General features: G+C 41.2%; 3 protein-coding genes, 2 long non-coding RNA genes and 1 pseudogene across 7 annotated transcripts in view; 3 read left to right on the top strand and 3 right to left on the bottom strand.

Moving 5' to 3' along the window:
- Positions 1-10128, bottom strand: part of LOC141369236 (uncharacterized) — a 24692-nt gene extending 14564 nt beyond the window's left edge. The window contains exons 1-5 of the mRNA XM_073874792.1: positions 10039-10128; positions 9437-9613; positions 6317-6493; positions 3568-3744; positions 1476-1652 (exon numbers count right to left, since the gene is read on the bottom strand). Coding sequence (XP_073730893.1) covers positions 1476-1652; positions 3568-3744; positions 6317-6493; positions 9437-9448 — 543 coding nt within the window. The 5' untranslated portion in view covers positions 9449-9613; positions 10039-10128. The remainder of the gene's footprint in view (positions 1-1475; positions 1653-3567; positions 3745-6316; positions 6494-9436; positions 9614-10038) is intronic.
- Positions 10129-24738: 14610 nt separating this feature from the next.
- Positions 24739-38953, top strand: LOC141351452 (uncharacterized; annotated as a pseudogene).
- Positions 38954-50097: 11144 nt separating this feature from the next.
- LOC141369234 (uncharacterized) lies at positions 50098-50867 on the bottom strand. 2 transcript variants are annotated; one of them, XR_012372806.1, is made up of 4 exons: positions 50574-50867; positions 50430-50483; positions 50238-50332; positions 50098-50145 (listed from the first exon to the last, which is right to left on the bottom strand). It is a non-coding gene; the product is annotated as an uncharacterized lncRNA (long non-coding RNA). The 2 variants fall into 2 exon arrangements; XR_012372805.1 differs by having other exon boundaries at positions 50430-50864.
- Positions 50868-51208: 341 nt separating this feature from the next.
- Positions 51209-57011, top strand: LOC141351450 (uncharacterized). The gene is made up of 7 exons (XM_073858230.1): positions 51209-52019; positions 52351-52406; positions 52907-53489; positions 55164-55276; positions 55522-55583; positions 56534-56691; positions 56836-57011. The coding sequence occupies exons 1-7, from the start codon at positions 51884-51886 to the stop codon at positions 57009-57011; spliced, it is 1284 nt and encodes a 427-aa protein (XP_073714331.1). The 5' UTR covers positions 51209-51883.
- A 10196-nt stretch (positions 57012-67207) lies between these two features.
- Positions 67208-95549, top strand: LOC141369232 (voltage-dependent L-type calcium channel subunit beta-2-like). Of its 2 annotated transcripts, XM_073874779.1 has the most exons (10): positions 67208-67256; positions 67383-67444; positions 67694-67716; positions 67813-67893; positions 68127-68185; positions 69964-70073; positions 76071-76222; positions 76624-76719; positions 80669-80842; positions 93793-95549. In XM_073874779.1, the coding sequence occupies exons 4-10, from the start codon at positions 67849-67851 to the stop codon at positions 94447-94449; spliced, it is 1293 nt and encodes a 430-aa protein (XP_073730880.1). In that variant the 5' UTR covers positions 67208-67256; positions 67383-67444; positions 67694-67716; positions 67813-67848; the 3' UTR covers positions 94450-95549. The 2 variants fall into 2 exon arrangements, with proteins under 2 accessions (XP_073730880.1, XP_073730886.1); XM_073874785.1 differs by lacking the exons at positions 67208-67256; positions 67383-67444; positions 67694-67716; ... (1 more) ...; positions 68127-68185; positions 69964-70073 and adding an exon at positions 74893-75030.
- A 3374-nt stretch (positions 95550-98923) lies between these two features.
- Positions 98924-108626, bottom strand: LOC141366102 (uncharacterized). Its single transcript, XR_012371109.1, has 3 exons — positions 108441-108626; positions 99385-99528; positions 98924-99293 (listed from the first exon to the last, which is right to left on the bottom strand). It is a non-coding gene; the product is annotated as an uncharacterized lncRNA (long non-coding RNA).
- Positions 108627-144179: the final 35553 nt, after the last annotated feature.

Here is a 144179-nt window from a genome sequence, read left to right as displayed (position 1 = left end):
TAGGGCTTAACTGTAAATGCTCTGCAACCATAGATTGCACACGCAATGTCCCTGAAAGCATGTCTGCGCCATATACGCTGAACAAATGTCCAAAACCTGTATGGATCATCCACACCCGCGTGACACAATGGGAGTGCTGTATGCCATACACACCGGAATGTGCACAGAAAAGAAAGATTCACACAGTATATAGCACACTGGTAAATCATTGTTTTGACTAAATGGCCTACATTAGGACACCTCTGATGTTAGCTGGAGGAGACCACCAGCTAAACCAGCAACATACCAGCATGGGAATTATGCTGGTCTATGCAGTTTTTTCAGCAGGGAGATGATAGTGTTAGAATCAGGTTAAAACAGAAGGGCATGCAGACGATGATGATAACTAGGTTGCAAATAATATAAAAAATGAAATGAACATCAATACATCTGTATCAGTAAACTTGATTTAAAACAGTTACCAAAGGCACAATACAGTCAGTCGTTTAAATACTGCCACCTGCTGGTAGAAAGGGGTAACAATTTGGTCCATACGGTGGAAACAACATTAAATATTAATTTAATTACATAATATAGCGCTAACAGTAACAACTCTGCACACACAATAAGTTCTTAGTACTGTATTGAACTAAACAATGCGCTCATTAAACGTGACGATGTGTACGTGGATAGGCACGATATTAAATCACTGTAATGGGCTGTTGCTGACATGTTTCTTTCGGTCCGGGTTTGTTTGGGCCTGTTTGTTTGTTGATTTTTTTTCTTCTGGCGTTGCTCTGGTGTTGCGTTGGTGCTGCATTGTGACCGTTCTAATTAAAACCTTGGCTATTATTTTGATAGGCTGTATTTAATATAACTTCCGGGTCACGTGACCAACCTGTCTTTCTTTTAATGTAGATCTTCAAACGGAGAAATGAAAAAAGGAATTTCCAAAAACCAAAATCGGACTGTTATTTGAATTTGGTTTAGTCGTTTTTCGTTTTTGGATTCAGAAACCAAAAGCGGAAGAACGGCTCTCTTTTTACCGGTTTTTGTTTTTTTTGTTTGAAACAACAAACGAAAAACATGTGGTTTCTCGTTATTTCGTTTTTTGGTTTAAACGAAAAAACAAACTATCAAAACGTACACGGACCTAATGGGAGTTCATGTGCAAGTTAAACGATCCTATCATATTGCTATGCAGCAAGTAAATAGTATCTTGTCTGATTTTGATGTGTTTGAATATTTGATCAAATAGATTGGGTGACTTAGTTGTATGCATAAATGTATTTCATATAACGTGATTTGTGAAATGAGACCTTCTGTGAGTGATTTTCACGGTCACATGTGCGACTGCCATTGATGATTGTGTTTATCTGTGTTACAGATTTAAAAGAAAATACAATAAATATGCAACCCCCACTGTGAATTATCATTTATACATTGGAAAGTGTTACAGTAACACAGACAGAAACTGGAGTGAAAGGAAAACTTACTGTTACTGTCATGTGTTGGGCAGAAGCCCCACAGCCCCTTAGAACTGAAGTCGGGCTCAACAGCACACCATGGAATATTGGAATCAATTTTGGTACAATCTGCATACCATATATTTTTATATAGGAAAGGAAAGTGGCATGGGCGCCCATTTGCATTTCCACCAATTGTGTATATTTCTATAAAACAAAAAGATAACAATCAACATTTTAATAAGAAGAATATTTTATAATTTAGCTATTGAAGAACACCATTTAACTAACTGAAGAACACACATTTTGCAGGCACTTTATTTAAAACTGACATAAAGTGCATTCAAGTCTTTTCCATTTGTGACCCTTTTGAATCAGATACATTTTTATCACCATGCTTTATCAACTAAGCTACCAGAACAGTTATAGAGTTAAAGAGTTATATAGGAAAACAAACACAAGCATTTTAACTCCATGCTAAGTTCAGCTGATAGTGTACTTTAATGCACGCACCTTCATAAGGCCGAAAGCAAATGTAGGAAGTGTAGAAAGTTTTTAAAACCTCTTAAAGAAATTTCACCTCAGGATCGCATTCCAGCAAACCTCCTGCAGACGGCAGCGCGCTCTACATCTGCGCAGTAGCCTACCCATGTAGTCGTCATTTGCTTTAGCGCGAGCTGATATCTGCTGTTGTTTCATTCTGGTTTGCCATTGCATAAATTATATTTGGCTAAAATTCTTGTGTTTACACATGTTGCAAAGTTTTATTCTACCAATGAAAACACCTATTATTTTAAACTATTATTCATTGCTCGTCTACGGCCCACTCTCTCCACATCTGCTGCTGAAACCCTCATCCATGCATTTATTACATCAAGACTCGACTACTGCAATAGCCTCCTATCTGGTCTCCCTTCCACCGATGTACACAAGCTGCAATATGGTCAGAACTCTGCTGCCCGTCTCCTCACCCACACCCGCTCCAGAGACCACATCACCCCTGTCCTCCAACAGCTTCATTGGCTCCCTGTACAACAGCGCATTCATTACAAAGTTCTACTCATCACCTACAAAGCCCTCAATAACTTAGCCCCTCCATACCTCAAAGACCTCTTACAGCATCACCGACCTATCCGAAGTCTCCGCTCTGCCGATTTAAACCTTCTCAGACCCATCATCAAATCAAAACACAGAACTTTGGGGGACAGAGCCTTCGCCATTGCTGCCCCTACCCTTTGGAACTCACTCCCTATCCACATCAGAAACTCGGACTCACTGACCACCTACAAAAAACTTTTAAAAGCCCACCTGTTTCATATGGCATACAACCTTAATTAGTACTCTCATTTTTTGTTTGTCTGTTTCATTTTGTAAAGCGTCTTTGCGTCCTTTGAAAAGCGCTATATAAGATTTATGTATTATTATTATTATTATTATTATTTATTAAAAATAAACAAATAGCGTGCTGCTTTGTGGTCATTGTTGTGTCATATGAAATAAAAGAGTTTCAGAGTCAAAATTGCAAAGCACCACTTCAAATATGTCCGCAAATGTTAGAGTTTCCTGGTAAATAGGGAATAAGTTGCTATTTTTATTGTACTTACCTTAAAAAAAGATAACCACATTAAAGCTGGACTTTTGTTATTAAAAGTAAGTAATATAGGCTACTAAAATAAAAGTGATGTGCTGTTTTATTTATTTGCCGGTGTGGCTTGTAGACATCGACTGTATACAACATTCAGTAATCAATATGAAAAAGTCACAATAAAATCATGATAAAATAAAACATAACTTCCCCATAGACTTGAATAAGTCATAAATAACACGTAATATTACAATAGGTACCCTGTTGTTAAAAAATACTAGAGTATAAATAATTTATAATTCTTCATATTCTTACCCCCTTATTACCCCAAACTTAAAATATTGTTCCCTTATACCTACAAGTACGTACTGTAGAGGTACCCTGTTGTAACAAATAGGTACGCTGTAAATTTGGTTTAATTATGCGGTACTTTGCGGGTCGTAATGTACACCGTGATAATCGACTACTAATAACTGAAAAGGTCCTGTTTATCATGCAGGTAACACAGACAGAAACTGGAATGAAAGGAAAACTTACTGTTACTGTCATGTGTTGGGCAGAAGCCCCACAGCCCCTTAGAACTGAAGTCGGGCTCAACAGCACACCATGGAATATTGGAATCAATTTTGGTACAATCTGCATACCATATATTTTTATATAGGAAAGGAAAGTGGCATGGGCGCCCATTTGCATTTCCACCAATTGTGTATATTTCTATAAAACAAAAAGATAACAATCAACATTTTAATAAGAAGAATATTTTATAATTTAGCTATTGAAGAACACCATTTAACTAACTGAAGAACACACATTTTGCAGGCACTTTATTTAAAACTGACATAAAGTGCATTCAAGTCTTTTCCATTTGTGACCCTTCTGAATCCGATACATTTTTATTGCCATGCTTTAACTAAGCTACCAGAACAGTTATAGAGTTAAAGAGTTATATAGGAAAACAAACACAAGCATTTTAAATCCATGCTAAGTTCAGCTGATAGTGTACTTTAATGTACGCACCTTCATAAGGCCGAGAGCAAATGTAGAAAGTGTAGAAAGTTTTTAAAACCTCTTAAAGAAATTTCACCTCAGGATCGCGTTCCAGCAAACCTCCTGCAGACGGCCGCGCGCTCTACACCTGCGCAGTAGCCTACGCATGTAGTCGTCATTTGCTTTAGCGCGAGCTGATATCTGCTGTTGTTTCATTCTGGTTTGCCATTGCATAAATTATATTTGGCAAAAATTCTTGTGTTTACACATGTTGCAAAGTTTTATTCTACCAATGATAACACCTATTAAAAATAAACAAATAGCGTGCTGCTTTGTGGTCATTGTTGTGTCATATGAAATAAAAGAGTTTCAGAGTCAAAATTGCAAAGCACCACTTCAAATATGTCCGCAAATGTTAGAGTTTCCTGGTAAATAGGGAATAAGTTGCTATTTTTATTGTACTTACCTTAAAAAAAGATAACCACATTAAAGCTGGACTTTTGTTATTAAAAGCAAGTAATATAGGCGACTAAAATAAAAGTGATGTGCTGTTTTATTTATTTGCCGGTGTGGCTCGTAGACATCGACTGTATACAACATTCAGTAGTCAATATGAAAAAGTCACAATAAAATCATGATAAAATAAAACATAACTTCCCCATAGACTTGAATAAGTCATAAATACCACGTAATATTACAATAGGTACCCTGTTGTTATAAAATACTAGAGTATAAATAATTTATAATTCTTCATATTCTTACCCCCTTATTACCCCAAACTTAAAGGGACACCATGAAACTTTTTGGCCACTAGGGGGTGCTAGACATGTATTTTTCACTTCTAGCGCCCCTAGAGCTCACAAGCGCCGCAGCACTGTCACAAAGGAAAGGAACTGGCCAACCTTAAAACTAAACTAAAAACTAAACATTTAAAACGCTAAATGATCAACATTTTGAGACAACAGTGAGAAACGCAGTCATGTTACAACTTTCTGATGAGGAACTCGTCGTGGCAGAAGCCATGTCTCAATCTGAAGGTTGCAGCCTCCAGATGTCGTATTTCTAAGCTGTATACGTCATCAAGACTGTCCTATTTCACAATATTAACAATTACAAAGTTGACTATTATACCTAGTTAATCGTAAATTGTTGCAGTATGCTTATGACTTGCGAATGTAATGACCAGTTTACCTTAATAAACCAGGCTTGATGACGTATGCAGCCTGCATATTTGACCTCCGGAGGCTGCAGCCTTCCAATTGAAAAACGACCAGAAGTATTTCCTTGCCTTTTCCCAAACAAATATTGTTGCATCGTCTCTCTCTCTCCCTCGCCACCAGGATTTTCCGCAATGGCGCTCGTTTTTCCTATCTTTTGTGTGAAAATTGTCGCTCCAAATCCAAGTAAACCGATGTGGTCCAAGCAGACCTAAAGGCTGCCGCTTTGTAATACGTCACGCGAGTGACAGCGGAACGCAGCAAATGAGGAAGAGAGAAGAGAGAAACGCTCGGATCTGATTGGTGAATGAATAGGGTTTGGTTTTACACTGTGTGAGTTTGAGCAAGTTTGACTGCTATTGCATCCTGGATTGTAATGTAAATATCATAGACACAGTAAAAGAAAGGTAAATACGCGAACACCGCATGTGAATACAGGGAACTATATGCAAGATAATCGCCGTCATTTATAAAGAACATCGCATTTATGTATGAATCAAGAGTTTATATAAAAAAATTGCCTTAAAGGGGAATCGAACCCGGGTCGCCCGTGTCATAGGTCCGTGACACTAAAGACTGCGCCACAGAGTCACACAATAATAGCTGCTCTCTACATTCCTTAAGTAGCCTCCAGCAAAATTCACGTTAAAAACAAATTGTGTGGAGGAAGTGACGTATGCCGTAAAGCAGTCGAATTTTGTAGTTTTTTTTTGTGCTCTGGTTACTACCAGAAACCCTAAGTTTTAAAATACGAGTAAAAGTGATACAGACCCCGTCAGGCTATGGTAGACATGTCATTCAACCTATTTAAAGTCGATGTACTATCACAAGGGTCTTGAAAATTTATTATGAAGGTTGAAAAATTACATGGTGTCACTTTAAAATATTGTTCCCTTATACCTACAAGTACGTACTGTAGAGGTACCCTGTTGTAACAAATAGGTATGCTGTAAATTTGGTTTAATTACGCGGTACTTTGCGGGTCGTAATGTACACCGTGATAATCGACTACTAATAACTGAAAAGGTCCTGTTTATCATGCAGGTAACACAGACAGAAACTGGAATGAAAGGAAAACTTACTGTTACTGTCATGTGTTGGGCAGAAGCCCCACAGCCCCTTAGAACTGAAGTCGGGCTCAACAGCACACCATGGAATATTGGAATCAATTTTGGTACAATCTGCATACCATATATTTTTATATAGGAAAGGAAAGTGGCATGGGCGCCCATTTGCATTTCCACCAATTGTGTATATTTCTATAAAACAAAAAGATAACAATCAACATTTTAATAAGAAGAATATTTTATAATTTAGCTATTGAAGAACACCATTTAACTAACTGAAGAACACACATTTTGCAGGCACTTTATTTAAAACTGACATAAAGTGCATTCAAGTCTTTTCCATTTGTGACCCTTCTGAATCAGATACATTTTTATCACCATGCTTTAACTAAGCTACCAGAACAGTTATAGAGTTAAAGAGTTATATAGGAAAACAAACACAAGCATTTTAAATCAATGCTAAGTTCAGCTGATAGTGTACTTTAATGCACGCACCTTCATAAGGCCGAGAGCAAATGTAGAAAGTGTAGAAAGTTTTTAAAACCTCTTAAAGAAATTTCACCTCAGGATCGCGTTCCAGCAAACCTCCTGCAGACGGCCGCGCGCTCTATACCTGCGCAGTAGCCTACGCATGTAGTCGTCTTTTGCTTTAGCGCGAGCTGATATCTGCTGTTGTTTCATTCTGGTTTGCCATTGCATAAATTATATTTGGCTAAAATTCTTGTGTTTACACATGTTGCAAAGTTTTATTCTACCAATGAAAACACCTATTAAAAATAAACAAATAGCGTGCTGCTTTGTGGTCATTGTTGTGTCATATGAAATAAAAGAGTTTCAGAGTCAAAATTGCAAAGCACCACTTCAAAAATGTCCGCAAATGTTAGAGTTTCCTGGTAAATAGGGAATAAGTTGCTATTTTTATTGTACTTACCTTAAAAAAAGATAACCACATTAAAGCTGGACTTTTGTTATTAAAAGCAAGTAATATAGGCGACTAAAATAAAAGTGATGTGCTGCTTTATTTATTTGCCGGTGTGGCTCGTAGACATCGACTGTATACAACATTCAGTAGTCAATATGAAAAAGTCACAATAAAATCATGATAAAATAAAACATAACTTCCCCATAGACTTGAATAAGTCATAAATACCACGTAATATAACAATAGGTACCCTGTTGTTATAAAATACTAGAGTATAAATAATTTATAATTCTTCATATTCTTACCCCCTTACAGTGATGCCGGTAACGCGTTACTTAGTAACGCGTTACTTAGTAACGCGTTACTCTAATTTTACCACTTTTTTTAGTAACGAGTAATCTAACGCGTTAATATTTCCAAACCAGTAATCAGATTAAAGTTACTTATCCAAGTCACTGTGCGTTACTATTTTTGACATTTTCCATAGTAAAATATATATTTTCTTGTATATTTCTTCTTGCGTCTCGGGAAGTGAAGTCAGGTGTGCGACAAGTCACGTTTTCAGCACGAGGACAATTCAGGTCACGTGTAAGCGACACAAACGTAAACAACGTACAATGGAGAGGGAGGAGAGATGCAGCTACAAAAACACTACGTCAATTTAAAAAAAAGAAACATTTGGAGTCGCGGCACGGCGCAGACAGTCAAACTAAGAGCAAGTCCCACCAGGTGGTGAGAAGCAGTGAGCAGGAGGTCATCCACTACCCAAACAACAAAAGCTGGACTTCAGTGCAAAACCAGTAAGTGTGGGAGAGTTGAAGAACGAAAGTAACAAAGCGATTTTCTCCGAGCCCTGATAACATCTAAATCTCACTATGACAGCATATTAGCACATAACCTCTGAAAGAGTTGACAAATATCGCGTTGTTTACTCACCGATTTCCACGTGTAGATCCAGAACTGTGTTTTCAACCATGATAAGTACATTCCAAAAGCGGTTTTTTTTTCTTACAACGCGTTGTTTTCTCGTTTCATGTGTTACAATACTGATAAATCTACAAGGTATATAACATCCTGAAGACTTCTCAGTTTTTCAAAATAAAAGTAAGTAGATCCTGTCGGGTCCCGCTGCTAATACTGTGTATAATATGGTAAAAAAATTGATAATATTCTAATTTTATTTAATTTTATTTTCATGGTGTTCAAACTATTTAATTTTTTTTAGTCTCAGCAATTTAAGTTTGTACTGTTGGTTGCTTTTGAAACATTTGATAAAACTGAAATTTAAAATAAAAATGTAATTTAATTATTTTTTACAAAGATGAATGACAAAATAAGTTTGCAGTTAACATATTAAAGAGGTCATAGTAATATATATTTAATAAAAACAAGTGTAACACAAAAATCTATCAGGTTTTGTTGTGTTACTTTTGACCCACCTGTGTGTTACTTTCGTTCCTGCTGTCAAGGTCAAAAGTAACAATTCACTACTCTTGTTTAAAGTGAAATTATACAGAAGTCGTTTTACATTTGTTCAAAATTCCAGCTGGTTTTGATAGACCACACTTGTGAGTTATTGACCACAACAAAAATATATCTCTGTCTAAAACATTAACTTTTAAAATTAAGTTTTTCTGAAAATGGCCCCTGCTCACCCCTATTTATGTTTATTGAAGTCAAGAAAGACATAAATATATATTAGTTTTTTAAAACACAACAGTTCAACTTAAAATGTCAGGAGATACATTGTTGACGTTACTGTTAAAAATGCACTTCCAATAAAGTGAGTGTTGGCAAAACCGGTTGTCATTTTTAATGTTGAGGCAGTGGGGGTGTTGGCAGCTACTGGAATGTAACTAACAAAGTAACTTGTAATCTAACTTAGTTACTTTTAAAATCAAGTAATCTGTAAAGTAAGTTAGTTACTTTTTAAAGGAGTAATCAGTAATCACTAATCAGATTACTTTTTCAAAGTAACTGTGGCATCACTGCCCCCTTATTACCCAAACTTAAAATATTGTTCCCTTATACCTACAAGTACGTACTGTAGAGGTACCCTGTTGTAACAAATAGGTATGCTGTAAATTTGGTTTAATTACGCGGTACTTTGCGGGTCGTAATGTACACCGTGATAATCGACTACTAATAACTGAAAAGGTCCTGTTTATCATGCAGGTAACACAGACAGAAACTGGAGTGAAAGGAAAACTTACTGTTACTGTCATGTGTTGGGCAGAAGCCCCACAGCCCCTTAGAACTGAAGTCGGGCTCAACAGCACACCATGGAATATCGGAATCTATTTTGGTACAATCTGAATACCATATATTTTTATATCGGAAAGGAAAGTGGCATGGGCGCCCATTTGCATTTCCACCAATTGTGTATATTCCTATAAAACAAAAAGATAACAATCAACATTTAATAAGAAGAATATTTTATAATTTCGCTATTGAAGAACACCATTTAACTAACTGAAGAACACACATTTTGAAGGCACTTTATTTAAAACTGACATAAAGTGCATTCAAGTCTTTTCCATTTGTGACCCTTTTGAATCAGATACATTTTTATCACCATGCTTTAACTAAGCTACCAGTTATAGAGTTAAAGAGTTATATAGGAAAACAAACACAAGCATTTTAACTCCATGCTAAGTTCAGCTGTCATGCATTGGTTATAATGCACGCTATACATCAGAAATTTTCCTCCTGCACAAAAATAAAATGGATGAGATACAGTGGTCTTTAGCTATTTACATTAACCATTCATTCCTTTTTTAGTTTGAATAAAGAGATAAAGAGAGAAGCAACATACCTGACTGTGCAAAGCAGTTTGATAGATCTAATAAAAGCAGAAAAACAACACAAATGATTTTCATCTTGATGATCCAGTGACAGTCTGAACTTGTCAACTATCACATTGTTCATGCTGGCCTGCTCTTAAAACAGATTCAGTTGTGCCAATCAGAATGATATCCTGTCATGTGACTCCAGTGGCGGTTCTAGGGAGGGGCCAGCGGGGGGAAGTGCCCCTGTGACAACAAGCTTGGACCCCCTTGTTGCCCCCCTAAATGTGGGGTGTGAAAATATAAAAAAAAAAAAATTGCGATCGTTGTTTTTTATATCCATTAATAGACAGTGAGAATGCAAAAGAAAACAACGCGAAACAGAAACAGTAGTAATAACACCAACATAAAAACATGACAAAGTTTATTTTGTTTATTTATTTATTTTGTTTATTTATTTGGGTCCCCATTAGCTTCCACAATGTGGTTGCTAGTCTTCCTGGGGCCCACAAAGTGCTAAAACATATACACAATTAAAATACACCAAGTAAAACATACATAGGTTTAACATACATACAGATGTGGCCCTTAAAAATGCGCGTCTCTGAGAGCAGAATGCCGCGAGGACTTCCGAAATTCTGCGAGATCCCGCAGAAGGGGGGTTCGGTGGGGGATGCAGGAAATACAAAAACCTGTAGATGGCAGTCGTGTTTCATGTAGGCCATACTGACGACAATTTGTGTGCTTAACTTCATGCTGAGCGTATACTCTATGATATTGAAGTAACATGACACGGATTTTCTGTGTTTAGGAGATACTCTTTGATGCCATACAAATGCAGGCTTTTTTGGCAAACCTTTCGTTGGCGAAGTTTTCTTTGCCAGTTACATAAACAGTGACATATTCTTCATAAAATTTCGACTCAAACGCGCATCATTTGTCTTATTTTTTTCCGTGTACTTACAGTAGAAGAGACGTGATGTATGATAACTGAGTCTTATAACAAAATAACTCGCGAAGACATTTGAAGAGACCGAGCGCATTTACGCAATATCATTAACTAATTTATCTAATTTTACATTTAGTTCATTTTTGCATCTGAACGTTTAATAGCTTTAACATGGTTGTGTTGCGCTTTTCTGCATTACTGAACAGTAGGAATATAAGTAGAAATATAAGAAAATATAAGTTAAGCGTGTTGTGTGTATTTCCTAATTATAAGCCTTTGGGAAATTGCACCAAATCTAAACGTGCATAAAAACATGAACATGTCATTTAAATAAGCGAAAAATCTTTTTTATGAGCTCAAAATTTTGAATATAATGTGCTATTGCAAAAAATTGAATAAGAAGTGTGCACATCCAAAAATATTATGAGACAGGTGCTCGATCACAAAAACACTAAATCACGAAAAAACAAAGAACGGCACACTGCTACTATAGCTCTCAATATTTATTATTTAAAAGACAACGTTTTGGTCGAAACGTTGTCTTTTAAATAATAAATATTGAGAGCTATAGTAGCAGTGTGCCGTTCTTTGTTTTTTCGTGATTGCAAAAAATTGCCCATCTCTAAAGGAGAATATTCATCTTTAAAGTTGAAGAAACCAAAAAGTATGTAATGATAAGCATTCGTCAAACATAAATAAATAAATATATATATTAGGGATGTGCCCGAAGCCGAATACGTTATTCGCAAGGGCACGGATAATGGCTTTAAAACGAATAACGAATTCATCCGAATAGCAGAAAAAATATTCGGCCAGACATAATCAAGTGTTTACAGCTAAATTATAAAGCCCTTAAAGCACGCATAATATGTGTGTTAAGTGAATGAGTGTAATCTATAAAATTACATGAATGAATGACATTTTCTGCGCGTCCCTTATTTAGAAACTCGAGATGTTTTGGAATTAGTTTTAAAACGCTCCTAATATCAAGCTTCTTTTAATCCAACTGTAAAAAATTACCATTTTAGTTTTTTTGTTTTATTTAATTACACAAGACCAGAAAACCTTGATAAAATGCTGCACTCTGATAATAAAATATTCGTTAATAACTCCGTGTCTCCGTGACTTCGGTCACAGATGATCTTTAAATTACTTCAAGTTAAAGCCAGCTTCATTGTCAATCTAGGTGAATATAAAATAAACAAGTAAATAGATAAAAATATGAAAATGTAACATTTTAAAAGCAAAATGTATACTGAAGATTATTATGACATGAATTGCAATTAACATAAAAAAGTTAGTAAATAACAGCTGAAACATTTGAATTACAACTTTCTAATTACCTTGTTTAAAATAATTTTGCTTGTTTTGAACTAAAACTGACTTTAAATAATAGAGAATACTGTTATTTAAAATTATAAACGAATATCTGATTATTTATTAATTTAGATGAAGATTAATGAGAGAGTTTTTTTTAAACAATTCGTTCTGTTCGCGCAAACGCTGTAGGCTATGGACATATTTAATAATGAGCTTAACAAGTTTTTTGTAATGCTTAATATGCTTTCGTAAATTCTTGCCAAAACAGATTTTTTTACTATCTGTCTGCAGGTACTTGCGTGTCTGTGCGTTGCGTTTCGGATCTGTCAGTCAGCGCGAGTCTTGTTGATCTTAATAACTTTTTAACATAAATCAGTCCCGAACTTTATCTCTCTTAATAACTTTTTAAACATCAAGCAAGTTCCGGATTTTATTTTCAAATTCCTGCATGTTTTTAAACCGAAACCAAGATGTCAGACATGACATGCATCTTAGTATTAATCATTTCACTCTCAGAAAACGTATTAGATGTTTAATTAATAGGGTATTTGAAAACATCCCACTCATTTAGACAGAATGGGTCATATATGTACAGAGGCGCACCTTGTCAACAGGCAAGGCAGGCAACTGCTTGGAGCCCCAAGCCACTAGAGGGCCCCCGAGTTTGTTTCTCGGATGGTCAGCTACACCCGGTAGATGAAAATAGACACAGCTAACTTGACTGCATATCAAAAGTCGGATTGGATGGACTGTTGATTGACATTGGCTTAGCCCAGTCAAAATCCAACCCAGCTGGATAACTTGCCAGTTTTGAAAATGAACGTAGCGAATGGGTGACGTTGTATCGTTCAGTCGTGCGGTCGCAGTTGATCCGTACGGATCACGACCCATGGTTCGGCTCGCATGTGATTCCCAGATTAATACGCAAATTTCAATAGGAAAAGTTTATCATTTGCACGTGTTTCAAAGGCTTGCAAATGCTAACACTCAAGTGATTTAAAACAATTTAACCGCAAAAAGGCGCTAAAGTGAGCAGCCCTCTTACGCATATGTGGTTTAATGTGTCCGGTCCAGCTCCAGTCAGGCACGTGCCCAAGTGTAAATCTTTTGTGCCCCGGTGTAAATCTCAAGTTTAAATTTTAGCAGTTATAGTGCAATCCTTTACAAAGACGGATCTATATGCAATGTAGTTACCCAATTTACGCTTGTAAAAGCGACGAAGCAGTCGCACGTATTCATGTCCGTGCGCGTCTTTGCGTTCATTCGCGCACAACCGCAATCAAAAGATGCCACACGAGTGAGTTAGCTTATGAAAACATGACGAGACTAAAGGAAGTTTCTAAATAACAATGCTAATCTTATTTTGACTCGATCATTATTGGCTTCTGTAGATGTACATTAGAAATGTTTTGTGCCAAGCAGGGAAAGGGAAGAAGAACGGATAAATTATGAGTTTAAGGGAGGTAAGACAAACTACATCCTCACCCTGTCAGGTCTCAAACATTATCAAACAAATCTCAGGAAAACCTCTTGTCAAATCTATAGAATTGCATTGTTGCTGAGAAAATCAACAGATGTATGTGTTATACTGTTCTATATTTTCAGATATGAAATTAATATTTAGTTTACTAATATTTAACTCTGGACACTAACGTACATAACAGTTAGCAGTAACTATGACTGAGATTATTTAGTATAGCAGTCATAAAATGACTTGTAAAAATATTGTAGAAATAAGTTATGAGTCATTGCTATCATTGTATAATGTAGAAAATATTTCTCTGCTGTCATTATTTCCAAACATGTTATGCCATTTATGCATCCAAACATGTTAATAATGTTAGGTATGATGATGATTACACTTGTATATATGTATCTTTCGCAGTAACTGTTGCACTGTAGAATAATGAGTTAAGCAAAGGACATTGTATAGAAGTGTTGCACACAGGAAATTTTCTGCTTGGGGCCCCCATAGACCCTAGAATCGCCTCTGTATATGTAATGTGCTGAAAGACACAATAAACGCTTACAGCGCTCTCAAGTTCAACGCAGATAGGCACAAGCTGTATGAGGGTTTGAAAATTAGAAGTTTGTTTTCCATGCCTATTATTAATGAGAATCAAGTTATTTGTCTTTTTGATAAAAAAATGTGTAATATTATTTTTAATATTACACATTAAAAATTACACATAATATTTTTACAGTTATTTAAGTTATAATTATAATAAAAGCAAAAATTCATTTAAAATTGTAATACATATTTAATGCTAACTTTACTTACAAATTCAGAAAATATTTTTTACAGTGTATAAATAAAACGACATGAAGGAAGTTCATTCCAAAATGTAATGCGTCTAGTAGCAGCTACCACTGACACAGAAAGTCAAGAAATTAAAAACCACCCACCCCCAGGTCTGCCAATTCTTTGCCAACCCCCAATTCTAATCTCCTCTCAGCGAGCGAATCAAAAGAAAACCTTGCAGTTGCTTTGTTTAAACGCAAATCTAGGCCTACTACGCTGTAAGTTATTTTAAATGAATTTCTATAACTAAAATTAAGTGGATATCGGGTAACTTAATTTGACATAATCAGTTCACACGCCAAACCAAGCTATTTTTCACGCTGAGAAGTAAAAAATAAGTTTTCCTGCTATACAATTAATAAAGGAGGTGCTGGTATACACAGAGAATTCCTGTCGAGTTTAGCAGTACGGTTTTTTAGGTGTGGTCAACTTTACGCAGCGCCGCAAGAGCAGACAACCAGATGACATCAGAGTACCGCGAGAAATAAGGCGGAGGAGGTTGGTTTCAATCGCTCTCGCGGTACTCTGATGTCATCCACTCATGTTTGAGTCTGTATCAGATGAAAATACAGATTTTGAGGAACAACTTATTGTTTGGAGATTGTCAATGGACGTTTCTTAGTGGTAAGTTTGTTTTTCAGTATGGACCAAAACGCCAAATGCATAAAATAAAAATGTAGTAATATTGTAATGTCTTGGCATGATATGTTTTCTAAAATGTTTAAAAATGAACAAATCAGTTGTGCGAAACTACACAGATATTTTTTTTAATGAAACATATTCAGTGGTTTCAGACAGTGCCTTATGGTGGTTCACTTTGCCCCACAGCCACCATTTTGGGAAAACTGCCTAGCTTAGTAATTCAGGCTAATCTTTAGCTAAATCATTCGCCTATCACCAATATTTATGGTATATTTAGACCTGAATAAATCTACTTTGACATAACCACCTGGTATGTATAAATTTTACTTTGATAGGATAGGATTGTTTTGTAAAAAAAACTACAAACTACAGAGCGAGTGCGCGGGTGCACAATGGTGAAAGAGCAACACACGATGTAAATAACTAGACCAGTGCTCGCAGTACAGACACTTTTATGGCAGGAGATCAGTGCGAAAATAAAACCACCGACCGACCGATCGACCCACCGAACGGCTAATCGAACGTCTGACCGAACGTCTTGAACTTTCAGCGCCTATCCGCGTGTGCGACCCACGTGACGACCTGACGTGACGTCAACGCCTTAAAATTAGCGGTGTTTTCAACCAGTGAGCTGTACTTTAAAGAATATAGACATTATGGGATGGTTTCACGGACAGGGATAGATTAGTTCTAGACTCAAATAAATGTAAGAGCTGTCCACACTGAAAAAAACACTTACACTGACATATCTTAAAATACATCAGTGTCATTTAATTGTTTTGCCTCAAAATGCACACAAGTTATGTTTTTAGTAAGGCATGTTTGTTAAAACTAGTTATATTTCCTAATTAAACTAAGGCCTAATCCTGTCTTAATCCAATGACCACCCCTAAAGGCATTCTATCCATCTATCAATTTTATATAATCCAAATATATATTCTCTTGTTATCTCACAAATGTAGGGGTGAGCTGGGCACAAACTAACTTTGTTAATTGTTACACGGCTACTTTACATATTTATACATGGCCAAGCAATCTGTGCTTTTGGGTTTTCTCTGTCAGAAGATCCCCTGTGGATTTTTAAAAAGGTTTGATGTATTTTGGTTAAGATATTGAACAGTCACCAAATCCAACCTTATATTATTTTAGTCACTGTCTTGTTACCTAAAACATAACCATTTTGATACATGTCAGCAACTCCTAGTAACTGATAGCTGGAATTCAATGTCATGGGACCATAATATCATTAATTGTCCATTAACTTTGCATGGTAGAGGAACACACTGAAAAGGGAACTATTAAGATTATTCAATAAATGCTTCGTTCGTTTTAACAATCATTATTTCGTCTCCCAAGAGATCAAACTCTGATGCTTTTCTGGAAACAGTCACTAGGTGGCGCTTCGGTAGCGCGGCCGACATTTTGGCCTGAAAATGCCAACTGAACACAGATACATAGAATGACAACGAAACAAAAGTAAAAGTGGAATAAATTAATGAAATGTTTGGCAATCCACAGCAAGAACTATCATTTTGACAGTACAAATCATGCATTTTATCATTTTCTGCTAACCGTTTTATAAACTTTTTTAAAACCTATATTAAATGTTGTTTTGTCTTATATATGTTTTATGTTGTCAGTGGTAGAATCCAACCATTAGTACACATTTCAAGTAGTTTTATCCTTTTATGAGTTTTCAATTTTATGCAACTCTAATAGTTAATTTTATGCAAATCTAATAGTTACTATTACTCTATAGGTCTGAAATAAATGCTTTAATCCCGAACAGTGGTTCTCAATTCCAGTCCTTTATTATTTATATACTATATATTATTATGTGGTGTTGGAATAAAGTGAAGAATAATTAAGCATTAAGCTTGGTGTTTAAAAGCTCTGTTTCACTATAAATCTTAGCTCAGTTATTTTATGAATGGAAATCAGATGTGTCAATTTAATGAGGACATCGAAAAGTCATATTATTTTAAAATGAAGATTTAATGAGTGTTTATTAAGAACAAAATTATTTATTGAATGGTTAGGAATCTGTGTAGATTTTCATTTCCCCAATTAAGCACCATCCATTTAATAATTTTAATAAATATAATCATTTACACGGCATTATTTTATGATAATATATTAACATTTAATATAGATAGAATATAATTACTATTAGATAGCCTGCACTTATTGCGAACGTATTAAGTTTATTTACTAAATAAAACTTGTTTTCACCTTCTGTAGATAGCATATCGCTATAAGAAAATGATATTGTCACTGTGCATAAATAAATAGAAAATGTCTATATTTTTACTTTTGAGTTAAGTTAAAACCAACTGACAAAGTGAAAGAACTAAGAAGAAACTATAAATAATAAATTGCAATCAAGGTGATAAAATACTATTCATTATTGTAATGAATTGTATTGCTGTGTTTATAGACCCCTTCACGGTTCACGTCACAGGCTGTTCCCACTGCGCATGTCGGGGTCAGAAAAGTCATTACAGCTGATTGAGTTGCGTATTATTCGGTATCGTCAAAAATGCCTACTTACGTCGTGGGCTCTGAAAATCGCACCAGGTCTTCCGTTAAGTTTTCGCGATTCATGCAGAATCTCAAAAACAAAAAAATACAACATCTGCGTCTGCAAGCAATTAACGTGCAGACTGGGACAATGCAAAGATCAAAGAGGCTTGTGTTTGTAGTGCTCACTTCATTTGAGGTAAGTCATCATTTTTCAGCACTGTTAGATTAAATTATAAAGCCTAAATTGGATGAACAGTTCGACCCCGTGCTGCGCGCGCACCCGATAATCATTCAATGTTTACAAACCTTGAAGGGGTCTATAAGGGCAAACCTGGTAACGTCCGTGTTCTGCTATTAAGCGCCATCTACTGTCGGGAGGTGAATTTGTGCTATAATTTAGCCTGTCTGATGTTTTAGCTTTGCGCAGGTGTTTTGTTTAATTTCACATTATTCAAAAAAGTCAGTCATTTTGGGTTTCCTTTAAATCTTGAAAATGTTAAATAATAAATTATACAACAATTAAATTTATTTTAAAACGAAAACAACTTTTAAAACCAGAAATGTTGCATCTTTGATCATTGGGTTTAAGACTCGTCTCTAATTTAAATAGCTACAGATTTTTTTTTTAAATCTGCCTGACTGACTAACTTCTGTAACTTTGTAAAAAAATATGAATTAATTTAGCCTACTATTAAATTAACTAAATGACATTTTGCCAAAAATCCTTTGTGTTTAGCTCTGCGAAGTAGTCTAAGCGAGTTTAGATTTCCTGAAAGACTTTTGCTAATGTTACTGCAGCATTCTTTTATTTACAGAAAGTAGGCTAAATCGGATATGTGAGAAATAGAAACTTTTAAAATTAGCCTTAGCCTACATCATGTTTACACCTGTGCATGCAGGAATATGTATTTATGTGGGGTAATGTAAAGTTGCCTATCAGCAACCAGATTCATGCTATTTAAGATTCATGTGGCTTCCGCCACAGAATAACCCTTTCTGTTTTACTTACTTTTAATTACACTTCATGTAACTTTTTAAATAATCAATTTCAAAATTCAAACGTGGACTAACGTTAAAAACATGGCTGACGCATTTTCGACGTCAAATTGAGATAAGAAAACATCAACGTGTAACAACGTGTTGTTACACGTACAAAACACATTATGAAGACGATGGGTTACCAACACAGCCACCGGTCGCCATAAATACGCGTTAACAACGTGTAAGTACACGTAGAAAAGTGTTACATCTTATTTTATAAAGATTATCAGTAATTTTGTTTTGTCTTATCGTTTTTATTTGGCTGAAATGAAAATAAATGTAATTTAATGACAAAGTTTAGTCTCAGAAATCCTAATTAGTAGGAACTAAAGTACATTTGGTATTTCCGAGAGGGACCATTATCAGTGTTACCCGCCGGTGAAAACGGCTGCTATGTTATGTAATGTGTACATATAATGTAGGTAAGTCCGAGTAGTATTGCATGCTATTATTATATTTTGATTCTGATGTTTAAATTGATCGCGTTTGATCGGTTATCGTCTGCAATTTGACGCGCTGTTTCTGCTGAGTCATCATATCATGCTTAGTGATACATGTAAGTTAACAGATACGAACATGTGTATGTAATTATTAATATAAGCGCCATTTACTCGACCCATTATTGTGTTGTTGTTGACCATATTGTCACATTGAATATAGACATATCTGTTAGATATATTTGTGTTTTATATGTATATTTACTGATAATACCATGGTGCTATTCTATTCTATCAAGTAATCCCTGCTGAAAAAACAACATAGACAACATAATTCCCATGGTTGTCTGGTGCTGGTTTAGCTGGTGATCACCAGCATCAAAACACAACATATGCTGGTCTTGCTGGTATGACCAGCATGGGATGCTGGTGCTGGTATGCTGATGACCAACAGCTAAACCAGCATAGACCAGCATGGTAATTATGCTGGTTGTCACCAGCAAACCAGCACCAAAACACTACATACCGATATGCTGGTCTTGCTGGTAGCCTATGCAGTTTTTTTCAGCAGGGATGTTAATGTAAATATGAGAGTGGTGATTATTTTTAATTATTTCTCTTGTTTCTTTTTAGAGCATTACAATGTATTTCATATCATATCAGCGGCAGATGCATACATTGGATTGACATTAAACATCTCCTTTAAAGACGTCTCCTCTCCTTATTTTCTTACTAGAACCTGGTCCATATTTGGCCACCTCAACCAGCTAAACCTTAAGGGGCGGTTTCCCGCACAGGGCTTATCCTGGTCCCAGACTAAAATGCATTTGTGAGCTGCTTTAATTAAAAAACACCTTGTCCTGTTTAATTTTTAATATATTTTCTTGATATTGTTTGTCTTAAGATGCACACCTGTAGTGTTTTTTGTAAGGTATGTTTGTAAAATCTTCTTAAATGACCTGAGGCCTAGTCATGGATTAATCTAAACCCTATTCCTGGAAACCTCCCCTGAATGTAGTAAGGTTTATTACAACCAGAACATCAACTTTATCACTTTGACATGTACTGTATGATTTATTTGAATGAATAATACAGTTACTATAACATCTTACAATGTTGATTGATACTTCTTTTTAGTTTCTTCTTTTTAGTGCCTGCATAGAACTTCCCGTAACAGCCAATGCTGTATCATTCCACATAAACAAATTGCCTTCTGCGTGACAGTCTGCATGACAGTGTTTAGTACGGCTGATTCTTTAAGTCAGTGTTTCCCAATCCTGGTCCTCGGGCACCCTCCTCGCAGTTTACCATTTTGGAAGGAGGCTGATGAGTTGAGTCAGGTGTTTTAAATAAGGAGACATCTAAAACTATCTGGTGGTGGTGGGGGGGGGGGGGGGTCCGAGGACCAGGATTGGGAAACACTGCTTTAGGTTGTGAGAATCGTGGAGGCGGAGTACAAATTAACAAAAATTGTAATAGTGTAGAGTTTTTATTACACAACTTGTTTTAGGAGCATTATTTGTAGGACCTAAATTTATAGTCAGGTTTACTTACTCTCCCTTACGAAAAATAAACATGCAGTAAAGCCGATTGATTGCTTATTTGTTTACTACAAATACCATGGATATATATATTAATACAGTAGCAAAACTGTTTATTTTCTATCATCATTGGTAGGTTGTTATTTTCTATTTTATCATATTACTTACGTATTAAGATTATAAATGTTGCTGTAAAGGAACTGAAGAAATTATTTGAATTATTAAATTATTCTCTCTTGAATATGCAAATGAAAAGTGCAGTTGAAGTTTTTAAGCCTTTATTTTCATATAGATACCTGTACAATGACATTCTTCCTTTTTATTACCACATTACATTCAACGGTGATTGTCATTAAAATAATAAAGTAGAAATAAACCTGTTGTACAATATATGGTGTATGTGCAGTGTAAGTGTGACCTCTCAAAATGTGACCCCTGAATTTAACCCATCCCAGTGAGTGGTGAACACATGCGGAGCAGTGGGCTGCTATTTCTTCAGTCCCGAGGAGAAATGAAACTGTTACTTAGTATTCACGTCCTGTAACTTACACTTCTGTATGTATTGTCAGAGGATATACGTGGAAACAGTTTGGTATGGGGACAATTGGTCATTTTAACAATGGAACCGGCTCTTCTATGGACTGCTAGACTTGCAGGAAGGGTAGTGCTGTTCCTCTCTGCAGTCTTTATCCCTCTCTACAGGCTCTAGCAGTTCATTTCTATGGTGCTACCATATAACATTATGCATATGATCAAGATGCTCTTAATGCAATAACAGGTATTTTAGCTTTCCTTAAAGACTGACAAAATAATTATGTTAAATCTCATTTACCAGCCCAGAGAATAGGGCTATAGCAGAAGGCAGGAGACATAATCATTCTAAAAATTAACAAAGCATTTACTGAATAATCTGAACAGTGTGTTTCTATACCATGCAAAGTTAATGGACAATTACTGACATTATGGTCCCATGACATAAAAGACTTTGAAAAAGATTATATGATTAATGTGTAAATAAAATATGAAAAAACACACGAATTAACACTATTATGTGCACAGCATGTTTGTCCTCTGAAAATAAAACACACCCACATACACTTTTCAACAGCTTGGCTCTTCACTGGTTGAAAACACCGCTAATTTTAAGGCGTTGACGTCACGTGGGTCGCACACGCGGATAGGCGCTGAAAGTTCAAGACGTTCGGTCAGACGTTCGATTAGCCGTTCGGTGGGTCGATCGGTCGGTCGGTGGTTTTATTTTCGCACTGATCTCCTGCCATACACTTTATATTTTAGCGTACTGCGTACCTTCACTTCCTTTTGCGTGCCACCACTTCTCATGTTGCTGGTACTCTGCTGTAAAGAGTCAAAGGGCGTTTCTTTGTGGCGCTGCGCAGACAGTTCGGCACCGAAGACATCAAAGTACCGCGAGAGCAAGTCGAAATGTTACAAAATGGTCCGACTTTACCTTTGCTCTCGCGGTACTCTGATGTCAAACGCCGACCAGTCAGCGCCCCACCATTTAAAGTCGAACACACAAAGCGTCAAGGCCTGGGCCCGGTTTCCCAAAAGCACTTATGAATGAACGATTACTCCAGAGCATTCGTAGATCTACGATGATTTTCAAGTGCAACTTACGTTACGAAGCTTTTGGGAAACAGCCCGTAATTCTAAGATGATTCGTACGATCGTTTTTACGATCTACTTAGCCTTACGATGCTTTTGGGAAACCCGGCCATGGTCATGACTTGCACATTGTGTGTTGCTTTAGTGTAATATAAAGTGCTCATTTGGTTTGGTGTATTTTGAGTGTCATTCTATTAGCCCCAATCAATCACAAATCATCGCTTCTCCTATTTCTTAGTAGGTGAACTGAATCTAATCTGCTGTCATCTGCAGTTATATTTACAGAGACCAGTTAGATTTTAAGAACTTTTTTTGCCACTTTTAAAACTGTAAAACTAAATAAAAAATATCATATCATATGCCGAATGAGCATATAAACATATGTTTTCTTGTTCGCTCCACGGGTTTAAAAGCCGTTTTTTTCCTAAAGAATAATGTTAAAACTTTATTGGTGGTGGTTGAGAATAATTTATATGGCAAAATAATTTTAGCGCAATATAAATGTATCATATTGTTATTCTTAATATAAGAGAATACTCATATATTTTTACAACACTTTTAAATTTAAAACATACATATAAAGATGCTTAGTACAATAGCTTTGCTTCTGACAACAAGTTTCTGTAATAAATCAGTAAATCAATCATAAAATGTTTTGACAGTGCCTAATAAAATGCTTGTCAATTCAAACAAAGCTGAAAGGTGTATAAAACCGCTTGAATTAACAATATCTGAACTGTGCTCTTTTGCATACCTCTACTTTTCTCATGTCTTTCTTTATACCACATTTATCTCTTTAAAATATTGCTACTTTTAGAAATAATTTGTTGGCATTTTTTTGTATACTGCACACTTTATACACTTTATATTTTACCAAACCCTGTTGCTGAAGGAGACGGACCGGAGCTCCGGCAAGGTGTGTTGTGGACCCGAGGAGGCGGAGCTGTGCTCCGGCCCAATTTATCTTTCTGGTACTTCCACTAACTGAGGTATCCGTCCTCCTTTGCTGTCTGCCTGGTATGATTTTATTGGTCATCTAGGAATAATTTTCACTTTATTTTACCTAATGGGGCGCAGCGCAAACCCGTTGGTCTGTGACATCACACTACCGTGAGATCTATTCAAAAGCATGCTGTAGGCCTACTGTCTCGCGGTGCTAAGATGTCACATGCCGTCCGATCGGTCTGCGTGGCGCCGCAAGATCGTCAAACGAGCGCTGAGCATTGAGTCAAATAAGACAAGCGTCAGAAAATTACCGAGGTCCGGACGGCCATGCCCTTTGTTTTGCCTCAAAATGCAGACAAATAATGTTTTTAGTAAGGCATGTTTGTTAAAACTAATTTTATATTCTATTTAAACTAAGGCTTAGTCCTGGTTTACGCTTATAAAAAACCGTCCTACAGCTCCTGAGGGGGTGCTCTCTCACTATTCACATGTACATAAAATGGTTAGAAACCGGTTTTTCTGGTTCTCATTGCAGGACTGTGTGGGGGGAGGGCATTCCGTTTTCATGTGGAGACACTTAACAAACACATTTGAAATACACCAAGTTCCAGATTACAAGCAACACCAAAACACATCACGTTTGGGAGCAGTGCATGTAGGCCCTATTTGAGTATAATGGTAGAGTATTGTGTTGGACACTATTTCAAATTGTCCTTTTCTCCACACAAATAAAACACTGCTGTGCATGTCCATAGATCTTAGAGTCATTGCTATCATTTTCACTTTGTGTTGGGTTAATTCCCTGACCAGACCTCGATCATTTTCTTACGCTCGTCTTATAATTTGACTCAACGCTCAGCGCTCGTGTGGCTTCTTCCTGCACCGCGCAGACCGATCGGCATGTGACGTCTTAGCAGAGGTGGGACAAAGTCATTGTTATGCAAGTCACAAGTTTGCTTTAAGCAGACCTCTTGGTGATGTCAAAGTACCGCGAGAGCGATTCAAAGCGGATTTCTCCACGTGATAACTGGAATCGCTCTCGCGGTACTTTGCTGTCACTCGGCTGTGGGTTTTTGTAGCGCTACACCAGTCTGCTCCCCAGTCACTTTCGCGCCGCTATAGTAATTTCATATGCCGATTGGATCGCGCAGTTCGGCAGAAAGTCAAACACACCAAATATATAGCCTAATATGTATATGCATTTCAACCCGCTAAAGTAGCAAGTGTAGCATGCTAATGGAGCGGCGCGGCCGTGTGAATTTTTTGTGAAATGGGTCAGTTGCTGCTGATTCTTGCCATAGCTCCGTTGCCCAAATGCGCACGCATACGGTGCCATGTCATCATTGTGTACAAACAGTTAAATGGTCTATTAAGTTTTAAGATGAAGTCAAAATGAAACCGAGATGACCAATAAAATCAAACCAGTCAGACAGAGGTGCAACACAGGTCAGATGCGCAGTTAGTGGTAGTGCAAGAAAGATGTAGCCTAAGTAATCAAACGCTGACTATTATATACAGCAGTTTAATGACGAGAAATGTGAAACCGCAGTGACTGTCAAGGTGACAGGACAAGAAACATTACTGCAGTTGAGCACATATGGGTGTCCAGATTTAATGCGCTGCTCTTACTCCCTTCAGTAATTCACTTTCCGTTATTCAGCGTGTTTATTAACAAAATTCAACGCCACCCTTTTATTCTTGAAGATATGTTTTTTTACTGTATAATGATTAGATTCACTGTGTTGTGCTGCTAAGCTTGAACTTGAAAACGATGCATCACGTGCGCGGTACAACGCTTCATCCACCCGTAGTGCGCGTGCACGGAGTTTAAATGTTCATATTTTGGCTTGAACATTTTATTGCATTTAGTCCTAAGGCCTACCTGTTAAAGTCATTAAAGTTAATTAAATAACAAAAGAAGAGAAAGTGTGCAGCAGTGTGCCCAGGATGGTAAAATAATTATTACAATGTATTCCTAATGACCAACAAAAGTTTTCTGCATACTAATATGGTTTGAAATCTATAGGTATTTGATTCTTTGGTTTTCTGATTTATTAAAATTCATATATGTAGAGCAGGGAAATAAGAAGTTTTTTTCCTGGGGTGCATGCCCTAGAAAATACTTATATGGACCTCGGTATTTATAAAATCATGCAACGCGGCGTGTTTGTCTTTATACACATGTTATGAAATTTATTATTTTAAACACACATTTCACAAAGTATATATTGTAAGTGTAAATATTCATAAACTCAACCCTTCCGAGGCGTTTTTCTAAAAAATAATGTTTAAACTTTATTGGTGGTGGTTGAGAATAATTCCTCTTTCCATATGTAACGCATTTTAGCGCAATGTAAATGTATCATATTGTTATTCTTAATATATAAGAATACTAATATATTTTTTTACAACATTTATAACATATATATATATAGATGCTTAGTACAATAGCTTTGCTTCATAGAAGTTTCTGTAATAAATCATTAAATCAATCACAAAACGTGTTGACAGTGGCAAATAAAATTCTTGTTAATTTAAACAAGGCAGAAAGGTGTATAAAACCGCTTTAATTAACAATATCTGAACTGTGCTCTTTTGCACACTTCTAATTTTCTCATGTCATAATTTATAATTATTCATTAGATTTAATATAAATACGTTTTGAAAAGTGTTGAATGCGAACGTGTAAGATATCTGAAAGGCGACGCAGGGTGTTTGTCTCTACAGCCACATGTTATAAAATTATTACACACACATTTGACAAAGTACATATTGTAAGTGTAAATATTCATAAACTCAATATTTCTGAGGTGTTTTTCGTCCGCAAAAGGCACAGTTTCTCTGTTCGCTATTTTATTAGATGTAGCCTACGTCTTAATAATAACATAAAAATATCTGTTATGAGAAGAATTCCTCTTTTCATATGTAAAGCATTTTAGCGGAGTATAAATGTATCATATTGTTATTCTTAAAATATAAGAATACTACTATATTTTTTACAACGTTTTAAACTTTAAAACATGTCTTTTTTATACCACATTAATCTCTTTAAAATATTGATACTTTTTTGAAAAACTGACAATTATAAATATTATGAACAAACAATGAAACGGTGTCAAAATTCGACAACACAAATAATTAAGATATTCATTGTAAATAGCAACCCTATATCACGAGTCGCGTTTATTAGGCTCACACTAAATTATCTGTTGCACTTACTATAAATGCGCATTGCACGTACAGTCATCTTAATATTTGTATGCGCTGTTATGCTGGCAAAAAGGGGTTGACATATCACTTCAAAAACAGCAATTCAATGTAAAATATTCAGCAATGCCCTTATTAACTTCTGGAAACAACGGCAATGACAATGTTTTTATGCGCCACCTGGTGGATATTCTTTGAAATGAAACACATTAAGGGAAAGGGAAAAGTAGCCCCCCCGAAAGCACTTGCAGAATGCTGCGGGACTCTGCGAGACGAATTGGCGAATGCCGCGGGAGAAAACGCGCGTTTTTAAAGGCCACATCTGTATAACATAACCACATGTATACTTTTATCCAAAGTGTAAAAATGAAGGTGGTAAAATAAATATATACATTTATTCTCATCAGCAAATAATGGAAAAGTGAAAAATACTAAGATAGACAGACAAAGTAATAAGTGCACTTAAAGTCACCTTAAAATGAAAATTCTGTCAATTTCTCATCCTCATGTTGTTCTAAACCTGTATGAATTTCTTTTTTCTGATGAACCCAAAAGAAGACATTTTAAGAAATGATGGTAAGCACACAATTGACAGTACCCATTAAATTCCATCATATTTTTTATTCCTAATATGGAAGTCAGTGGTCACTATATCAGCTGTCTGTTTACCAGAGTTGTATAGTACTTAAGTATTTTTACTTTCTACATAAAAGTAAATTTTCAATGATTCGTATTTTATTAGTGTTTTCCTTTGGAAAACATACATTCCAAAACATATTATCATCATTTTTACTCTACACTACATTACTTATCACTGCATTTCATAATTTCAAGTTTTTGGTTTATATTTAATATTTAAGTACATTAAACATCTAGTAATTGTTTGTACTTTAACTTTTCTTACTCAAGAAAGTTAAAGTACCTTTTTTTTTACTCAAGAAAGTTAAAGTATACCATTTTTATGTAATTAGGAATTAAATCAATTTTAATATGCTAAATATAATGAATACACAGTATGATTCTATGCTTTAGAATGTAGTGAACATTTTTTAGTAAAGAAAAGTAAAAAAAATCCCAAAACAAACACTCTGATAAAGCACAGAAGCTTGGAAAATGTAACTAAAATACTCAAGTAGTGTCCACCTCTGGTGTTTACCATCATTTATCAAAATATCTTCTTTTGTGTTCATAAGATAAAATAAATTCATACAGGGAACAACATGAGGATGAGTAAATGTTCTTAGTTACTGTGACTGATACTAAATATGTAATGAAAATATAAAAATATAATTAAAATGCAATTTCAGTTAATGTGACTAATACTGAATGATGTAATGCAAATGAAAAAATAAAGTTGAAATGCAAATACATTGTTGAATGATTAAAAACATGGTATTTTGCCTGTTAATGCCTTTAGTGCAGTGCAGAAAATGATATGACAAGAATAAGGTCTGAATGTAACTGGCCCCTCTAACACTACAACTGGCCCCAGATTGGCCCCCCTCAGTGGAAATGGTCTAGAACCGCCACTGTGTGACTCCTTTATGTTTAGAAATGCTGAAACACTCACATTAGTCACAAGATCTTTCTGGAAGTGAAGGATGCATCTTCACAATTATCAAGTAATTAGGCAACTTAGTCTCAGTAACTGTATCTGTCTGAGTTTTTTGATCATTTTCTAAAGCATTAAGTAGGACTAACAGTGTTAATTGTAATGTAATTGTACTTTACATATTTATACAGGGCCGAGCAATCTATGCTTTTGGTTATTTTCTTTTACTGTCATAAGATGATCTCCTTTGAATTTGTGAAAAGGTTTGATGTGTTTCAGTTAATTTATTGAACAAAGAGTGTTTTGGAACCATAAAAGTACATTTCTTCATCTAAAGTTTTTTTCGATTTCTGAGTTGTGTGTGTCAGTCACCAAATCCAACCTTATATTATTTTAATCACTGTCTTGTTACCTAAAACATAGTCTCAGCCTCAGACGCCACGCCCACAAACTGTTGGCTGAACGTCTGATGTTTTTCGTACACTTTTCTGGAAACCCTGTGAGAATGTCTAAAGTCGTCTTTTGATTGGTTGAAATAAACCGGATTTCCAGGAGACGCGAGTGTCGCGATTAGTTTCGGTCCCTGGAAAACAAAGCTCTGGCGTTCCATTGATGCAGAGAATCAGTCATGTCCACGTGGATAATAATGAGCAGTTATCATGATCAGCTAAACATTGGATTCTCAAAAATATGCAAAGTTCGCAGCATAGACTCTCTAAAAGACGTCCAAGAGTTTTGCTTGAGGCAGTTAGTGGAGTCAAAAAGTTTGGTTCTCCTGAATTGCTTGTATGTGCTAAAAAGTGGAGAGATATGCTTCAAACAGACATTTAACGGGAGCGTCTCATTGGTGTGGCTGTTGATGAAGTGCACAACGTTGTTCTTTGGTGAGTAATGTTGTTTATTTAGATGCTATTCGATTGCAGCTGGTTATTTCAATAACTGACTTGTTGCCAGCCGGCTCGTTATTGTGAGGAGTCCGAAACGTGACGCTAGACGAAACAAACTGTGATTGGTTGTTTGACATGTCGGTCAAACAGCTTGTGGGTGGGCTTTGTCCAGAAAAAGCAGCGAAAAACACCAGACCTTCAGTATGAAGGTCTGGCTACGCGAGACTACCTAAAACATAACACCAGCAACTCCTAGTAACTGATAGCTGGGATTCACGAGTTCGCCCTTACATCTAATCTGATTGTGAAAGTAAGCATATTTTGGCGTGCTGTCCTGGGGGAGGGCTCAGAATCCGGAGTGAAGCTCGAACTCCAAATCCGGGGTATGGCCCGAACCCGGAGAACTCCCCCATCCCAAACTGGGATAGAACAGATTAGAGTGGCGAGTTGGGGTGGTGGAGGGATATCCGAAAACAATCACGATAGACTGAGGTAGGTAGGAAGTCTGTATATGTAGTGTTTGGCTGATTACCAAATTAGATGCACCTGTGCTTGATTAGTTAATTATCTGATCGTGCTCCTCCCGAACCTTGTTAATAAAACATCATTTAAAATAATTTTTACACAGGAGGGTTGCATACAGTGTTACAATTAAGCCTCAGGTACACAATGATAATGAAATGAAAACAATTAAAATACTATTAATCAAAATGATAACGGTTAATACAATATCAGGGGAAATAACTCACAATTATGATTGTTTTGTCTTAATTATGCAGCCCTTTCAAAAAAAAATCTATTTATATGCATTGATGCTTAATACAAGGATAATATTATTTATTATTATATAATAAAATATAATTTAATTTCTATTAAAAAAACTACATTTTTTAAAAAACAAAATATATTTTTAAAATGTATAACTTGGACTGAATAATGAAGAAAAAGTAGTCAAGAGCCCAGAATAGATAGGAACTCTGAACTTCTTCAATAAAGTTTAAAAATCATCTCAAGGTGAGACCTCAACAAGCTGCTTGATAAAATGCCAAGAGTACATTTCTGCAAACTCTAGTCAAAGGGTGACTACACTGAAGATAATATAATACAATGTAGTTTTCATTTATTTTAAAGGCTTTTGGTCTCAACATAATTGCCATAGTTACATTTGTGTTATTCCATAGTTTTGATGAGCTTACTATTATTTTAAAATGTGAAAAGAATATAAACATATTAGTGACTCTAAATCTTTTGAATGGTAGGGTATTTATTTACTATAAATTAATAATTGTATGTGGTCATATAGAGTAATATACTGTATATTATTCTGTTTAGTGAAACAGTACTATCTTGTTCATTGATATATATATATATTAGCCTGCCTCTCTAAATGTATTATTAGAATAACTATCACTCGGGTGACAGCAGACATTGCACTTGCCAAGTGGTCGATCCTTAACAACCCCAGCAAACACGCCATAATGGATTGATCCCACACGCGCTCTAATTTAGGTAAGCACTTTATTTATTTGTCATTACATACTAATCACATGATATGTTTTAGATGTACGAGCCTGAGGTATTAATAATATATATATATATATATATATATATATATATATATATATATATATATATATATATATATATATATATATATATATATATATATATATATATATATATATACAGTCTTGTTCAAAATAATAGCAGTACAATGTGACTAACCAGAATAATCAAGGTTTTTAGTATATTTTTTATTGCTACGTGGCAAACAAGTTACCAGTAGGTTCAGTAGATTCTCAGAAAACAAATGAGACCCAGCATTCATGATATGCACGCTCTTAAGGCTGTGCAATTGGGCAATTAGTTGAATTAGTTGAAAGGGGTGTGTTCAAAAAAGTAGCAGTGTGGCATTTAATCACTGAGGTCATCAATTTTGTGAAGAAACAGGTGTGAATCAGGTGGCCCCTATTTAAGGATGAAGCCAACACTTGTTGAACATGCATTTGAAAGCTGAGGAAAATGGGTCGTTCAAGACATTGTTCAGAAGAACAGCGTACTTTGATTAAAAAGTTGATTGGAGATGGGAAAACCTATAAAGAGGTGCAAAAAATGATAGGCTGTTCTGCTAAAATGATCTCCAATGCCTTAAAATGGAGAGCAAAACCAGAGAGACGTGGAAGAAAACGGAAGACAACCATCAAAATGGATAGAAGAATAACCAGAATGGTAAAGGCTCAGCCAATGATCACCTCCAGGATGATCAAAGACAGTCTGGAGTTACCTGTAAGTACTGTGACAGTTAGAAGACGTCTGTGTGAAGCTAATCTATTTTCAAGAATCCCCCGCAAAGTCCCTCTGTTAAAAAAAGGCATGTGCAGAAGAGGTTACAATTTGCCAAAGAACACATCAACTGGCCTAAAGAGAAATGGAGGAACATTTTGTGGACTGATGAGAGTAAAATTGTTCTTTTTGGGTCCAAGGGCCACAGGCAGTTTGTGAGACGACCCCCAAACTCTGAATTCAAGCCACAGTACACAGTGAAGACAGTGAAGAGGTGCAAGCATCATGATATGGGCATGTTTCTCCTACTATGGTGTTGGGCCTATTTATCGCATACCAGGGATCATGGATCAGTTTGCAATGCATATTAAAATACTTGAATCTGTAAGTGATGCTTTATTAGTGCTGTTCATTGATTTTAGTAAGTTTTTTGACATTTGGATATAAAGTGTTTCAATACTACAATATATGGTGTAAAAATGTCTGAGTGCTGCCCTCTTCAGGTTGAACGGTGGCTACTGCAGTTAATTTTTCCTATTGAATGTTGCGTCCAAAAAATGACTCGTGACGTAAGCAGATTCAAGCTCACCACGCCCTTGTTACGATCTCACCACACACTTTAGTTCGTCCCCTCTATCTCCGTTGGAATCTGCCCACTTTTCTAGCATTTTTCAAATATTGCCGGTGGGTGGAGTCAGGCTCTAAACAGGGGTTTAGTTACGCTTTAAACGATAATATTTGGCTGGTTATGCAATCTCAACATGTCAGCCGTTGTGAGAATACACGCTTCAAATAAAATAAAACTGACTTCCTTTCCAAAAGTAATTGATTTCTTTTGTATTACTGAGTACAGTACACCTTTAAGTGGTTTTTACAGTAGTGGCTACGGTTGGTTTTTGCACCAAATGTGGATCTGAGGTGTGTAGCTTCTGTAGCTTTCTGGTGATCTGATTGGTTCTCTCCATTCTGTCCCTTACTTACATGTCTCTATCACACATCTCAGATGCCGTGGGTATGTATTAGTCAGCTGTAGTCTGTCTATTCACCCAAACTCATTCCTGTTGGTGTCATCAGAACTGATCCACATTTTAGCGGACACAATTGTCAACAAATCCCAGATACTTTATTTAGAGTCATTATTTCTTAAAGCTTTGGCTTGTCCGAGAGATGAGGTAATTTCCTGGACAGGGCTTAGTCCCAGACTAAAATGCATGTTTGAGCTGCCTTAATTTGTTAAACTGCCTTCAGTACATATATTAGTGCCATTGTTTTGTCTCAAGATGCACTGTATTGTTTTTTGTAAGATTTATTTGTAAAAATACTTAAGTGTCCTAATATAACTAAGGCCTAGTCCTGGATTAACCTAAACCCTGTCTGGGAAACCACCTCTATAACCAAAAATTCCTCCATGATTCTTGTATAATTCTTATGGTCAAATAAATACAAGCCAAGGTTTAGAGTAATAATAGTGATTTTTGATCTGGATTTTAAAATCAGTCATCATTAAGTTTGCTTAAATTATAGAAACAAAGATCTGTTACAGATCTGTTGTTTCCTGTGAACAAGGAACTATACCATCAGCATATTTTGTTCACATTTCCATGACATATTGCATAATCTGTGTGTGTTGTTGTATCTGGTTTAGAATTTAATACAGGACTTTTGCTTTTTAAATTTCAGCTTAATTCTGAAACTAAATGCACTGAAACTGGATTATTTTCAACCCAGCGTTGGGTCAAAAAAGGAATGAGCCCAGCCCCTTGGGTTCTAATTTAACCTATGCTGGGTTGTTTTATCCCAAAATGCTGGGTTGATTGAACCAAGTGTTGAGTCAAATATAATTTTTTGTGTTATTTTAAACTAATGATTGAGCTTGTCTCTTTTTGACCCAAAGTTTTTAAATTGTATAGTGGATTTTGATGTAAGAAGACTTTGGCTGCACTTTTTTAAGGAGACCACACAGTACTGTATGTAATGAGTTGATGTGGTCCTATGTAAGGATTTTATTTCACTGTCTATCCTTACAGCCCAAATCCAAGGGGAGGTTGAGAGGATTTTTGAGTTGGCTCGCAGTCTACAGCTTGTGGTTCTGGATGTAGACACCATTAACCATCCTTTGCAACTTAGCAAGACCTCTTTGGCACCCATTCTGGTCTATGTCAAGATTTCATCACCAAAAGTTACTGTTATTCCCACTTTGATTATATGTTATGTGTGATAACCTAAAATGAATTAACCTTCAGCTCTGACCACACCATCTGGCTTGGCATTATACTAATGCACTATTGTTGTATTATGGACTGTGTTTTTATCAGCTTGTGGATTGATTATGGTTCTCTCCAAAACAGTTGTGCACCAATTACACTGACAAATATAATGCGTTAAAGATGAGTGTGATTGCAAAATAGCAAAACTTTATCCTGTGGCTCAGCATGACCCAATGTTTACTGATGTGTACTTTCACCTTGTATGCCTCCGACTCATCCTTCCTGTTCATCTTCCTTCCTGATACCATCTGCTGTTAAGGTTCTCACAAGATTGATAAAGACCAGGGGCAAATCTCAAACGAAACATCTGAATGTTCAGATGGTGCTGCCGATAAACTGGCCCAGTGTCCTAATGTAAGTGTCTCCTATATAGTAAGTGCATGTTTAAAACATGGTAAAAAGTGTTGTCTCTTTATCTTAAATTAATTCATTTAAAGATGCAGTGTGCACATTTTAGAAGGATCTATTGACAGAAATGCAATACTAATACATATCTATGTTTTCAGTGGTGTATAAAGACCTTACATAATGAACCATTATGTATTTATTACCTTAGAATGAGGCATTTTTATATACAAACGCCGCATGTTCCCTTAAAGGCGGAGTCCACGATGTTTGAAAAACGCGTTGGAAAAGGAGACTGGCCGACTACCAAAACACACTTATAGCCAATCAAATCAAATCAAATGCCGGTTTGCGTATGTGTGGGGCGGGTCTATCAACAGAAGGTCCAGATTCTATTGGGGTAGGGGCGTGTTTGTTTAGGTGATTTCAAATATCAACATTGGCTTTCAAACATCATGGACTCCGCCTTTAAATGGAAAGTTGCCATTTTTCGGCATCATGTTTTTACATTACATACACCACATTCAAAAGTTTAAGAGCACTTGACTGAAATGTTTCTCATAATCTTAAAAATCTTTTAACCTGCGTGTACTTAAATGCTGAAAATGACTTTTGTAGACAAAAATATAATTGCGCCAACATGTTAATTTATATAATTAGATAACTACAATTTTAAAAAAGAAAATATATTTTTGAAATGGATAAGATGGACTGAATGATGAAGAAAAAGCAGTCAAGAGCCCAGAATAGATGGGAACCCTTCAATAAACTTTAAAAATCTGAAGGTGAGACCTCAATAAGCTGTTGGATAAAGTGTCAAAAGTACATTTCTGCAAACTTTAGTCAAAGGGTGTAGTTTTCTTTTTTTTTTCTTTTTTTAAAGCTTTTGGTCTCAATATAATTTATGTAATTTATAGCCTTAAACTTCTCTACGAAGCGTGTTTTGTCACTATATTAACATCATTGTTTGACTGGCTACTCCCTGATTTCTCAGACAACATCTTTGTGCTTTGTCGGCCATCCTAACTTCAGTACTGTATGTGCTTGAAAAGCAGTGAACTTAGCCGTTGGTTGCAATCTGCAACCTTAAAGTGATGCCGCTAAAATGTACACATTTCACCTAAAAGGCGGGGTGCATCATTTTTGAGAAACGCTTTGAAAAAGGGAGTCGGGCCAAGTACCAAAACACACTTGTAGCCAATCAGCAGTAAGAGGCATGTCTACCAACCGACATTGTTGCCTGGGTTGCGTACATGTGGAGCGGGTCTATCAATACAAGGTCCAGATTCTATTGGGGTAGGGGCGTGTTTGTTTAGGTGATTTCAAATGTCAACATTGGCCTTCAGAGATCATGCACCCCGCCTTTAATCTCAGATATTTTATGACCATTTATTTTTATAGACATACAATAAACTTTTACCTAATGTTTAAACTGCAAAATGTTTCAACCTTGTGCTCTACCAATTGAGCTACATGAACAATTCACTGGTTACTGCACTGATTATCATTCATTTTTGTCATGTGTTACTGTATGTGCTTTTGGCTTTGTTTTACTGTCACTTTTACTTACCCTTCTTATACCATTATCCTTTAAAGGAACTATTTGATGTCATCTTGGATGAGAATCAGCTCTCAGATGCCTGTGAGCACATTGCTGACTACCTGGAGGCCTACTGGAGAGCCACCCATCCTCCTGAAATGGAGCCAGCCAACCCCATGCTGGAGAAACTGGCAGAAAACACACTCCCTGCCAGCCCTACACCTACATTACGCATTCAAGCATACTGAAGCAGGAAAAAAGTACTTTCAGATTTCAGTCTATTTTTAACTATATAAAGCAAATTCATAAATGCTCTTTAGATTTGTTTATAATGCAGGTACTTCACAAATCTTACAGTACATAACTCTTCATAAAAATCTCCTGTCATTCAGAATTTTTGTCTGTATTGATTTTAGCATTGGTTTACATACTGTATGTAAGTTCTGAATTACCATAAACACCAATGCTGTATGCAATAACTCCTTTTTTTATGGCGCTTTTCTATTAGATAGTATGGCTCGGTACTGCTCAATTTTACCCTCAGAATGTAAAAAATATGGATGTAGTGTTGTGACGTCACCTGTAGGTTTGCAAAGAGCTTTTTTGAAGCCAATAGTTGGCAGAGCCTGCCGTCGCCATCTTGGCCGCATGTTACCACGCATTACTAGTGTATAACCAAAAATGGGTAAAGAGGTGGGACGTGGGTGAAGCTGAGGTGGTTGGTTGCTGAAACCACGCCCGCCTAGCTCGACAGTAGTGACAGCAGTGGCAGTTTACCTGTCACTCAAGTGGCCACATCCTTAATTATGCAGAACTTCAAGGCTTAATGTAATTTAATCGGATGAGTTACAAAAAAATTCACCTCCTCACGGTTGTCATGAAGGGCAAAATTAGCTATATAGACCAAAAACACTTTTTGTACCAGGCTGTAAAGATATTATTTTCTACTGTAAAGTTGGGCATTTAACATGGAGGTCTATGGGAATTGACTCCCTTTTGGAGCCAGCCTCTTTGGTGAATTGCAGTTTAAGTCACTTCCGTATTGGCTTCATCAGAGAGATCGGAAGGTTGCCCCTCGGTCGTACCACACAATGAAAAAGCAACTTTATAGTGTTCTCTGTTGTACTCCCCTGTAACTGACTGTCTGTTGTATTGATGATAAGTAAACAGGTCAACATGGGTTTATATATTTTAATTATTTATTTAGTGATATTAAGTTTTGAGTTTGCAAGCTCCAGTCCATAGTCTTGCTTCAGGGGGTTGTCATTCAGTGACATGTTAAATTTCCTCCTCACCTTGCATGGACGTCTACAGAAGACTTGAGGTAAAATGATCTTTGGTGAGTGAGAAGGTAGACTATCAAGTAAATACCTGTAGTGTCAGTAACTAGTGCTTTGTAATGCATAGTATTAGGAATATTCAACGCTATCTCATGACAGTTCGTACATTTTTGTACGATTTGCCTTTGCCCCTGCGATGCTGTGCTTACTGGCAGAGTTTTGTTATTGTTTTTTATGATAATCGAACGTGTTTGCATGATTAGGTTTGTACGAATTCATACGAGTTAGCCAACTCGAATATTAGATGTCGCAAGTAAACATTATAATTAACTTATAAAGTGTGTTAGTTTGTTCAGATAATTAACCAATTACACCCTGGTTATTTATTCCTATCCCAGTGAAATTACTGAACCTAAACATAAAAGAGAAAACAGGAAAGATGCAATTAGAGAGTTTTGCATTTGAACTCTCCAATTGTTTTTTTTTTATGTTGACTGAAAGGTTCTTTTTGGGTTATTTTTTCAAGAGTATTAAAGAGGAGTAAAAATTAAACCGTAAACATCATGAAATAAAAATAATTTTCTTTCATCTTGTCCTCTATATAGGATGAACAGCAAAGCAAGAAAACAGCTGCAACTAAGAGAAAGGGATCTCAAGAGCCTCAGCAGGCTCCTCTGTCCCATCCCCAGGAGACGAAAGAGGAAGAAGAGGAGGACGAGGAAGTGCAAGAAGAAGAAGAAGCAGAGGAAGAGAAGAGGCTTCTTCGTAGTGAGCCAAAGAAACGCAGTCATCACCACCACCATCATCACCATCGCTCCAGCACAAATCGAACTGAACATCATAACAAACACCAGCACCACGTGCGCCACCAGCAGCCCCCCAACGTGGAGCTGCACCCCACTAAAGACTCCCGGAGCAAGCGCACGCCCCTGGATGAGGGTGACCCGGACCAACTCGAGGTCTACCACAACAGGACCACAACCCACAAGGAACCACCACCATCATAACCATCACCATCACAGGACCGCAGACATCCCTGTGGATTTTTCGGACCACGGAAAGCCGGAGTACGAGCTTGAGCACAATGAACGTAACAGACAGCAGAGACACCCGAGCCAGCTGCGCTCACGCCATGATCAACGCTACGCTCACCTGCATCACAATCACTACCCGTACCAGCGGGACAGAGACAGGTGTGCAGAGACAGAAGAATGGACAGAAGATAGGTACATTCATCATTGAGAGCAGTGCCGGCCTGAGCCTCTTTGGGGCCCTAAGCAGAATCTGTTTGGGGGCCCCCCTCCCACCACGCGGACACAAATGTCACGCTCTAATGTTACATTATAAATGAATACAGTGAGGTTAAATAATGAAAGAAATCTATACTTAAATAAAATACTTGATTCTTAAACTTCTGCAAAAGTGCAAATGCAAATGTGCATTAAATGTGCAATCTTTTAAATAAAACCAAAATAGACCAACGTTAATATAATCAAAAATAGAATGTTACAAAAAATACTATAAATAAGATACTTAAATAATAAAAGCAAACATAACAGCAAGGGTTCAACAATGACAATTGCACAACAATGACAATTGCACAACAATGACAATTGCACAACAATGACAATTGCACAACAATGACAATTGCACAACAATGACAATTGCACAACAATGACAATTGCACAACAATGACAACTGCACAACAATGACCTCAAAATCGTTCCTTCCTAGCTTTTCTGGAGGCAAAGTCACTGATTGCATCATTGTAAGGTATTGCTTGGCCAACTTTGTTATTAATACTAATAACTGCAAGTCCACTTAGTCTTTCCTGGGCCATTGATGATCTCAAGTATGTTTTAATCAATTTAAGCTTGGAAAAGCTCCTCTCTGCTGAGGCAACTGACACAGGCAAAGTGCAGGCGATCCTGAGAGCTACCCAAAGATTTGGGTAAAGCTCACACATCTCATTTTGTGAGAGGTATGTGAGAAGCTCAAGGGGGGTCATCATAGTTTGGGGAAGTTCAAGAAGACTCTCAATCTCTACAGCCAGTGCGCTACCATCAATATCAGCCTCCTCTCCACAAGAGAGTTTTTCTCCAAGAAGCTCACATTGTTCCCTCCTGACCTTTCGATCTAGCTCCCTAAAATTGAGCAGCACTCCAAAGTTTTCTTTAACCTCACTTAGAGACTTAAATCTATCCTCCAATGACTGAATGCTACAGTCCACTACAGCATTAAAAAAGGACACTTCTAGCCTCTTCATAGCATCCACTATCGGCTCATCTGCAGCCTCATAGGCGAAGTGCCTTTTTGTGGAACGCTGTCGCTTTTCTTTCAGCACTGCTTCTGTGTTCATCTGCTCACAAATTTCTTTTGCAGATGTCTGTGCATCACAGAAGCCTGTTATTCAGTAACTGATGAGTTCATCTTTTTCTTTTGTACAAGGTTAACAGCTACATCAAGCTGCATGTTGGTTGACTGTAGAAGCTTGCTAGTAATGTTAATTTTAGACAAAATGTCATACCAGACAACACAACAAATCTGAAATCTAAATGAACCTATTTCTTCTGCAAGGGAGTTGGCTTCAACAGCCACTACAGGGTCAGATGCTTTATTTCTTACTTCTAGCAGGGCTTCCCTCACTTTCTCTGACTGGTAGCACAAAGCTTCAATGCTTTTTATCTGGCTTTCCCAGCGCTTCTCACTCCAGGACTTGAGGGTGAGGTCAACAAACTTCTGTAAGATGGCCCACCTTTGAGTGGACCCAGCGAACAATTGTACACCTTCTCCACATTTCCAAAAAAACAAGAAGCATCTTTTGATGCTTTAGCCGCATCTGAGACAGTCAGGTTTAGGGTATAAGAACTGCAAGGCACATAAAAAGCTTGTGCATTTTTAACCAATAGCCTAGCCTGCACACCTTTGTTTTTTCCCTTCATATTAGCCCCATTGTCATAGGACTGGCCTCGACAATCCTGAAAAGGGATGTTACCTTCCTCAAGCCTGTTAAGAATTAGACTGGACAATCCCAGGCCAGTGGATTCTGGAGCTATCAGAAATCCTAAAAAGTGCTCTTTTATTTCTGGTGTTTTGCCCAGAGTGACTATGCGCACCACAACAGACATTTGTTCATGGTGACTAACATCAGGTGTACAGTCTAAAATAATTGAATAATATTTGCAGTCCTTGATTTCTGCCACCATTACCTCAATTATTTTGTCACTGACACACTCATTCTGGATAGTCTTACCTAGGTACGTGTTGTGCTGTATTCCACTATCAATTCGTCTGATGTGGTCTTTTAACACTGGGTCAAATTTTGCTATCAGTTCCACCTCTTTAAGGAAGTGCCCATTGTTGGCTTGATGCAAAATATCAACAGACCCCCTGAATGCAAGATTCCTCTCTGCCAAAGACTGAATGATACTAATCAAACGGATGAGAACATCTCCCCAACGATTTTTTTCTGCCTCCAAAAGGGCCATTTCTGTTGCATCAATAGTTTTCTGCTTAGAAAGACGGAGGGCAAAGTCTTTCCACTTTACTATATTATTGCAATGATCTGGACTATTCTCATGCTGTTTCAGCAAAGCACCTACATTTACCCAATCACGCTGTCCCTCTGTTGACAGTTTTGTGGACTTTCTCGAGAATATTTTGCAAAAGAAGCAGTAAACTGCATCTTTTTTTTATATAAATTAACCAGCTTCGCTTGATTTTTTTCACCATTAACTAACTGTCTGTATGTATAGTGGTAGTGAAAGCTTCGTCCATCTGATTTTTTTGGGGAAGCTGAAGGTGTCACTTATTGGCACTGGCCCTCTTTTTACCAGATCAGTCCTTTCTGAGTCTGACAGGAATTCAGACCTTTCTACTGGGTCAATTGGAGGAGCTGTAGATCTGTCTTGATAGCTGGAGCTTGTTGAGGGAGTGGATGGGAAATCTACAGCAGTGGGTGCAGATGTAGAAGGACCTGTAGGGACATTAGATAAAAAATAGAATTATAACATAACACAGTATATATTACAGTAAAGCTTACACAAAACAAAAACTGTTAGCTTAACAGACCTGTCATGCCGGCTGAAGTTGAAACTGATGTATCAGTAAATGTAAGTGCTTGTAGCTGCTCCTCGCTTTCAGGTGCTTGTAACTCCGCAGTGGATGAACATGCAATGATAAAATAAACAAACAAATATATAAATTAAAAGCTATGTTCAATGTGTCATGTCATATTAACAGGCTATGTAATGTTAACATTGGCCATGAAGAAAAACCTCACCTGAAACATCAGGGGCGGGTAGAGTTGGTTGTGCTCCAAAGTACTTCAACAGTGTTACTGAAAAAATAGCATTGTATAAGTGCATAGTTGATCGAACAGAATGAGTTTATTTTGCTAATTTTTCATTACTGACACACCAAGCAATAAATAAATAAATATGAGGATAACACTGTTACATCACTACCCACCATATAAATAAGATTGAAGTCTATTTTCATCACAGAAATCTCCCCACCCAACATGGTATTGGTATATACTGTATTCTCATAAAGACCAATACCATCTCTTACCAAAGATCTTAGAGCAGAGAGCGCATGTGCTTTGCCTATGAAGCTGGAACGTTACCGATGTTGGAACGTTCACTTCAACACATACAGCAATGCTATAGGGGTGTGATGGATCACAAAACTCACGGTTCGGATCACTTTATGGTTTTTGAGGCACAGATCTGATAATTTTTCGGATCAGCAGAATAAGGGGTTGGAGAAACTAATAAAAAATAAGGTAATTAGGTAACGCTTTATTTTACGACCCGCAAAGTACCGCGTAATTAAACCAAATTTACAGCGTACCTGTAACAACAGGGTACCTCTACAGTACGTACTTGTAGGTATAAGGGAACAATATTTTAAGTTTGGGGTAATAAGGGGGTAAGAATATGAAGAATTATAAATTATTTATACTCTAGTATTTTATATCAACAGGGTACCTATTGTAATATTACGTGGTATTTATGACTTAGTCAAGTCTATGGGGAAGTTATGTTTTACTTTATCATGATTTTATTGTGACTTTTTCATATTGACTACTGAATGTTGTATACAGTCGATATCTACGAGCCACACCGGCAAATACATAAAACAGCACATCACTTTTATTTTAGTAGCCTATATTACTTGCTTTTAATAACAAAAGTCCAGCTTTAATGTGGTTATCTTTTTTTAAGGTAAGTACAATAAAAATAGCAACTTATTCCCTATTTACCAGGAAACTCTAACATTTGCGGACATATTTGAAGTGGTGCTTTGCAATTTTGACTCTGAAACTCTTTTATTTCATATGACACAACAATAACCACAAAGCAGCACGCTATTTGTTTATTTTTAATAGGTGTTATTATTGGTAGAATAAAACTTTGCAACATGTGTAAACACAATAATTTTAGCCAAATATAATTTATGCAATGGCAAACCAGAATGAAACAACAGCAGATATCAGCTTGCGCTAAAGCAAAAGACGACTACATGCGTAGGCTACTGCGATCCTGAGGTGAAATTATTTAAGAGGTTTTAAAAACTTTTTACACTGAAGTACGGCTGCGAGTGATGTGAGCAGGATCCGCATGCAGGATACGGTGACTGGTTTTGTTGACTCACGCATTTCAAACAATGTTTTTTCAAGACAGTTGCCAGCTAACAGTAGCAGCAGGTTAGCTAGCACTTAGCATAAAGTTATTAACGTGCACAGAAAACTCAGTTTTTTGTCAAGGCACAGTGATGAAAGATTTACTGAAGGCTTTCATATATGTTTTTTATATGTAATGCAGAACAGCATTTGTGAGACGACATCAACTCAACATCCGAGTGGACAAGAACATCCAACAGAGGAAGCCAAGCCGCAAAAACAACGAAAAATTGTCATGACTTTTTATTTGAAATAAAAGTTTTGTGTTAATAAAAATGAAGTGTTGGCTTAATTATAGTGTTTTAAAGATGTTTTGAAATAAGTTGTTTTAAAATAAAAATAACAATATTCTGTATGTTTATGGTATTTACCCTATAACATTTATAACAAGAGGTGAACAAAGCACCACTAGTTTACAGCCCGCAAATATGAGAGTTAGGGGAGAGTGGGGTAAAGTGAGACATTTTTTACATTTGCTCCCCTCTAAGTGAGCTAAAATGATATATAAGTCAAATTTACACATTTCCCATTAATTCAGGATGTTTCCTAGCTATGGAAATGACCAGAATGTATTCAGGACAGAGAGTGTGCAGTGAAAATATGATTGTTTTAAAAAAACTGTGTTATGTGTTCAGTTATAATAATAATATGATGTTAAGCTGATGTAATGTGTTTACTTGTGGTACATGATTGCAGGGAGAGCAGCTGGCTGCATATGATGTTGTGCCTTCCATGCGTCCTGTGGTGCTCATGGGGCCTTCACTTAAGGGCTATGAGGTGAGGGGTCATACATGACCAATGTCTCTTAATATATTCAGTGTTTAAAAGTATACCAGTACTGGTTTCATACAAAGGGATTAACCTCAACCATCATATATTTATTTTATTATTTAAACAGTAAAATGTTATTCTTATTATGAAAGACTTTACGTATACTGTGTGTATAATAGAAGAAACTTTGACCTATTTGTGTATTTATGCCACACTCAGATGTGTACAAGTATTTACTGCCCTCTGCATATTGAAGCATTAACCAACTGTTTCAATCCCCTTTTCCATTTACTGTGCAGGTTACAGACATGATGCAAAAAGCCCTCTTTGATTTTTTAAAACACAGATTCGAGGGAAGGTATGTAACTTGCATAAATAAAGAACTCAATGTAGCAGAGGAAGAGGAGAGGCTTCTTCCTAGTGAGCCAAAGAAACACAGTCATCACCATCAGGCCAGCTGACAGTCTTGCCTGGGCCCGGGACAAGATAATCTTGGAGGGCCCCTCGGCCCCCCTACTTTTTACTGGTAACAAGACATTTGGCATTATCAGATTCATGACCCACGAATATTGCATTATTATACATTGTATTCAACATTTATATAGTAAATAAATGTAGTACTGACACTATATACTGACACAAAATAACTATTTATTTATATAACGTCAACCCCCTCTTTTGAAAACCTCTATTTTCTTCTTCTCTTTTCTTTTCTTTTCTGAGCACCGAACTTGTGCTGAGTCTGACCAGATATTTTGAGCATACTGAACTTCAAATCAAATGACATCATAAAATTTTGATCAGTGGCCAAACCATTTTTGTGTTGGGCGGGGGGTTTCTTGACCACTATTTCAAGTATATGAAGAAAACAAATAAAACGTTTTTTTATGTATTTCAATTACAGTCACCTCCATAAATATTGGAACAGAAGCACATTTTGTGTTATTTTAGCTGTTTACCAAAATGTATTCCAGTTACAGTCATATTATGAATATTGGCTTACAGTGCACACTCTCAGCTTTATTTTGAGGGTATTCACATCCATAATGGCCGAAGGATTTAGGAATTACAGCCATTTAATATGTACCTCCCCCTTTTCAAAAGTAATGGGACAGTTGACTTAAAAACTGTTTTATGGACAGGTATTGTCTATTTGTTAAACAATTTCCTCATGAATGACAGATGTTAAAGGTCTGGAGTTGATTTTAAGTGTGGTATTTGCATTTGAAAGCTGTGGCTGTGAACCCAAATCATTTGATTCAGGGACATCTCCATGCAAGTGATACAGACCAAAATTAGTTTCAAAAACACAACAAATCCATCAGAGAGATGGCAGGAACATTAAGAGTGGCAACATCAACCATTTGGCACATCCATAAAAAACAACACAGTGGTGAGCTTAGCAACATTAAAATCCTGTATGTTTAAATGGGATAACAGTGGTGGATGATAGCATTATCCTCTCCATTATAAAGAAAAAACCATCATAACTGTAACTGGAATACATTTTGGTAAACAGCTAAAATAACACAAAATGTGCTTCTGTTCCAATATTTATGGAGGTGACTGTATTAGATTTTTTCCACAAATATGCCTATTTTCTTTATTTTTTAACAATTGCAGTGTTTCCACCAGGATTTTGAGAGACTGTGGCGGCGATGACGTCACACGCCGATTAGCATATATGTGGCGTCATAGAGACAGAGCACAGTTATGCAAATTTGAAAACCACGCCCACCGGGGGGGAAAGCGATCCAACCGTCTCCATTGACTTTGTATTGCGAGAAGCCGCCTCCTTGTCATTTCTGGCTTATAACAAAAAACTGAATAATGCCTAAAAGCTGCTGTGTGACAATATGTACAGCTAACAAGCCAAAGAACCCAGAAATAAGTTTTTATAAGCTGTCGAGCCGTAAAACCCAGTCTTTAAGGAGAATAAAGTGGATCGCCGACTACGTTTCCCCCTAGTGGACGCAGTTCTACTAATAGTATTACTATGAAAAGTTGCCTGTATCCATTTCTGTGTCTTTAAACGCTCGTTTTTTGGGGTCGACAGCTTATAAAAATTTACAGATTAAACTTAAAAACCGATTAATACCTAAAAGCTGCTGTGTGACAAGGTGTACATCTAACAACCCCCAAAAACCAAATACGTTTTTATAAGCTTTCAACTTCAAAAAACGATCGTTTAAAGACACAGAAATGGAAACAGGCAATTTTTCATAGTACTACTATTAGTAAAATAGGGGGAAACGTAGTCGGCGATCCACTTTATTCTCCTTAAAAGCTGGGTTTTACGGCTCGACAGCTTATAAAAACTTATTTCTGGGTTCTTTGGCTTGTTAGCTGTACATATTGTCACACAGCAGCTTTTAGGCATTATTCAGTTTTTTGTTATAAGCCAGAAATGACAAGGAGGCGGCTTCTCGCAATACAAAGTCAATGGAGACGGTTGGATTGCTTTCCCCCCGGTGGGCGTGGTTTTCAGGTTATGACGCGCTGCCCTCTGTCTCTATAGAGTGCCGAAGTCATGACGTCACTTTGTAGGCCAACCCGGAAGTTAGCGGCGCATGGGTTCCCTCGATCGAAAAGCCATTCATTTTTCCCATAGACTTTTGGAAAATCGCAAAAAATAAGATCTGTGTTCAACAAAGAGTTATGAACCTTACACGTTTTGTCTATCAAGATAATCTTTATAAGTTAATCGAAAATGTATAAATTTTGAAGCCTAAATAAAGCCGTCAGATATAAAATGCTAACGGTATGCTATAAACGGACTACAGCGCACCGGTCGCGGATCAACGTCATCATCAAGCTTCCTCAAACTTTATTTAAAAAACACGCTCGCTCATTATGATCGGCGCTGTTTATGGACACTTATCCACTTTTTCATGAGAAATATTGCCCATTCGTTATTTCCAAAAATGTTAGAAATTTTGTTTACGCGTGCCTCTTTGAGATTTTTTGTTAATGTTTTATTTATTTATTAGTTTATTATTTCGTTAGTTTATATAAACCTTAATATTATTTTCTTTGTGATTAAGGTTATTATGCATGATCATTGTGCCCCAAATAAACTTTAAAGATTATCTTTCACTGTATTATGTTTGATTGTATGTTTGCATACCATTTGCTAATTCGCCAGGAAGAAAAACATCTCAGAAGCCCTAGCTATTGCCGTATCAATTTCCAATCTTTACTTTTTCTTACTTAGACGATAGAAAACCATAGATCGAGGAGAGAGAACCACTATAAATCTGGAAATAACAGTGCAGCTTAGATGCTGGTTTACTTACCGGTATTGTAAGGGCCAGCATGAGGGACAAGGTTTATCAAGTCTCATTAAGTAAAACTATGGAGAGATAGAGGAGTTAAATAAAGTGTTCTATGTATTTATAAGATAACTATACAATCTCTGAACAAACAGAACACAGTTAAATTCCAAACATTTAATATAATAGTTATATATAATTATATATGTTGAATTTAAAGAGAATTGTCCAATAGCATAAATGCTTAAATACAATATATTATAATTAAACCATACCATGTTCCCTAAATAAACCATATATACTATTTTTTTCACATTTTCTATATATTTTTACCTGGTAATCCACAAGCCCCAATGTGAGAGCCTGTGTAGTAAATTTTATCTCACATTACTGTGAGCTGACTGGTGTATAGTTACAATAGTTTAACATTTAATTTTTGGGATTTGTTAGACAAGTGACTTACAATGCATTCAAGCTATAGATATCAGAGTGTTCTCTGGGAATTAAACAAAAGTTAACAAAATGCTCCAATCACTGATCCACAGAAACATTGCAGCAAGTTTTGTAGTAAACATCTTTATTTTCATAAAATAAGTCAACTGAAAACAAACTATATACTATATAATTCACATGACAAGTCTCTACAGGGAAAGAAGGTATTTTTGCAACACAATGTGAATGCCCACATGGAAAATGCAAGTGCAAGTGTGTATAGTTGTGGCGAATTTTAATCAAGGTCCTCAAGGATGATTTCTTTGGGTCTCCTCCATCCAGCAAAGTACGTAATGGAATCCTCAAAATGAGCAACATATTCACACACAGCAATGAAAGTATCCCTATTTGGCAATCCTGTCTCCATTCGAATCACACTTTCACTCATCTGAAAGGCTGAATACCTGTCATGACAGTTACTCGTTTGCCTTTGGAGTTAGTCTTTGAGAAGCTGAATCTCTGTTATGGAATGCTCTAACTCAATCTCAAGCTGGATTCTTCTTCGTCCAGACTGCAGCTCTTCTTTAGTTGTGCTTTTATTTGGTTGTTCCTCAGAATTGATAGTGAGGGTTTGATCAGCCGGAGATGGTTCATCATCTTTGTCAGCCATAAATTGTAGCCATTTCCTCCTCTTTATAAATGGGTGGTGGAACATTTTTAGGCACATCAGCCCTATCCTGTCTCAGGGAGTATGAATGATCTTCCAAAATTTGTCCAGTGGGAACATCATTTGTGGATATAAACAAAATAGGGACATTTTATCCCCTGCATGAAAATGACAGCTGCAGATGCGAGACTGGACACTGGGCATCCGGTCAGCTCGTCTAAGGATAAATTTAAAATAAGCAGTGTTAATTTTATGGAAGTTACACCTTTACAAATTAAAATTACACAAATCACACTTTACTACTAAAATAACAAAGATTAATATCATTGTTATCTAATGCCTAACTAGTGCTGTTTACAAATAACTACAATCATTATTATTAGTGGGTAAAGCAAAGTTGAATAAAAGTCAATAAACCAGGTATTATTTTGAATATTTTAATTAAACACATTTCTCGAAGTAACGTTAGCCTTTAATAAAACTGCAGCGCATCTAATCTATTAAACAGCAAAGTAAACAAGCTTTAAGATATTTTAAGAGAAAGACACAGGTCAGTTATTTTAGCTGTTGATTTTGTTATGAAAAACGTTTATTCTTGCTAACTTAGCCTTTTTAATTCCATCTGACAGTCAAAGTATCATATCATTCGCATGTTGAGCAATATGCAACATTAAAGTTTGGTCGTGCATGGCCACATTAAGGCAGTAAATACGGTGTTCACATGGAAATCATCGTTGTGTTAGCTTACCTTACGTAACGAACAGTCTCCGCTGGGGAACATCGGACGGTAAACGAGCATCTTTCATCGACGACTTGTGGTTGCATCTCCGGACAAAACAAGTCAAACTACAGTCTCTCCACAGTACAACAATATTTGGAAAAACTACAATTTGAAAAGACTTAAAATATAACGTTATGTATATTAACTGAAAGGTAAACTTCTGAGAACGTGAGGCTGAAAGGCTAGTGACAGATTTGATTTCCTGTCATGATGACGTCTAAACTCCCCGCCAAGGATGTAGTCCCTATTAGCAACTTGTTAGCAACCACCGTTTTAAGGCACAATAAAGTTTAAAAAAATCACAAGCAGATTATAACTGGTGTATTTTATGTCATAGAACAAAACGTGAAAATATTTAGAGGTTTTGTTAACCACAGACCTTATTTCAGGCGATTTAGCAAAAACCCATTCAAAAAACCCATAGACTTCAGGGCGAGGGAACCCGTAGTGCTAAAATGCTACCTCACTTCCGCGTTTTAGCCTACAAAGTGACGCCATTACTTCGGCACTCTATTACGCACTCTGAGCAGGAACAGTTTGAGTCACAATCGGAAATGGTATAGGCCAGAGCTTGACATTTTTGCGATCATAAAAAACACCTGCAAGGCCTGAAAGAGATCAAGCCTCAGCCAAGTAAGATAAAGTAACAAAAAAGTAACTTAAAAGTAATGTAAGTAGCACTGCATGAAAAGTGGGATTTTCGTCCCCGTAAGCGCCTGTAGGCTCCCGAAAATTTCCCTAATTTTCGGCAGCTTTCCTCAATTTACAGGCAGCGAGCGTCGCGTTCGTCTGTGTCACAAATTGTCGTAAACGAACCATGACGCAGGTGGAGAGCCCCGCGGGGGTACGATGCCTCTAATTAGCATATGAATAGCAGCGAAACCTCTGCCGGCCAGGTAGAGCGTCTCTAGTCTAATTAGCATGTGAATAGCAGCAAAACTAGAGTAACTGCCCACTTGAATGTACTCACTCAGTATTGGCTGAAGCCACTACTTTTAAACAAGTAAAATCTCCCGTGAATGGTTGGCAGATCACTTCAAACCAATCACAAGGGATTTTTCTTGTTTAAAAGAAGTGGCTTCAGCCAATACCGAGTGAGTAAATTCAAGTCGGGCCGTTACTCTAAAGAGGGGGGTTATTGGGCACCCTGGCTCATTATAAATGTAAAACCCAATAATAATAATAATAAATATATAATTTATGTGATATTAATTTTTTATATATTAATGTCATTGTGCTATGTACTTCATTATTCACACCATCAAGAAATATAAGAGAAAACAAAGAGGTTTATTTATAAACACACAGCTGTTTATTCAAAGAAAGAGCTTTAATTAGAAACACACAACTATGTACAAAGCAGCATAATGTCTCTTATGTTGTCCTCCAGTCCAAACACGTCAAAAAGTGCCCAAGACATTCGGGAAAGATCCCTAAAAATCTTTTTCAAAGTTATCAAGTGTTGAAAAAAGAAAAAAAAACTCAAAAACGTTGTAAAAAAAGTCGCTTTTGCAGGCATATATGGTGAGTTCCCCTGTACTTTGGTATCGCCTCTAATCTGAATTGCAGCGTGGCACAGAGCTCGGAGAGTTCCAGGCTGCGAGAGGGCGGTGGCCGCACAATCCATCCAGACACCCCGTCAACAATGCCGTCTTCATCAGACATGAGATCTATGGTGGCGCACTTTCAAATGTCCATCTCACCCTCAGCCAGCACACTTCGTCTCGCTTCCAGCAACTGTAATATAATCAATAAAGACAATAAGTGACCAGAAAAATACTCACATTGACAATGTATCTGAAGCTCCGGCGAACCGACTCATAATACGTCTTACAGGCAGCTGGAAAACAATTAAATGAGGCTGGTATTAATAAACAGAGTCACGGTACAATTAAACAAGAAATGAGGAAAAACATTAGAAGTTATACTTACAAACAATGTCGTCATTCTCAGCAGTTAAATGTGGACTTGCTAAAATAGCCCCAACCAAATAGGAGGTCACGGCTTCGTTATGAGGCGACGTTAGTCTGTGAAAACAAGATGTGCGGGTTTAAGATCGGATCTATTAACGTACCTATTTCCTTATACAAGAATAAAAGCATATTCTTTAAATCGTAACGTTACCTTTGCTCTGGTTCAAAGCGCCTGCAGTGTACCTCAGAGACGCCGTACAGCCTCCTAAAAATTACAAGACAAAAACACCTCTAAGCAATAAAACACACAGCTTGGGCTACTTAAAAATATGCTTTTACATAAAATCATTCTTACCGCAATCTTGGGATTGTGCACCCGTCTTCTCTTCTTGGAGAGTTACAAACACCCAACCAAACATCGCTTAATGTTCCTCTTGTACTGCTGTGTGAGCCGTGCCCATGACCTCGCACGCGATTGGACGAAGGCGAGAAGCCTGTCGGGCTCCTCCAATCACACGCGAGGTTATTGATATAAGGAAAATCTTGTGAGACGTGCGCGCATGCGTATGATATAAACAACAAACGCGATGTGCCGGGAGCTCTGTGTGATATCAACACAGTGTGCTGTCAGTTTAAAGATGGAAGTCCCAAGACTGACGGCGCATTCACACGGGGCGTAAGCGTTAACGCTTAACGGAAGGCTTGTCTGAAGCGTGGCCAACAGCCAATCACAGTGGCCGCTACACATGCTCCGTTCTTCCATAAACGTAATTGGCTGGCTCTGTCTAGGTAATTTGCATAAGGCGATCTGATTGGCTGACGCACGCGTTGCCGCTTGAAATGTTGAGAAATGTTCAACTTCTGCCGCGAGCAACGGCACTGACGCAGCGCCGACGGATCCACAATTCAGTTCGGCAACGCATGACGTCACCCATTAAAAGTGAATGGGAAGCGTTAACGCTGACGCCCCGTGTGAATGCGCCGTGAAGAAACGACCTTGGCGCTTCCATAGATATGTATATAAAGGCTAGATGGCTCGTCCGCGCTGCTGGCCAATTGAGTGCAACGTCCGCATTTTGGCGGCCATCTTACGACAGGGCGCTCGCTCACTCGTAGCATTGAGTTTTAATGATGAAGGTACTTTTAAATGACCATAACTTGCTTAATTTTTTACCGATTTTCAAACGGTTTGGTTTGTTATAAACGTCAAAGATGTACCTATGACACTGCATACCTATACTAAAAATAAAAAATAAATTCATGAAACATGTTAAAGCATCCAGAATTATAGCCACGTTAATAACGTTTGTAAAAACCCAAACCGTTTGAAAATCGGCAGAAAACCGAGCAAGTTACGGTCATCCAAAAGTACCTGCACCATCAAACTCAATGCTACGAGTGAGCGAGCGCCCTGTCGTGGGATGGCCGCCAGGTGATGCCGTTAGGGACTCCGCCTTGAGCCATCTAGCCTTTATATACATATCTATGGGCGCTTCTGTGAACATTGCAACACTGAACTGTGTCATACACAGTATTTTGACCACAGAAAGCGCTATTCCAAAAATGGAGTTTGGGAGAAAAAATCCAAAAGGACTACGTCAGGTCAGATAACGTACAGAGCCTGCTGCTATCCAGTCATGAACCCGCTGTGAGTGATGTCCTGTCATGTGTAAAGACCCGGAGGATAACTTTACTGGAGTTAGAGAGATTGGTGAAAGTGAAATGCAATCCGAGGACCCAGAAAAAAAAGTGATTGAAGAATTTGAAGAAATGCACCCAGCGAATTGCAGTTCAGACAACGGTGAGCATAATTACATATTTTTATATAAGCTTGGCTTGCTTTACGTATGTTAACATTTTAAACAATACTAAAACATATCAACAAGTAAAATAAAATAAAATCAACAAGTTAAACAAAAACGTTTTGAGTATGCTATATCAAAAAGTAGCCATCCAGCATGTTTTATCCATTGTGGCAGCCCTTGCTCACAAAAAGGTTGGAGACCCCTGGTCTAGTTAAATGTGGTTGATTATCACTGTTGTTGTTATTTTAATAGTATAAATTAATTTATAATTAAATAGGAATATCGCGTTTTAATGCATAACGGTATCTTCTGTTTGTTGTTTTTCAGACGAAACAGCAGATGAACAAAGCATTCATCTTTTCCTGGACATCTCCTGTTGTGTGGTAAGCATGAAATTACATTTGGATATACCAGTATAAAGTTCATTACATGCTAATCCAGAGCTAAAATGGGAAAACCTAACATGTTTCACCCACATTATTGTTTTCCACTCTCAAATTTCTGTTAGTTAACTAATGAAAGCAACTAAAGTATAAACACACTTTATAAAGTTAAAAAAAAAACTAAAATGAAGTTGAAGTGGATGAAGTTCCCACAAAGTACTTAACTGGTTCATTGCACTAAGATAAAGCTAGCTGTTTGAGATGCACATGATCTTTTCCAACTACAGTTTTAAAATCTTTTCATACTCAAATGGCCATATTGATGAGAAATGACCATATTAATTATGTTCTTTTTAAATCTCAAATGACCATATTAACGATGGGGTTTTCAATCTCAAATGGCCATATTCATGATGGACTTTTCAATCTCTAATGGTCTAATGGTGGTGCTGAGTATGTGCATTGCATGTGTTTTAAATATGTCCTTTAAATTTCCATAGGATGACTATGTGGATGAAAAGGGGGAAATCCTTGCTGAGGAGCAGAGTGAAGCCTATCCTTACATACAAGATGGGGAGGAGCATGGAAGTGATCAGTCCAGAAGTGAAAAAACAGAACACTTGTTGATGAAACTTTTGGCCATGATGAAATTGACTGGTATCCTCCGTGACGACGACTTACAGTATGTGGTTTGTCCAAAATGTATGACAGTGTACATGCTTACTGAAACCTATGAGCGCAGACGGGATGGTACAAAGGTTTGCAGGACTTGTGGTCACATCCCGTTCTACAATCACCCAAAGCAGAGGTCTGCATTAAGGAAGAAATATGGCTCTGCCTTGCTAAGAAAGGCTACATATTCGAGCGGTGAAGAGTATGTCCATCCAATACGTTCTTACTGTTACAAGTGTGTTGTGCAGTCTCTGGGAGGACTTGTTAAAAGACTTGGATTTGAAGAGAAATTAGATGAAAGGCGAAAGCGGGAACTGCCAAAGGGTGTGTTAGGAGATGTAAATGATGGACAAGTATGGCAGGATTACCAGTATGTGAATTCAATAAACTGTAGTCATGCCACTACGCACAGTATTTGAGCTGTGATGTAATTGCACAAGTTACCTTGCTTCATTCCCATCCGGACAGACATTTTGTTGTTTGACATGTTGTTTGATGGTGTTTGCATAGAATGCACAAATTGAGCCTGATTAAAACTGTTAAAACAATTAAAATTGTTGAAATAAATAGTTTGGTGTATCTTTTTTACCTAACATTGGTTATTGCTAATTAAATACAGAGTAATTAATATACACTGTTAGCCTGGAGAAATTGAATCTACTTAAAGGGATAGTTTAAAAATTATTAGGAAAAAATATTTTGAAAGTATTGTGATAAATGGTGAAGAAAAGTTTGATAAATGATTGTCATTAAACTTAAAGTTGATTTTGAATTACTCTGTCCAACATCTCCACTTAGTTAACTGAGTTGAAAAAAATTATATTTTTAATTAATGTATAATTATAATTCTCTTAGTGTTATAAATGGTATTATAACACAAAACACATGACTTAGTCAGTCATTAAATAAACTTGATTCTCCACTGAAACACAATACAATACAATACAATGTGTTGTTTATGTCAATAAACACTGATCACCTGAACGGGGACTTTCATTTACAAAAATGGTAATTTATCATTTTAAACTAAACAACATGAATAATATTAGAGCATAAACCTCTATGACATTTTAACAAATATTTAAGTAGTTAAAGTTCTTATTAGTTCTTAATTCTGTAAAAAAGCTTAAATAATCGTAATATTCTGAGACAAAGGATTATGGGTGTTCCTTACAACATGTACTGCTAAAATTCATTCACTTGAATGTTTTAGTTTGATTAATTTTATACACTTAAAAGTTAAATGAACTAAGATTTTTAAGTAAATGTCCATAACTCAAAATATTAAGTGATGTTTACATCATGAAGACAATGTGTTAACCGTGTAGCATACTTTAAAAATGAATAAATTCAAACTAAAATTTAAGAGTCTGTAATTTGGCTTTACTGATACCAAAGATTTTCTTAAAATCAAAGATTAAAACCTCTCAGAATGTTACCTGAGTAAAACTCCCCCAGCTGCTACCCTGATTTGCATTTGTATAGCTCACAGCATGTTCATTTACATGTTAAAGCCTCCCCTAGAATTAGGGGAAGGGGGGACAACTTCCAAGCAAGACCCACGTCAACTTCTGACAACTTACGGCAGTTTTCGGTGTTGGCTGCAAATTGTTGTGCGCAGTTGTAAACTTGGAGTTTCACAGCAATCTACAGTGCCACATTCTGACGAAAATTCCACTTTTCATGCAGTGTAGGGATGTTCATGTCACGGCCGGGGGCGGACCCGAATATGCTAAAGGTCACGCCCCTCTCAACTCTTCCACCTCGAGGAGTTTCCCAAGACCACCCCAATGACCAGACAGACGAGTAAACTACAGTTAAAATGAACTTTATTAAATATTTAAAAGGAAAAGGGGGAAAGAGAAAGGGCAATTTAAAATTAAAGGGGTCTGCTTCTCGCCTCCAGGGCCACTTGGGACAAGGACTGGGGGACAGGGGCTCCTTTAGGGCTCTGGTCCTAGCATCCGTGGCGCGCTCCGCTTCTTCCTGGAGGCAGAATCAAAAAGGCGAGTTATCACAATGTGCTTCAATGTGGTCTTACTGCTACTCTAATCCTCCGTCTTCCCTCTTTCTCCTGTGCCTTAGGTTCGTCGCTCTACAGCTGCTACTGGAAACAGAGATCGTTAGTGGGCCATGCTGGGAAACAACTCACCATACTGGAGGTCCTTTTACCCGACAGAGCCTCAGCTGGGGCGCAGGTAAGTGGTCACTGTAGGCACAGAGCGATACACTACACAGAGGTAAGTTATTCGCCACACTGGGGATCTTCGTTTCCCCACAGGCCCTTCGTTGAGACACAGGTAAGTGATTGTTACAAGCATAGATCAATATTTTTGCACCGGGAGTAATTTACTCACACCACTGGGGGTCTTCATTCACACAGAGCTTTCGTTCAGGCCCAGGTAAGTGGTTGCTATAAGCACCGGTTGATGTCACTGCACAGGAGGTAAGTTACTCGCACCTCTGGGGATCTTCGTTCCACATAGAGCCTTCGTTGAGATACAGGTAAGTGGTTGCTGTAACACAAGTCGATAACACTACACAGAGGTAAGTTATTCACAACACTGGGGATCTTCGTTCACACAGAGCTTTCGTTTAGACACAGGTAAGTAGTTGCTATAAGCACAGATCAAATATCGCTGCACAGGGTATGTTACTCACAACACTGGGAATCTTCGTTCACACAGCTTTCGTTTAGACACAGGTAAGTGGTTGCTATAAGCACAGATCAGATATCGCTGCACAGGGTATGTTACTCACAACACTGGGAATCGTTGTACTCACTCTTAGACAGTGGACTTTCGCTACGGCGTTGGTGCACCGTGTTCCTTCACCCGTCCGCTCAAGCTTCTCGGGCGTCGTGGGGACTGATGGGTCCAGTGGCACGGAGCCGAACGCTTCCCGAACTCCCCCTCCTGTTTCCACGACCGGGGTCCCGAGTTGGGGCGAACTTTCGTTGAGGCTCCGCCACCACGAGTTTCTGTTGGTTAGGTCGAACACACACACAACTATGACCCTCAATCCGCACAGTGCACTTCAGAGAATTACTCACTCTTATCCACCACTGGGCTTCACCACTGTCCGCTTTATCGAGGAGTGAAGCTCTCTCCAACACACCCGGGCCAAGGCTTAATTGCACTCTCTTCGTAGGACTCAGGCCACAACAGGTATAATCATCTCACGATTCGTCCGAGGCCGGCAGTTTGGTCGCTACAAGCACAGCATACACACAGCAAGTACAGCGCAACACCAAGTAATAAGTGAAACTCACCCACAGCACTCTTGTACACACTTCACGTGATAGAAAATATGGACTTAGCCACCAGCTTCGATTCCCTCGGGAGGATGGTTGGGCGATGTTTTGGTCACCGCTGAGAATAGGTTTTGTATTACTCACAGCTCAGGATGTGTTGTTTGTCTCTTCTCTGGCTCACCCACGCTTTCTTGTCCCGCAGGGCCACTGATCGATTTGTAGACGGCGCTTCCTATCCGAATGTCTCACCGTGTTTCCGGTCAACCCACGGCTCGCCCACGCTTCCCTCTCCGGTGGGGCCAGGGACCTCAAACACAAGAAAAACACACACCAAGCAACTCCTCTTCAACGTAGTACACGGTAAACACAATGGCTGTTACTCACTCTCAGTTGTCAATAGCCTCCTGTATCTATAATCCCGTTGCTCTGAATCTTACTCACTCACGGGTAAAACGTTCCCAGTATTCCTTCGCTAGCTGTCTTTCCTTCCTTTACTTCCCCAAGGGAACGATCAGGCCAGCACAGAGCGTCTGCAAAGCAGCAACACAGCGTACACAAAGTACATCACAAGCACGCTGTTTGATGTCTTTAAAGGTCTTTATATCCTCTACCTCTTCTCTTCATCAGCCTATCAGCAACCGCTGTGTAGATTACCCTCACCTGGGCGAAATCAGGCTTGATTTCGTAATCGGGGAAACCCCGGAAATTCCGGTGTTCAGAATAAAACGTCCGGGCGGAACCATCGTCGGGCGGAACCCGTCTTCCACACTTTTGGTTCCGCCCTCACAAAACGTCACCTGTGACATCCTCCCCCGCCGAAATGGTTCTAGTCCCTAGAACCGCTTCCTGTGACCCACTCTCCATACTGGATGGGCGGCCGCCCCCGGTTTTCCCGCTGGGGGCGCTGTGGTAGGGGCTCTGGGACTTCCTCAGCAGGTAAGTCGTCCGGCTCTCCTGGAGCCTCCTGGGCCACTTCGTTCGCTGGACCCACTACGACAGGTAAGTTCTCGGGTTCCCTTGGGGCCGCCTGCACCGGCTCTTCCACCGGACCTCTCGGGAAGATGACCCACCCTTCGTACCAAGGAGCAGCGGCCACTGGCTCCTTAGGAGCCACCTCTGTGGCTGGTGGGGGATAGTTTGGACAGGGGCGGATCATGTTCCGATGTACCACCCGATCCGGTCCGGCCTTCCCCTCTGGCCGGATCGTGTATACCGGCTGCCCTGACCTCTGCTGCCGCTGCACAACGTACGGCCTAGCCTCCCACCGATCACTCAGCTTGCCTCCGCCTAGTCGCCGATTGTCCCGGACTAGTACCCTTTCTCCAGGGAGCAGGGGAGCGTCACGCGCCGTCCTATCATACAACCTCTTGTTCTTCTCCCCGGCTGCCTGGATCCTCTTATTGACCTGTTCGTAGGCAAAGTGGAGATGGTGGTGGTGTCGCCCCACCCACTCGGTCACGTTCCCTTCTCTCTCACCTCCCGATGTTCCCAATAGGAGATCTGTGGGCAAGCGAATGTGTCTTCCAAACATTAAGTACGTGGGGGCATACCCCGTTGTACTGTGTACGCTGTTATTATAGGCTTGTAACAAGTTCGGTAAAGCACTCACCCAATCATCCTGGCGTCTCTGGTCCAGAGTTCCCAGCAGGTTCAACAGGGTCTGGTTGAAGCGCTCACATCCTCCGTTTCCCTGGGGGTGGTACGAGGTCGTATGGGTCTTTATACACCCGTACAGTTGGCATAGCTCTCGAATGATACGGGACTCGAAATTTGGGCCCTGATCCGAGTGCAGGAACTCAGGGCACCCAAATGGCTGAAAGACCGCCCGCCATAGCGCCGTGGCCGTGGTACTTGCTGTCTGGTCGAGAGTGGGAATAGCCCAGGCGTACTTGGTAAACAAGTCAGTCACGACTAAGATGTTCTGGTACCGGTCCTTGGGACGACTCAGGGTCAGATAGTCCATCGCCACAATGTGGAGGGGGGCCTTTGCGTGAATCGGGACCATCGGTGCTCGAGGTTCCTGCCGGGATTTAAACAGAGTACATCGGGGACATGCTTGAATGAACTTACTCACAGAAATCTCCATCCCTGGCCAATAGAAGTGTCGGCGTAGCAACGACATGGTGCGTTCCTGCCCCTGATGTCCCATCTGGTCGTGGTATGCCTCCAGCAGTGCCCGAACTTGGCTGGCCGGTACCACAATCTGGCTAACCTCCTCATCGGTCCCTGGGTCCCGAATGGTCCTACACAATACACCTTCTCTCAATGTCAATCTCTCCCACTGTCCCAGTATTTTTCGACCCACCTCTGTCTGGGCTTGTCTCTCGGCGGGGGTCGGTCGCCGAGCCTGCCTAAGCCACTCGCCCAGATTCCGCAGCTCCTGATCCTCCTGCTGCCTAGCCTTCCAACGCTGGGGGTCCCATCCCCAACTTACGGGCGCTGCCTCCTGTTGGCTCCCAGGCGCCTCCACTACTCCAATCATCAGTCCTTCCTCTGCTTGTTCTCCTTCGAGTGGGGCCGGACCCCTCGAGTCTCCCCTTGCTGGCAACCGGGAAAGGGCATCTGCGTTGGTGTGCTCCCGCCCCAGACGGTACTGCAGCTGGTAGTCGTAATTGGCTAGCTGTGCCACCCATCGCTGTTCCACTGCTCCCAACCGGGCCGTCTGCAAATGTACCAGAGGGTTATTGTCAGTGACCACGGTTACCTTGGCTCCCCAGAGGTAATCCTTAAATTTCTCGCTCAGGGCCCACTTTAACGCCAGCAGTTCGAGCTTGAAAGAACTGTAGTTCGCGTCATTTCGCTCGGCGGGATGGAGGCTCCGGCTGGCATAGGCAATCACCCGTTCTACTCCGTCTTGTTTCTGTGCGAGCACTGCTCCCAGGCCCAGGTTGCTGGCATCTGTGTAAAGCAAAAAGGGTTGGGAGAAGTCAGCATATGCTAGGATCGGGGCTTGTAAAAGTTCCTGTTTCAAGACCCTAAAGGCTGTCTCACACTCTGTGGTCCACTCCACCGAGGGGGATCCCCGTCCCCGTGGTCGCCCTGTCCCGACCAACAGCTGGTTCAAGGGTCTGGCGATCTTAGAAAACCCTTTTATAAATCGCCGGTAGTATCCCACAAAGCCTAGAAAGGATCTCACTTGCCTTACAGTCCTGGGGGCCTCCCAGTCCCGAACTGCAGATACCTTCCCGGGGTCAACGGCCACGCCAGCCGCACTCACCACGTGTCCCAAGAACTGCACCTTACGGCGCAGCAGGTGGCACTTTTCTGGTTGTAACTTTAGCCCGTACCTCTCCATCTCTCGGAACACCTTCTCCAGGTGTTGCAGGTGAGTCTCGAAGTCTGGGGAATACACGATCACATCATCAAGGTACACTAGCACAGATTCCATTAACTGACCTCCCAAGCATCGTTGCATCAGTCTCTGGAAGGTGGCGGGAGCGTTGCAAAGACCGAAGGGCATCCGGTCCCACTCGAAAAGACCAAAAGGCGTGGTAAAGGCGGTCTTCTCTCGGTCCCGTTCCTCAACCGGTACCTGCCAGTACCCGCTGGCCAAATCTAAGGTGGAATACCATGCAGACTTGGTCAGACTTGTCAGCGAGTCCTCGATACGAGGCAGGGGGAACGCATCTTTCTTGGTCAGTTGGTTCAGCTTCCTATAGTCCACGCAGAACCTCCATGCCCCCGTCTTCTTCTGGACCAACACTATAGGTGCCGCCCAGGGGCTGCTACTCTCCCGCACTATCCCCTGCTCCAGCATACCTTGTAGGAGGGTCCTAACTTCTGTGTATAAGGTGGGGGGTATCGGCCGATACCGCTCCCGACTCGGTGCAGCTTCTCCCGTAGGGATACTGTGTCTTATTACCGTCGTACACCCATAGTCTTCATCATGGGTGGAAAACACGTGTTGCCATCTCTCCAGTAATTTCCGCAGCTCCTCTGCCTGTTCCTGTTCCAGGTCCTCTCCTCGTAAGGAGTCCCCTGTCAAATAGGCCGGTACCTTCTTTTCCCTCGTCCTAGACGCTCCTTCTGTTTGTGTTAGCGCTACCTCAACTACTGCGGGGTGCACCCGCCGGAAACTCACATCTTCCTTATCCCGCACCTGATGGCCTTCGACCGACGTCACCGTCACTAGCCGCTGGTGCTTGTGTAAGTGTGGCGGGTAAGGGTTTTCATTACATACTTTTACCGGTACTCGGCCCCGTCGCACCACCGTCAGTCCTCGGGCCACTCTCACCTGTGTGCAGTCTTCGTGGGGTTCGACCAACACCCAGCTCTCGGGGCCTTGATGCTGCTGTGGCACCCTGGCCCACACTATGGCTTCACTTTTTGCTGGCACTGACAATGCAAATCGACATGCTACTCGTCCAACTTCTTCTCGGCCGTCTCGGCTCTTGGCCATCTGCACTCGCCGGCAGTCGGCCACTACTTGTTCCCAGCCTGGCCGCTCGGCCCTTGGTATTGTCTGAACGGGCCTAGCCCGAAATAGCTCCTCCCAGCACTCCGAGAGAACATTCATACCTAGGAGAGCTCGATGACGGCCAAGGCAATGGTCCTGTACGATGATGACCCCCTTCTGCGGGACTCGTACTCCATACAATTCGAAGTCGGTAAGTCGATAGCCGATGTAGGGGATCTCTAAGCCGTTCGCCCCCTTCAGGGTAAGCCAGGGCGCTTCAGCCTTGTGTGCGGGGTAGGCTCCAAATAGCTCATGGGACAAGCTCTCTGAGAATAAGGTGACCTGGGAACCAGTGTCGACGAGACAGCGCACCGTGGTGCCACATACCTGGGCCTCCACTGTTGGGCTAAGCCCGATCATCCCGTCCTTGGGTTCCATTCTTCTATGGGGGTCACTTTGGGGGGTGCCGACCACATGACCCACTGTGGCCGGTCGTCTTAAAAACCCCCCTCGGAGGCTCTTCGTGGTCCGCACTGCCTACTCACATGTCCTGCGGTCCCACACCGATTGCAAATGGGCCTCCCTTGCTCGTCCCACTCGAACCTGGGCCGACTAGCCCGCCAGGGCCGCCTCGTCCCATCTCGGCCTCGATCAGAGTACGTCCGTTCTCGGGGGGTGGCCCCTTCTTCTTTCCTTCCCGGCCCTAGGCGCAGCTCCCCTACCAGGGCCTTGGTTAGTTCGGCCATCTGGTCTCGCACATCCTTTAGGAGCTCCATCTTCAATGCTTGTTTCCAGTCTGTTACCTCCGAGGCTGCCGCCGGGCCGCTCACTGCTGCACATACGGGGGCCTCCTTTACTTCCGCTTGGTCGCCTTCCAAGGCCATGGCCTCCTTTTTCAGGTCATCGAATGTAAGTTCAGGGTCTCTTCTAAACTGCACTCTGAGGTTTTGACGTAGGGGACCCTCCCGTAGCCCTAGCAGGAACTGGTCCCTTAACAGGGTCTCTTCGTCTCCCAACCCATGATCTTGACGTCGTTGCAGGCGTGCGTACTGTTCGCGCAGCTTCAGGGCGAAGGCTCGAATAGACTGGTGGGGGCCCTGCTTGCAGTTAAAGAACTGTGCCCTCAGGACGGCCACAGGGGTGGTATCACCGTACTGCTCGGTAAGGAAGTAGAATATGGTCTGGGCGGTGGCTCGAACGGCCTCAGGGGCGGCTTGTACTTCTTGCCGGGCTTCTCCTCCTAGTGAGTTTAACACAAATTGCTGTTGTTGGTTAGCACTCAGCCCCTGAAGGCCGGCCAAATACTCAATCTGGGCCCTCCACTCGGTTAAACGGATCTCGGACTCGACCCCACTATACTTCTGCACCCAGGGGTTTCCCAGGAACACGGGCATGGCACGGGGTGGTGTTTCCGGCCTTTCAGGCACAACACGAGGTGGGGCTTCCGGCCTCTCAGGCACAACACGGGGTGGGGCTTCGGGCAACTCGTCGTCGGCCATTGGAGGGCCTTGGTCGCTCAACTCGAGGTGGAAATCCTGCCGACTACGCCAAATCTGTCACGGCCGGGGGCGGACCCGAATATGCTAAAGGTCACGCCCCTCTCAACTCTTCCACCTCGAGGAGTTTCCCAAGACCACCCCAATGACCAGACAGACGAGTAAACTACAGTTAAAATGAACTTTATTAAATATTTAAAAGGAAAAGGGGGAAAGGGAAAGGGCAATTTAAAATTAAAGGGGGCTGCTTCTCGCCTCCAGGGCCACTTGGGACAAGGACTGGGGGACAGGGGCTCCTTTAGGGCTCTGGTCCTAGAATCTGTGGCGCGCTCCGCTTCTTCCTGGAGGCAGAATCAAAAAGGCGAGTTATCACAATGTGCTTCAATGTGGTCTTACTGCTACTCTAATCCTCCGTCTTCCCTCTTTCTCCTGTGCCTTAGGTTCGTCGCTCTACAGCTGCTACTGGAAACAGAGATCGTTAGTGGGCCATGCTGGGAAACAACTCACCATACTGGAGGTCCTTTTACCCGACAGAGCCTCAGCTGGGGCGCAGGTAAGTGGTCACTGTAGGCACAGAGCGATACACTACACAGAGGTAAGTTATTCGCCACACTGGGGATCTTCGTTTCCCCACAGGCCCTTCGTTGAGACACAGGTAAGTGATTGTTACAAGCATAGATCAATATTTTTGCACCGGGAGTAATTTACTCACACCACTGGGGGTCTTCATTCACACAGAGCTTTTGTTCAGGCCCAGGTAAGTGATTGCTATAAGCACCGGTTGATGTCACTGCACAGGAGGTAACTCGCACCTCTGGGGATCTTCGTTCCACATAGAGCCTTCGTTGAGATACAGGTAAGTGGTTGCTGTAAGCACAAGTCGATAACACTACACAGAGGTAAGTTATTCACAACACTGGGGATCTTCGTTCACACAGAGCTTCCATTTAGACACAGGTAAGTAGTTGCTATAAGCACAGATCAAATGTCGCTACACAGGGTATGTTACTCACAACACTGGGAATCTTCGTTCACACAGCCTTCATTTAGACACAGGTAAGTGGTTGCTATAAGCACAGATCAGATATCGCTGCACAGGGTATGTTACTCACAACACTGGGAATCGTTGTACTCACTCTTAGACAGTGGACTTTCGCTACGGCGTTGGTGCACCGTGTTCCTTCACCCGTCCGCTCAAGCTTCTCGGGCGTCGTGGGGACTGATGGGTCCAGTGGCACTGAGCCGAACGCTTCCCGAACTCCCCCTCCTGTTTCCACGACCGGGGTCCCGAGTTGGGGCGAACTTTCGTTGAGGCTCCGCCACCACGAGTTTCTGTTGGTTAGGTCGAACACACACACAACTATGACCCTCAATCCGCACAGTGCACTTCAGAGAATTACTCACTCTTATCCACCACTGGGCTTCACCACTGTCCGCTTTATCGAGGAGTAAAGCTCTCTCCAACACACCCGGGCCAAGGCTTAATTGCACCCTTTTTCGTAGGACTCAGGCCACAACAGGTATAATCATCTCACGATTCGTCCGAGGCCGGCAGTTTGGTCGCTACAAGCACAGCATACACACAGCAAGTACAGCGCAACACCAAGTAATAAGTGAAACTCACCCACAGCACTCTTGTACACACTTCACGTGATAGAAAATATGGACTTAGCCACCAGCTTCGATTCCCTCGGGAGGATGGTTGGGCGATGTTTTGGTCACCGCTGAGAATAGGTTTTGTATTACTCACAGCTCAGGATGTGTTGTTTGTCTCTTCTCTGGCTCACCCACGCTTTCTTGTCCCGCAGGGCCACTGATCGATTTGTAGACGGCGCTTCCTATCCGAATGTCTCACCGTGTTTCCGGTCAACCCACGGCTCGCCCACGCTTCCCTCTCCGGTGGGGCCAGGGACCTCAAACACAAGAAAAACACACACCAAGCAACTCCTCTTCAACGTAGTACACGGTAAACACAATGGCTGTTACTCACTCTCAGTTGTCAATAGCCTCCTGTATCTATAATCCCGTTGCTCTGAATCTTACTCACTCATGGGTAAAACGTTCCCAGTATTCCTTCGCTAGCTGTCTTTCCTTCCTTTACTTCCCCAAGGGAACGATCAGGCCAGCACAGAGCGTCTGCAAAGCAGCAACACAGCGTACACAAAGTACATCACAAGCACGCCGTTTGATGTCTTTAAAGGTCTTTATATCCTCTACCTCTTCTCTTCATCAGCCTATCAGCAACCGCTGTGTAGATTACCCTCACCTGGGCGAAATCAGGCTTGATTTCGTAATCGGGGAAACCCCGGAAATTCCGGTGTTCAGAATAAAACGTCCGGGCGGAACCATTGTCGGGCGGAACCCGTCTTCCACACTTTTGGTTCCGCCCTTACAAAACGTCACCTGTGACATTCACATTGACTGTTTAACCGTTAACCGAATGTAGGAATTTATGACCGATTAACATTATCAGTTAAAAGAAAAAACTATTTGTTAACGCACGGTGCGTGTCTTCATGAGCCGACAGACATTTCGCCACTTTTCTATCTTTAATTTGTGAATGTCATGTAAATGACACAAATTATTGCTGCCCTTACGTCTGATAAAGTAATCATTTGTATGAGAAATCATTTGTGTACGTGTTTGGAAGCTGAACGGAGATGCACGCGTGTCCGTGCAAGATGACGCGGTCCATCTACGTCTCGCGCACATCCACAGAGCAGAGAAAGACAGCGCAAATAAACTTTTTGAAAAGCGTCCTGCTTTAGAAATGACCACTGTGGTAGATGAAAAAGAGACAATCTGCCTTTTTGGATATTATTAATCCTCTGGATTGATCACGTGCTCTTTGATAAGGTAATGTTGCGTGAATATCTGATAATGTATGAATCCTGGTTCTGTTGTTGATCTGTCGCTGCTGTTTGCACGTTCAAATGAAATGTTTTGTTTTTACTAGGTCACAGACAACCGTCAACTGTATTTTTACTCAATGACAACTTAATGTTAAAATCTTAAGTTATAAGTTAACGTTTAATGTTCGGTTCATAAGCTATGTTTGTTGGTCGGGAAAATTAACTGATATGAACATGCCTAAATGTAAGCATTACTTTCCATTAAAAGTAACTAATTAATGCAATTAGTTACTTTTTTGGGGAGTAACTTAATATTGTAAAGTAACATTTCCCAACACTGCAAATAAGGAATATCATAAAGTAAGTCAACAATACTCATATTACTGCAAATGGAAATTGGCCATAACCAGAAGATGTTTATTAGTCATTCTCAATCATCAATACTTGTATTTCACTTCCCAGTATTTGCTTTCCCTATACTAAAGACAAGCTAAAACCATGCTGTTTTTATGCTTTGATTTGAAATTGAATGTGTAATCTTTCAATACATTTAAAATAGGGTGACCATACGCGCCATTCTTCCCGGACGCATCCTGACCAGGATTTCGGGTTCGTCTTCTGGTAGTCGTATTTGTCGACCGCATACGTCATAGAGGATTATTATTATTATTACAGAAAAGCAACCGTTATCTTTTAGGTTAAGAATGAAACTACGATTGTATGTCTTATGTTTTTAACTGAATGGCGTATGCAGTCAACAAATACGACTTCCGGAAGACACACCGAAATCCTGGCCAGGACGCGTCTGGGAAGAATGGCATGTATGGTCAGCCTATATAAAATAAAGACATAAACTCTATTTATAACATTTTTGCACTTAATTTACTTTTGTTAGTACACTGCTATTTTTTGGAACACCACTGTAGGTACTATACACCTACATTGCCATTAAATGTAATTCATGGTGATCATTAGCTCTCATGTTTAATTGTTTGTGCAGCCTGTAACACATTTTACACACAAACAAGCACTTCAAGTGTTTCCTCGCAAAATAAGTGCTTGAAGCCAATGTACTTTATATCCTTCAACATGTTAAAGAACTTGGGCAGCAGGTTTTTAAATGTCATACACATGTGGATGCATAGATGTCACAGTGCAGACCAAAATATATTAATCTAACATGACATCAGTCTCATAAATGTTTTAAAACCTGTGCTCAAGCCTTGTATAGATGCCATTAGACTGTATTACCCTTTATTTGTCCGAAGTCATTCCAAAATGAATTCATGCATTTCAATTGGTTTGAAGGTAAATGAAGAAAAACTATTATTAGTAACTTGCCCGGGGCAATGCAGCTCATGTGATGTTTCTCACATGCTGAACTGTCTCAGACCTCCATTAACTGTGCCTCATAACTTTAAAAATATAAATTGGACTTTTAACCCATATTTTCTTTGTTATATGAGTAATTATGTATTACATTTGAAAGGCATATGTTAGTGCACTTGTGCATGTTGATCAAAACAGCTTTCAGCTGTTTAACCTTTAAAGTTTATATTTTTCTAGAAAATAAACCAAACTATTTGTTCAGAAAAACTGTAAATAAGAATATAAAACTATATTCCCACAAGACAACCTGTCATTGACTAGCAATTGCAAGTAATAAAAAAAATCATAGTTCTTGTAATTACTTTTTACATTGCTTATACTGTATCTCTATTATTGTATTCTCAACTGAAACACACAAAAATGTTTGATGCAAATTTGTCACATTCAATATTGTTATATATAGACATTCATTCAATCAAAGTTTCTGTTGTGATTATACAGTTTAAGCCTGTTGCCTTTGCCGTTCGAACAAATTTCACTTACGCTCCAGCGGATGACGACAACGTCCCCATACCAGGTCACGGGGTTTCCTTTGAAGCCAAAGACTTCCTACATATCAAAGAGGTGAGAGCTGTTACACTTGAATAAATCAAAATGAGTCACTAAAGGTGTGTGTTTTTAAGCTATAACATGAAATTGCCATCTCGTACAGAAGTTTAATAATGACTGGTGGATTGGGCGACCTGTAAAAGAAGGCGGAGAGGTCGGTTTTATCCCCAGCCCAGTGAACCTTGAGACCATTCTGATCAGAAGAGAGGTGCATGCCAGGAAAGCTGCCAAAGCATTGGCCAAGTAAACAACTTATTCATTTATCTTACATTGTGAGGTATTTATTTGGTATGTTGTAGTTGTTTTTGGTGGAATGAATAAACAATTTAAATGTAAAGCACGGCAACATGTTTGTTGTTTATGTTCCAGTAAAGCAGCTAGTGCTGCCAAAGATGATTTGAATGCAAAGAAAGCGGCTCCACCACCAACAGGTGTGTTAACATTTTCTGATTTTCTTTATTTGTTATTTATCATCCAAAAATGACTTAATTTACCAAGCTATCAATTACTAAATTAGCATATAAATGAGTTTGTCTTAAAATTATTCATAAATTGCTATCAACCAATGACATGGACAGAAAAAAGTTTTGCATCAGTGCTTTATATTTTATGTATAAAATAAGCTGCCTTTTAAAATGCCTGCATGCAATTAAATTTTCTTTCACAATTTAAACCTTCAGTTCAGCAAGTTAAAAAGAAATCGGTAAGCAAACACACACACTCGCACATTTTGTTCATGTATTATTTATAGATTGTTTATTAGTTGTAATGTAACTGTTTGAAGGACACTTGATTGCAGGGAGAGCAGCTGGCTGCATATGATGTTGTGCCTTCCATGCGTCCTGTGGTGCTCATGGGGCCTTCACTTAAGGGCTATGAGGTGAGGGGTCATACATTACCAGTGTTTCTCAATATATTCAGTGTTCAAAAGTACACCTGTACGGTTTCATACAAAGGGATTATGAAAGACTTTACTTTATATACTATGTGTGTAATAAAATAAACTTTTGACTTATCTGTCATTTACGTGTACAAGTATTTACTGCCCTCTGCTGTGCATTTTGAAGCATTAACAATTAACTGTTTCAATCCCCTTTTCCATTTACTGTGCAGGTTACAGACATGATGCAAAAAGCTCTCTTTGATTTTTTAAAACACAGATTCGAGGGAAGGTATGTTACTTGCATAAATAAAAAAAATCAATGCACTATTCATTCACTACATACACTACATTTAAAAGTTTAAGAGCACTTGACTAAAATGTTTCTCGTGATCTTAAAAATGTTTTAACCTGTGTGTGCTTAAATGCTGGAAATGTCTTTTGTAGACAAAAATATAATTGCGCCAACATGTTAATTTCTATAATTAAAAACAATAAAAAAAGAAAATATATTTGTGAAATGGATAACTTGGACTGTATAATGAAGAAAAAGCATTCAAGATTTCTGTATACGCTAATCAAAGTGTGACTACACTGAAGATGATATAATACAATGTAGTTTTCATTTATTTTAAATGCTTTTGGTGTCAACATAATAGTCATATTGGTAGCACTTTATTTTACAGTACATGTACTTACCTTGTACATATATGGTTAATAAGTTGTACTTACCGACAAATGTGTGGTACTTACTTTTAGGTATCTACATGCAAATTAATTGGTATCATTACTGTACTGACCAGTGGTACATTCTTGGTAGTTTTTATGTAACTCTAGATAAGTACTGGGCAATAACAGATACATACTTATAGTGTAGGTATACTGTAACTAACGAGAAAGATTACTGTACTTACAAATAAATGTACAATATTAGTATTTAGTATTTACAGGAAAGTTAGGGTAAATGACTGGTATTTATAGTGTACATTTATGATAACTAATATCAAACACTACTGTACTTACAAATTGTATATACACGATAAGTGTGTGGTACTGTAGCCCAGTGTAAGTTAATGACAGGCACATATGGTGTATGTATACTGTAACTAACGAGAAACACTACTGTACTTACAAATTGTATATACACGATAATTGTGTGGTACCTGCAAGCAGGTGTAAGTTATACTTATACCATATGTATATGATAACTAAGAACAAACATTACTGATGTGCCATTTTGGTACTCAGTATCTTTGTCCTTTAAACCAAGCATTAAATAACCGTATGCATTAACTACTGGGTACATTCACTAGTACATCTATGGTAACTGCATGGAAACAGGGCCTTAAAATAAAGTGTTGCTTTTTACACAGTTTTTACATAGGACATACCACCTAAGATATAGCATCATATACATGTACATGTCACTGTGAGGCAAACCCAACCATTGACTATCATATGAATAACTACTGGGTACATTCACTAGTACACACTTCTTTTGTATATACAATTTGTAAGTACAGTAGTGTTTGATATTAGGTATCATATATGTACACTATAAATACCTGTCATTTACCCTAACTTGCCTGTAAATATACATTTATTTGTGAGTACAGTAATGTTTCTTGTTAGTTACAGTATACCTACACTATAAGCATGTATCTAGTTGTATGTTATTACCCAGTACTTATCGAGAGTTACATAATAACTACCAAGTATGTACCACTGGTAAGTACAGTAATGAAACCAATTAATTACCATGTAGATACCTAAAAGTAAGTACCACACATTTGTCGGTAAGTACAACTTATTTATCATATATGTACAAGGTAAGTACACGTACTGTAAAATAAAGTGCTTATTCCATAATTTTAATGAGCTTACTATTATTTTAAAATGTGAAAGAAAACACATAAGTGACTCTAAAACTTTTGAATGGTAGTGTATATATTCACAATGAATTAATAATTGTATGTGGTCAAATAGAGTAATATATATTATATATATTAGTGAAACATACTATCTTGTTTATTGATATATATTATCCTTCCTCTCTAAATTTATTATTAGAATAACTATCACTCGGGTGACAGCAGACATTGCACTTGCCAAGCGGTCGATCCTAAACAACCCCAGCAAACACGCCATAATGGATCGATCCCACACGCGCTCTAATTTAGGTAAGCACTTTGTTTATTTGTAATTACATTACATACCAATAACAGGATATATTTTAGATTTATGAGCCTGAGGTATTAATAAATATACGTAAAAAATAATTAATACTAAATAAGTTATTGAACACTTCATTCATTTTAATTATTAAAAGTGGAATTTATACTGACACCTAGTGGTGTGGTTGCAGCAAAAGTTATCAGTTACTGATGCCTTTGTAGTAACGAAGTCAGCCACAATCAATGCCACCATCATGAGCTTGTGGTAATCAAACAATAATATTTGGCTGGTCCTGCAATCTCAGCATGTCAGCCATGTAACAATAGGGACTGCATTACCCATAATGCACAGGAGAGCGGGGTGTGATGATGTATGTGGGAGGGAGCGGAAGAATAAACAGTTGTTCACCATGTGAGTTGGACATGACGGTGTACTGCGTGTTTATTAAGAAAGCACATAGATTATAATACATGGTGTCAGAAGTGAACCTAAAGACTAGGTTACAGAGAACCGCGGGCATAAAGCAAACTGCATGATGGCTGTTGCAGCAGTGCAGATATCGCATCCAGAACCGTTTGATTTCTCAAATTCGGCGGAGTACCCGAGATGGATCAGACGGTTCGAGCGCTTTCGTCTAGCGTCTGGATTAAATGAAAAGACAGAGGAATACCAGATAAACTCCTTGTTATATGCCATGGGAGACGAAGCAGATGATATCTTCGCTCTATTACCGTTGGGTGAGTCAGACCGAAAGAAATATGATTCTGTGTTGGAAGCATTCAGACAACACTGTGTCGGTAAACACAACGTCATATTTGAACAGGCTCAGTTTAATCGGCGATGCCAAAACAACGGTGAAAATGAAGAGGCTTTCATAACAGCAGTACACAAGCTGGCAGAACACTGTAATTTCGGGGCATTAAAAGAGGAGTTAATCAGAGACAGGATAGTTGTAGGCATCAGTGACAGAAGACTGTCAGAACGTTTACAGCTGGACGCGGAGCTAACGTTAGCCAAAGCTATCCAAACAGTGCGCCAAAATGAAACAGTCAAGAAACAACAAGCAGTGCTACACGGAACAGACACACCAGTCACTCAATGTTTTAATATGGATGCAATCAGACATAATGCTTCAAGCAATAAAATGGTCCAGTATAAGAGACAGGACAGATATCAGGATGATAAAAAGAAACAAAAGTCAATACAAAAAGACTGTGGTAGATGTGGACTAGGAAAGAAACATTCATGGAAAGACTGCCCGGCAAAAAATGCTGAGTGCCGAAAATGTAAGAAAAAGGGTCATTACGCGGTTGTGTGTCGGACGTACAAATTGGACTCTGTTTCACAACAGGATAGAGAATCTTCAGGGAGTGAGGATTATGCTTTTCTCGGAGAACTGTCAACAGGGACTGTTACAGAATGGACCGAGACTGTCACTGTGAATGGAACTCCTGTCCATTTTAAACTCGACACAGGAGCAGCTGTGTCTGCGATCCCAGAGGACATCTTCAAAGCTAATAATTTTGGTGAGCTGAAAACACCCCCAAAAATACTGTATGGCCCAGGACACAACATTCTAGATGTTAAAGGATGCTTCCAGTGTGTGCTGAGTGCTAAAGGGCAAAACAGCATTCAGGAAGTGTATGTTGTAAACAAACTCACAAAATCTCTTCTCGGTCTTCCCGCTATTGAGGCCTTAAATCTCATTCACAGAATGGAAACAGTCACGCAACAGGACTGCGACTACATTAAAGCATTTCCATCAGTGTTTAATGGCCTAGGATTGCTGAAAGACCCATATCACATAGAGCTGCAGCAAGAGGCAATACCATACGCTTTGTCAACACCCCGCAGAGTTCCCATACCCCTCCGAACGAAAGTGAAAGAAGAGATTGACAGAATGGAGTCAATGGGTGTAATCTCAAAGGTGAGCAGCCCCACAGAATGGTGCGCAGGAATGGTTGTGGTTCCTAAAGCAAATGGTAAAATACGTATATGTGTAGACTTGACAAATCTAAACAAATGGGTCAAGAGAGAGCGCCACATTCTTCCAGCGGTTGATCAGTCTTTAGCCATGTTGTCAGAGGCTACAGTATTTACAAAACTGGATGCCAGATCAGGCTTCTGGCAGATCCCCCTCACAGAAGAATCAAGACCTCTCACCACATTCATTACTCCATTTGGCAGATATTTTTTCAATAGACTTCCATTTGGCATTGCATCGGCGCCGGAACATTTTCAAAGGCGAATGTCACAGCTGCTGGAGGATTTCAGTGGTGTCATATGTCATGCAGATGACATTCTTGTCTTCGGCCGAGACAAACTTGAACATGACCAGCGTCTGATCAAAGTCTTGACAAAACTACAATCAGTGGGACTTACCCTAAATGAAAAATGTGAGTTTGCAAAGACTGAAATGCTTTTCGTCGGACACAAAATCACAACAAAAGGGTTGGAGGCAGACCCAAACAAAGTCAATGCTATTCTGCATATGCCAAAGCCCATGTGAGTGGCAGATGTGCACAGAGTCCTCAGAATGGCAAATTACTTTGCTAAATTCCTACCACAACTTGCTTTATTCATCCCATTAAAGGAACTGCCTTAATAGAGAAATTAATGGCTCTGGGATGAGCCACAGAGACAAGCATTTTGCAGATTAAGACAGGAATTGAGTTCACCAAAAGTGCTGGCCGCTTATTCCCCAGACAGAGAGACAAAGGTTGCTGCAGATGCATCATCTTACGGCATAGGCGCCGTGTTGTCGCAGAAACAAAACGATGGAACATGGAAGCCAGTCACATACATATCCAGGAGTCTAACCGACACAGAGAAGCGCTATGCGCAAATCGAAAAAGAAGCGTTAGCAGTGACATGGGCATGTGAGAGACTGGTTTCATTTCTACAAGGTCTGCACTTCACAATGCTTACAGACCATAAACCTCTCATACCACTGCTGGGAAGCAGAGGACTAGATGAACTCCCACCTAGAATTCTCAGATTTCGCCTTCGCTTGCTGCGCTTCAGTTTTGATATCCAGCATGTTCCAGGAAAGAACCTAATCACCGCAGACACACTCTCACGGGCACCACTAGAAGTGGGTCCATCACAGACTGACTTGCAGCTAGAAAAGGATGTAAATGTCTTTGTGGATACAGTTGTGTCTTCCTTACCTGTAACGGACAACAAACTGCAAATGATTAAACTAGCTCAAGCAGAGGATGTCACCTGCAAAAAGGTAAAAGCACACTGTCTTGCAGGATGGCCAGAGAAACATCAAGTGGATAAAGAGCTGATGCCGTACTGGCATGTGAGAGCAGAATTGACTGTACCTGATGACATTTTGCTTAAAGGTGACAGACTTGTCATTCCAGAGACACTGCAGGGCGACATCTTGACAAGAATACATGAGGGACACCAGGGGATAACAAAGTGCCGTGCTAGAGCAAAACACTCCGTCTGGTGGCCAGGTATTTCATCACACATTCGTCAAATGGTGGAACAGTGCCACACATGCAGTCGCCACAAAATAGTTCATTGCGAACCACTCTTACCTTCCTCACTCCCAGCACGTCCATGGCAGAGAATCGGAATGGATCTGTTCGAATGGAAGAAGAAAACATACTTACTCATTGTGGACTATTTTTCCAGATACATCGAAGTTGCACATCTTAATGTCACATCAGCTGAGGTCACAGTCAAAGCTGTTAAAGAGGTCTTTGCTAGGCATGGTATTCCAGAGGAGGTAATCTCTGACAACGGACCACAGTTTGTATCACATACATTCCAAGAGTTCGCACAGGAATACAATTTCAAACACACCACAAGCAGCCCTCATTATCCCCAAGCAAATGGAGAGGCTGAACGAGCTGTACGCACAGTTAAAGGACTGTGGGCTAAACAAAATGATTTCAACAAAGCCTTGCTTACATACAGAGCAACACCTCTGGAGCACGGGTTCTCCCCTTCTCAACTTCTCATGGGCAGATGTCTCCGCACCACCCTACCACAAATTTCAAGAAAACTACATCCTGAGTGGCCAGATCTACAGGAATACAGAAGAAAGGATAAGGAAACAAGACAACGTCAGGCTATGTACTACAATTGTCGTCATAAGTCACGTCACGTGCCTCCTTTGCAGACGGATCAAAAGGTGTGGCTGGTCACAGAGAGGATTCATGGATTAGTGCGCAGACCAGCCCAGACCCCAAGATCATACATTGTAGAAACTGAAAAAGGGGTGTTGCGGAGAAACAGAAAACATCTTCGACCCATTGGAGGCATTTCTAGAGTAGGCAGGGTTTACAGGCCCCCAGAAAGACTTCATTTATAGTTCAATCAATTAAGTCTGTGGACTGAAAAAAAAAAAAAGAAGGAAAAGATGGAAATGTTTATGAGGATTTAATATAAAGAAGGAAAATGTTATAAAAATGTGTTGAAATGGAAAATGTTATAATATGTTTAAAAGAGAAATGTTCATATGTTAATATGTGTGGCTGATAAAAGAATTGCATTGCTTAGCTTAAAGGGGGAGGTGTAACAATAGGGACTGCATTACCCATAATGCACAGGAGAGCGGGGTGTGATGATGTATGTGGGAGGGAGCGGAAGAATAAACAGTTGTTCACCATGTGAGTTGGACATGACGGTGTACTGCGTGTTTATTAAGAAAGCACATAGATTATAATACAAGCCATTGTGAGGATACACGCTTCAAATAAAATAAAACTTCCTTTCCAAAAAAAAAAAAAAACTAACTTCCTTTCCAAACGTAATTTGTATTTTTTATTTATGTGAAACAATGACTGAATAGACCTTTAAGTGGTGTTTACAGTAGTGGCTACGGTTGGTTTTTGCACCAAATATGGATCTGAGGTGTGTAGCTTCTGTAGCTTTCTGGGGATCTGATTGGTTCTCTCCATTCTGTCCCTTACATGTCTCTATCACACATCTCAGATGCCGTGGGTATGTATTACTCAGCTGTAGTCTGTCTATTCACCCAAACTCATTCCTGTTGGTGTCATCAGAACTGATCCACCTTTTAGCAAACACAATAATTGTCAAAAAACCCAGATACTTTATTAAGAGTCATTATTCCTTAAAGCGTTGGCTTGTCTAAGATGAGGTGGTTTCCTGAACAGGGCTTATTCTAGACCCAGATTAAAATGCATGTTTGAGCTGCCTTCATTTGTTAAACTGCTTCAGTCTATATATCAGTGCCATTGTTTTGTCTCAAGATGCACTGTATTGTTTTTTGTAAGATTTATTTGTAAATAAAAATACATAAGTGTCCTAATATAACTAAGGCCTAGTCCTTGATTCATCTAAACCCTGTCTGGAAAACCACCTCTATGACCAAAGACTCCTCCATGATTCTTATATAATGATCAAAGAAATACAAGCCAAGGTTTAGAGTAATAATAGTGAGTTTTGATCTGGATTTTAAAATCAGTCATCATTAAGTTTGCTTAAATTGTAAGAACAAAGATCTGTTACAGATCTGTTGGTTCCTGTGAACAAGGAACTATACCATCAGCATATTTTGTTCACCTTTCCATGGCATATTGCATAATCTGTGTGTGTTGTTGTATCTGAATAGGTTTAGTATTTAATACAGGACTTTTGCTTTTTAAATTTTAGCTTTATTCTGAAACTAAATGCACTGAAACTGCATTATTTTCAACCCAGTGTTGAGTCATAAAAGGGATGAGCCCAGCCCCTCTAATTTAACCTATGCTGGGTTGATTAATCCCAAAATGCTGGGTTGATTGAACCAATTTTTGGGTCAAATATAAACTTTTTTTATGTTAATTTAACCCAATGACTGACCTTGTCCCTTTTTGACACAAAGTTTTACAATTGTATATTAGCGGATTTGGATTTTAAAGACTTTGGCTGCACATTACAGATTCAAATGTGACATTTTTAGGAGACCACACAGTACTGTATGTAATGAGTTGATGTGGTCCTATGTAAGGATTTTATTTCACTGTCTATCCTTACAGCCCAGATCCAAGGGGAGGTTGAGAGGATTTTTGAGTTGGCTCGCAGTCTACAGCTTGTGGTTCTGGATGCAGACACCATTAACCATCCTTTGCAACTTAGCAAGACCTCTTTGGCACCCATTCTGGTCTATGTCAAGATTTCTTCACCAAAGGTCAGAACCTCCTTTTACATGAATCATCCTCACATTCTCAGAATCAGAGTCATTTACTGTTATTCCCAGTTTGATTATAATATTATGTTATGTGTGATAACCTAAAATGAATTAACATTCAGCTCTGACCACACCATCTGTCTTTGTAATACTGATGCACTATTGTTGTATTATGGACTGTGTTTTTATCAGCATGTGGATTGATTATGGTTCTCTCCAAAACAGTTGTGCACCAATTACACTGACAAATATAATGTTTTTTTTTTTAAAGATGAGTGTGATTGCAAAATACCAAAATTTTCTCCTGTGACTCAGCATGACCCAATGTTAACTGATGTGTACTTTCACCTTGTATGCCTCCTTCCTGTTCATCTTCCTTCCTGATACCATCTGCTGTTAAGGTTCTCACAAGATTGATAAAGACCAGGGGCAAATCTCAAACGAAACATCTGAATGTTCAGATGGTGGCTGCCGATAAACTGGCCCAGTGTCCTAATGTAAGTGTCCTCTATATAGTAAGTGCATGTTTAAAACATGGTAAAAAGTGTAAATCATTTAAATGTGCAGTATGTACATTTTAGGAGGATCTACTGACAGAAATGCAATACTAACTATTTATTTTTTCAGTGTTTTTTTTCAGTGGTGTATAAAGACCTTACATAATGAACCATTATGTATTTATACCACTGATCTATATAAATGACTGGATTGCACATAGAACGCTTAACGTAACAGCGTGAGGTGAAGCCAGCGCAGAGTTCGAGCCGCCATCTTGGTATACCCAACCGGCAGACGGCGTCATTGACTTCCATTCAAAATCATGTTTTAAATTCACCCGTTTTACAGCGTATCAGTCACACAAGATTATTTTTAGGATATGTGTACGTAAATTATCTGTTAATTCTGGTGTTATTTGCAATGTTTATGCTTTAATCGGGCAGGAAAATGGATTAATAAAAAACCGTTAAGGTGAGTGTCTGCTGCGTTCTGTTAATGACACGGGTATAAATAAAGTTTTTTTTGACATTCAGCTACACGGTCAGCGTTATTTCTCTAAATAAGTTGAGGTAACTTGTAAGTTTAGATAACATAAAACCAGCTAATTATTGCATGCACATACGGTACAAAGTATGATTATTTATTTTGATTTTTAGATTGAGCACGTTTGTCATTAATACTAAATATGCTGCGGTCTGTCTGCTGATCTGATACTGTAATGAAGATGAATGTATAATAACTGATTAAAAACTAAAATGTACAACTTTCAGTAAATAACTATGTACATGCTTACGACGTTTGTGTTGTAATAATGTACAGGGTAACTTCAGATATAAAAACGAAGACTAGTAAAGTGATGTTTCATCATTAAAATCTGATCGCGTCCATTGATTTAATAGAATGTTTGGGTATACCAACATGGCGGCGCGGTGGCTTCACGGTTGTGACGTCATGCGCAATCCAGTCATTTATATAGATCAGTGATTTATACCCTTAGAATGAGTTTTTATATACAAACTCCGGAAGTTCTCTTTAAATGTAAAGTCGCCATTTTGCTGCATCATGTTTTTACAGTACATACACTACATTCAAAATTTTAATAGCACTTGACGGAAATGTTTCTCATAATCCTAAAAATCTTTTAACCTGCGTAAATGCTGAAAATGACTTTTGTAGAGTAGACAAAAATATAATTACGCCAACATGTTAATTTGTATCATTAGATACCTACAATTTAAAAAAAGAAAATATATTTTTTAAATGGATAAGATGGACTGAATGATGAAGAAAAAGCAGTCAAGAGCCCAGAATAGATGGGAACCCTTCAATAAAGTTTAAAAATCACCTCAAGGTGAGACCTCAACAAGCTGTTGGATACATTTCTGCAAACTGTAGTCAAAGGGTGACCACACTGGAGATAATATAATACAATGTAGTTTTCATTCATTTTAAAAGGTTTTGGTCTTGACATAATTTATGTAATGTATAGCCTTAAACTGTCTACAAAGCGTGTTTCATCACTATATTAACGTCATTGCTTGACTGGCTACTCCCTGATTTCTCAGACAACATCTTTGTTCTTTGTCTGCCATCGTCGCTTCTCTACTGTATGTGCTTGGAAAGCGTTGAACTAAGCCGCTGGTTGCAATTTGCAACCTCAAAGTTTGATGCCACTAAAATTTACACATTTCACCTTTAACACTCTGGGGTCGACGGTGGCGCGGGCGCCGCAAACTCTTTATTTTTCAATCACTCCGCAAAGAGAGTTAGATAACTCTGCTGATTTTGGTCATACAGATATGATTTATACATCATTTAAAACGTTAAAGTGTCTAGTTTTTTTTCTGTCCACTCCCAATAAAAACAGAATGTTGTGCTTTTCGCAAAATTAAGAAAATAAACATGATGCGTGTTTTGTTCTCTCTCCCTCAGTGAAGTCCTTTCAGAAACACGTCAGAAAAATTAACTGTAACTTAAGGAATACTTCTCATATAAACAAAAGATACATATCGACATAATGCTTGGAATGTCTGCTTTTGGAAGATGTAAGTGAAATCGAAATCAAATATTGTAATTCGTTGTTAACTGTGTTAGAAGAGGGAGATGTACCGTCTTTCTCGTGTTCCTGCATTATCTATAATGAGCCACGCCCCGCTCCATTGAAGAGAAGAGCAGAGATCATCCATATTCATTAGTCAACCCCAGTCAATGGAGACTCCTCTGCAGCCATTCAGTGCTGTGTTGAGTTTTAATCCAAGTGTTGGTGACATGACATCTACTTGTTTACTCAGACTGTAACTTAAGTTATCTCCAGATGCGAGTGTGTGTGCTTCATCAAACAGACGCGATCGACGTCCAAACGCACACACAAATACCTCATATTTGACGCGCTTTGTGGTATCATTATAAGATATGCGATTGTAAACATCACATCTACTTGTTTACTCGCGCCTAAAGTTATCTCCAAACAGACGCGAGTGCGTGTGTTTCGTCAGTGACGCGATGTCCAAACGCACACACAAACACGATGCCTCATATTTGACGCGCTTTGTGGTATTCTTATAAAAGGTGCCATTGAAAACATCACATCTACTTGTTTACTCGCGCATAAAGTTATCTCCAAAAAGACGCGAGTGTGTGCTTCGTCAGTGTGACGGGATCGAGGTCCAAACGCACACAAAAACACAAGATGCCTCATATTTGACGCGCTTTGTGGTAAAATAATAAAGTATGCTCTCTCGCCTGTAAATACAAATCATCTCCAGGCGCTTATGTTTTCTTTGTGCTTCCGTCAGACGCGGTTGACGGCCAAACGCACACACAAACACACAATGCCTCATATTTGACGCACTTTTGTATTAAGACGGATCTAAACACATCTAAAACCCTGTGCGTTCGCGTATATCTCTGCACGGTAAGTTTATTTAACGCAGGACCACGCATGGGAAGGCATTTCTTTTGTGTTGCTTTCACAAACAAACACGTAACAAGGCGTCGTCTCATTAGCCTATGCAGCTCATTATGCAAGTGTTTTGTTCTTCAGCTGTCAATCACAGACTATTCAAGAGCTTCCAACCTCCTTGCATATTGCCTTCCTAACCAAAAAGTGACTTTGAAATTGTAAATCAATATTATTGTCTAATGTAAATGAGTAAGCAGAATGATTTTCACATCATTTTAAAGAAAAAACTCTAGACTACTAGATCCTGTTTTGAAAAGTCTTGGGAAAACATGTTTAGTATGAGTTTTTTTTACTTATATCAGTCACTTAAAAATTTTGCTTTTTCAAAAACCACGCATAAACATTTTTCTCTCAAAAATACAAACATGTACATACATGTTGATCATATAATATAGTAGCCCAGTTTGTGCTGAACACAGTGTTATAAGACTTTTGCCATTATTATGTTTTTAAGCAACTGAAAAAAGCACAAATGTCAGTGCATGTCAAAACTTCTCCAGGGCCCTAAAAACCCCTTAGACCCCAGAGGGTTAAAGGCGCGCAGCATGTTTTTTGAGAAACGCTTTGGAAAAGGGAGTCGGGCCAAGTACCAAAACACACAATCAGCAGTAAGAAGCGTGTCTACTATCTGACATCATTGCCTGGGTTGCGTATGTGTATCAAAAGAAGGTCCAGATTCTATTGGGGTAGGGGCGTGTTGGTTTAGGTGATTTCAAATGTCAACATTGGCCTTCAGAGATCATGCACCCCGCCTTTAATCTCAGATATTTTATGGCCATTTATTTTTATAGACATACAATAAACTTTTATCTCATGTTTAAACTTCAAAATGATTAAAGCTTGTGCTCTACCAATTGAGCTACAGGAACAATTCACTGGGTACTGCACTGATTATCATCTAATTTTTGTCATGTGTTACTGTATGTGCCTTTGGCGTCTTTCACTGTTACTTTTACTTACCCTCGTTATACCATCATTATTAAAAGGAACTATTTGATGTCATCTTGGATGAAAATCAGCTATCAGATGCCTGTGAGCACATCGCTGACTACATGGAGGCCTACTGGAGAGCCACCCACCCTCCTGAAATGGAGCCAGCCAACCCCATGCTGGAGAAACTGGCAGATAACACACTCCCTGCCAGCCCTACACCTGCTAAGGTACATTACGCATTCAAGCATACTGAAGCAGAAAAAAAGTACTTTCAGATTACAGTCTATTTTTAACTATATAAAGCAAATTTATAAATGCTCTTTAGCTTCAATGTAGTTACTTGTACATAACTCTTCATGAAAATCTCCTGTCATTCAGAATTTTTGTCTGTATTGATTTTAGCTAAAAACTTGCATTGGTTTACATACTGTATACAAGTCCTGAATTACCATGAACACCAATGCTGTATCAATGCTGCATTAACTCCTTTGTTATTGCGCTTTTCTATTAGATAGTACAGCCCGGTACTGCTCACTTTTACCCTCAGACTGTAAAAAATATGGACATAGTGTCGTGACGTCACCTGTATGTTTGCGAAGAGCATTTTTTAATCTAATAGTTTGCAGAGCCTGCCGTCGCCATCTTGGCCGCATATTACTATGCATCATTAGCGGATAACCAAAAATGGGTAAAGAGGCAGGACGTGGGTGAAGCTGAGGTGGCTGGTTGCTGAAACCACGCCCGCCTAGCTCAACAGTAGTGACAGCAGTGGCAGTTCACCCGTCACTCAAGCGACCACACCCTTAAAGGACAGGTTCGGTGTTTTGCACTTGGAGCCCTGTTTTCGGATTGTTTGTGATGAGGTGGAGCCGTTTTGACTGAAATTTCGACACATATGCGGCTGCCCCGAGAATTTTCGGGTGTTTGTTGTTTCACCTCTCACCTCTACAATGGGTGTATAGGTGCACTGGAACAATCCTTGCTAAAATGCATTAAACTTTCGTTTACACAGACGTGAAACTCACCGAGTGGTCAGGGGTGTTCACTGATATGCTCACACAAAAATCGCTGCAAAAGACGCATTCCAATAGATTTTATCGTAGATTTTGCCAACTCCATTGACTTGTATTAGATGTGCAGTGAGGTACGGTATTACTCTGCGCCGGGAACGTTGTTTGTATTCTTGCAATTGGCAAAGGCGGATTATCGCCACCAACTGGGCTGGAGTGTCTATTATTCAAGCTCTAAGCGGAAGAATGTACGGGTGTGAGGCGTTTGGAAAAATAAGTCCACAAGTTTACAATGAATGCTAAAACACCTGTTGGAAAGCATCTTTTGAAGCGATTTTTGTGTGATCATATCAATGAACACCCCTGACCACTCGGTGAGTTTCACGTCTTTGTAAACGAAAGTTTAATGCATTTTAGGAAGGATTGTTCCAGTGCACCTATACACACATTGTAGAGGTGGGAGGTGATAGAACAAACACCCGAAAATTCTCAAGGCAGCCACATATGTCGAAATTTCAGTCAAAACCTTTCTATTTCATCATAAACAATCTGAAAACAGGGCTTTAAGTGTAAAATACCGAACTTGTCCTTAATGCAGAACTTTACGTCTTAATATAATTTAAACGGATGAGTTACAAAAAATTCACCCCCTCACAGTTGTCATGAAGGGCAAAATTAGCTATACAGTCCAAAAACACTTTTTGTACCAGACTGTAAAGATATTATTTTCTGCTGTAAAGTTGGGCATTTAACATGGAGGTCTATGGGAATTGACTCCCTTTTGGAGCCTGCCTCTAGTGGCCCATTGATGAATTGCAGTTTAAGTGACTTCCGTATTGGCTTCATCAGAGAGGTCGGAAGGTTGCCCTTCGGTCGTACTACACAATGAAAAAGCAACTTTATAGTATACTCTGTTGTACTCCCCTGTAACTGACTGTCTGTTGTATTGATGAAGTGAACAGGTCAACATGGGTTTATATATTTTAATTATTTATTTAGTGATATTAAGTTTTAAGTTTGCAAGCTCCAGTCCATAATCTTTCTTTAGTGGAGTGTCATTCAATGACATGTTAACTTTCCTCCTCACCTCGCATGGATGTCTGCAGAAGACTTGAGGTAAAATGATCATTGGTGAGTGAGAAGGTAGACAAGTAAATACCTGTAGTGTCAGTAACTACTAGTGCTTTGTTATGGATAGTATTAGGAATATTCAATGCTATCTCATGACAGTTCGTGTATATTTACGATGTGGCTAATTCATATGAATTCATTCATACATTTTTGTACGATTTGCCTTTGCCCCTGTGATGGTGTGCTTACGGGCGGAGTTTTGTTATTGTTTTTTATGATAATTGAACTAATTCATACGAGTTAGCCAACTCAAATATTAGATGTAGCAAGTAAACTAATTAAGTAATTTTAATAGTGTGTTAGTTTTGTTTTCTCAACAACATAATGTTTACTAAACAAAGTTCAAAAGGAGCACGTTCAGATAATAACCAAGAACGATCAGGTGGATTGTGATATAATCAATTGATTTAGCATATGAATCATAATACATTATATATATGTCACGGGGTGACGATTTTTCAGGGCGGAACCAAAAGTTGAAGAAGTTTGGTTCCGCCCGGATGTTTCCGCCCCGACCGGAAAAACAGAAACACCGGACATCCGGTGGCTCCGCGAAGGCTGTAATCAGCCGATTGGGCACAGCTGTGCCTAGTTGAAGAGATCGCCGAGTAATTGGATAACTGGAGTACAAAGAGGAGTATAAAAAGCGCAGTTAGATGACAGTTGTGGTTCGCTGTTAGTGTGTGCTGAGGAACGGAGCTGTGCTCATTGTCAGACGTGGTGGCTGTCTGTATTTCTCTCTCTCCCTCTCTCACTGTAGTTGACGGTGGACCTGCTGGAGTAAACGGAAAATCCGATGAGTAGAAAGGAACTTTGGTTTAACCAGTACTTTTGAAGGAGTAAAGCAGGAAGGAAACTGACCTTGTTGTACAACGTAAACAAAGGCTATCCGCTGTGAGTATACTTGTTTGGTGTGGAGTAAACTGCAGAGATTAACCTGTGTGATCGTTGGAGTCCTCGAGGAGGAAACGGGCGGCCCTGCCCCTATAATAGCGTGGTGGGCGAGCCGCTGGAAGTATAGATCCAAAACAGCACAGCAACGAGACTTTATTTCGGTCGTGTTTGCCATCGCCCCTATTTAGCCCAAGCGCAGTGGAGGACACCGGGCGCTTTTCCTTGTGGTGTTGCACTTATAGCGTGGTGAGTGAGACTTTTCAATTAATAAGCTTTCACATTGGAGTGGTGCTGTGTATTTGCTGTGGGTTGCTGTGTGTCTTGTAGACGAAGCCCCGTACATCCATCTTCTCTACTGGGCAGAGGACGGAGGGGCTAACGACCTCAGAAATTTCTGCTACCATACGCTGTGTGCTGTTTCGGAGGACGAAGGGACGCGGACCAAGAGCTGTCCAGGGCTGTGAGTGAAGTATTGGAAGTATTCGTGGTGTACACTTACCTGTGTCTGTCTTTTGTCGCAGAGTCAGAGGCGAAAGAGTCCGCCGCCCCCGCGGTCCCTACAAAGGGGCGCCCCTGTCCAGGATTCGATCGGCCCACGGGCAGTGGAGATAGGGCAGCGCTCGACCCGGTGAGGTGGTGTGTGACCTTCGCCCCTCTGCTGACCTACGGAGGAGAAAAAGCCATACCTATCCAGAAAGCTGTAGGTAGCAGAGCCGGTGAGAAATACTTGAAGTCTCAGTAACAGTGCCTTTGTGTCCTAGTGGCCACCTGTGGAGAGAGAGAAGAACGAGAGCGGATAATTGAAGAACAGACTGTGAACGTGATACCTACCCAGAAAGCTGTATGCAGCAGAGTCGGTGAGAAATACTCGAAGTCTCAGTGACAGTGTCTTTGTGTCCTAGCGGCCACCTGTGGAGAGAGAGAAGAACGAGAATGAATAAGTGAAGAACAGACTGTGAACGTGATACCTACCTAGAAAGCTGTATGCAGCAGAGTCGGTGAGAAATACTCGAAGTCTCAGTAACAGTGTCTTTGTGTCCTAGCGGCCACCTGTGGAGAGAGAGAAGAACGAGAATGAATAAGTGAAGAACAGACTGTGAACGTGATACCTACCCAGAAAGCTGTATGCAGCAGAGTCGGTGAGAAATACTCGAAGTCTCAGTAACAGTGTCCTTGTGTCCTAGCGGCCACCTGTGGAGAGAGAGAAGAACGAGATTGAATAATTGAAGAACAGACTGTGAACGTGATACCTACCCAGAAAGCTGTATGCAGCAGAGCCGGTGAGAAATACTCGAAGTCTCAGTAACAGTGTCTTTGTGTCCTAGCGGCCACCTGTGGAGAGAGAGAAGAACGAGAGTGAATAAGTGAAGAACAGACTGTGAACGCGATACCTACCCAGAAAGCTGTATGCAGCAGAGCCGGTGAGAAATACTCGAAGTTTCAGTAACAGTGTCTTTGTGTCCTAGCGGCCACCTGTGGAGAGAGAGAAGAACGAGAGTGAACCACTGAAGAACAGACTGTGAATGTGATACCTACCCAGAAAGCTGTACGCAGCAGAACCGGTGAGACATACTCGAGGTCCAAGTAGCAGTACCTTTGTGTCCTAGTGGCCGCCTGAGGAGAGAAAGGAGGACGAGAGTGAACAATCGGAGGACAGACGGTGTAACGCGCTACCTACCCCGAGAGCTGTAAGCGGCAGAACCGGTGAGAAGCATACCAAATCCACACTAACCGTGTTTCTGTGTCGCAGTGAACACCTGCGGGGGACGTGAAGGCACGTGGGGCGAGGACCCCCTGCCGGACCGAGGAAAGGTTCACGGACAGTGGAAAATCTCCTACCAGTCACACCGAAATTGTTCTGCCTCCAGGAAAGAAGAAGGAGGGCGCCACGGTTAGCAGGGTCCAGGCCGGAGCCTGACGATTCCCTCTTTCCCCCGGCTTATGGTGATTGACACCCCTGTTGCCTTTGCCCCTGTCTGCCCGTGGCTGCAGTCTCCCTGGAGGGAGGAGAAGAAGCCTATTAGTTTTAAATCCCCCTTTCCCCAATTCCCCAGTTCTTTTAAATATTTAAATTCAATAAAGCTTGTTTTAAATTTTACTCACCTGTTTCCGTGTTTGTCTGGTCATTGGGTTGGCTTTGGGGACCTCCTCGAGGTGGGAGTTGAAAAGGGGCGTGGCTTTAGTCAAACACAGCCAGCCCCTAGTGGTGACAGATTTTGGCGTAGTCGGCAGGGTCCCACCTCGAGTTGAGTAACCAAGGTCACCCAATGACTGACAACGCGGGGCCAGCAGCCCCACCCCGTGCCACACCCGTTATCATGGGCAGCCCATGGGTCCAGAGATATGGAGGAGCAGAGTCGGAGGTACGCCTGACCGAATGGAAGGCCCAACTGGAGTACTTGGCCGACTTGCAGGGCCTTAGCGCCGCCCAGCGGCTCCAATTTGTGTTGAACTCCCTAGAAGGAGAAGCACGGCGAGAGGTACAAGCCGCCCCCGAAGCAATTAGAGCCACCGCCCAGACTGTGTTCCAGTTCCTGGCTGAACAATATGGTGACCATACCCCCGTAGCTGTCCTCCGTTCACAATTTTTTAATTGTAAACAAGGCCCCCGACAACCTATTCGAGCTTTTGCCCTCAGGCTGCGGGAGCAGTTCACTCGCCTGCAAGCCCGACGAGACCATGGGCTAGGAGATGGAGAAGCTTTGTTACGCGACCAGTTCCTCCTGGGGATGAAAGAAGGCCCCGTGAGACAAAGTCTGAGGGTCCAGTTCCGGAGGGACCCCGGGCTTACCTTCGAAGATCTAAAGAAGGAGGCGCTAGCCCTGGAGGGTGATGAGGCCGAAGTAACCGAAACCCCTGTATGTGCAGCCGTAAGTGGAAACACAGCAGCGCCACCTGAACACGCAGACTGGAAGCAAGCCCTGAGGGTAGAATTGTTGAAAGATGTCCGAGAGCAGATGTCGGAGCTATCTAAGACCCTCTTGGGAGAATTTCGCCAAAGTAGGGCGCGAGAGGACCCGAGGCCGGCACCCCGAGAGCGAGTCTACTCTGAGAGGGGCCGAGAGCCACCGGGACGCCCGAATCGTTTGAACCGGCCCCGCTTCGAGTGGGATGACCAAGGGCGGCCAATCTGCAATCGGTGTGGAGAACCAGGGCATTACAGTCGCCAGTGTGGGCCTCGCAGGGCATCGGAGGGGGGTTTTTAAGACGACCGGCCACAGTGGGTCGTGTGGCCGGGACCCCTAGAGAAGACCCTGGAAGACGTGGGAATTCTAGAGACCAGCTGGTTGGGCACAGCCCAATGGCGGAGGTGAAGGTATGTGGCAAGACGATACAGTGCCTAGTAGATACGGGCTCTCAAGTGACATTGTTTGCGGAAAGTCTCTCGCAGGCAGTATTTGGGAAGCAGAGTGCCCAAGGAGGGGAGGCCCCCTGGCTGACGTTGCGGGGCGCCAACGGCCTAGAGATCCCTTATATTGGCTATCGGCTGACGGACTTAGAAGTTCATGGGGTGTTGGTTCCCCAAAAAGGAGTGATTATCGTGGAGGACAGATGTTTGGGTGTCCATCGAGCCCTATTAGGTATGAACGTTCTCTCCGAATGTTGGGAGGAGTTATTTCGGGCTAAGCCCGGCCCTAGGATCCCCCCCGTCGAGAGGCCCCTATGGGAGCAAGTAGTAGCCGACTGTCGTCGGGTCCAGATGACCCAGGTCCGCAGAGGCCGGGAAGAGGTAGGAAGAGTGATGTGTCGATTTGCTCTGTCGATTCCCCCTAGGAGTGAGGCCATGGTGTGGGTGAGAGTAGCCCCCCGAGGAGTTGGCCCCGAAGAATGGGTATTGGTTGAACCTCACGCCGATTGCCCCCAAGTGGAAGTAGCACGAGGCCTAGCGGCGGTCCGCCGGGGGAGGGTCCCTGTGAAGGTCCGAAACGACCACCCCTACCCAGTATACTTACACCGACACCAGCGGCTGGCCCGATTAACGGGGGTTGCGCCCCATCAGGTGAGGGAGGAGAGAGACGTTAGGTTCCGTCAGGTGTGCCCCACTGTCATCGAGGTGGCCCTGACCCAGATGGAAGCCCCTTCGAACAACGGGGGGAGGGACGTGCCGAGGCACTTGGCAGGTGAGTCCCTGCAAGGGGAAGAGTTGGAACAGGCGCAGACACAAAGACTCCAAGCCCTCCTTCGGAAATGGCAACATGTATTCGCAAGACACGAGGAGGATTATGGGTGTACTAAGGTGGTGGAACACCATATACCGACTGGAGATGCAGGACCCAGTAGAGAGAGGTACCGGCCGATCCCACCCACCTTGTATACAGAGGTACGCTCACTACTGCAGGGTATGCTGGAGCGAGGCGTCGTCCGGGAAAGCAGTAGCCCCTGGGCAGCCCCTATCGTACTTGTGCAGAAAAAGTCAGGAGCTTGGAGGTTTTGTGTGGACTATCGGAAGCTTAACCTGGTGACCAAGAAAGACGCGTTTCCCTTACCCCGGATTGAAGACTCCCTTGCCGGTCTCACACGGTCTGCTTGGTACTCCACTTTGGATCTGGCCAGTGGATATTGGCAGGTGCCAGTGGCCGAGGCCGATAGAGAGAAGACCGCCTTTACGACCCCGTTCGGACTATTCGAGTGGGAACGGATGCCTTTCGGGCTCTGTAACGCTCCGGCCACGTTCCAACGCCTCATGCAGCGCTGTCTTGGAGGTCAGTTAATGGAGTCAGTTTTGGTATATTTGGATGATGTAATTGTGTATTCCCCAGATTTCGATTCCCACCTCCGACACCTCGAAGAGGTTTTCCAGGCGATGGAGAAATATGGGCTGAAGTTGCAACCCGACAAATGCCATCTGTTGAGGCGGGAAGTCCAGTTCCTGGGCCACGTGGTCAGCGCTGCTGGGGTAGCCGTAGACCCTGGGAAGGTCTCCGCGGTAAGAGACTGGAGTGCACCCAAGACTGTGAGGCAAGTGCGGTCATTTCTAGGGTTTGTGGGGTACTACAGACGGTTCATAAAAGACTTTTCCAAGATTGCCAAGCCCCTTAACCAGCTACTGGTCGGCACAGGGCGAAACCGGGGACGGGGGTCACCCCCTATTGATTGGGATGAGTTCTGTGAGGGGGCATTTCAGAGATTGAAACAGGAATTGTTACAGGCTCCTATCTTGGCCTATGCAGACTTTACCCAGCCATTTCTCTTGTATACAGACGCTAGCAACCTGGGGCTGGGAGCAGTCTTGGCCCAACGACAAGCGGGTACGGAACGGGTGATCGCCTACGCAAGCCGAAGCCTCCACCCAGCGGAGAGGAACGATGCAAACTATAGCTCATTCAAACTGGAACTGCTGGCCCTAAAGTGGGCCCTGAGTGAGAAGTTTAAGGACTACCTCTGGGGTGCTAAGGTAACGGTGATTACAGACAATAATCCTCTGGTACATTTACAGACAGCGAAGTTGGGGGCTGTGGAGCAGCGCTGGGTGGCACAACTTGCCAATTTCGATTACCAACTGCAGTATCGGCCTGGGCGGGAACACACGAACGCGGATGTCTTGTCCCGATTGCCAGAGGTGGACGGCCCCGGTTGCTGTGATGGCCAAGAAGAGGAAAGCCAGAGGGAAGGCTATCTGATAGGGGTTGTGGAAGCACCAGGAGGCCAGCAGGAGGCGGTACCCGGGAGCTGGGGTTGGGACCCCTGCCGGTGGAAAGAACGGCAGGCCCAGGATCAGGATTTACGCCAGGTGAAGATGTGGGTGGAACAAGGCCGGCGGCCAACGTCGTCCGAGAGGCTGACCCAGACAGAGACGGGAAGAAGACTGCTGGGACAGTGGGACAAGCTGGAGCTACAGGAAGGGGTGCTTTGCCGAAAAGTTAGTGATCCGAAGCTGGACGAGGAGGTGCGCCAGATCGTGGTGCCCGCCGACCAAGCAGCAGCCCTGGTGTCCGCCTACCATGACCAGCTGGGGCACCAGGGTCAAGAACGGACGGTATCGCTGCTGCGCAGGTTCTTCTACTGGCCGGGGCTGGAAGCATCAGTACGTAGCTTGGTCCAAGCTTGCCCCAGGTGTATGTTGTTCAAGTCTCGACGAGAGGCCCGAGCGCCGATGATACCCATATGTGCCAAAGCTCCCCTCCACATCATGGCGATGGATTTCCTAACACTGGGCCGGCCACAGGACCGCTATCCAAACATCTTAGTAATCACCGACCTGTTTACGAAGTACGCATGGGCAGTCCCCACCCTCGATCAGACGGCAAGTACCACCGCAACGGCTCTATGGCGGCACGTCTTCCAAACGTTCGGATGTCCAGAGTTCTTGCATTCAGATCAAGGGGCAAATTTCGAATCAAAGGTGATCCGGGAATTATGCCAGCTGTATGGGTGCACGAAGACCCATACGACGTCATATCACCCTCAAGGAAACGGCTGTTGCGAGAGGTTTAATCAAACCCTGTTGGGGCTCTTAGGGACCCTGGATCAACGGAAGCAGAGCGATTGGGTGAGTGCTCTACCGAACCTCTTACAAGCCTATAATAACAGCATTCATAGTACGACGGGGTATGCCCCCACTTATCTGATGTTCGGTAGGCATGTGCGGATGCCGACGGACCTGGTCTTGGGAGCGGCCGCTGGCCAGGAGGAAGGAAGCGTGACGGAATGGGTGGGGCGCCACCACCAACGGCTGCACTTTGCCTACGAGCAGGTATCCCAGAAGATACGGGCCACAGGAGAAAAGAACAAGCGGTTGTACGACCGGACGGCCCGGGACGCCCCCTTGTTACCAGGAGAGAGAGTCTTGGTACGAGACAACCGGCGGCAAGGTAAAGGAAAGTTGAGTGACCGTTGGGAGGCCACCCCGTACGTAGTCTGCAGGCAGCAGAGACCGGGACAGCCGGTGTATACCATCCGGCCGGAAGGAAAGGCCGGCCCTGAACGTGTGGTACACCGAAACATGATTCGCCCTTGTCCAAATTATCCCGAGGTCACGGAGGAGGTAGTTGCGGAACCGGCACCAACGGCCCCCTGGATGGAAGGATGGGCTGTGGTACCAGGCTTACCCGTGGTGGCACCACCCCCGGCCGCCCCAGGAGAGCCAGAGCTAGCACCTGAGCCAGTTGAACCCCCGGCCGCCCAGAGGCAGCCAGGACCAGCACCAGAGCCAGCCGAACCCCCGGCCGCCCAAGGACAACCTGAGGTTGTGCCCGAGCCCGCCGAACCTGACTCCCCTGTGAGGCGCTCCCAACGGGAGAATCGCGGCCGGCCCCCTTCCCGCTATGGTGAGTGGACTACTCGAAGGCATTCCAGGGACTAGAATGCATTGGCGGGGGAGGATGTCACGGGGTGACGATTTTTCAGGGCGGAACCAAAAGTTGAAGAAGTTTGGTTCCGCCCGGATGTTTCCGCCCCGACCGGAAAAACAGAAACACCGGACATCCGGTGGCTCCACGAAGGCTGTAATCAGCCGATTGGGCACAGCTGTGCCTAGTTGAAGAGATCGCCGAGTAATTGGATAACTGGAGTACAAAGAGGAGTATAAAAAGCGCAGTTAGATGACAGTTGTGTTCGTTGTTAGTGTGTGCTGAGGAACGGAGCTGTGCTCATTGTCAGACGTGGTGGCTGTCTGTATTTCTCTCTCTCCCTCTCTCACTGTAGTTGACGGTGGACCTGCTGGAGTAAACGGAAAATCCGATGAGTAGAAAGGAACTTTGGTTTAACCAGTACTTTTGAAGGAGTAAAGCAGGAAGAAAACTGACCTTGTTGTACAACGTAAACAAAGGCTATCCGCTGTGAGTATACTTGTTTGGTGTGGAGTAAACTGCAGAGATTAACCTGTGTGATCGTTGGAGTCCTCGAGGAGGAAACGGGCGGCCCTGCCCCTATAATAGCGTGGTGGGCGAGCCGCTGGAAGTATAGATCCAAAACAGCACAGCAACGAGACTTTATTTCGGTCGTGTTTGCCATCGCCCCTATTTAGCCCAAGCGCAGTGGAGGACACCGGGCGCTTTTCCTTGTGGTGTTGCACTTATAGCGTGGTGAGTGAGACTTTACAAATAATAAGCTTTCACATTGGAGTGGTGCTGTGTATTTGCTGTGGGTTGCTGTGTGTCTTGTAGACGAAGCCCCGTACATCCATCTTCTCTACTGGGCAGAGGACGGAGGGGCTAACGACCTCAGAAATTTCTGCTACCATACGCTGTGTGCTGTTTCGGAGGACGAAGGGACGCGGACCAAGAGCTGTCCAGGGCTGTGAGTGAAGTATTGGAAGTATTCGTGGTGTACACTTACCTGTGTCTGTCTTTTGTCGCAGAGTCAGAGGCGAAAGAGTCCGCCGCCCCCGCGGTCCCTACAAAGGGGCGCCCCTGTCCAGGATTCGATCGGCCTACGGGCAGTGGAGATAGGGCAGCGCTCGACCCGGTGAGGTGGTGTGTGACCTTCGCCCCTCTGCTGACCTACGGAGAAGAAAAAGCCATACCTATCCAGAAAGCTGTAGGTAGCAGAGCCGGTGAGAAATACTTGAAGTCTCAGTAACAGTGCCTTTGTGTCCTAGTGGCCACCTGTGGAGAGAGAGAAGAACGAGAGCGGATAATTGAAGAACAGACTGTGAACGTGATACCTACCTAGAAAGCTGTATGCAGCAGAGTCGGTGAGAAATACTCGAAGTCTCAGTAACAGTGTCTTTGTGTCCTAGCGGCCACCTGTGGAGAGAGAGAAGAACGAGAATGAATAAGTGAAGAACAGACTGTGAACGTGATACCTACCTAGAAAGCTGTATGCAGCAGAGTCGGTGAGAAATACTCGAAGTCTCAGTAACAGTGTCTTTGTGTCCTAGCGGCCACCTGTGGAGAGAGAGAAGAACGAGAGTGAATAATTGAAGAACAGACTGTGAACGTGATACCTACCCAGAAAGCTGTATGCAGCAGAGCCGGTGAGAAATACTCGAAGTCTCAGTAACAGTGTCTTTGTGTCCTAGCGGCCACCTGTGGAGAGAGAGAAGAACGAGAGTGAATAAGTGAAGAACAGACTGTGAACGTGATACCTACCCAGAAAGCTGTATGCAGCAGAGCCGGTGAGAAATACTCGAAGTTTCAGTAACAGTGTCTTTGTGTCCTAGCGGCCACCTGTGGAGAGAGAGAAGAACGAGAGTGAACCACTGAAGAACAGACTGTGAATGTGATACCTACCCAGAAAGCTGTACGCAGCAGAACCGGTGAGACATACTCGAAGTCCAAGTAACAGTACCTTTGTGTCCTAGTGGCCGCCTGAGGAGAGAAAGGAGGACGAGAGTGAACAATCGGAGGACAGACGGTGTAACGCGCTACCTACCCCGAGAGCTGTAAGCGGCAGAACCGGTGAGAAGCATACCAAATCCACACTAACCGTGTTTCTGTGTCGCAGTGAACACCTGCGGGGGACGTGAAGGCACGTGGGGCGAGGACCCCCTGCCGGACCGAGGAAAGGTTCACGGACAGTGGAAAATCTCCTACCAGTCACACCGAAATTGTTCTGCCTCCGGGAAAGAAGAAGGAGGGCGCCACGGTTAACAGGGTCCAGGCCGGAGCCTGACGATTCCCTCTTTCCCCCGGCTTATGGTGATTGACACCCCTGTTGCCTTTGCCCCTGTCTGCCCGTGGCTGCAGTCTCCCTGGAGGGAGGAGAAGAAGCCTATTAGTTTTAAATCCCCCTTTCCCCAATTCCCCAGTTCTTTTAAATATTTAAATTCAATAAAGCTTGTTTTAAATTTTACTCACCTGTTTCCGTGTTTGTCTGGTCATTGGGTTGGCTTTGGGGACCTCCTCGAGGTGGGAGTTGAAAAGGGGCGTGGCTTTAGTCAAACACAGCCAGCCCCTAGTGGTGACATATACAGCTAGCTTATCGTTCCTGGATTTTTTTAGCATTCCCTTGCCTCCCCAACACCTCACTCCTATTTATTTCTATCCTAGTGAAATTACTGAACCTAAACATAAGAGGAAACATGTAAGATGCAATAAGAGAGTTTTGCATTTGAACTCTCCAATTGTTTTTTTTTTATGTTGACTGAAAGGTTCTTTGGGGAGCCAGATATGATTTTTTTCAAGAGTGTAAAAGAAAGGTAAAAAAAAGGAAACATCATGAAATAAAAATAATATTCATTCATCTTGTCCTCTATATAGGATGAACAGCAAAGCAAGAAAACAGCTGCAACTAAGAGAAAGGGATCTCAAGAGCCTCAGCAGGCTCCTCTGTCCCATCCCCAGGAGACGAAAGAGGAAGAAGAGGAGGACGAGGAAGTGCAAGAAGAAGAAGCAGAAGCAGAGGAAGAGGAGAGGCTTCTTCGTAGTGAGCCAAAGAAACGCAGTCATCACCACCACCATCATCACCATCGCTCCAGCACAAATCGAACTGAACATCATAACAAACACCAGCACCACGTGCGCCACCAGCAGCCCCCCAACGTGGAGCTGCACCCCACTAAAGACTCCCGGAGCAGGCGCACGCCCCTGGATGAGGGCGACCCGGACCAACCCGAGGTCTACCACAACAGGACCACAACCCACAGGGACCATAACCACCACCATCACAACCATCGTCATCATCATCACCATCATAGGACCACAGACATCCCCGTGGATTTTTCACAGCACAGACAGCCGGAGTACGAGCTTGAGCACAATGAACGTAACAGACAGCAGAGACACCCGAGCCAGCTGCACTCACGTCATGATCAACGCTACGCTCACCTGCATCACAATCACTACCCGTACCAGCGGGACAGAGACAGGTGTGCAGAGACAGAAGAATGGACAGAAGATAGGTACATTCATCATTAAGAGGGTCTGGATTATTTTAATGCTGCTATGTGAAATGCTGGCAACTGTGTACTCAGGATAATACTGTACGGTCTCACTGTCTCTCTCTTTATCTGTTGATGCCGCTGCATGAGCCTCCTCTGGTTGACATCTTGCATCTCTCTTAATAATTCTGTGCTCCTCAGGCTTTTTTCTACTGTAGACATTAAGATTAGTGCAATATGAAGCCTCCCTTTTTAATGTAATTGATTTGACTATCTTTGGTTATTTATTACAGATGTCCACATACTTTTGACCACATGCTGTTTTTTTATTTTATTACTAAATGATGATAGTTTGATCCCCAATCATAAATCCACGATTGCCTCCTTGCTTGTTACTATCATAAATCTTACTGTGAAGCGCACATACTGTATGCAAACTGATGTCATCATCTTTGTGGACTTTTGGGATGTACTTATTCAATATATAGCACCACAGCAAAATATGATTTAAAACTGTGGCCTCTGACAAAGAAGGGATATGGCTTTTTGATTTTTCTTTTGTGTGTGTTTGTTTTTATCAGTCATATAAGCTACTGAGGAATCTGTGTTACTAAAGGAGGTGTGGGTAATAAGAAAACATTGGAGAAATAGATTATTGTAAACGCAACAACAAATATTCACTACAGGAAATGAATTATGTTGTGAATCTTGCATTTATTAGCACTGAATATTTGAAACTATGATGGTTCTGTTGGGATTCCCACAACAAGTGATGTACCATTTAGATACAAAATGTCTGCGCTGATACCAATAGTTTTGCTTTATACTCTTTGTTTGAAATGAATTATGTTGTGAAATCCTACAGTAGAAGTGCAGAGCGTACAAACTGCATTTCTGTTGTCATTTTTACCCAAATCAAAATAATCACACAGCGTAAGCTCTGATGCGTATTTCCAACTCTTTCAATTGCCAGGATATAATCTGCCCTTATCATGAAACAATAAGCAATTGTATGATAGTGAGGAAAAAATAACGATATCGATACCAATACCGATTCTTGGCCGAATTGAATAGAAGCCTACTTATAACAACATATTTTGTGACCCTGAACATTATTATCCTTTCCCTCTCTCTACAGTCAAAATGATATATTTTTCTTTAGTCATAAGTCTCATCTGCATAAAGCAAAAAAAAAAAAAAAACTTTGTTGACCTGTAAAAAATGACCTCAATGATTTTGAAAAAAGCCATTTTATTACAACAGCATTTTGAAATCTGTGTTTGCAGTGTGGTTAAGACAGGAAAACATGAAAGGTTAGACACTATGATCTGTTATTGATACATCTAAAAGCATGGGATTTATTTGCATCTGATACTATTAGATACTATTCTAAGTACTCTATGCATTAGTTTGTGAAAACACTATATTGAAAATGGTTTCTATGCATTTGTATATACCTCATAAATGCCTTTCTAGATATGGACTGATAAAACTGAGAATACAGATGGATTTCTATATTCAATCAATCTGAATGTCATTTGTATTTATTTATATGATTAATTACTGCAAAATTCACATTTATTAATTTCTGTTGTGTTTATTGTTTTACAAATGCAGTTCTTATTTTGTATTCACTTCATTAGTTTTGCACTGTGAACTAATATGAACAGATTAAGTAACTTTAACTAACATTAACACAGATTAATACATGCTGCTATGGATCATTGTCAGTTCATGTTAGCAGATGCATTTACTAATATTAACAAATACTTCTTAATGTAAAGTGTTACTTTATTTATTTTAAGGGGACATATCATGAAAATCTGACTTTTTCCAAGTTTAAGTGCTTTAATCGGGTCCCCAGTACTTCTATCAACTTAGAAAATGTGAAAAAGATCAACCCAGTAACTTAGTATTGGTAAACCATTCACTTGAAGCATATGAAAAAACAGGTAAATGAAATTTGTCTTCCCTTGTGATGTCAGAAGGTTTTGGGAATGAAATCGTCACATCACCTTCACTTGGAGGGTTGGTTGGTTTTATTATTCAACACACAATAACATATGGAGCTTTAGGCACATAAAGCAAATAATTCATAACATTAATAATAAAACTAAAAAAGTAAATAATATAAGGTTAATAATAAGGAATTGCTTTTCTTATAACAAAAAGCACAATTTTAATCTGTTCATGTTAATTTATTAACCTCATGTCAAACAGACTCTCATTGTCAAGTCTCAGTTTATATTTATTAAAACATATGTATTTTATTTTATTCACAAATGACAGGCATCTTTCTATGAACTAAAAATGCATTTTAGATGGACAAATAAATTTGAAAATAACTGCGGTCTCATAAAAGGTACAAATAGACAGGACAGCTCAAATTTGCAGGTTTGCTTTATCATTGGTGATTCTTATACTGGAGTTACTTTACTTTATTATTAGGCTGCTATCTATTCTCTTAGTTGAAAGAAAAATAATCCTTATATGAACTTTGCGTTTGTGTGTTAAAACTGAGCAAACTACAAACTTCGCCAGCAAACTGAATGAACGTAATTTGTAAATCATAACCCACACTTTAAAAAAATGTTACTAAAAACTGATAGTGACTTAAAATCGATACCTGCGCCAGTAGATTTTTACCTGAATTTGGCCTGTGCTCATTCCAAATCTTGTCGTTGCGAAATGGCACAGGATATCTTGCATATGTAAATGCAAAGCGTTTAACAACATGTAGTTATGCCAGTGGAGCTAGTCATATTATTTTGCAAGTTGTATTTGGAACAAAAAATATGATACATACCCATAATTGATCTTAAATCATTTTTAATGTACATACAGACTTAATGGGATGCTGGTTTGCTGGTCTACAACATGGAAAGTGGAAATGCTTTCCCCCAGCATACAGTATGTTGTCTTAATTAACTTTTTAATAAAGACAAATACATGGTCTATAACTCAATAGGGCTTGGGCGCCGCGTTGCATTCTGGGACGGGGCGGCCATGTTGATGGCCTCGCGAATGTAAACATACAGCAAGTCGAACGAGGAGAAGCAGCAGAGTTGGGAGAATTAAAAGAAAGAAAAAGATGTTAAAATCCGGAAAAGGATGTGGAATTTACTGCGATATGTTAAACAGGGAAGCGATATGTGGACATAATCGGAACTATTAACGGTTTGGATCCATATGAAAAAAGAGTGACTAAAGAGCCATTTTAAGATAACAGCGTGGTTGCAAAATTTCACGCCAATTTGTAAGTAAAGTCACGTACGACCTAGCTTCACAACTAGCTTAGTTAATGCAGCAGTTTTTGTATTACAGCTGTTTTTGCTGTCAGCAGAGGGATAGCAACAGAAAGATGTAAAAATTTTTCTGTATTTTGGGCGAGTAAACCGGGACATTTCCCTTATTTTCAATGTTTAATGTTGACTTAAGCTATATAAATTAATATTCTGATGTTATACTTCACTGTCGTATATATAAATATCATGTATGTCATGTATACACCTTACTGAGGGGTTGAGGTTAATGTTTGGTTTCCTACATTGAATAAAACATAATGAAGTGTTTTCCTTATCTGTAATTTTTAACGTAAATTACTTTTAATGTGTTACTTTATTATTCGTACAGCAACGGTTTACTATGGTTGAAAAAAGAATGACAAATTAATCAAATTAAGGCACACAATTCAGAGAAATTATGTCTGTAAACAGAGCGCAGCAGTCCGAGTAGCAGTAAAGGAGGCAATCAACATGGCCGCCACGATAAGTCGTCACGACTCCCAAGCCCTATACGCACAACCGGCGCAACGTCATAGAATGTCTCTGAACAGGTTCACGCCCACTTTTGGGGGAAATCAGACTAGACCTTCCATTGACTTCCATTCAAAACAGCGGAACAAAGCAACCTTCGTACACAGCCGGCAGGCGCAAACAACTTATGAAATCACTCAGACCAAACACGTCGAGCAAATATCTGTCCACCCTGCCTGCCACAGAGCACGAAAGACACACCAACACATTCAACCCGGTCAACACAAAAACAAGTCCCCTCCATTCTCCCAGCATCAAATCCGTGCAACAACGCTCTCTATTGGCCAGAGGTGTCTTACCTGGACATTTACTCGTACCTCATTGCCTCATTGAGTCAACAGGGAAGCAAGTGAATGATTTTACTTCGTATTTGAAAGTTACTTCGTATTTATTTATTATGTCTTTTTATATTTAGAGTACTGAGTGCACTTTTCCGTTGAGTCATACAACTAACTGGCTTAGCGATATTTCCAGCAATCACTGGATGGCGTTGCTACACAAATTTGACGCTGTGAGAATGAAAGGGACACGTTTCTACACTGACCAAATCAAATGTGTTAATGTATCTTTCACGCTCTATGGCAGGCAGGGTGGACAGATAATTATTACTCAACATGTTTAATCTGAGTGATTTCATAAGTTATTTACGCCTGCCGGCTGTTTTAAAACGTTGCTTTGTTCCGCTATTTTGAATGGAGGTCAATGGAAGGTCTGCTTTTTTTATCCCCCAAAAAGGGGCGGTGACGAAATTTACAGTCAAGTTCCCGGATGTGCCTGTAGTCAGTTTTGGTAAATCATTGTGATGGCAGCACAAAGGGATGTTGGTTAGATCTCAGGGAACACACAGACTTATTAAATGTATAGCTTAAAAAGCGTCTGCCAAATGTATAAATGTAAATGTTGCAGATTACAAGCTTAATGGTAAAAATCATGCACTGCACATACTGGATATTACTTTGCTTTTTGTTTGTCCATTATCTTATTTGATATAATGGCAAGCCTCTGAGGCCCTGGATTCCAATTCTTCACTGGCTAAATCTTTATGCAGAAACTTATTGGGATGTTGCTGAAAAACAAACAACAACAAACAAACACATGTAGCAACCAAAACAAACATTTCTGTTAATATATAATGAATTAAGAAATGTAAAGCTTACCAGGTAAAGCAGTGGTAACAGAGCGGCTTTTTTGGCAGATGTATCCAAGCTTTTGTGAACAAGGTGTATCCATAATTCGAAAGCCCCAAACAGTATACAGTGCACCACAAACATCATCTGCTCCCTGAAATGTTTCTGGGTTTCCTTTGACAAATAAAGAAACAATCATTGAGTAAATGTTAATGAATGGTGAACCTTTTAGCTATTTAAGCTGCGGTCGGCAACTTATTTGATCATATTTTTTGATCATATTCACTGAAACCAACACTATGCACTGATAGATTACATAAATTACAAAACATAAATTAGACTGTTTAAGAAAAAAACGTCTCGGTTACTATCGTAACCTCGGTTCCCTGAGAGACGGGAACGAAACATTGCGTCCGCTGACGCTATGGGAACTCCTCCCTCTTCCGATTTCTCTGAAGTTTTTATTGAACAACGCCAGTGTTCTGGCCAATGCCGCCCATGACAGCATATAGGGGTGGGACTACCGCTGCTATATAGCCTGTTTAGGCGGCAAAATACTCAGATTCTTTCGACTGAACGAACAGTAGAGCTGATCTGAGCAGTGACACGGCGGCTTACGCAATGTCTCGTTCCCGTCTCTCAGGGAACCGAGATTATGATAGTAACCAAGACATTCCCTTTCGAGAGCGGTCACTCGACATTGTGTCCGCTGACGCTATGGGAGATGTATTCAAACACGCCGTGAGAACAGCGAAGAGCAGCTCCAGTGGAGCTTACTCAAGTCCATGCGCCGCAATGCTTAGCAGAGTCGGGGCACAATCCCCGCCCAGTCTGTGTAAGCCAACGCAAAGTAGATTGGATGCCTGAGTGTCCAGGGACTTAATCAGAAGCTCATTCAGAACAGAATGTATACAGTCACAGGCTGCATGTAGGTCTTATTGTAGCCCTACAGCAGATAAGCAACCTGTAACAGTACAACAGCAACGGCTAGGCCAAGCCCAACGTGGGCAGTAGCAAGAATATCCGCGCAGAGTATTTGCTGGTATTAACCTATGATGCACGATGGCCAAGATAGTTAGTGTGAAAATACAAGGATGAAGCAAAAACGCGGCTCCATACTTATATATCAGCAGTAATACAGTTGTATTGGCAATCCGGTACAAACTATGAATAGGCGTCGGATAGTGCGACTGCCGAATTAGAATAACACCGCTATGCCAGTGTGGCAGTAATGTGCTGCCCTCATTTAGCACCTAATGATCCAGTAAAACCAGCTGGATCCCAGCAGCTGATTGCTTAGGTGGAGCAGGAAAATTTCTGAGAATGAGCTGGGCAGGTCTCAGCAATTGTATACAAATGCCACAGCCCATCTCTGAAGCATAAAGAGATGCTTTAACAGCAATGTCAGAGCGGAGTGCTTAGATCAGGGATGGGCAACTGGCGGCCCGAGGGCCGCACACGGCCGGGGTAAATTCTAATACGGCCCGCTGGATACATATTATACATAATCAAATACTTTTAAAATTATGATTTTTGTATTAGGACGTAAATACTCCTAACCAGGAGGGGGCGTTATGTCCTGCGGATCCTCACAGTAAGCATAGTCCCGTGTTTGGGCTTATGTGAAGAAGAGGTCTTCACGGAGTCCGAAAACCCGAAGTCCGCCCCAAGACCCGATCAGGTTCGGGTCTAAAAGTTTCACGCATGCCTCGGACATGGGTCGGGTACAATAATCCGGTCTCGGGTTATTTAAAATGAATGTGTTTTTGCCGAACGGACCCGAGAAGCCCTGAACTCTCGCATGTTTGTGTCCATTTCCTTTTCAAACCTCTCCTCTGTTTGCAAGAGCGCTTGCAACATTGTGTGGCTGGCGATAGGTTAATTTTCGTTCAGACAGACATGTCAGATATTTTTAAATGTAAATTTTAGCAGTTACCTTGGTGTCATCGTCATATAAACAAATGGAGCAGCTCACCAAATTTGTTGCGAGGCCACCAGGGCTGCAGACTGCACACACTTCAGTTTACATTCGGGTCCAGTCGGGTTAAAACCAATGCCACTGGTTTGGGTGACGGGTCGTACTCGGGCCAGAATTGCTCAAAGATTTGAAAGGTAAATACATTGTTATTAAAATTTTTTAGATATATTTTGTTTTGAATTTATGTGTTATTTATTTCAAATAATTTTGTTCTCTAAGGGCGGGATAAGAAACTTCTCTATACTAAATAAAAAGTGCCTTGCTTGTTACAGATGTTAAAGCAATGCAGTTAAGAAGTTTTATCTGAAATGCTTGTCCACTGAAAATAAAGTTATGATTTAGAATTAGCATAATTACTAAGTTTTATAGTTAAAATCTTTAAAGACCAGTTTATTGTATATTGTGGTTTCTTAATAAAGGAAATTAAGAATGATGTAAATTGTGGGTGTGGTTCTGGCCCCCTTGGTATAAAGGAGAAAATGCTGGCCCTTGGCCTTATCAAAGTTGCCCATCCCTGGCTTAGATAAATGTATAACACTCATACCGGGCACCGCTCACATCAGCTAGATGGGAAGGTAGAATGCAATCGTCGAAGCTCTAACTGCGCTGAGGGTGGTTTAAGGCACATAGTCCCTTTAGGGCATATATAGTCCATGACGACACTAAAATAGGCAAGTGATTGGTCGCTTCTCTCACTTAAGAGAATGAATTGTGCCTGGCCACTGCGCGCCCAGGGCACCAGCATGAAACGCTGCGATAATGAAAACCCTTGGTGTAGACATTGCTTTACACCATTACAGGCGCTGCGTAAAGAGGGCCGTCTAGTAGGAAGCCTCGCTCTCCTTACTGATTTTGCGTGTATAAGCAGCAAAACCCAATCGGGGCAACACATAACCGCTGGCACTCAGCCGAGCACAATGTGTTACATAGAAAGCGCAACTGGGATAAGGACAAAGCTTACACTTTCCACTATCATGTACCGATTCATTAGGTCCAAACCAATCTCAAACAGTCTAAAATCCTTAACAGCCCTTAAGTCTGTGTAGCATTTTCTGCAGCCGAGACATGACCTGCTTAATGAAGAGCAGGCGCAAATTGCTGTGTGGTACAGTAAGTGATGCGCTGTGAAATTGTAAGCCAGTCGGTCAACCAGAGAGGCGTTCGTCACCAGCACTGTAGTGTCTCGGGTGGAATATCTCAGAGCAGACTCAATCCAGAGTGCTCCTGAGAGGGACAGGCTCGCATGAAGCCCGTGTCTGTATCCCCAACCAAGCACATAAACGTAACGCTGGCATGCAGACCGTGCTTATATGCTCACACGCACGCATGCAGAAACCACTCTAATCAAAAGAGTGTGTCTGTCGCTGGTTGGTACATTCCCAAACGGGCAATAAGATAGCGGGATGCGCATTTGCTCAGCTTAAAGGGAACAGCGTTACACCCTGTGAGTGTGTGCGGGTCTACACAAACCCCGCTATAAGCACCACCGGCGCGCCTAGTAGTCTCCTATCGCAAAACAGGGGTCGTCGTCTAGGATGAGAGGATAGTGGCTGCACAAGCTGTTCTACCTCTCTCGGAGTCCATAGGATACACGGTTCTTCACTCGAGGAGCGAAGCTCTAAATCCTTGTAAAATTCTGCCGGAACACGTGTAAGGGAAGCGATCCTTGCGTCCCTCACAAGTGAGATGATCTACGGCGAGACGCTTCAGTCACGTTGAAGAGAAAGAATCTGAGTATTTTGCCGCCTAAACAGGCTGTATAGCAGCAGAAGTCCCGCCCCTATATGCTGTCATGGGCGGCATTGGCCAGAACACTGGCGTTGTTCAATAAAAGCTTCAGAGAAACCGGAAGAGGGAGGAGTTCCCATAGCGTCAGCGGACGCAATGTCGAGTGACCGCTCTCGAAAGGGAACCCGTGCTTCTAGCTCCACCTAGGGCCTGTTTTTTTTTTTTTTTAAATCCACCGCTCCCGGTTTACTTGGCCCAATCAGCGCAGGCCGGTTCATTTGGTCTAATCAGGGCTGTGTAAAATCTGTCTGTCAATCACAGTACCTGCACGCGCCACAAATCCCCCCTCCCCTTCACGCGCATTACAATATTGTGTTGGATTGAACGCAGTGTGATGGCGGAGAGAACATTCACTAACAAACTTTCGATTCCTCGGTTAACAACTAGAGCTAGGAAAACAACCAGGAAACAAAGATAGAAAGCGACCGTGGCCGTAATAAAACTAGGATCAATATCAGACCAGCATTTGAAAGGTGGAGGAATCTACGAGATTTTAAAGGGTTCAAGTTGGATGCAGAGCTTGCCACATTTCTTCTCGACAGGTAATTGTGCTTTATGAACCATTGATTGTATCTCTGAGTGCTATGTAAGTATTCTTGCTATGTATGCGTTCACAATATTACTGATGCACATGCGCCGAGAAGGGCGGTTGCTCGGTGGTAGTGTGGGAGGGACATGAAAATGTAAATGTCACAGGTCGGAGCGGACCCGAGATAGCTAAGGGGTCACGCCCCTTCCTAGTTTCCACCTCGGGGAGGTTCCCTAAGCCACCCCAATGACCAGACAGACAGAGTATACTACGGTTAAAATACAACTTTATTAAATATTTAAAAAGGTAAGGGGGAAAGGGGAAAGGGCAGTTTAAAACAAGGTTTCTTCTTTTTGTCTCCAGGACAGTTCCGAGTGTGGAGCGGGGGCTAGGACTCCTTGCCAGGGGTTTCCTTAAATCCGTGGCGCCCTCCGCTTCTCCTTGAGGCAGAACAGGGAAATACAATTAGTGCTTCATCTAGGAAATTTCTACTACTTGCCACCGGTGGTTGTCTGATGCGTTTTGCCTCTTCTCTTGCCCCTTAGGGCCACTATGGCGAACTCGACTGGGCACCTCACGGCCGTCGAAGATGAATTGAGGATGGCAGGGGGAGGAGAGTTCGACCCTGATTCCCGGGAATAAGTTATTTCGCCGGCCGGGACTGAAAACCGAGGTGGGTTATGCAACACAGGTAAAGTATCCACACGAAAGTAAATAAGTTACAGACTGGAGCTTTGCGTTCCTCTTCTGGTCGTGCTAGCAGCAGAGGTAAGTTACACCACACAGGTAAGGTATTCACACAGAGGTAAGTAAAGTACAGACTGGGGCTTTGCGTTCCTCTTTGGGTCGTGCTAGAAGCAGAGGTAAGTTACACCACACAGGTAAAGTATTCACACAGAGATAAGTAGTTACAGACTGGGACTTTGCGTTCCTCTTTGGGTCGTGCTAGAAGCAGAGGTAAGTCACACCACACAGGTAAAGTATTCACACAGAGGTAAGTAGTTACAGACTGGGGCTTTGCATTCCTCTTTGGGTCGTGCTAGCAGCAGAGGTAAGTTACACCACACAGGTAAGGTATTCACACAGAGGTAAGTAAAGTACAGACTGGGGCTTTGCGTTCCTCTTCGGGTCGTGCTAGAAGCAGAGGTAAGTTACACAACACAGGTAAAGTATTCACACAGAGGTAAGTAGTTACAGACTGGGGCTTTGTGTTCCTCTTCGGGTCGTGCTAGAAGCAGAGGTAAGTTACACCACACAGGTAAGGTATTCGCACAAAGGTAAGTAGTTACAGACTGGGGCTTTGCGTTCCTCTTCGGCTCGTGCTAGAAGCAGAGGTAAGTTACACCACACAGGTAAGGTATTCACACAGAGTCAAGTAAATTTATAATGGTTACCTCACCCCACGCTTTTCCCGGGGGCAGTGGACTTGCAGAGCAACGACTGGCAAGGCGTACGAGGCCGAACGCTTCCCTAGTCACCCCCCCCTCCTATCTGGTTCCGGGGGTACTGAACTGGGGCGAACTCTTGGAGAGGCTCCGCAAGCAGATGATTAATGTAGGTAACTGTATACATCAATCGGCCCAGACAGTAAATACCAGTCGCTTACCCACACTGATGCACAATTATGGTTCACCACCGTCCTCTCTCAGGATCGGCGAGGGTTAACGTTGACACACTGGAGACCCGACGATTTGATCGCCTTTACTGGCACTGGTCTAGCCTCAACGTGCTGGTAACTTCACACGGCTTCACCGGACTGAGAGCGGCTTCCGTCTGTATAAGCACAGCACTACACTGCAAGCTTTAGTGTACACACACACAAAGTAAAAGCTAAAGACTTACCCACAGCATTTCTCACAAACGTTACGTGACATAAGGATTTGGCCGGCTCAGCCCAGGTTCCTCGTGTGACTCGTTGGGCGCAATTCCCAGCACAAAGAGAAGGGTTCTAAGGGTTTGTTGTCGGATCTCCCAATTACTCCAAGTACGCTCACTCGGCTCACCCACGCTTCTCTCATCCAGTGGGGCCGAACTCTTGGGCGACAAACTCACAACATGGGTTAGGGAGACAGACACGCTTCAAAAATGCTCTATATGATAAGATTTGGGTACTCACATACAAGGAGGTCCGTTCACAGGGTGTATTCTCTTACTTTCTTCCTAATATTCTCTCCCGGCTCGCCCACGCTTTTCTCCGCCATAGGGCCGTTGCTGTAAACACACTCAAAACACTCTTCGGGAAATCCTTCCTTCGTAACACGTCACGTAGATAAATCGTTTCCCTTTCACCCAGTCACCTCCAATTCCATAAACTGGCTTCCGTTTCCTTCCCCAAGGGATCGGTTTCGAGCATACACACAAGTCTGCACAGCAGCGAACAAAGCACACAAAAGCACCCCGTTTGTGTTTTCAGAGGCCTTTTTGTACTCTGCTCCTCCCCTTCATCGACCTATCGGCAATCGCTTTACTCAATGGCCTCACCTGTACTCAATACGGCTTGATTTGCCTTTGGGGAAACCCCGGAAGTTCCGGTGTTTGAAGTTATTCTTCCGGGCGGAACCATCATCTGGCGGAACCCATCTTCCATACTTTTGGTTCTGCCCCTGCAAATCGTCACCCGGTGACATAAACATTTGGAAACTGCTCAATCCTGCAGAGTTGCCGACAGCAGCTTTCAGTAGAACAAGCCAAAAATGTATATGATGTGAAGTCAAAGCACTGTCAAGTTCTGTCCCTTTTGAGTTGCCACATTTTCATTAAATCTATATTTATGCATTTTACAGCAACAATGCGCTCAAGGTATAAAACATAGAAAAGTCTACCTGTGTGTTGTTTTTCCCCTTCTGGGGGTACTACACGGTCGGCATACATGTGTCGTATGACGCTTTTCCATTGCATAGTACCCATGGTTTGGTTTGGGTCAGGTTGGCTCACCTCACTTTGGCGGTGTTAGCTTTAAAGGTAAAGCTAGAACAAAGGTAAAGCTAATCTTTACATTATAGCAATGACGCAGGTAGTGACGATTCTCTCTGACCAATCAGTGATCTACAGTGTTTTTGCGTCATGTTTCGGTATCGGCTTGGGTCGTTTGGAACCCCAACCGAGGTGTTACTAAAAAAGTATTGGGTACTATGTATTGCACCCAGTGCATATAAGTAAGCTGACCGGACCCAAACCGTGGGTATTATGCAATGGAAGAGCACCAGTACAGCTCCTATACTTAAATCTTTACCTTTTTCTTTAATATGATTTTGTTTTTCTCTCCCTGTCTCGTCCTCGACCCTGAGGACAATGGGACAAACAGACCTAGTTCCGGTAGATGTGAAAGTCGGCACACCTCTGATCTACTGGTCGTCCTTCAATGTGATGCCCAGCTGATGCCTGACCAAGGATCACCGGCAGGACCCGCTTAATCTCCGCTTAATCTCCTTATCCGTTTATATGTGTGTATATACATGTATATCTCCCAAGGGTTTTTCCCTCCTAGGACTTTTTTTTTATTTCCTCGGCTGAACAACCCGGGGTTTTTGTTTTTTTTTCTCCTAGGGGGTTTTTTACCCCGGGGAGGTAGCCTGCTTGGGCTTAACTTAGCTTCTTCTCCTAGACGTTACATTAGTAATACGCTCGCTCATAATGTCGAGTCATAGTCGCAGCAAATTTGACTGCTTATGCTATTGTGTATTATGTTGTGCTATCTGTCGTTTTTCTGTGCTTTTACTGCTTCTATTAAGGTAAAGCTGCTTTGAAACAATTGAGTATTGTGAAAAGCGCTATATAAATAAAATTGAATTGAATTGAATTTAAATTTTTTTCACTTTAATTTTAAATCTAGCAATACAAAATAATACACAATAATGTGATAATTTTTGCTCCTTTATATAGACAAGTCTGAAATCTACAAGTCTTAAAGTTTGTAGCTCGATTGAACTGATGTACTGCTCCCTTAATAATGTCTCTGATGAACCTTTGTTCCCTTTCAGTCGGTCACTACAATGTCACGTTGTGACCAAAGAATTGTAAACCCGCTATTGCGGGACCAATCTACTTCGAGAAACTACTAAAACGCCAATGAACTTGGCATGCGGGTATTTGCATCTGCTGGCGCCGTCCCGTCACGTGAGTATTTAACGAGCAGCAGGTGCAGTACCAAATAATCTTTTTTGCTTTGAAAGCCAGCAGATCACCTGCATGTGAGAAGCTACCTATCCTGCTCGGAAAAGAACACTGTTTGTCTGAAGATGGTGGAACTAAGGTCCAAAGCGGAGGCTCGCAGTTTTTCCACATCTTTTCTTTTACTGGATTTTGAACTTGAGTTTGAGTGTGTATGTGGTGTTGATAAAACCAGACTCATGAATGCTCCAGTGTCCCCAGCCGGCCTGTTCAGCGAGATAGTTGAGAACATTGCACAGCAGAGATTATGTGTTCAAGCACCTCGCTCGTTTGGGTCTTTGGTAACTGGAAAAAGAGCAGACTTTGCCCTGTGCAGGGGATCTCTTTTCTAGGTATGGAACTGAACTCGGTCAAACTAACAGCATGTCCACCGTGACAGCCGATGTTGCGGAGCATTGGCTGTCAGCCTCGAACTAGATGTATTCTCTGTAAAACTGTATTTGGCTAGGCGCCCACATTTGCGTTCCTATGTGTGTATTTTCCCGTGGGGTTAATTCTACCACGTTTCCCTTAGCAGAGGCCGCTCTGCATCTCTCTCTCTCTAGTATGTGATATTACTTAAGTCTCACATCAGTTAAGCTACAGTATAAGAAATCAGTTATACTGAAAGATGAATCTTACCATTTCTCCTCTGCCGTTCACTGAATCCATCTACTTTGTTCAGTCCTGCCCACAGTATACTGTTTCTCCTTATAATCATTCCTGGTTAACAATTTAAAGTCAGAAATGTGCTGTCTTTTGAATACCTTTAATGTTCTGTTTTTGTATACGAGTTTTGGATAGCTTCTTATGTCTGCTAATACAGTATTGTTCAAAATAATAGCAGTACAATGTGACTAACCAGAATAATCAAGGTTTTTAGTATATTTTTTTATTGCTACGTGGCAAACAAGTTACCAGTAGGTTCAGTAGATTGGTAGAAAACAAATGAGACCCAGCATTCATGATATGCACGCTCTTAAGGCTGTGCAATTGGGCAATTAGTTGAATTAGTTGAAAGGGGTGTGTTCAAAAAAATAGCAGTGTGGCATTCAATCACTGAGGTCATCAATTTTGTGAAGAAACAGGTGTGAATCAGGTGGCCCCTATTTAAGGATGAAGCCAACACTTGTTGAACATGCATTTGAAAGCTGAGGAAAATGGGTCGTTCAAGACATTGTTCAGAAGAACAGCGTACTTTGATTAAAAAGTTGATTAGAGAGGAGAAACCTATAAAAGGTGCAAAAAGTGATAAGCTGTTCAGCTAAAATGATCTCCAATGCCTTAAAATGGAGAGCAAAACCAGAGAGACGTGGAAGAAAACGGAAGACAACCATCAAAATGGATAGAAGAATAACCAGAATGGCAAAGGCTCAGCCAATGATCACCTCCAGGATGATCAAAGACAGTCTGGAGTTACCTGTAAGTACTGTGACAGTTAGAAGACGTCTGTGTGAAGCTAATCTATTTTCAAGAATCCCCCGCAAAGTCCCTCTGTTAAAAAAAAGGCATGTGCAGAAGAGGTTACAATTTGCCAAAGAACACATCAACTGGCCTAAAGAGAAATGGAGGAACATTTTGTGGACTGATGAGAGTAAAATTGTTCTTTTTGGGTCCAAGGGCCACAGGCAGTTTGTGAGACGACCCCCAAACTCTGAATTCAAGCCACAGTACACAGTGAAGACAGTGAAGCATGGAGGTGCAAGCATCATGATATGGGCATGTTTCTCCTACTAAATAGCTGGGCCTATTTATCGCATACCAGGGATCATGGATCAGTTTGCATATGTTAAAATACTTGAAAAGGTCATGTTGCCCTATGCTGAAGAAGACATGCCCTTGAAATGGTTGTTTCAACAAGACAATGACCCAACACACTAGTAAATGGGCAAAGTCTTGGTTCCAAACCAACAAAATTAATGTTATGGAGTGGCCAGCCCAATCTCCAGACCTTAATCCAATTGAGAATTTGTGGGGTGATATCAAAAATGCTGTTTCTGAAGCAAAACCAAGAAATGTGAATGAATTGTGGAATGTTGTTAAAGAATCATGGAGTGGAATAACAGCTGAGAGGTGCCACAAGTTGGTTGACTCCATGCCACACAGATGTCAAGCAGTTTTAAAAAACTCTGGTCATACAACTAAATATTAGTTTAGTGATTCACAGGATTGCTAAATCCCAGAATTTTTTTTTTTGTACAAAATAGTTTTGAGTTTGTACAGTCAAAGGTAGACACTGCTATTTTTTTGAACACACCCCTTTCAACTAATTGCCCTATTGCACAGCCTTAAGAGCGTGCATATCATGAATGCTGGGTGTTGTTTGTTTTCTGAGAATCTACTGAACCTACTGGTAACTTGTTTGCCACGTAGCAATAAAAAATATACTAAAAACCTTGATTATTCTGGTTAGTCACATTGTACTGCTATTATTTTGAACAATACTGTATCTTACTGTATATAAAGTATATAAACATACATGTAACTTCTGAATAACATTAAAGCTCTGTACCTGAAACAAAGATGTATTCATAAAGCTCAGAAACACTTAGGAGCTCTGCACCCTGCTGCTGGCAGCTCTTGTTTGCTTCATGCCATGTGAGTTCTGACTTATCATTAAGTTGATAATAGAAGTTTGTTAGAGGATTTTTCACCCATAATGGATCTGTGAAAATATAACCCATAAATATGTGGAAGCATATGTTCTAATGTCTAATGTTCATAATGTTAATGTTAAGCTTGAACGGAGGGTGGATGATCTGGAGCAATACTCCCGGATAAATGACTTAATCATCACCGGTATCCCGATCAAACCTCGCTCGTAGGCCCGCGCGGTAGCAGCGGACAAAGGCGATGAACTGGGGGAGAGGGAAGTTCGCTCAGTGGAGCAACAAGTGGCAGTTTTTCTCCAGAGCAAAGGAGTGGAGCTGGACAGGGAGCGTATTGAAGCTTGCCACCCGCTACCTAGAAGGAGGAATAATGACAGACCAGCAGCAGTCATTTTGCGATTTGTCAACAGGAAAGACAAGATGGCTCTGTTAAAACAAGGACGCAAACTTAAAGGGACGAATGTGTATATAAACGAGCATCTAACAAAAAAGAATGCGGATATGGCCAGGAAAGCAAGATACCTCAAGAAACAAGGAAAAATTCAACACACGTGGGTAACCAATGGTAAAATCTACATTAAGTTAACTGGGTCTCCGGAGGAAGCGAAAATCATCACAATAAGGAACATGGAGGAGTTGGACAAGTATCAGTGATTATAATGCTCATCAATCATCTGGTTTCATTTAAGGTAACATCTGACTTTACACTATCACAATGATCCTTGAGTTATATAGAAGTGATCAAAGGACAATTATACAATGACAGATTTATTACAGAGAACTGAACAACTTCGTCAAACGGATTTGAGTGCTACGGAATTCACTGAGTACAGTATGCATGATTTAGAGACGGATGTTGATCCCGACAACAATCTGTCACGACAGGGTTGGAGAGACAGGACGCAAACGCAGAGTTCACAATATAAATAACATTTAATGATAAAACTGGAAATAATAACACGAGGAGTAACCAAACACAGGAACATCCAAAACAGGGAACAGACATGAGAGTAACGACAATGACAAACAGGTGTGATGAGGCAGGTAATTAATCAATGAATGTCCAGGTGATAACAATCGGAACAGAAACAAGACATGACACGGATTAACCGTGACATTACCCTCCCCTCTACGAGTGGCTACCAGACACTCACATAAAACACAACAAAAACAAAGTCTGGTAGCGAGAGTCTAAGGGAGGGGTGGAGGGCTTGGGGACCCTGGCGAAGCCGGCAGCCGCCGGGATGAGACCAACAGGACGGTTGGCCGGACTGCGCCAGGAGAACCGGAGCGATCGCTCCGAGAACCGAGGCAGACGAATTATCCCCCTCCTGGGAATCGTCGACGATCAGATGCCCCCGGAAATCATCTCCCATCCCCTCGCGGAAACGGAGACCCTCGGTAGCCACACCCGGGTAAATGATCGGGCGTGGTCCGTTCCGGATCACCCTGCGAGCAGGATGGTGGTCCTCCGAGGGACCGTCGACGACGACTCAACCGTTGGGGGACCGCCTGGGCCGATCATCCTCCTGCAGGCCCGCAGGAGCGAGCGATCGCTCACGGTGGTCCCCAAGAGACATCGGGGCTGATGGGGAATAAACCCCGATGTCACTACTCCCTCCTCCGTGAACCTGCTGCGTCCAGTTTGGCTGGATCATTCTGTCACGTCAGGGTTGGAGAGACAGGACGCAAACGCAGAGTTCAAAATATAAATAACATTTAATGATAAAACTGGAAATAATAACACGAGGAGTAACCAAACACAGGAACATCCAAAACAGGGAACAGACATGAGAGTAACGACAATGACAAACAGGTGTGATGAGGCAGGTAATTGATCAATGAATGTCCAGGTGATAACAATCGGAACAGAAACAAGACATGACACGGATTAACCGTGACACAATTTCCTTTCTATTACTAGTAACAGCTGTAACTACTATACGAATGATCAATATATCAATAACTGTATGCCTAATGATAAACTTACAATTATTCACTTTAATAGTAGAAGTTTGTACACTAATTTTATTGCAATAAGAGAATATTTACAAAATTTTGTGCATCCCTTCAGTGTAATAGCAATTTCTGAAACCTGGTTTAAACAAGAGAAAATAGTTGATTTTGAAATGGATGATTATGATCTGCATTATGTGAATAGACTAAATAAAACAGGCGGTGGGGTTGCATTATATGTGCATAAAACTATAAAATATTCTCTTCTAATTAATATGTCAATTGCACTCGATAATGTAATGGAATGTATTACTATAGAAATAAGTAACAAAAGGAAAAAAAATATCATTATAAGTTGTGTTTATAGATCCCCTGGGTCAAGTGTTGATACTTTCAATGGAGAGATGGAGAATTTGTTTTCAACAGTTGGTGATAAGTTTTTATTTATTTGTGGGGATTTTAATATTGACCTCTTAAATCCTAACAAACATAAACCAACTGATGAATTCATTGAAAGAATGTACTCAATGTCCTTATTCCCAATTATAACAAAACCCAGTAGAATTACATCACACAGTGCAACCATAATTGATAATATCTTCACAAATGATTTGTCTAGTAAGTTAATTGCGGGTTTGTTTATTTGTGATATTACAGACAATTTACCTGTTTTTGTTGTGTATGATTGTAAGGTGTCTAAAACAAACGAAATTGGTAATGTGAGGCACTAAAGATTACTAACTCAAGATGCAATTGATGCATTTAATGACGACCTGAGACTACAAGACTGGAGTTCTGTTTATAGAGAAGGTGACACAGATAGAGCCTATAACAACTTCCTACAGATATTTTTACACTCCTATGATAAGCATTGCCCCATATTTTTGTTTACAGCAAGCACAACAAATATTTAAAAAGTCCATGGTTGACAAAAGGTTTAATAAATGCATGTAAAAAGAAAAATTATTTATATAAATTATTCATTAAACTGAAATCAAAAGAAGCAGAGAATAAGTATAAGCTGTATAAAAAAAGCTAACTGATATAATAAGAAAAGCAAAGAAATCCTACTATAAGAAATTATTGTTTGATAATAAATCTAATATAAAAGGAACCTGGGATGTATTAAACTGTATTCTTAATAAGGGCTCAACAAAAACTAACTACCCTGAATACTTTATAGATGCACATGGTGAATGTAGTGGTAAGAATAGGATAGTCAATAGCTTCAATAAGTTTTTTGTAAATATCGGTCGTGATTTGGCAGCAGGAATCCCAGACGTACAAATTGAGCATAATATAGAAAAAATTGAGAATAATTCTAATACAATCTTTCTTTCTGTACTATGTGAAGATGAGTTAGTGGACATTGTCCATAAGTCCAAAAATAACTATTCTATGGACTGCCATGCCATTAACATGGCTATCATAAAGAAAGTGATACATAATATCAAAACACCATTAACACATATTTGTAATCTGTCACTCACAAATGGCTGTGTCCCGAAGAAAATGAAAATGGCAAAAGTTATTCCATCATTTAAAACTGGAAATAAACACAATTTTAATAATTATAGACCAATTTCATTGCTTCCTCAATTTTCAAAAATTTTAGAAAAGATTTTCAATGCCAGATTAGAAAAATTTGATGAAAAATACAATCTGATTAATGAAGGCCAATATGGATTTAGAAATAAATGGTCTACATCTATGGCCATAATTTATGCAACTGAAGAATTATCAAAGGCTTTGGACAACAAAAAATTACTATTGGAGTATTTATTGATCTGAAAAAAGCCTTTGATACTATTAATCATGCCATACTACTTAAGAAATTAGAAAGATATGGAATACGTGGGGTGGCTGGAAATTGGATAAAGAGCTACTTGAGTGACAGAGTACAATATGTAGAGATGGGTGAATTCTCCTCGGAGTGTTGTGAAATATCCTGTGGTGTCCCTCAAGGTTCAGTATTGGGCCCAAAATTATTCAATTTGTACATCAATTATATATTTCAAGTTTCTAAATTAATTAAGTGTGTATTGTTTGCAGATGACACCAAAATTTTTTATTGTGATGATAATTTTGACAAGGCCATTACAATCATTAACACGGAATTAAGCAACATGAAAAAATGGATGGATAGTAATAAACTATCTTTAAATTTAGATAAAACAAAGGCTATATTATTTGGTAATTATATGAGTAAAACGGACAAAACAATTGAGATAGAAGGGATACAAATTGATTATGTTTCTGAGATTAAATTTCTAGGAGTTACAATAGATAATAGACTAACCTGGAAAACGCACATTAGACACATACAAACTAAAATCTCCAAAAGCCTTGCAATAATAAATAAAGCTAAACACGTCCTTGATGTCAATATACTACGTACACTGTATTGTACCCCAGGGGCGGAGTGGGACCAAAAAATCTACTGGGAAATTTCGTATACCACCGGCCCTCCGTGGTAAAAAAATGTCTCGTGGCCTATTTGTAGTAAAACTTGGGTAATACAAATCGTAATAAATTTGCCCAACAAAAAAAAAACATTTTCATAATATTAATAAAATCATTAAATCATGGCTAATTTTCCTAAATGAGTAAAATTATTCCTGTTTGAAAGACGGAGTTGCGCACCTGTCAATCAGCTATTACATAAAAGAGCGAGACCAGAGATGAATGTGCTCATAAACGGGAGTAATATGGAATAAGTTGTGCATCTTTAAATAACTGTAAGAATATTTCCTTTAAATATAATTTTTGTCATATAAAATTTTGAGAGATAATAATGTTTTTTCCACGGCTATTGCTTATTTATTTTAACGTGTTTGGCGCATTACCTCAGAAATTATTTCAGTAATATTGCTTTTTTTCCGCTAATAATAATACAATTTACATGCCAATCCTGCTTCCTTGTCTTTTTATTAATTTCATTATGCTGTAATGTTAATTTATATGTGAATATTTAATGGCATATGAGACGTTCATTGGCGTTATATTATCTCGTCTAATATTCAAATCATATCCGGAATAATGTGTGCACCTAGAAAACAGTTCATTTGAAAATAATTTTTGTCAGTTTTGAGAAATAATAATGTTGTGAGGATATTTATATACAACCCCAAAACAGAAAAAGTTGGGACATAGTAGAAATTGTGAGTAAAAAAGGAATGGAATAATTTACAAATCTCATAAACTTATATTTTATTCACAGTAGAATATAGATAACATATCAAATGTTGAAAGTAAGATATTTTGAAATGTCATGCCAAATATTGGCTCATTTTGGATTTCATGAGAGCTACACATTCCAAAAAAAGTTGGGACAGGTAGCAATAAGAGACCAGAAAAGTTAAATGTGCATATAAGGAACAGCTGGAGGAGGACCAATGTTTAGGAATAGGAATGTTGTCCTATTCTTGTCTAATACAGACTTCTAGTTGCTCAACTGTCCTAGGTCTTCTTTGTCGCATCTTACGCTTTATGATGCACCAAATCTTTTCTTTGGGTGAAAGATCTGGACTGCAGGCTGGCCATTTCAGTACTCAGATCCTTCTTCTACGCAGTCTTGATGTTGTAATTGATGCTGTATGTGGTCTGGCATTGTCATGTTGGAAAATGCAAGGTCTTCCCTGAAAGAGACGACTTCTGAATGGTATCATATGTATCTAGAACTTGGATAAACCTTTCAGCATTGATGGTGCCTTTCCAGATGTGTAAGCTGCTCATGCCACACGCACTCATGCAACCCCGAACCATCAGAGATGCAGGCTTCTGAAAAGAGCGCTAATAACAACTTGGGTTGTCATTGTCCTCTTTAGTCCGGATGAAATGGCATCCCAGTTTTTCAAAAAGAACTTCAAATTTTGATTCGTTGGACCACAGAACAGTTTTCCACTTTGCCAAAGTCCATTTTAAATGAGCCTTGCCCAGGGAAAACGCCTGCACTTCTGGATCATGTTTAGATATGGCTTCTTTTTTGACCTACAGAGTTTTAGCTGGCCACAGCGAATGACACGGTGGATTGTGTTCACTGACCATGTTTTCTGGAAGTATTCCTGAGTCCATGTTGTAATTTCGATTACAGTAGCATTCTTGTATGTGATGCAGTGCTGTCTTAGGGCCCGAAGATCACGGGCATCCAGTATGGTTTTCCGGTCTTGACCCTTACGCACAGAGATTGTTCCAGATTCTCTGAATCTTTGGATAATATTATGCACTGTAGATGATGATAACTTCAATCTCATTGCAATTTTTCTCTGAGAAGCTCAGAAAACTATTTTTCACTGCAGCATTGGGGGAATTGGTGATTCTCTGCCCATCTTGACTTCTGACAGACACTGCCACTCTGAGAGGCTCTTTTTATACCCAATTATGTTGCCAATTGACCTAATAAGTTGCAAATTGGTCTATCAACTGTTCCCTATATGTACATTTAAATTTTCTGGCTTCTTATTGCTACCTGTCCCAACTTTTTTTGGAATGTGTAGCTCTCATGAAATCCAAAATGAGCCAAAATTTGGCATGACATTTCAAAATATCTCACTTTCAACATTTGATATGTTATCTATATTCTACTGTGAATAAAATATAAGTTTATGAGATTTGTAAATTATTCCATTAATTTTTTACTCACAATTTCTACAGTGTCCCAACTTTTTCTGTTTTGGGGTTGTATTTCAGTTGAATACTCTCGTCTATTAATATGGAAATCTAATAGAAATCTAATAGTAGGAAATATAAAATGTGATACTGCAAAGTTACCCTTCTAAATTTTATTTATTATATATAGCCATATGGAGATGAACCTTTGCAAATGTGCTGATTTTATCCATTCAAGTAATGACCACCAGGCTAGAGATTTTAAACATCCTTAATCCACACTTTCTATCAAATAGTCTCCGCTTGATGGATCAATCCGACAGCGTACTAAAATAAACCGGCATTCGGCGACGTGGCTTTTCACATCAAAGGCCGACAGGCTATGCAATTTGGAGAGGGGTCGTTCAATAATCCCCCTATATTTAAAAAAAATCCTAAACATGGTTAGACCTGCCGAACAGGTTCAGCACTTTTATATAGCCTACTGTGTTGAGCAAAGAGGCTGCACAGTTTGACCAGCGGAAGCGGCCGCACATCAGACCGCCAGACGGGGTTGCTATATAACTTGCAATGTATCAGACCGGCCCTCGCAGCCTCAAAACACTACCGGCCCACCAGGAAATGTCCCGACTCTCCCGATGGCCACTCCGCTACTTAATTAAATTACATACACTACAATTGTCATATAAAGCATATAAAGCCTGTGAACTTACAAAAGTTATTTATACAGAGAGAACAACTGCATAGCTTACGGAGGCATGGCAATTTCTTAATACCAAGGATAAATACTATTAGGAGGAGTTTCTGTGCGACGATACGTGGTATTAAGTTATGGAACAGTCTCGGGCATGAATACAAACAATGTCGAAGCTTAAATCAATTTAAAGTATTGTATAAAAAATGGTCTTAACAAATTACAAGGAGAGTGGGGCGTAATTGTGTGCGTAGCATTAGTTGTTGGTCATGTTTTTCTATCCCATGGATAGTTGGTTTACCATTGTTGGTATTATGAGACTTGTACTGAAATATTTATGGGTGGATGAGGTTGTGTATTTTACCTTTTAGGTATTTAGTTTACCATTGTTGGTATTATCAGAAGTGTATTAATACGGCTGTATATTGTGTGGTTGTAATATCTTACCGTATAGGTCAGGGGTCTCCAACACGTCGCTCGCGAGCTACTGGTAGCTCCTCTCTTAATTGCAGGTGGCTCGCTCGTGGGTTTATTTATTTATTTATTTTCTGTGGTTCTTATGACGCATTTGGATGTCTGGTTAGTGTTAAGCGCCTGTGGTAGTAAAGACTGGGTGCGTGTTTGATGTCGCGTTGAGCGGTGTAGACCGGCGTATCATATGACATCAGTAATTTAACATGTGTGATTCAAAAACAAATAACGTTAGATAAGTCCGCGCACCCGCGCCGCTGCAACCGGCCGATTCGCGCAACGCTTTGAAGCCCGCGCGCGGCAACCGGCCGATCCGCCCAATGCTGTGAAGCCCGCGCCACGGCAACCGGCCAATCTGCGCAATGCTGTGAAGCTCGCGCCGCGGCAACCAGCCGATCCGCGCAACGCTGTTAAGCCTGACACACCTCGAATCGAGGCACTATAGTTAAAAAGGATGCCGTGATTTTCGGATTCACTTTTGATAAAACGAAAATACAGTCGTCATCACAAGTTCAATGGGTTATCATCTCATATTTAAACATCAAATGTCAAGAGATAGATACCAAGAGAGCCATACGAGCATTACATCTTGACTGAGAACAGGTGAGAGGACGACATGACACAGCTATCGTTAATCGCTAAAATGAAAAGACTTAAAGCTGCTTAATAGTTTGTGCTTTGACTGGACGTGTTTAAAAGCATGCTGATGATGCGCATCCAAAACAGGAGTTAAACTTTCTGTCCAGTACATAACTTAGTTTAAGTCTTGAATTTTGTGCAGATGCACGTTGTATAATACATTTATGTTGTATTAAGGCTTAATATCATGTAAAGCGCATCAGTCTGTTTTTTATAACCCTTTAGTTTCACTTCATCACCCATCTTTTCGGTTTCTGTTAAAAAAACATTTATTTCATTAATAATCTAGTAAGGAGTTCATTTTCTGTCATAGTTTCTTCAAAATTAAGTTTTATTTGAGTGTTTTTAATAAAAATATTTTCATTTTCAAAATAACGCCCTTTTCACTGCCCCGCCCTCAGTTAATCCAGTACTCGTTTTTCAGACCTATGGATTAATCGAAATGAAAAAATGACATACATGCACATCCCTATTATTATGAATCCAAAAGCAGTAAATACTCTGTGTATGTTTGGATCATCTTTCAAAATCTGATCTTTAATAAATGATTTTTTTATTCAAAATGTGGTATTTTTGGAAGAATCCTACCCATATCTAAGAGGTGATAAAAAAGTATAAATAAAGACAACATGAAAGTTTTTTGTTGTTGTTGTCTAAAAAGGTTCTTTCATTTGATGTATCTTATGTTTATGTTTAAAGAAAAGCATTTTCTGGAAGGTATTAAAATTTTGTGGGGAAAAAAATGCTGGCACTGGCTGGCAACTTTAAAAAAATGCTGGCGGGTATAGAGTTCAAATCACAGTGAGTTAATGACAGGTGTCTATTAACTCACTAATAAAATAGGTATTACGTGACACAAGTAGCTCTCGACCACTTTTATTTTTTAGAAAGTAGCTCTCCAGTGAAAAAAGGTTGGAGACACCTGGTATAGGTATTCTGTTTACCATTGCTGGTATTAATATTGTCAATTGCGTGTGCAATTTGCAAGGGATGTGGTTTCTGCATTGTTTTTTTCTTGTTGTGTTTCTTTTTTTGGGTGTGTACTTTTTGGGTTATGATATTGTATAGGAATATATATTTATTTGATGTTAGGGTTTTCTTAACTTCTATAGAAGCACATACCATTTTTTCTTATTTCCTGTTGTTTTTCCTATAAATTGTAATTCATGGGGGTGGGTTTAAATAAGTTCGACTTCTACCCACTCCTTTTCGAGCAATAGAGGGTTTGATGCTGTATGATGATTAATACTTGCTGTATTGTCAATGTATGCGTTTGATTTTGCTGTTTTGGTTTTGTGAAGTATCATAGATATTGCTCGAAACAAACAATAAATAAATAAAATAAATAAATAAATAAATGTTAAATTTATAATGTACACCGTGATAATCGACTACTAATAACTGAAAAGGTCCATGCAGGTAACACAGACAGAAACTGGAGTGAAAGGGAAACTTACTGTTATCGTCATCTGTTGGGCAGTAGCCCCACAGCCCCTTACAACTGTAGTCAGACTCAACAGCACACCATAGACTATTGGAATCAAGGTTGGTACAATCTGCATACCATATATGTTTATATAGGAAAGGAAAGTGGCATGGGCGCCCATTTGCATTTCCATCAATTGTGTATAATACTATAAAACAAAAAAGATAACAATAAACATTTAATAAGAAGAATATTTTATAATTTAGCTATTGAAGAACACCATTAAACTAACTGAAGAACACACATTTTCACATTTTGCAGGCACTTTATTTAAAACTGACATAAAGTGCATATAAGTCTTTTCCATTTGTGACCCTTTTGAATCAGATAAATTGTTATCACCATGCTTTATCAACTAAGCTACCAGAACAGTTATAGAGTTAAAGAGTTATATAGGAAAACAAACACAAGCATTTTAACTTCATGCTAAGTTCAGCTGATAGTGTACTTTAAGGCACGTACCTTCATACGGCCAAGAGCAAATGTTGTTCTGTGTACCATGAATTGTCCATTGACTCTTTGTTCCAGTGTCTTTAGAGATGAGTGGCACACCATTATCATTTACAGCAAGATACAGAGATTCATTCTTTAGTCGAAGCAATAAATCGCTTTGGCATTCCCACATCTGCAAAACATTGTCATCTTCACACATCAACCACTGCAGCATTTTACCCACAGTCTTACTACCAACACCAAGGCATTTCTTTGTGTAAATATTCAAAATGCGATTCTTTGAAATCCAGCGAAACTGTTGTGAGTCAGCGCGTGGGTCACAGGCAGAAAGTTGCTCCAGGTTGTTTGTCATGCATTTGTTATAATGCACACTATACATCACAAAGTTTCCTTCTGCACAAAAATAATGTGGATGAGATACAGTGGTGTTCAGCTGTTTACATTAACCATTCATTCCTGTTTTAGTTTGAATAAAGAGAAAAAGAGAGAAGCTACATATCTGACTGTGCAAAGCAGTTTGATAGATCTAAGAAAAGCAGAAAAACGACACAAATGATTTTCATCTTGATGATCCAGTGACAGTCTGAACTTAACTTTCAGATTGTTCATGCGGGCCTGCTCTTAAAACAGATTCAGTTGTGCCAATCAGAATGATATCTTGTCATGTGACTCCTTTATTTTTAGAAATGCTGAAACACTAATGTGACCACAAGATCTTTCTGGAAGTGAAGGATGCATCTTCACAATTATCAAGAAATAAGGAAACTAAGTCTCAGTAACTGTATCTGTCTGACTTTTTGGGAACATTTTCCAAAGCATTAAGTAGGGGGGAGCAAGGCACAAACTAACACAGGGTTAATTAACGCAGCTACTTTACACATTTATACAGGGCCAAGCAATCTGTGCTTTTGGTTATTTTCTCTTACTGTCATAAGATGATCTCCTTTGAATTTGTGAAAAGGTTTGTTGTTAATTTATTGAACAAAGAGTGTTTTGGAGGCATAAAAGTAAATTTCTTCATCTTAAGTTTTTTTTTCAATTTCTGAGTTGGGTGTGGAAGTCACCAAATCCAACCTTATGCAGCGCTATATCAACAGATAAAGAGAGAGACAGTGAGACCGTACAGTATTATCCTGAGTACACATTTGCCAGCATTTTACCTAGCAGCATTAATATAACCAGTGTTGGGCAAGTTACTGAAAATTACTTCTTTTAAAAGTAATTGAGTTACTCTACCAGTTACTGTATATTAAAAGTAATTAGTTACTAGAGAAAGTAACTTTTAAGTTACTTTTATGGCTGCTTTTTAAATGTAAATATGAACAGTACTGAACAGTCAAACAATAAAATGATATGGAAGGGTTATTTTACACGTAAGACTCTAATATTTCACATACTGTAGGAGCCTATTTTGCTTTAGATTCAGCCGTTGAATATTTTTGTTAGAAATTATCTTAATATGTAAGCTTAGTTTATTTATGTATATCATTTAGATCATTTAGACAAATATTCTGTATGTTTATGTCACAGGTCGGAGCGGCCCCGAGATAGCTAGCTTCACTTGCACCCATGGCGCGCTCCTCTTCACCTGGAGGCAATCACAAGAAAAGGTAGTTACTGTACTGTCTACACGTCTCACCCAGTGCCAGGGGTATTTCAACGGCTGATGTCGACAAACTGTCTAATCCTCTTCTCTCCCTCTCCTTAGGCTCTTAGTGGAGGCGAGTAACATGCACGTGAGGACACTTCTTCCTTCTTTTGGTTGGTGCTACGGCAGCGATGGTTGGTACACAAGACTGAGAACTTTCTTCCTTCCAGGTCCGTACTGTAAACCAAGGTAAGTGTTACGCAATACTGGAACTTTCCTCCCTTCTATGTTCGTACTGTAAGCAAGGGTAAGGGTTACACAATACTGGGACTTTTCTTCCTTCTAGGTTCGTGCTGCAAGCAAAGGTAAGTGGTACACAATACTGGGACTTTTCTTCATTCTAGGTTCGTGCTGCAAGCAAAGGTAAGTAGTACACAATGCTGGGACTTTTCTTCCTTCTGGGCTCGTGCTATAAGCAAAGGTAAGGGTTACACAATACTGGGACTATTCTTCTTTCTAGATTCGTGCTAGAAACAAAAGGTAAGTAGTACACGATGCTGGGACTTTTCTTCCTTCTGGGCTCATGCTATAAGCAAAGGTAAGGGTTACACAATACTGGGACTTTTCTTCTTTCTAGATTCGTGCTAGAAGTAAAGGTAGCAGTGGACTGAGCATCGAGGAGACCTACACGATGTACTTCAACTCACGGCCTCCCAGGGTAAGGGGGACAGGACGTGGAGAAACAATAGCGTGGAGCCGAACGCTTCCCTGGATCCTCCTTCACTCACGGCGTCAAAGACACAGGACCGGGGTGAACCTTTGAAGAGGCTCCACACAGAGGTAGTTATTTCTCACAGCCGTCAGCCCAATGGCCCCTCGGCACAACAGATTGTAAATTGGTCTACTCACTTTGATCGTCCAGGTGCTTTGCCACTGCCCGTTTTCTCTTTAAGAATTTGGAGACAATTGTGTCAACATGTCATATTTTCTAAAATAAATTATAATTTTTCTGATTCCATATTTATTTTAATAAGCCAGAAATGTCTTTGATGTGTCCTGCTGACAGGCGCAGTGTGAGCGTGCAGCAGCTGACGCAAATTATGGGTCCTCCGAAGATTAGACCGTCTCATTTCAGTTCTCTTCGCGAACTTCTGAGGCTTCCACCTTGAAAGACCGAGTGCTCACTTTTTTAGGTCGCATGCTTAGCAGGGCGCGGCATGGAATTGGGACACAGCTTGTGAAGCTTGCGGCGGTAGTCCGCTCTTTAGGTCATATATTGTTTGTATGTTTTCTGTTGGATTTAAATTATACACAGGATTAAAGGAAGATATTTAATCAGAAAACGGAGTATGTGTATTGTTTTGTCCGACAGACACAGAGCGAGTGGATTGTTTTGTCGGATACGGAGCGAGTGAAACTGAAACTGAAACTAAATGCGCACTCACACATATTCAATTCAATTCAATTCAATTTTATTTATATAGCGCTTTTCACAATTTGGTAATTGTATCAAAGCAGCTTTACATAATAGATGCAGTGAAAAGCACAGAAAATCGACAGATAGCACAACATAATAAACGATAGCACAAGCAGTTAAATTTGCTACGGCTATAAATCAACATTATAAACAAACGTATTACTAATGTAACGTATAGAAGTTAAGCCCAAAAAGGCTGCCTCCCTGGGTTGAAAAACCCCCTAGGAGAAAAAAACCCCGGAATTTTAGCCGGGGAATTAAAAAAAGTCATAGGAGGAAAAAACCCTTGGGAGGTATATATATATATATATATACACATTGAAACGGAAGGAGATTGAGCGGAGATTAAGCGGAGATTAAGCGGGTTCTGCCGGTGGTCTTTGGTCAGGCATCAGCTGGACATCACGTTAAAGAACAGCTAGTAGATCAGTTGTGTGCCGACTTTCACATGTACCGGAACTGGATCTGTTTGTCTCGTCCTCGGGATCAAGGACGAGACAGGGAGAGAGACACAAAATCTTATTAGCGTAGGGGCCGTTCACATAGAAAACAAGTGTCACACAGTAATGTGGTTTTAGTCAGCTCGGTTCCGGACAGGCTAACTATTGCTGGTTAAGTGTATTACATATAGTTAATGATTTTAGAAACGGAAACAGAACTCGTTTGACTAAGGCCAGAGGCCCCACTGCCGTCGTTAATGCTAACGTACAGTGGCAAACGGTTCTGTATGACATACTATTTTAAGGTATTACATATAGTTAATGATTTTAGAAACGGAAACAGAACTCGTTTGACTAAGGCCAGAGGCCCCACTGCCGTCGTTAATGCTAACGTACAGTGGCAAACGGTTCTGTATGACATACTATTTTAAGGTCATGGGAAAAGGCCAAAATTGCAAGCCGGCCATATTTGGCAGTTAAGACTCAGTCGAAAACCAATTCAAAGTTTCAGCATATTACTAAAGAGTATTAATGAGATTTACCATGCTTTGAAGTGTTGACGAAAAAAAAAGGTTTTAATTTATTCATTAATTAATTAATTTATTTATTTATTAGGTTGTACAAGCTAGCAATTAGGAGATAAGTACCATTGTTAAAACAACTATTTGAAAGCCTTGTTAAAGAGAAAAGTTTTAAGTCTAGATTTAAAGTTATCTACTGTCTCTGATTTTCGGACGTCGGTTGGTAAATCATTCCATAGCTTAGGGGCTAAGTAGGAAAAGGATCTGCCACCTTTAGACACTTTTGATATTTTAGGGATAATTAAGAGGCCAGAATTTTGTGACCGCAATGCACGTGATGGATTGTATTCTGATAATAATTCTCTAAGATATGAGGGTGCTAGGCCATGTAAGGCTTTGTAGGTGATTAGTAATATTTTAAATTGTATACGATATTTAACTGGTAGCCAGTGTAAAGATGCCAGAATTGGGCTTATGCGGTCATACTTCTTAGTTCGAGTAAGAACTCTTGCAGAAGCGTTTTGAACTAGCTGAAGCTTGTTGACCTGTTTTGCATGGCATCCTCCGAGTAACGAGTTACAATAGTCTATTCTAGAGGTCATAAAAGCGTGGATAAGCTTCTCTGCATCTGATGCAGACAACATATGGCGTATTTTTGAGATATTTCTAAGGTGGAAGAATGCTGTGCGGCAGACATTGGAGATATGGCTGTCGAAGGATAAACTGCTGTCGAACATCACACCTAAATTCTTAACCGTGGAGGTTGGCACCACAGTGCAGCCATTTATGGGCAACTTGTAATCTGTCATATTATATTTGTAGCGATTCGGTTTGATAACAAGTATCTCTGTCTTATTGGAGTTTAGCATAAGAAAGTTATGTGACATCCAGTCACTTATATCGCTGATGCAGTCTGATAGTTTAGAAAAATTTTGTGTTTCACTAGGATGCGAGGAGATGTAAAGCTGTGTGTCATCTGCATAGCAGTGAAACTGCTATGGTGGGGCCTGAATCCTGATTGGAACTTTTCATACGTACTATTATTTGCTAAGAATGTGCGTAGCTGGCTTGCCACTACCTTTTCTAATATTTTGGACAGAAAAGGGAGATTTGAGATTGGTCTAAAGTTATTTAGATCTCCCTGGTCAAGGTTTGGTTTTTTAATGAGCGGTCTAATAACTGCTAGTTTGAAAGCTGTAGGAACGTAGCCTAATTCTAATGATGAGTTAAAGACATTTAGTACTGGGTTAGACACTATAGGGAATACCTCTTTGAGTAATTTTGTGGGAACAGGGTCCAATATACAGGACGATGATTTGGATGATGCTACTAATTTAGATAGCTCATCTATTGTAGTAGGTTTAAATGACTCAAGATGTTCGTATGGTAGGCAAGCATTAAATGTATTACTGGGTAGAGTGGTGGCTGCTTGGGTACCTACAATGTTTTCCCTAATAATCATAATTTTCTTAGTAAAGAAGTTCATGAAGTCGTTACTATTGTGTGGGAGTTTATTAGTGGGTTCTGTTTGTTCTTTATTTCTAGTCAGTTTCGCAACTGTGCTAAAGAGGAAGCGAGGGTTATTATGATTTTCTTTAATAAGATTGCTGAGATACGTAGATCTGGCTATTTTTATAGCCTGTCTGTAGTGTTTAACACTCTCTTTCCATGCTGCACGCCATACCTCTAACTTTGTGCTTCTATAATTTCTTTCCATTTTCCTAGTTGCCTTTTTGAGTGCTGCTGTGTGATGATCATACCATGGAGCTGGCGTTTTTTCTTTGATTCTCTTTTTTCGAATTGGAGCTACGGCATCCAATGTTTCAGAACAAAAAATGTTCAGGTTTTCTATTAAAAAATATATATATTCAGGGTTATATGCTACAAGTTTCATTTTGGACATGTCTGGAAGAGTGCTAATAAAGTTATCTTTAGTGGTGGAAATTATTGTTCTGGCTAGTCGGTAGCGTATTGTGGATCAAGTGATCATATATAGAAGTACCGTGTATGAGACAAGGCAATGGTCTGAAACTGCATCGCTCTGGGGTAATATCTCGATTTCATTAATATTGAGCCCGAGTGACAGAATTAAGTCTAATGTGTGCCTATGAGTATGCGTGGGCCCTGTCACGTTTTGTCTAATATTGAGAGAATTTAGAATATCCATAAATGCTAATCCTAATGTATCTGTTGGGTTATCAACATGTATATTAAAGTCACCCACGATAAGAGCTTTATCTACAGTGACTACGAGGTCAGACAGGAAATTTGATATTTCTTTAAGAAAATCTACATGATGGCCCGGAGGTCTATAGATTGTAGCAAGGTCAAAAGAGAGCTGTTTATGGTTACGATCAGTTATTTCCATATTTAATAGCATTATTTCAAATGAATTAAATTTTAGTTTGGATTTGTGGTTTACTTTAAAAACATTTTTGTATATTGTAGCTACACCACCCCCTCTCCCCTTTAAACGCGGTTCATGTTTATAATAGTAGTCTTGTGGGGTGGATTCGTTTAAACTAATGTAATCGTCTGCTTTAAGCCAGGTTTCTGTTAAAGAGAGTGCATCTAAGTTTTGGTCAGTAATTATTTCATTGACAATAGGTTCTTTATTGGTAAGCGATCTAATGTTAAGAAGGCCGAATTTTAACATTCGAGGTTCATCTGTAAACGTATTGTTTTCTAATTTTATGTTAGTAAGATTTGTACGAGACGAGTTAAACGGTGCTCTGTATTCGTTTGTTCGAGGAACGCACACAGTTGAAATGTGTTGATACTCTGGTAAGATAGACTCTAAGTTCTGGGATATATGTGATCTTGACATGTCAGAGCTACTAACAGATGGACGGGTAGGCCGATCTATCTGTTTCCTGACCTGGGCCCTGGGTAGTCAAACTGTATTAGAATTTAGAGTATTGGTCAGATTTCTAGAGAGTATAGCATTTCCTTCCGATGACGGATGAAGGCCATCTCTCTTTAGCAGGTCAGGTCTCCCCCTGAAGTGTTTCCAATTATCTATAAACCCTACGTTATGCTGAGGGCACCATTTTGACATCCAGTGGTGAAGAGACACTAATCTGCTATAAGTTTCATCACCCCGGTAGGCGGGGAGGGGACCAGAGCAAATTACATTATCTGACATTGTTTTTGCAATTTCACACACCTCTTTAATAGTATCTTTGGTGATCTCTGACTGGCGGAGTCTGGTGTCATTTGCGCCGGCATGAATAACAATTTTAGAAAACTTACGCTTAGCATTAGCCAGTACTTTAAGTTTGGATCTAATGTCAGACGATCTGGCTCCCGGTATACAGTCAACTATGGTGGCTGGTGCCTCAATGTTCACGTTCTTAAGTATCGAGTCTCCAATAACAAGGGCACCTTTAACAGATGTCTCAGCCGGTGTATTGTTTAGAATGTCGAATCTGTTAGAAATTACTAGGGGGGACTTCAATGGCCATCGAATATGACTACGCCGCCTGACAGTCACCCAGTTAGTCGGCCGTGTTAAATCAGTTGCCGGAACCGAGCTATGTGTACTACGCGTTGCCGTAGGCGCACCCGAAACAGTGTTTGAAACATTAACATTAGCATTAGCGGTCTTACTGTCCTCAACGAGCGTTCGGATGTGCGCTTCTAGTTCTGCAACCTTCTCCGTCAGCCTTACTACTTCAATACACTTAACACATGTAAACCCCTCTGTGCTGACGGAAGAAGCTAAACTGTACATGTGGCAAACAGTGCAGGTTACAATGACAAGCGGAGTATTACCGTTTTCATTTTGGGCGATGGCGTCTCTGTTCGCCTGAACGCGGTCCGTGAAGCTGCATCGAGACCGGTGCTCGCTCGCTGGCTGCCTCGTACGTCTCCGGGTGCCTGGAGCCAGGGTGATGTGAGGCATGCTGTACCGCCTGGTGCTAATGCCGGGACACAACTCCTCCACAGCTTCCCGCTCTGGTGAGGAAAGGTCTGAAAAACATACATCGGATGAGTCCGCCATTAGATCGAAAAGGAAGGCAGATTTACAGTAAACAAACAGTGAGGAAACGGTAAACAAACTTCAGCCGGCACGTTTGTTGAAGCTAGCGGGCTATATGCTAACACTAAGTGTTTACCAGTGATAAATCGATTTAGTTATAAATACTGTTGAATAATCGTCACGCTAAAGTATTCCTAAGATGAACTAGTAAGTTATATTATATAGATAGTAACAAGATAGTAAGAAAATAGGATTTGGATGATGAACTCGACGGAGCTCCGATAACAGTGTTGCCACTCTCTCTTGCGTCTCTCTCTTGCGTCTCTCTCTTGCGTCTCTCTCTTGCGTCTCTCTCTTGCGTCTCTCTCTTGCGTCTCTCTCTTGCGTCTCTCTCTTGCTATGGAGTTTTAACACGTTTTAACACGTTTTAACACTTGTACAGCGCAGTGTGAATATTTTTCTGGAAACAACAATCGCGGATCGTTCTGTTCCATGAAGGCTGGTGTAAACATCTAAGATGTATATTAACATTTCTCAGATGTATTGCTTTTGTGGACTACAAATGCAAGTTAATGTCATACTGGGATTGCTTGGCAAAGATAATTTACAAACATGAGACCGGATGGATTATGACAATTTTTAAACAAAGGTATTGTCCCTTTTAGATTTTTCATGTTCATTCTATACGCACTGTCAGCCATGATGAAGTTTAATGATTCATTGCGCCGTCCACCACGGTCCTGCAACATTAGATCAGAAATGTCTCGTCTGCAAGTGTTATTTTTTTACAAAATAGAGTAACGAGAGTAACAAACTAATTTAAATTTCAGTAATTGTAATTGCGTTACTTGATTTAAAAAAATACTTCGTTACATACTCGTTACTGATAAAAGTAGTGGAATTACAGTAATGCGTTACTTTGTAACGCGATACTCCCATCACTGAAAATAACATCTCCAGACCCTCTCAATCAGGGCCGGCCCGAGGCATAAGCGAACCAAGCGGCTGCTTAGGCCCCCCGCCCCAATCTTTTTTTTTTTACAATTAAAAAACTTAAACAGGTAATATAAATGAATGAATTAATGAATACGAATAAATAAATGAATAATTAAAGACAAGAAAATTTTGATTTGCAGACAACTACTGTGTGTCTGCAGTGCTAGCGTTTTAGTCAGGCGCAAAATAGACACCTGCGCCACCTGCGCGTTTTGGCGCACAAGTGCACGACGTCGTCACTCACTGTAAATGATGAGCCATTTGACATGTCACAAAAAAGGATATATCCCTCTGGTGCCGAAAAGAGAAAAAAGAAAAGGCCAGAGGATGAGAAAAAAAGAGCAAGATAAAGGTATGTTTGCATGATTATATACAGTATGTTTAATTTGTGTTAGTGTAGTGGTGTGACAGATTGACTTTAATCCGTGACCGCGATCGACTCACGGTTCGGCTCGCATGCGATTATATATTGAAAGTTTATCATTTGCACGTGTTTCAAAGGCTTGCAAAAGTTAACATTTCAAGTGATTTTAAACAATTTATCCCGCAAAAAGGCGCTAAAGTGAGCAGTATTCTGCATGCCCATGCGGTTGAAATTGTCCGGTCCAGCTCCCTTCAGAGATCAGAACACTAACACTTGATGTTTAAACTTTAGAGAGAGTTACGCTATTTTGTGTCATACTGTAGTCCATAAACATACATTTGAGGAATAGGGAACTGAAAACAACATAACATTTTTATGCTCCACCGTCTGTAATTCGTCCTCTGTTTGTGTGTGCGCGCGTGAGCGCGCTGTGTATAAGTGCACTTAGTATGGCACACATGGAGAGACGAACATAAAATCTTTCTGTTCTTGACAGGGCACATACAAACAAAATGATCTCCACAGTACTCTTTTCCAATAAAAACATTTGTTTATTTCTTTGGACGGTTTATGTATAGATTAGGCAGAAACCAGGTCTGTGCTTATCTTAAAGAAACAGTAACTTTAATTAACCTACTTAAGTCTGGGTCATTAATGTTAATCAAACCCTTTAAGACAAAGAGAAAATCACTTCTGTAGCTCTAAAAAAATAATAATTATATTTAATTCATACAATAAAGACAGTGTTATGATTCATTTGATTTGATTTCTGTACCTAATGGTAATTTTAACCCTTACTTAATGTGCAACTTTGTTCTTTTTATAAATGTTTGTAAGTAATTACCAATTTCCGGTAACAATTTATTTTACGACCCGCAAAGTACCGCGTAATTAAACCGAATTTACAGTGTGCCTATTTGTAACAACAGAGTACCTCTACAGTACGTACTTAGTTATAAAGGAACAAAATTTTAAGTTTGGGGTTATAAGGGGGTAAGAATATATGGAAAATTATTCTCTAAGTATTTCATAACTACAGGGTACCTATTGTAATATTACGTGGTATGTATGACTTACGTCTATGGGTAATATGTTTTTTTTTTCATATTTGCTACTTACCTGATGAAAGTGTATTGTATAGCCTACAGTTGATGTCTACAAGCCACGTCGGCAAATAAAATATAACAGCAAAATAAAAATAATAGCAACTTGTACCTCTTTGATCTGTATATGTATACAGGAGTTACCAGGTAACTCTTATATTTGCGGGCTGTAAATTAAAGTGGGGCTTATTCCCCGCTTGTTCTGTGTATGTACCAGGTAACTCTTACCTTTGCAGGCTGTAAATTAAAGTGGCGCTTGTTACAGCCTTGTTCTGTGTATTTACCAGGTAGGGGAGAGTGCGGTAAAGTGAGACACCCCCTGTATCTAGGCAACGGAACACATTTGTGGTCCTATGACCATTATGGCTGCGTCCGAAACCGCATATTGTATAGTAGGTACTGAATTAGATGAAGTACCTACTTACTTGGCGTTAAAACAGTAGGTACTGTATAGTATGAATCCTGGTAGTATGAATGAGATTCGGACATACTACATCCGCCATGTTGCTACATCACGTGACATACGTCGTCATCACGTGATGTCATTTCAGCGCAAAAACAGCCGCATGCCTCTTCTTCTTTGTTGGATAACTCCTCTCCCGGGGCATCATGTGATAGTGAAGCGTCCATCGTATGCACACTGCAAAATCTAACCGTAAGTAGTAGGTCATCCGAGTACTTTTTCGCATACTGTTTTTCGAATACTATGTATTCGGACATACTACTCGCCTCGCCTACTGCTTTTCGCGTACTATATAGTATGAACTAGGCGGTTTCGGTCGCAGCATATGTTTTTAAGCCCCTCAAATTTCCCCTTGGCCATGAAGGACAGGACCTCATGCTGCTGTGGTTAGCATGTTTTTTTTTCACAAAAATATATTTTTTGCTTGTAAAAGTAAATTTTCTTGCTGTCAACTTAATCAACTGTTGTGCCAAAGTAAATTGATTCAGGTAGAAAAACTTATATCACACATGTTTATGAACTACCAACATATAAAACCTTGTGTTGATGCTAGCTGAAGATTAGCCTGAATTTTCAAGAGAGAGAGTTTTTTTCCAAAATGTGGCGGTGGGGTAAAGTGAGACAAATGCTGTGAGGTAAAGTGAGACATGAGGAAGTTCAGTTTAGTCTAAAACATATTTTAATGTAATATTACATTACATATGTTTTATATTTAATGTTATAAACGTTGCAGAAAAACCATTATGCCTAGTCAATACACCAGGAAGACAGCCTGGGGAAAAACACCCCTTGAGGAGATGTAGAGTGCAGCTGCTTAGGTCAAGGAAGGAAAGAAGTCTCTAATGCTACGTACACACCAAACACGAGGCATCATGGTACTGTGGGTTCACACCAGACACAAGTTCAACAATTTGCGCAAGTAGATTACATACAAAGTCAATGGAAAGACACGATCAGACACGTCCTCCCGTGGGGCGATGCGAATGACGGGATATGGGTGGCGCGTTTGCCACGAAAACACGCGCTATTCGCCGCAAACACGTCTATATTCAACTTGAGCGTGTAACGCAATGTCCCGCAGTTGGTGTGTACGTAGCATTACTTACTCTAGATTACTCACGGGATTTAACATTGTGTCATGCAAATTTTTCGCTCAAGATAAATATTTTCAACTTGGGCGAAGAAATGTTTGAGGTGAATAGTGCGTGTTTTTGCGGCAAATGCTCCGCACATATGACGTCATTCGCATCGCATCGTGTCTTTGCATTAACTTTGAATGTAATCTACTTGCACGAATCGTTGAACTCACGTCTAGTGTGAACCCACAGTAAGAGCAGCTGCAAGGGATAGAAATATTGATAGATGGTTCCGATTGTCTTTTGCGCTGACCCGCAGACACTAGCTGGCCCTAAGGGTCCTTTGTTCTGACCCCCAGACTGCGTTCTAATCTAACTGGTTCTATCTGCCATTTGAATGTTAATTAAAAAAATTTGAATTGTCGGAGCCAATGGTGGATAGTAGGCAGCGCTCCGACATGTGATGCTTTCACACTTTCTGGGACCCGAGTTCGATTCCCGGCTCGTGGTCATTTGCCGATCCAATACCCTTCTCTCTTCCCTGTCCTTTCCTGTCCTCTCCAAAACTCACTTTTAAATAAAGGCAAAAACTGGCCAAAAAATATAACTTTTGAATTATATTATGTATGTATTTGATTTTGGTTCAGAGTTACTGTACTTTCAAGTGTTTAGAAAAATAACGTTCTTAATTGACCAATCCCCTTGATTCTGTTACTAGTCCAACATTAGTTCTGGAATGTGTGGTCGTCAAGCTAGCCGTCAGGATTTTATCTGTTACAATATGTGCTGTTATGGTAGTTCGGGAGGAGCATGGTCATGTGATCCAACCAATCAGTGCAAAGAGGTGCCTATAAAGGGCAGTCCCTCACCTCTGTCCCGTGACTGATTTTTTGCAGCATTTGGCCCCGCCCATATGTCGTCACGTCCGGTTTCGAGCGTTGTTGTGCGACGACATGCTTTCTCGGCCCGCCACTACTTATCCAGCAAGGATTAATTTCTTTCTACCTGAAAATTTGGGGATATTAACCGACACTTTCCACTTCACAACAGGAAGGCGAATCCCACTCTCGCCCCTGCAGGCGAGACGTCCGCCATTTTTTCGCCTCGGTTCCTATCCGGCCCAATCGAGCTGAGTCATTAAACAGGGACTGATAAAAGCTTCAAAACAATCACTATTGAACTATATCTTTCGCGCAAGTTTAACGCTATGACTAAATGTCTCCTTTCAGACTACTAACCATTTCCCATTGAGCCTCTCGTACTCATCTAGCAAGCAAGGCCACCGGGCCCAAATTTCGCGCCCTCCAACTTCCACCGTACTCCGCCGAGTACCAGGTTTTTTCCTAATGCCTCTCACCACCGGTGGCAGGTGCTCGGCAGGTCCGGGCCGCGTCCTAGAGCGCCGGTTTCAATCAGTTCCCTCGCCCGCATAACAGTGGCTCCCGCTTCCATTTCACCAAATATTTCTGTTATATTCGCCAGCGTCGCAATCCGTTTTCCTCATCTGTATTTTTGTCCATAGGATGTTAACTTCAGGTGCTTCATAGCATGAGGCTGCCTCCGCTAGCGGCTCAAGCACTGACGCTATTATCTCTCATTCCTCTGTTTTTAGTTCAACCTGTTCTAAATATCACCAAATATAACGGGAGATTGCCTCCGCAGACCACCGATCCTTATTCATTCAGTACCTCCCCATGCAATCGTTTTGAAACGCACGGATTATTAACACAGGGACCCAAAATAGTCATTGGTTTTTAATCGATATAATATATGCTTCCCTTTTTTATCGATATTTTCCTCCGCAACTCAGACTTCTCGATCTCAATGTAGACCGTGTTGATTTTTCTTTCCACGTTACTCTTAAAGTATTGTACTTACATCCTTCGTTTTGTATTGATTTAGCTACTGTACAGAAATAATTTGCTCTGCTTTTCCCTCTAGTTGCAAACCTAATAAGCAACCGCTCACGCTTTCATCACAACGGCAGACTTTTGCGCTATCACCACCGGCCCGAATCATACTTTTAAATCAAATCTGTCAGTCAGTTCTGTAGTTTTTCAAGTCGTGCGATCTCACATTTGCCATTATGTAAGTTATCTAGAAGCAGCGTCTCCAGCTGCTGGTGATACGCTACCAGGCGGACCTAACTCGCTTATTACACACTATTTTAGAATATATTGCGTTTTCTCGTCACAGACCCCCAATACGAACTTACTTTAATGGTTTTTCCCGCTATTAATCGTGCCCGGCGTTAAAGTGTTGGCTCGTATGTCCTTCTACAGGACTGTGTTTTGTTCCTTAAGAAGTGCACTAACTAGCTCCATCCTTGCCGCCGACGTTAAAAGCTGTTCCTTGTTCGCGTCATACCCTGATGGATATACAGCTTACCAGGGTTTTTCAGCACCCGCAGCAGTGCGCTCCACATGTTTCCTTCACGTTAGGGGGTTATTTATTTCAAAATCTAACTCTATATTCGTCACCTGCCAGTCGATTCGTTCTTTTGTAGTCGATGGTGGAGCTATGACGCTGATTTTACCATTTAAATGATGTCTGACATTAATCATTGCTTAATTCTGTCCCAGGATCCCTGCATACTCTAAATATATTATTCCAATCTGCCTCTGCAGATCCTGTTTAAATCATATGCCGCACAAGGTAATCTCTTAATCTTCCTTTAAGCGTTTTTCCTATTTTTAACCAGCCCGTAAAATAAAAACCTGCAAGTATAGACCATGGGAAAGTTGACATTAGTCTAATACCCTGATTCGCAGCATTCATTTAACGCCCGCTGGCGTAATATAGGCTACCGCATTCAATTCCGCATCACGGTTTATTTAACTTGTGGGGAAATCAGTCGCAAAAAAGTTGGGTTTTCGGTTTTATTTAATGTAACTATGCAATTCCCATATTCGCTGAAAAATCTCAATCTAGCCACCCGATGCTTTTCCAGCAGATCTCCCTCACAGTTCAAAAAGTTTTAAAGATCCTGGCATTTTGGCATCGCTGAGTGCAAATCATGGGACCCATCCACCTCCTTTGGGTTTCTGGGTTTTAAGCTATATTTCGATCATATAGCGTTGTCGTATTTAATCTCCTTAGCCAGTTTTGTTTTAAATGTAAACTCCTCTCATCTAAAATTTTGTTCTGTCCTACATGCTGCTCTGGTAGCATTCTAAATAAAATTGAAAACGCTCAAATTTTCTAAATTTGTCAACGAAACACTGCGCCCCCTCGCTATGCTTTTACGATGGTCTTCGGAATCAAATTTAACTGCCACGCATGTGCCAGGGAGCAAAATCGTATTAATTTTTTTTTCCATCACCGGTAGTTAGCCTGCCGGCATCAGAACTGGATGCAAGTCCATCCCTAGTAAGTCATCATACAAAACGTCTCGGTTACGTATGTAACCCTCGTTCCCTGAAGGAGGGAACGGAGACGTCACGTCGTGACCGACGAATTGGGAACTCGCTTAGAGAGACCAATCTGCTTCGAATACTACTAAAACGCCAATGAACTTGGCATTGAGATATTTGCATAATACTGGCGCCGCCCCGCCAGGTGCGTATATAAGCCACAGGTGCAAATGTAGAAATCAGCTTCTTTTTCGCTGAGAAAGCCGGAAAGTGTGACCGGCCGATAAACAGCAGGGAGCAGCCCTGTGGCGACGGGACGTGACGTCTCCGTTCCCTCCTTCAGGGAACGAGGGTTACATACGTAACCGAGACGTTCCCTTTCAGTCGGTCACTACGACGTCACGTCGTGACCGACGAATTGGGAATCCCTACCAAAACGCCACTGAGGGCTGACCTCTTCCAGTGTCTGCGTAAAGCCCTCCGGTTCCACTTAAGGATAAGGAGAATTAGGTTTTAAGGCAGAAGGCCGGGCACTAGATGTTCCTTTAACCCACAGTAGTGCCAGCGACTGGGAAGCGCCCTATCTGAGCGGTATAGGGACGCTGCGGAAGCCACCGCCCCGTTAAGGGCTATTGGTGGGCGAAAGTCAACCGTAGTTGAGGTATAAATGACAGCCGTGGCTGTGTAAGCAAAGCAGTGCTCTGCTGAGGGAAACGTGGGCTAGTAGGATTAACCCCACGGAAAAATACTCACAAAGGAACCCGGTGGGACGCAATGTGGATGCCCGAGCCAAACACAGGTTCGCGAGGATGCAGCTAGTGAGAGGCTGGCAGCGGATGCTCCGCAACATCAGGCTGCCAAGGCAGCGGAGGAAGGCAAAACAAATTATTACGCGTTTTTGCCTTGATGGCCTTCCATACTGAGCTCAGTTTGGAGCACCAGTCGGAGGCTGCAAGCCGACCTGCGAGCCTGTTCTCTGTGCTTCCCCTAATGAGGAAAGAACACGAGAGGAGACAGGCTCGACACGAACACTGTAAAATCTAATGAACGTATTAGGTGTCGCCCAACCAGCAGCTCTGCAGATGTCTGTTAGCGAGGAACCACGAGCGAATGCCCAAAATGAGGCAACACTTCTAGTAGAGTGAGCTCCCAAATTAAATGGACAAGGAATGCCCTGCAGATTATAAGCAAGGGCGATAGTATCAACTATCCAATGAGACATCCTCTGCTTAGTGACAGCTTTCCCTCTCTGCTGACCACCATAACAAACAAAGAGCTGATCTGAGGTCCTAAGGCTTTGTGTGCGATCCACGTAGATGCGTAACGCTCGTACGGGGCATAACAAAGCCATGGTTGGGTCTGCCCTCCTCCGGGGGGCAGCGCTTGCAAGCTCACCACCTTATCTCTGAAGGGAGTGGTGGGAACTTTGGGCACGTAGCCTGGTCTGGGTCTCAGTGAGACAGCAGGACCAAACTGAAGGCACTAATCGTCAACCGAGAATGCATATAACTCCCTTACTCTCTTCACGGAGGCCAATGCTAGCAGGGTCAGAGTTTTCATTGATAAAAACTTCAGACTCGCAGACTGCAAAGGCTCGAACGCGGAACCTGTAGTAGGGCTTCAGCACCATGGACAGGTCTCAGGAGGAATAGAGGGAGGGCGCGAGGGGTTTAGCCTGCGAGCGCCTCTTAAAATCTAATAACCAAATCATGCTGGCCAACTGATCTGCCGTTAATAAGTGAGTGATGAGCAGAATAGCGGCGATATCAACTTTAATGGTGGAGGGTGACAGCCTACCATCTAACCTATGTTGAAGATATATAAAAGCACAATGTTAAGCATTCTCTGGGGTCCTCGCGTTGCGAAGAGCACCAGGTGACGAAAAGGGTTTCATTTAAGCGCGTAAGCCCGTCTTGTGGACGGTGCTCGTACCGCGTCGATGGTGTTAGATACCGCTTGCGATAAATCACCTCAACCTTGCGCGCACTCAACGACCATACATGGAAATCCCACAGGTCGGGGCGCGGGTGCCATAATATGCCCCTTCCTTGAGAAAGAAAATCCTTCCTCCGGGGAATTCGCCAGGGAGGGGCTGTCGCGAGGAGCATTAATTCTGAAAACCAATTCCTGGTCGCCCAGTACGGGGCGACTAATAAAAGGCTCTACTCGTCCTGCCTGACTTTGCACGGTGTCTGTGCGATTAAGCTCACTGGAGTAAATGCGTATTTGCGCGTCCCCCGCGGCCAGCTGTGTGCCAACGCATCCACGCCGAGGCTGCCCTCGGTTAGTGAATAAAACAGGCAACAGTGGGTATCGTCCGGTGACGCAGATAGATATATCTGCGCACGACCGAACTTCTTCGAAATTAGCTGAACCGTCTGGGGGTGGAGTCGCCATTCGCCGGTGCGCACAGCTCGGGAAAGCGCGTCTGCCGCTGTATTGAGCGTACCCGGGATGTAAATGGCACGAAGGGACCTCAGATGCTTCTGACTCCAAAGGAGGAGATGACGAGCGAGATGCGACAGGTGACGAGAGCGCAAAAACCGCTTAACGGTAAATAACGCAACAGTCGCAATGTTGTCGGTGTCGGCTAATACATCCTTCCCTCGCAGCTCCACAGCGGAGCGTACAAGTCCCAGATATACAGCGCACCGCTCGCGGCAGTTGGGGTGCTATGCACACCCCTGAGACTGCAAGCCCGTCATACATGGCTGCTCATCCCGTGCTGGGGGCATGGTATGTGCTACAGAATGCCAGGAGACCCGACTCAGGGGCATATCTTGCTATCAGAAATGCTGGGTCTGCCACGGGGTAACATTGAAATGACACGCAGGTGTAATGGTTACACAGTGTATGCCGTGCGCCACGCTCTCCTCGAGACTCGATCGTAAAACCAATGCTGAAGCGGTCTCATATGAAGCAGCTCGAGCAGTGTCACAGCCGTAGCATGCTGTCATATGTCCAGCTTCTGAAACTGTTTCAGGGGGACCGCGTACTTCCCTCGAATTAAACCGAGGCAAGTCAGAACTGATTGGTTGCACGCTCTTGTAAAACACGCCAATAAATCGATCGAGTCTATTTCCATACTGAGAAAAGGATTCTCTGCACGGGGCACAGTTGCTCCTTTCCCAGCTGACCTGATGACTTAAACGAGCGAGATGCTGAAGCATTAAATCTCTGTGTTCGCGCACGTCTGCCAAGAACGAGCCATCATAGTTGACGTAAATATAAGCAGAATGCGAACAACGCTCTCTCTCGGAGATTTTAATGCCGTGACTAGCACTTTCATGGAGACACGGGGAGAGAGAGACAGCTCGAATGGTGTACTTGGTATTAATATGCCCACCCCATGACGCAGAGCGAATAAACGATCTAAGGCGAGGGGAGATGCACACATGAAGTACACGTCTACAGGTCTAAGGCTGCAAACCGATCTGAATATTGAAATACGAGCCTCGGCGTATCATCCTAAAGGATCACACTTGAAGAGCCGGTGCGTAAATAAATCGGTCGTAACCCACCGCGTATTTTGGGTAATATGAGATAAAGGCTGGAAAAAACCTTATCATCATTCTCGGTAAGAGGGACCGGCTCGAAAGTCCTTCGCAGCAGGACATCGACTTTTGCATGCAGTACATGTGCATCGGACGCTTTCACTATAGTGAAACGAATGCCCGTAGAATTTGGGGGAGTGCCGGTAATTGTATTTCGTAACCGAGGCGGACAGTGCGTAAAACTCAACGAGACGGGCTGGGAACTGAAGCGAAGCATCCAGGGACCGTACGAGGAGAATTAACGACACTACCGAAGTACCCGCGGTGGGGCAGCGAAGCGAGACAGGTGAAACTGCCGGTGCGTCTGCTGTGACAGCATAAACATCTACAGTATGTGTGTGTGTGACACTGACCTGAGCCCACTGAGGGTGGCGGTCGTCTGGTCTCCTGCGCGGAGAGCGCAGACTCCGGAAAAACACCCGCTGGCGATAGAGGAGAGATAGGGTGAGCTGGTGTGCCCGCTCACGGCTCTTTCGATCCTCTGGAGACCTGGAGAGGGAAGAGGAATGCACTCTTATGTGTGGTTAAGTGGGTACCGGCTGGACAGCCGGTGGAACAGATGCAAACCAAGAATTTTTCCACCCGACCCTCTACCGGGGGAAGGAGCGAATCACCGTTTCCTGAAGAGTGATCCTCTGCCAATCCGGGTCGCCCGTTACTGGCCACTTAAGCTCCCGATTTTCACGGGAAGCGGCTAAGCGGGCGGGGCGAGCTGCTGACGACCGGTTCCCATGCGCTGCCGAGATGGGGTCCGAGGAGGGGAACAGAGGTGGCCGCCGCAGGACGCCGACGGCGAGAGGCAGACTGAGGAGCCGGCGTGGTGGACCAAGGGCAGCTCTCTTTCGCTGGCATGACCTAGGAGATCGCCTCAGTCTGCGCAGCGGAGCTGTACGACTCCACGGGCTCGCCGAAGAGGCCGGTCTGTGAGACAGGAGCATTCAAGAAGTTGTTCTCGTCTGCGTCCGTCATGTAAGCCAGACTTAGCCAAAGGTAGCGATCTTGAACACTGTGGTGGACATCGCCAAAGGTAGCGATCTTGAACACTGTGGTGGACATCGCCAAAGGTAGCGATCTTGAACACTGTGGTGGACATCGCACGACTGAAGGTCGCGGTTTCCCTCGTAAACCTCTAGAGCCTTCGCTTGGTGAACCTGCAGTGACGTTATTACGTGCAGGGCTGACGCCGCGTCTCCGCATGCCTGATGGGCAGCGCCCGTAACCGGACGACTGTCTATACAAACACGGGAGGGAAGGGTTGGGTGGTCCCTCCAGGAACGCAGCTGCATCGCAACCCCCCGCTCTACTGAAGGGATCCCCGACCTTAGCGGCTCCGTTGGTGAGGGAGGTGAGGGGTGAAAGCTGAACGGCCGAGACGGCCGCAAATCACGTCAGCTCTTCGTGCCGTCGGGAAAGGCAGGAGGTGAGCTCCGAAATACCAATCACATGGGCGGGACGGTTCGGGCGGAGAGGGATTAACCCCTCCAACTCTACCGTTTCCGCCGCTCGAGCGGGCACGGCCGCCATCTCCGGGACGACTCCGCCTCGGAGGGAAAAGATGGGCACCCCTCTGATGCTGCAGAAGTGACGGGACCCGAAGGAGGCCCAGTGGATTCGGCAGAAATCGCAGAACACGACTCTGCAGTCTCCACCGGAGCCTCAACCGGCTGAGGATGAGAAGGCCGGTAGGTGAAGGACGCATTCTCCGTCCTACTCAGCGTAGTGATGCGAAGAGCGTCCTGCGAGCGCTTGACAGCCGCACCATGGCGGCGTTCAGCACTGCAAAGGCGCGGACGTCGTTCCCATAGAAACGACAGTCGGCTCCGCAATCCAAGAGAGTTATGCTCTCACAGAGAGAACAAAAGCTCTCCACGAACGCAGCCTCGGAGAGCTCGATGCGCAAGCACGAAGACAGCGCTCGTGACCGTCACTGGAATCCCTGCTTCTCGCACCCAAGATCGCACGGAGGAAAAGCTATCCTGAAAAGGACGCTGATCTCCGAATATACGAGAGAGTGGCTGTCTTTAAAAAGACACAGAGCTCTCACGTATCACTCTTTAGGGAAATCACTCTTTTGGTGCTCAGCTGATGATGCGCACAGGGAGAGGCAACGCACACACTAAACTCAAAACAAAAAATATGCAGAGCAGTGGAATACTGCGAGCGTCCGCTGTGTCAGTACTGCTTGTCAATCAACTTCAGCAACCGTTCCCAGAAGAGCAGAAAGTAGCTTCTCAGTAGCAGATACTGCCGGCTTTCGAAGCGATAAAAAGCTGATTTCTACATTTGCACCTGTGGCTTATATACGCACCTGGCGGGGCGGCGCCAGCATTATGCAAATATCTCAATGCCAAGTTCATTGGCGTTTTAGTAGTATTCGAAGCAGATTGGTCTCTCTAAGCGAGTTCCCAATTCGTCGGTCACGACGTGACGTCGTAGTGACCGACTGAAAGGGAACCGTTTTTACAAAGTCACCAGGTAAAATCTTGATACCTCGATTTATATTCAGAGACATTTACCCTATCCTCCAAAGGTATTATTCAACGGCAAATCATTTAACCATGAACTCTTTTTTTTTCTCTACACTGTAAAAATCAAATTGTTGGCCCAATTAATTATTTTTTAGTAACTAAGAAAATTGGTTTAACATATATATATATATATATATTTTTTTTTTTGCCCGTCCAACATTTCATTAATTGGATTTTTACAGTGTAAGGAAACCACACCTGGAACTAATTAATTTGCTCGTTTCCAACACCTGAGCATTCCCGCTGTTTCCAATCACATTCGCATGTTCACATGCCAATTCAATCGTGTTTCTTCTAATTGCTCAGCGCTTGCATATCAGCTCTTATTTCACGTAAATTTCTATCAGCATTTGCTGCTTGTCTAAACCTCATTATATTGTCATTAAATAACAATAGTTTTCTTTTTAAGCTCTGCTATTTGCATTACTGCACATTTCCCCCAATCAGAAACTATGCAAAGTTTCTTTCTTCTGTTTATTCGTCTTGCCCCTTCAAAGTGCTGGGTGAGCCCCATTCGACCGCAGGTGGGACCTACCCATCTGGTGCTGTGAGCATTCCAGCTAAAGCTCCCGCAGACGCTACGAGGGTCCTCCCTGTCAAACACTTAAATTCGATGCCCAGTTTTGCTCCAAAAAATTCACGCCTTTTAATATATGCACTCTTGTTTTGACTGCATATGGGGTCTACCTCTCCGATGCCATGGGCATTTCAGGTCCGTTTCCGGATTTTTCTTTGTTGGGCATCTCATTTATTCAACAGTTAAGTCATTCAGGCTAATTAAGTGGCATTAATTTTTATAATCTAATCTTTGGCAAACCTTCATCAGCTATAAACAACTCTAAAACTCTCACCCGTCATCAAAACTATATTTAGAAATAAGCCCATTCGCCCAAACTCCATGCCGCCCATTACAATTGACTTAATGTCTAGGTGCCTTTCCGCCTTTCGGCTCGGTCACCACTCTCTCTACCACTCCATCCATACTGCCCGCACGCTGGACGCAGTGTTCATTTTGTGTTTTTTGCATTTTTGCTTTTTAAACTGTTCAGGATTTGCAGTCATCTAAAATTTCAGTCCAGTCATCTACCCTACAACTTCTGATTAAAAAGTTCTAAAACCTTGATACAATCTCGTTTTTCTTCAAACAAAGTAAGACTTTCAAATTTAAGAAGGGGCACTTTCTATTTTCAGTTTACCGAACCCCATCCAATTATATAATTCGCTACTAAATTACCTGCAGTACAGACGATCCTGGTCGAAACTTGTTTTGATCCTTTTTTTATCGACAACCGAATTTAATTAGCTACGAGATTTTGGTAAAATTTGTTTTAATCCAGTCTGATATCCAAGCAATTAAATTTTCATTCAGCTAATTCATTCAGCATCAGTGCCCCAACCACTCCCACTCCAAACGGCCTCTCTAATCAACAAACTTAGGCCCTCAGTTGCCGGATTTTAGAATCATTCAAATTCTACATTAGATTCAACCACTTGCATATCAGAAAATCTTGTGTACGCCTAGTTTGTTTTGTTTGCTTCACCTGCACATTCATTAAAATGAATAAATAATTATATGTATATTTATCTGCGTGCGTTTATACTTGTGAGAATACACTGTATGTACAGTATTCGTATATATTTTTTCCCAGCATTTTTTTTTCACACACAGTTGCACTCTACCGTGCACGTCGTTGTATGGGCTCCCCGTTTGTAGGCAGTGCGGGATTTTCTTCCACCAATTTAAGTTTCGCCCCTTCAAATCGCTGGTCGAGCCCCATCACTCATCACTCATAATTTTCTTACCTTTATATTTTCATGTTGAATTTGCAACAGGACCTACCCATCCAATGCTGTGAGCATCTCCGCAAAAGCTCCCTTTGGATGCTGCGAGGGTCCTCCTGGTCGGACACCAAATTTTTGCCCTTTTAACCCTATTCTAGAGCCTTCCTGTTTGACTGCAGGCGGGACCTACCCGTTCGATGCTGTGAGTATCTCCGTTAAAGCTCCCTTCGGATGCTGC

This window comes from Misgurnus anguillicaudatus, chromosome 2 (genome assembly GCF_027580225.2).
Source record: "Misgurnus anguillicaudatus chromosome 2, ASM2758022v2, whole genome shotgun sequence".
In the NCBI taxonomy this organism is placed as follows: Eukaryota; Metazoa; Chordata; class Actinopteri; order Cypriniformes; family Cobitidae; genus Misgurnus; species Misgurnus anguillicaudatus.
This window is presented reverse-complemented; position numbering and strand designations above follow the sequence as displayed.

Coding starts and splice junctions, on each gene's coding strand:
- LOC141351450 (XM_073858230.1), top strand. CDS start 51,884: ATGTGTAAAGACCCGGAGGATAACTTTACTGGAGTTAGAGAGATTGGT. Junction 52,020..52,350: donor GAATTGCAGTTCAGACAACG/GTGAGCATAATT, acceptor GTTGTTTTTCAG/ACGAAACAGCAGATGAACAA. Junction 56,692..56,835: donor CCTCTTCAACGTAGTACACG/GTAAACACAATG, acceptor TACTTCCCCAAG/GGAACGATCAGGCCAGCACA.
- LOC141369232 (XM_073874779.1), top strand. CDS start 67,849: ATGCGTCCTGTGGTGCTCATGGGGCCTTCACTTAAGGGCTATGAG. Junction 70,074..76,070: donor CCACACGCGCTCTAATTTAG/GTAAGCACTTTG, acceptor CTATCCTTACAG/CCCAGATCCAAGGGGAGGTT. Junction 76,223..76,623: donor TCAAGATTTCTTCACCAAAG/GTCAGAACCTCC, acceptor TCTGCTGTTAAG/GTTCTCACAAGATTGATAAA.